General features: G+C 37.2%; 1 long non-coding RNA gene across 1 annotated transcript; it reads left to right on the plus strand.

Annotated features, from left to right (window-relative positions):
* Positions 1 to 1,557: 1,557 nt before the first annotated feature.
* LOC148133169 (uncharacterized) lies at positions 1,558 to 75,653 on the plus strand. The gene is made up of 3 exons (XR_015747169.1): positions 1,558 to 1,633; positions 70,721 to 70,814; positions 75,452 to 75,653. It is a non-coding gene; the product is annotated as an uncharacterized LOC148133169 (long non-coding RNA).
* The last annotated feature ends 68,526 nt before the right edge of the window (positions 75,654 to 144,179 follow it).

Consider the following 144,179-nt stretch of genomic DNA (forward strand, 5'->3'; position numbering starts at 1 on the left):
ATTTGAGACAGAAGAACTAGCAACATACAGCTGGCAGAACCTGGCTGATCTTCCTGGTTTGGCTCAATTTTCTTCACAGAATGGGAGTTGCTTTGTTTTTTAAAAACAGCTCTTGTGCTGCTTCAAAAGTGTGCTAAACCTGTGCATAAGAAAAAAATAGACATTAAGGAGTACAGAGGCATCTGGAGAAAACACGTGCCCAGTCTCTCTGGCAGCCAAAATTAAAATGTTAATGATAGCAATGTCCAGAAAATAGAAGGCATTCTTAGCAACCTCAAGCAGACAATAAGAGATGGAGAGAAATTGCCACTACCATTAATGAAGAACTGTAAATTATTAGGGTGGCAGGAGAAGGAACACTACTTTAAATGTGGGACAGCTGAAGACCAATTCAATCTTCCTTTGCAATGACTTGGAAATGAGATATGTCCTTCAAAATAGTAGTGTGATTTTGTGCCATTTTTCTCTTCCAGTCTCTTTTTCTGTAGAATTGGGTCGTGATGGACCACTGTCTCTTGTTGCTTCAGCTAAGTAACTCACACAGAGTATATCAGCAAGCTACAATCCTGATACAACCAAATCCTATAGTTTATTAGTTGGTCCTTCTCAGAAAGGGCCAAGCTTGCTAGTCTGACCATCTTGGCATCTCACAAAACTTGTTGATCAGGATCAGCAAAGCTATCAGGGCACCTTGATAGGAATTCTACTGAGTGTTGCCCAGAAAATACAAAGTTTTGCCAATATTTTTTCATCCAGACACCTATCACATTCAGATAATGTTTTGAGGAGGTATCAAATATGCCATCCAGTTATGCTTCTTTCATGGCAATACAGAAAGCCTTGTGATCAAGGAGGCAAAACGTGCCATTCTACAAAGGAAAATCAGTGATAATTTTTCAGTTCATGCCAAGTCCTTTTAAAAACTTTTTTTAAAATTCTCACCTGGGAAAAACTCTTTCTGCATTGGTTTACCTAATTTTTTTTGCTGAACTTGTTGGAAGCTGGTGTGCTATGCCTTCCTCACTCATGCTTACAGTGTTTTAGAAAGACGCAGGAAGAATATTTTAAACATGCATTGCATAGACATTCTCAAATGATCCAGTTCAAGTTTGAGAGAGTTAATGGGTTTTAGAGGACTGCCATTCTTGATAATTTCATTCCATTCTGCGGGGGGGACAGGGGGGGCGCAATTGGACAAATCTTGATCTTAAGTCAAGGCCATTTAAAATTGGTTAAACTTTAAACAGTCAACCCCAAAGCTGGAATCAAAAACAAAATTTGAACTGAATATGGTTGCTGTGCACAAGTTTTGCAATATTGTAGACATTGGACATTGTTAGAAAATAGTCAATTGCAGAGCAATAGCTTTGGGAGACTTTAACTTATTCCATTCCATGATAGCCCATGAAATGAAGTTCTGGGGAATGGAATTGTTACAGTCAACCCAAGGATTTAATGGTAGAGGCCAGTCCCAGTTGTAGAGATCAAAGGGCTGTTTGAATTAGCTGCAGACTAAACAAATTAAATGTGCAAAGCACACCTGGCCCTTATCTGGTCAACTGCTAAAGCTTGGAGCATGAGAAACTAAATAAAATATATCAGCCACTTCCTGGACAACAATGTGAACCTTCTTGTAAGTTTATTTTTCCAAGTCTAAGTATCTTGAGTCCCAGTTACTTAAATAATTGTGCATTTATTCTAGACTACCAAATAAAAATGTAAATTGTTTACAAGCTTTAGCCAGGAATGAAAAACATCTTCTCTTCCTTCTTCTCTGATTTCTTCTTCTCTTCCTCCTGCTGTCAGGAATGTCAAGCAGTAGAACTTAAGTAGTAAGGGTGGGGTAGGGTGGGGGAATATTGGAAGAAATATTGATGATGCCATGCCAAACATGACAAAGCAAATATAATAATGATTGTTGTCAAATATTTTCAACTGTTTATGCTGAGCTGCACTAGATTTTGTGTATTTCTCTAGGTTAGGAAATGTTGTATTTTTAAACGTTTTCAATTTGGTTTGTCAATAGAACCTGGTTGTGCCTGCTGTTATTATTGGACCAGAGGAAATATTTGTTTTACTAAAGAGTAGCTTAACCTTTGTTGAAATATGGGTGAACTAAAGGTCATTGTAATTATTTGCCGCATTATGTTGCACTTGAGTTACTAGGAAAGCCTTTGCATGGGTGTCACCCTTTATTATACAGCCGCTCTTTGGAAAAACAAAGAAAAAGACCTCTTACACTCTGCATTTGGAAAATTACTGGTAGAACCAATCACAGTTTGTGGCATGGCTTTTGGAAATCTCTAAGTCAGAAAGTGGTTGTGGTCCTTGGTGTGTTTTCCCAGCGGGAAAGAAAAAGTTAAAAAAGTTCTCTATAACTATTTTATCCTCCTGCCAGTTGTGTTACTGAGGACTAGACATCAAGATAAAGAAAGTGAAAATTTTCTAGAAACTGTAGCAGAGAAATACAAACATTCAGAGTGAAAAGAGATGGAGAAATAGATTTCAGTACAAGGTTTTCATTTGAAAAAAAAAAAAAAAAGCATGACAAATATTATTACCATCCCCAAATCCTTCAAGCTTCCAGAATTGTTTTTGCTATTGTTTTATTCTGGGATGTACTAAGCAATAAACTTTTAAATGGGACCTAGGAGATATGAATCCCAGGCAGCCTGATGGCTTGCAATTATATGCTATATTAGGTTAGTGTTTTGTGATCTGATTCATTGCGAGTCCAATTTGAAACCCTCTACAATATGCACTGGATGATCTGGAATCATCGCTGTGCAATGCAGTGATGGGGGTGGGGGCAACATTCACCAAAGAGATGCCATGACAATGGCAAATCAAGTACTGTGAGTGACTTCATGATAAATCAAGTATCCTATGTGCTTTAATAAAGTACTTGTTTCCAGTTTGGAAATCTGCTATGACAAAATGTAATAATGGCACTAGACAGCATTGCTGTGGAAATCTTAGCTTTCAAAAATAGAATGCAATCCTCAGATTACTATTTGTTCTTAAATAGTTTTGGGTCTGGTAAAGATTTGTGTACTTTGACAAATCCTGGGGCTGCTCCCTGCTTCTCCTGATGCCAACCCTGGTATGAAGATGGATGGTACAATTTGAGGTTACAGGTAGCCCTCGACATACAACTGTAATGGAGATGCCCCATTATGGTCATGTGCCATAATGATCCTAAAACGGGTTGGTCTCTTGACCTCTATTTTTGGTGGCACTTATTAAGTGAACATGTCAGTCATAAAATGATCAGTGTGCTTTTTAAATGAACCAATGGATTGCTATGGGTGAAGTTTTGCTGAAAATTGGGTGTAAGTTTTGGCAAAATCCTCATAAAACATGGTCATGTGACTATGGAATTCTGTAAACAACCATAACCGTGTTTGTGTTCTGAGCACCTGAAGTTCAATCATGTGACTGTGGAGGGACCCAACAGTCAGAACTTTGAATCTTGGTCATAACTCAGTTGTAACTTCAAACAGTTGCTAAGCCACTGGTCATAAGTTGAGAACTACCTATTCATAGACATTTTGATTTTCCTTCTAAACAAGGGAAATTGGGAAAACAACAGTGGAAAATCAAAGGCCTGGAAATAAGAACGGATAGTGGAGAATAACCCATATCATTCAAGATCCTTTAAAAGGTCTTGGACATACTTTTATTCTCTTTGGGCAACTCTGTCAATGAAAACAGGTTCGCAAGCCTTCTGAAGTGCTGCACCTAGGTAAGATCTGAACTTGGTATGAATTGCTGGTTAAAAAAAAAAAAAAGGACAGTCTTTTGCCTGTAGGTAATATGGATGGCTGCGTTTAGCACGCGCTCAGCTAGCTGTAAAGGAGCTGTAATTTCTACCACCGAAAGGCTGCCTGCTGACAAGATCACCCTTTCTTTTCATCTGCATTGATTTGTAGCACCATTTCTGGCCTAATGTTTTCTCCTGGGGGGAAAAATGTGTAAATAAAGCTGCCATTTCTACCTTTAGACAATAAAAGGGACTGAGTTAATAATAAGAGGGGCGGGTGGAGAAAATAAAGGCAAGGATGCCAGCATTAAATGTTGAATTTTATATGTCTGACGGATGCCATGTAAGCGCCCTGTCCTGTAATACCCATGTGCCACAGTAACCAAACAGTACAAATTAAAGTATTGTGCTGTTTCATTCTAGGGCTTTGGATGAACCTGTCACTTCCGAGCCATTTGTGTAGCACTGGGACTACAGCTGGGACCTTGTGAATAATGAACAGCTAATCTTATTTGGGATGGGCCACTAGTAATTTGGTATGGATGTGGCTATTTTATTAGAACCGAGCAAAGATTTAACTATTGGGAGTCACCTAAAGTAAAGTCATTTAGATCATGCTGAGAAGAAGTAAACAAACAAACCAAAAAAAGACTAATTTCCTGGCAGTGGATACTGGACTGTGGAAAGCTTTCAGGGGGGGGAAATGCTAAAATATGCTAGAATATTTTCAAGACATGGAACCCAATTTGGGGTGTATGCAGGACCAGTATCAATCTGCAAAAGATACCAACTCCAGTTGGTTGAATTTGAGCTAGTTTGATTATGTGTCTATGTTTTTAAGAAAAAAAAAAGTATCCTTTTTGAGGTTTTGATGGCCCTGTTTATAGTTGCAATTTTGCAATTGTTTGTACATTTTTCCGTATGGTTTCCAAAATTAAAATAGAAACTTGTTTAGCATTAAGTTGCTGATGCTTATTTGCCCATAGCCCACAACTTACATTAGGTAAAAAATGGACATTTTCAAGGAGAATTTTTTTCTCTGGGTCTGAAATATCTTGGTAGACTTTGGATTCTACTCTCTTTGACTAGGACAAGAAAATCATTTTATGTTCCTTCTCAGGCTGCCAAATATCTTGAAGGTGGATGTTCTTGATATTATCTGGTAATTTAGTTTATTTATTTATTTTATTTACTTATTAGATTTTGATGCTGCTTTTATTGCTTTATAAATAAATCAAGATAGCTAACATACTGAATACTCCTTCACTCCATTTATTTTCCCCGCAACAATCTTGTGAGGTGGGCTAGGCTGGGTTGAGAGAGAGAGTGATTGGCCCAAAGTCACCCCACTGTTTTTTTTTTTTTTTTTTCATGCCTAAAGTAGGACTAGAACTCACAGTCTCCCAGTTCTAGGTCAGCACTTTAACCACTGTACCAAACTGGTACTCTTTCATCCTAATCTACTCTTAGTTTAATGTCCTAGTTACCTCAGTGAACTGCACCGTATTTATTTATTTTTTGCTTTGCTTTTAATAAAATATTTTCTATTAGGTTATTTTTATTTCAATGTATGTGACATAAGGTTTGCCATATTTCTGATTTATTAATTTAAACTCTTTTAAATACCCCTGCTCTCAAATGGCTATAAATCAAATAAATATAATTTAACATAAATTAAATTGTATAAATATAGTTCATATTTATTCTCAATTTCTGTTTGTCTTTATATAAAATGTCTGGAGATTTTGTTTTTTAGAATAGGTAGGGCTACTATTTAAAGAAGAAAATACAGAAAGCAGAGTTTATATCCATTTGATTTAATTGAGCATATAGATATCTATGACACAAACTCTTTCTGTTCTTAAATATTTTATTTTATTTTATGCATACCTACTATGCAAAATGACATTTCACTTTAAATTTCTCTGGACACATAAATTAATGCATTTTCTGCATCCAGTGAAGAAGAAAGCACGTGTTTTCTCTCTTAACTGAGTTTTTGTTTTATTCTAACCTGTTCCTCTAAACAACTTCCATTTGAAAGTTATCAGAGATAAAATAAAAACATGGTGCAGCTTCTATTGGTAATTTCATTGCCAAAACCTTCAAAGGCCTTCTCAGGAGAGAAAATTGTTATTTTGAGTCCCTGATGTGTGGAAAAGAAACTATAGAAGCATTTCTAAATGACCTCACGATTGGAGATTATAACACACCATGGATCGTTTCTGCCAGCAACACTCCTTCATGTGGAAGGAAAAAGGGCCACGGTAAGTTATATGTACACTGCTCAAAAAAACGTCTTGGAATTCTTGCACGAGGGCTTCCTCCCAATCGTTGCTCTCGGCATGGTGGACTCCGGCTTCAGTGATTCCGAGCGGTCTGAACCATTGCAGGCCTAAAAGACTAGGCCGGTCACGGTCCACGACAGTCAGTGGCAGTGCGACGGTGCGGTCCTTGAAAGAGACCTGGAATCGGCGGGACCCGACAACGGGAATTCGGTTACCCTGGTAGTCTTTGAGTATAACCCTTTGAGGGTTGAGGTCTTGGCGGCGAATTGTCGGAATGAGCTGTTGGAGCGTCTTCCAGGACACCATCGAGAGGGATGATCCTGAGTCCACCTCCATTACACAAGGTTTGTTTTCGATAGCGACCTTCACTCTGATCTTCCCGGCATCAAGGGATGTAGCGTGGCCTATGGTAATTGTTTGGTGGGTCTCTTCCCGCCTGGTTTCTTCACGCCTGGTGGAAGTGGTGGACGGTTTGTTTCTGTAGGAGTGGCTTCCCCATTGGTGATTCAGTTTGTCTCGGGGTGTGCCGAAGAATCCTGAAGACTGGTATTCGGCCTGTCGGGGTTTGGAGTTTTGTTTGCTTCTGCAAACCTTTGCGATGTGACCTCTTTTCCCGCAAACGCAGCAGAGTACGTCGAGGAATTTGCAGCTGGATCGTGGGTGATTCGCTCCACATCCTGCACACGGTCGAAGTGAGCGTTGTGTGGACTGGTCTCGTTCCGTTCAGAGTCGGTTGACCTCTTCCTCATCGCTATCTGACGGGGATTCTAGGTCTTCGTGGTGAGTCGATACCGGGTGTCTCTCTGAGCGAGGCGAGGTATCGTTGGCGAGTTGGTGTGGCGGTGCACTAGTGCGCCGCATTCGGGCTGCCGACTTTTTAGTTGCCTCTGCTGCAGTGGCTTCTTTAAGGGCATCGGTGAGGCTGATGTCCCCCTTAGCCATGATTTTACTCTGGATCGAGCAGTCTTCTAGGCCCAGAACTAGGCGGTCACGGAGGGCTTCTTCTAAGTCAGAGAACCCGCAGAGGCCTCCAAGGTTGCGGAGGTCTGCGACGTAGTTGGCAAGGCTCTCACATTTCCACTCGTTCCTCTGGTAATATTCATGTCTTCTGACTAAGGTTGGCACGGTGGGCGCGTAGTGGGCCCATAGTAAAGGCTCGAGAATGTCCCAGTCCATCTCTTTTACTTCGGCTGGCTTGGCAAGTGATTTTGCCATTTTAAACACGGTAGGCCCGCAGTGAGTTAGAAATATAGCTCTTTTTTTGCCGGTTGTTGCATCTTTCAAATTGTTGGTCTCCAGAAACATCTGGAACCTATCCATGTACGACTCCCAGTCTTCAGTTTCTGGGTTGAATGGAGCGGGTGGTACGGCACCGCTGGCCATGTTGCCGTTGATGGTGCGTGTTCGACCACGTGCTCTGTGTGTTGCTCTGTAGATCAGTCAGCTCTTCGGTCTCCGTATCCCATCCTCGTCGCCAGTGTTAAGTTTGGAGAGTAATGGAGACCAGACATCTGACCAGTGACTTCAACTCTTTAATAACAGTAAATAGAACAGAACAGAGCAAGCTATGGGCAGCAGTAACCCCTTTTATAGGGTTGGCTGCTACCCTTTTAACCAATACTAAGTGCATCAAGTTCAAACTAATAACCAATAAGAAGTGTCCTAAGCTTGGCCAATCAGGGGCTTGTTATGAACCAATCCTTGTTCATTGTTTAAGGACCAATCAAATGTGCAGGCTTCCAAAACCTGCTTTGCATTTAGGCTTAGTAATTTTATTCATTCACAACAAGGAGCACTGCCAGAGCCCTGCAAAATGACCTCCAGCAGGCCACAAATGTGCCTGTGGCTGCTCAAACGGACAGAAAAAGACTCCATGAGGGTGGTATGAAGGCCCGACTTCCACAGGTGGGGGGTGTGCTTACAGCCCAACACCGTGCAGAATGTTTGGCATTTGCCAGAGAACACCAAGATTGGCAATTCGCCACTGGCGCCCTGTGCTCTTCACAGATGAAAGCAGGTTCACACTGAGCACATGTGACAGATGTGACAGGGTCTGGAGACACCGTGGAGAACATTCTGCTGCCTGCAACATCCTCCAGCATGACCGGTTTGGCAGTGGGTCAGTAATGGTGTGGGGTGGCATTTCTTTAGGAGACCGCACAGCCCTCCATATGCTCACCAGAGGTAGCCTGACTGCCATTAGGTACCAAGATGAGATCCTCAGACCCCTTGTGAGACCATATGCTGGTGCGGTTGGCCCTGGGTTCCTCCCAATGCAAGACAATGCTAGACCTCATGTGGCTGGAGTGTGTCAGCAGTTCCTGGAAGATGAAGGCATTGATGCTATGGACTGGCCTCCCCGTTCCCCAGACCTGAATCCAATTGAGCACATCTGGGACATCATGTCTCGCTCCATCCACCAATGCCACGTTGCACCACAGACTGTCCAGGAGTTGGGGGATGCTTTAGTCCAGGTGTGGGAGGAGATCCCTCCGGAGACCATCCGCCACCTCATCAGGAGCATGCCCAGGCATTGTAGAGAGGTCATACAGGCACATGGAGGCCACACACACTACTGAGCCTCATTTTGACTTGTTTTAAGGACATTACATCAAAGTTGGATCAGCCTGTAGTGTTTTTTTCCACTTTAATTTTGAGTGTAACTCCAAATCCAATCCATTCAGGTTACTTGTACATGTTTGATGATTTGAATCAAAGTGTTGCTTTGATTTGGAAATGCACTGAATTTCAGAAATTCAATAAAATCATCTTCAAATAGAATCTCAAAATTCAATAATTGCACAACTCTACTGGCTAATTTAGATTTTTCCTCTTTGGGTATGCTTGAAAACTGAGCAGATATGGAATCTTTCGGAACAAGAAAAGAATGGTGGAGGTCCCATCAATTAAAGAATATTCCCTTGCTGTGGGCCTTTTCAGTTGCAATGCTTGCTATTTGGGACACCAGTTTCTACCAGTTCGCACTTATTTGCTTGAACCGGTTGTTAACATTCTAAGCAGTTCGGAGAACCAGTTGTTCGAAGAAAATACTGGCCTAATCCTGTAAGGAAGGCAGGAAGGAAACATTCTGGTGTTGCTTACAGAACCTGCCTCTCCGTTAACCCTTATTACATTCTTGGCAGGACTAGACTTCCTGTCTCAGGAACCTCTCTGGAGTTATTTTCCCCTCCTTTGCTAGTACTTTGCTTGTGTGGAGTGACCATTCAAAGTTACAATGGCACTGAAAAAAGTGACTTATGACCATTTTTCACACTTACAACTGTTGCAGCATCCCCACAGTCATGAGAGGCCAGGCAAGGAGATGGGTGCCTCAATGTGAGTGATATTGAGTTGGCCAGACCCAGCCAATAACATGACCACCAAGCCACGCCCACCAACTACAGAACCGGTTGTTAAAAATTTGAATCCCAACCCTGAGGGACACCATATCCCTTGAGATTAGATTCACTTTGACCTTGCTGGCCTATAACGTATCTTAAAAATCTGCCTGTAGGGCAGGGAGATTGGGAGCTTTATATGGGACCGCTGGCCATTCTTACTTTATTAGATCTGTTTTTAATCTTAGCAGCAATTTTAGGTTTTATATATTGGTTGTTTCTGAGTTTCACATATAAGGTATTTTTATTTGTTGTGAGCCATCCAGAGTTGCCATGATAAGATGGGCAGCAACATACATCTCAATACATGAATAATTAAGCATATCTTATCTCAAATGTCAAAGCTGAATTTACGCACTCCTTTGATCTCGCTTTAGAGGACTTAATTTGAAGCTTTTCCTTTCTCTTCATTGCCTTTCTCTGAACTTTTTGCTTCATTTGAATTCTTCTTAAAGAATGAATGTACACTTACCATGCAATTTAGTATCACAATAACTATAAAAGTCTCACCAAATCCCAGATGTAAATAATTGGCAGCCGGAGATTCATAGGGTCTATATTCACCCTCAGTAGGTTATTCAGGGTTCGTTTTCTTTCACTGAAGCCACAGATTCCAGTGTCAAATATATGTGGATCAGCAGAGGTCCTTAAAGAGGTGGTAACATCTGGAAGGAGCTTCCACCTGGATCTTTCAATTTAATCATTTTAATTTTTTTATTATATAAAATACAAAGAAGAAAAGAAAACAGGGAATTAAGGGAGGGAAAGGGAATGGGGGAAAGGAAGTGTGAGATACAAGGGGAAGAGAAAAAGAAAGAAAAGGGGGCATTGACTTCCAACTCTTCCTAGCACAGTACAAAATAAACAATCTCCAACCTCAATGGTTTGCCTTTACACATGAATATACAACAAAACCAAGATCAAAGTTTCATTTTTTTCTTCACAAGCACAAATTCCAGAAGTGATATCCAAATAAGAACATATTTTCTTCTTTAAATAAAGTAACCAAATTAACTATTCCTGCTTTATCTTCCTTGCTATGGAAATAATGTGTATTTCTATTTGCACCTAGTAATCCTTGTGAGCTGTCACCATTTTTATTTACAAAATTTATTGTATTCTTTCAAATTCTTCCACCTGGATCTTAATGGTGAACTGCAAATGTCCTAACTTGGTCAGATGAATATATGTATGGATTCATCTTGTTATTCTAGATGAAGAGAAGTGGTTTTGTCACTGTGTATTAAAGGAATGCTAAGTCATAACAAAATGACATAGTCCACTGAAAATCTGAATAGCACTCTTTATTAAAAATGGAAGGAATAAATGTCGGAAACAAATTTTGAAAATGCCTGTTTATGAAACTACATAAAACTTTTTTTAAAACCATGAACTCAAGTAATTCTAAATTTGATCATTAAATTTAATTATTCATCATAAAGTTTAAATTTTAAATTAAAATCAAGATTAGCTTCTTGTAAATGATTGCTTTCATTTCATTTGACTACATTCGTGGCTAGTAACTTATAGCTTGGACTTTCAGTCCAGCGCTTCTTGAAATTCATCTTTCATAAAATGTAGAGGATTTGATAAATGATCCTAAAATCCAGCAATACACATTATTCAGAAAAGGGGACATGTATAGTCTTAGGTGCTACTAATTAAATATGCTGCGATGCTGCAGACCCCATTAATTTAATGAGGATGTTCACTGAAGGCAAGCATAGTGAACTGGGCTACAATCTGGCCAGTTTATCCTATTTTGAATTCAGTCCTATTGGCTAAACAAGGTTTCATGTCCTGAAAGGCTACATGATTTTATAGAGGTTTTTTTTTTTTTTCATGAATACTTGGATCTTATGTGCTTACTGGAATCGCAGAATTTAGTCTATGGATTGGACATTCCACATGGAAAGAAGATTGGCTGGGCCTTTTATGGAGGCCGCTGTAAACATCTACTAGCGATGTGGTTGTTTTTTCAATTATTAATTATTTAATACCAAGACCAATTTACTGCAAGGGTTCTTCTAGCAGCAATGAAACAATCTCAAATAAATGAGAACATGCAACGAAGCCCTGGCAGTCTTCTCTGGCTTGTATAATAAACATTCCCATCCTGTCTCTGGGATTGGACCAAGGTAAACTGAGCGAAGGATTAACTGACAATAGCAAAGGCTTCATTTACTGAAAAACCACATGAGGCGTTCCCAAGCCCAGCATGGATAACCAAAATACTATCAACCCTGTTTACAGTGGACTCAGACAATTTATTAGTTAGAGTGCTTCATTATGAAGAGGAGATGCTGCCAATGATAGTCTCCTCGTCAAAATAAACAGGCATAAAGTATTCCACATATACAATTTGTGGTGAACAGTTACTTTGCTATTTATTTTATAATTGACCATAAATGGAGTCAAAGTGCAAAAGGGGAAAAAAAAAACCTTTAAAAAAACCAGCACACTAAGGGCTTTTTGAAAGATTGATAAATAATGTGGAATCTCAATTAGGCTTTAGAAGGAATGCAGATATTAAAAATTTGGTCAAGAATCTAATTAGCTGGAGGTAATTAAACAGTCTCACACGGGGTCATTAATCTTTTCCACAGACCTTTGATGTTTTGCACACTGTCTTCTAGTCATTAATAAAATTCATAACACTCCTCTTTGTGGTGTTTTATCATTGTGGTTTTTTTTCCTCTGTAAGAGCATAGAGCAAGTGTCATTGTATCACAAGGGCCTTACTTTAGTTAATTTCTTTTTTCTTTCTCCCCTTCTTGTTTCATAGACTTAACCCTTTCTTAAATGAAAAGAAAATCAATTTAGGCCACAGGTTTGCTAGAAGTGCTTCTGATCTATATATTGAAATGCAGCATGGGTGCCTCGTTTCTAAGATGCAACTGTGAAATGCAAAAAAAAAAAACCCCGAAACAGCAGCTTTCCATTTGTGCTTTCTAAGCTCACTGTTGTTCATTTCATTTCAATTACCAACAAAACACCAAAGGAAAGTGTGTGTGTGTGTGTGTGTGTGTGTGTGTGAGAGAGAGAGAGAGAGAGAGAGAGAGAGAGAGAGAATATCTATCTTTGATAAACTTACAATCCCTTTGTCTTGATGTCCAGAATGAAAAGTCATCCATTATATATACAAGAGAGAAAGCATTTTTTTTTCCTCAGAAGATTCCCAACAATTCATTACCAGAACATCAATATTTTTAACACTTAGAGTCCATTTGGGCTCCACTATTTAAAAAAAACACCATGGGCTGCTGATCTCAGCAGCCTGAAACCCCACTAATTTCCTGCCCTCCAGCTGAGCTACTTGTTAACCTGGTGACCTAAGTAAGCCTGGTTGGAGACACTGACACAATTTTTTTTTCCTATTGCTAAGTGGCTCTTCCAGAATTGACCAGAAGAAAGGAACTATATGGAAAGCAACTACTTGCCTTTATAAATACAGAAACACACAATACATGCATATGATTGTGCATTGGCACTCTGGAAGTTAACCATGATATGGATACATCCTTGTTTCTCAGCAGTTGTGTTTTAGCCATGATACTATCAACATTCATCCTCTGGATTTAGAAGAAAAAGTGATATAAATGACCTTTAAATGACCTTCACATTTGATGTTGTGATTTGTGAATTTAAAATTTCAGGAAGACAAGACTCCTGAATTCCACCGTATGGTGATTAGCATGATCTAAAAACATTTGAAACTTCTAGGTGCGTGCAATGAATAGAGTTATTAAAAGGCATCTGTTTTATTGCTCACTATCTACAGACCCCTCACATTCTGGACATAAATTGTTTCAACTTTTACCTTCAAAATGACGCTATAGGGCACTGCACACCAGAACAACTAGACACAAGGACAGTTTTTCCCTGAATGCCATCACTCTGCTAAACAAATAATTCCTTCAACACTGTCAAATTATTTACTAAGACTATTATTATTATTATTCTCATTCTTCCTATCACCTATCTGCTCCCACTTATGACTCTAACCATGTTGCTTGTATCTTTATGATTTATATTGTTTTATTTAGTTTCCTAGTATGATTTGATTGTTTATTTAGTATCCTATGTCTATCAGTAAGTGTTGTATCATATGATTCTTGATGAATGTATTTTAATGTACACTCAGAGCATATGCACCAAAGACAAATTCCTTGTGGGTCCCATCACATTTGGCCAATAAAGAATTCTATTCTATTCTGTTCTATTCTGTTCTGTTCTGTTCTGTTCTGTTCTGTTCCGTTCCGTTCTGTTCCGTTCCATCCCATCCCATCCCATCCCACCCTATCCTATTTGTGTGCTTTTAAATTGGAGATGGCTCTAGAAACTGCCTGGATCGGTCCCTGTTAATTTTCTCACAAGTTTTTTTTTTTTTTCAGATGTGATTTGCCTTTGGCATCTTTCTAGGGCTGAAGGAGAGAGACTGCACCAATGTTAGCCAACTGGGTTTCATGCCTATAATGGAATTAGAACTCACAGTCTCCTGATTTAGAGCCTGGTGCCTTAACCACTACACCAGTCTAGTTCTCCACCTAAGGGCTTACCTAACGAGTGATGTTTATTCTACAATTTCTGTATGTAGCAATTCTGAATGCCTTTGATAATTTTCTTGAGTAATTTATTATCTGCATTAGATTCCATTTCATTTCTAAGCCCAGTCCAGAGTGACTTGAGTCCTCTGAGACAGTTTAATTTTTTTAAAAAAAGTTCATGAAAGTTCTACAAGTATAAATAATTGGTTTTTGAGTATATTAAAAATTCCACTGTGAAACACAGCATTCAGCTGAAGAAATCAGATTAATGGGGAATGTTGTGCTTGTTTGTCATTTGTTACACCGAGTTCGCAAGGCTCTTCAACAAAGTCCAGTATGACAATATTCTTATTGTCATACTTATCTATAATGCTTATTCTTTTACACTTTTTATGCTTTCCATGACTTGTGGAACTCCTCTGAGATAACTAAGCAATTGTCACTGAGTTATGCATGACAAGACTGCCTGCAACTGGACTTACTATTATTGTCTTTCAGTCTTGAAGAGGCTTCAGAAAATAAGAAAGAAAACACAATTTTTTGAGACAATAATGTGAAAAGGGCTTTCCAGATCAGCACTTATATCACTGAAGTAGCTTGAAAATTGTGAGCAGTTCTCCCAAGTCCTCTTAATTAAATGGATGACACTGTGTTTCTTTGCCTGTTTGAAAGGGGGTGGAGGACGTGTTCACATGCATAAAAAGAAGAATCAGATGTTTACACAAAGTAGTTCTAACCAGAATTGTTTATCTTTGTTTCCTATGGGATACAAGTAGCTCATTAAGTAATGGCTGATGAGTTCTAATACAAAGAGTAAATGCCACTTAATATGTATATTGTAAAGTTGTTTTCATGTTCAAAAGCACTTCCCAGTTATCAATTAAAAACCTAAGTGTGGCTTTTAAGCCAGGGCTCGCTCAAAGAGGTGGTTGGATACGTAGCGGACAAACTCCAAAATATGTTCCAAAGAATGAAATACCTCTTTGGAAAAACTGTTAAAGATTTATTCAGGAAGGGAAGGGTGAAAGTGAAGAGCGCATCCTGTCGATCCCAGGGATACCGCAAAGTCCCTGGAAGATTCAGGAGAAGCTCTTTTTGCCAGCGGCAAAGAGGCAGCCATTAAAGCTGCTGAAGTTGGGACAGCTCTGAAATGGAAGAGAACAGAAAGAGAGAGTGTGCCGGTTTGGTGAGAATGTTTTCTTTATTCTAAGATTTGAAAGGACACCCTAAGGAAAAGAAAGAATCTGTAAAAGTTTTGACAGAAGTGATTAAGCGGCCATTTTAAACAGGAATGTCAAAGTAATATTTTTTTTTTTTCTCATTGCTGGATTTTCTATACATGATCTTATATTTTGAAACTGGACTGGTTTTTTTCTCTTCTTTCATCTATTCTTTTTCTCCTTTTTGATTTTATAATATTTTCGGCTAGAGATTCCCCTTTAGTTATTTTTTAAAAATATCTTTTTCTTTAATTAATTCTTATTATATTTTGCTTGGAAAAGGAGGGGTAAAGTGAAAGCAAAAGAAACTTCGTAACACTGCCAACTAGAAGCTTGGAAATATTCTATTTCTCTTTTGACCAGACAAAGCTGAGAAAGAACTGAGACTTTTTTTCAAGGACATTGCCTGTTTGATAAGATAGAGGGAAGAGCATGAGAGAGTATTATTGCAGGTGCTCTTCTGAGTTTCTATCAGTATCTCGAGTCTGGTGTTGAAGCTTATAGGAAAAGAAAAGGTGATAAGTCTCTGGAGAAGAGACTTATAACAAGAGCCTTGGATAATTAAACAAAGTGCAGTGTGCTCTTTTTAATTTTTCTAAGCTGCGCTACCCCTCCTCATCAGTTTACTTTTTGTAATAGCTATTTGGATTTTTGGCTCTTTGGAACTTGTCTTTGTTTTTTTTTTCTTGTCTTTGGAAGTTAAATTTCTACGCTTGCTTTTTATTTTAAAGGAAAAGCTTTAGTATTGATGATTCCCTTCCTTTTCTTTTTAAGGGAGTAGCCTTTTTTCTCTCTCTCCTTTCCTCGTATTTTTGTCTTTCCATCTACCTTCCATATTGTTTTTGTTTTGTTTTGTTTATCTTTCTGGCCTTCTTCTTTTTTTTCTTATGCATCCTTTTATATTTGAGACCTCTTAATTGGATTAAGGTGTTGAAGAAACTGAAGAATTTTTCTTTTCTTTTTTTAGCTTTTTATTCTTCACTTTTCTGCCTTTTTTAGGATTTTACAACTTTTTCTTTTTTGTGTGTGTTTATGGTCTTTTCCTTCGTTTTTGAATTTTTACTGTTATCTAACTAATCGATTGGATTAAGGTATACAAGAACCTGAAGATTTTTTTTCTTTTTTATTATTATTCCTATTTGGCTTCTTTTTTCCTACTATTTTTATTTGGAACTGCAATTGGTTATTTCACAATTGGATTAAGGTCTGGAAGAACCTGAAGATTTTGAATTGCTCGAAATGAGTAGGAAATTAACAGCTCCTGGTTCCTCAACTTCTACTTCTTCCTCTCCACCATCTGGAGGACAACGTTCAATACAGAAAATGTTAAGGCAAGAAAAAGAACAAGAAAAAGTGACCCTGCTAATGATTATGCAAGGAATTCAAAATATTGAAACAAGATCAGAGAATATTGAAAAGAGAATAGTGAACATTGAATAAAGAACAGGGAAAACTGATGAAAAAGTAATGAACATCCAACAAATGATGATGAAGTATGATGAGAGACTCCAAAAAATTGAAGAAGATAAACAAAGAGACAAGAAGATTGGAGACATTGATAACAGATTAACGGTGGTTGAACAAGATAAAAGTGGTATGCTGAGATGGGAGATGGACAGATCAGAATTTTATCTTAGATTTCAAAACATAGAGGAAGAAAAAGGACAAAACCTAGCTGAGATAATGATAGAAATATTGGCTGAAGCTTTGGAAATAACTGAAGAGAAGATGATGGATGGAATAGATGAGGTCTATCGAGTCTTCACAAGATATGCAATGAGAAATAGCTTACCAAGAGAAGTTCACATCAGATTTACAAAGAAAGCCATTAAAATGCAAATATTGCAAGTGGCAAGAGAGAAAACATTGAAATACAAAGACAAGGAGATTTTGGTCTTGAAACAAGTGCCCAGAAGAATGAGAGAGATGAGAAGAGAATACCAATTCTTGACCAAATTGCTACTTAAAAAAGAGGTGAATTATAGATGGCTGATTCCAGAAGGTGTAATGTTCACATGGCAAGAACAGAGATATAGAATTGACTCAGTTGAGAAAGCTGAATCATTTTACACAGAATTTTTCAGAGGGAAAGAGGAAGAGGCAGAAAAAGAGATCTCATTAATTGAATTCCAAGAGGACTGCCAAACGGCGACTGAAAAGGAAGAAGGCGCAGTAGATGGAAAGGTGGAAGCCAAAGAACAACGTGAATTAAGATCTATGAGAGCTGCTAAACCTAACTATAAAACATAACCATGGAAGAGAAAAAAATGATTACAATTAATATAAATGGATTTAATTCAGCTGTTAAAAGAAGGAAAACCTTTCATAAATTGGAGAAATTAAAATTTGATATAATCTGCCTACAAGAAGTACATATTAAAAAGCAATATGAACAATAGTTGGTACAGCCAAAATTAGGGAAAATATTTACTTCCTTGACACAATGCAAGAAAAGAGGAGTGTTTTTTTATATTAAAGAGACCATCCCAGCGAAATTGATTTATACTAATGATGATGGAAGAATACTAATGGTGGAAATAATGGACAATAATACGAAAACACTCCTGATTGCAATCTATGCCCCAAATGACAATCAAGAAGAATTTTATAAAAAAATTACATATGAAAATAATTGAACTGGACTATGCTAATATAGTTATGATGGGAGATTTTAATGGAATTGTAGACAATAAACTGGACTATACAGCACAGAAAACAACAAAGCAAAACAGAAAGACTCTCCCTAAATCTTTTTTTAAAATGGTAGATGAAATAAACTTAAAAGATACATGGAGAGAAAGAAATGCTAAAACTAAATAATACACCTTCTATTCAAATATCATGGTCCAGAATAGATATGATATGGATGTCAACAGAATTGTTAACTAATATTCAAGAAATAAATATTGAAACAAGTACTTGGGCAGATCACAATCCAATGACAATTAAATGGAAAGGACAAAGAAGAAGATCTAGATGGACATTAAATAATACTATTTTAAAGGAAAAAGACTTCACACAGTGGATGGAGAAAGAACTGGCTTTTTTCTTTAGAGAAAACAAAAAAGAAGATACATCAATCCAGAATGTATGGGATACAATGAAGGCATATGCCAGAGGCTTGATAATAGACTGTACAAGGAAAAGAAATACCATGAAAAAATTAGCCTCTAAGGCATTAGAGGATGAGTATAAAGGACTTGAAAAAGAGCTACAGAAAATGCCACAGAAAAAGGACATTAAGTTAAAAATGGATATAACCAAACATAAAATGGGTCTAATAGAAAAAGAAGAATTAACACAGAAAATTAGAGGTGCTAAACAGAACTACTTTGAAGATGCAAATAAACCAGGTAGATGGTTAGCATATAAATTGAGAAAGGAGAAAGAATCAAGGAAAATATTGCAATTAATAGATGATCAAGGCCAAGTTTGCTATGTTAGTAAAGAGAAGAAGGAAATCATTCGAGACTATTATGGGAAACTATACACACAAGAGAATATTGATGAGGAAAGAGTTAAACAGTACTTACAGAATGCTAATTTACCCCAGATACCTAAAGAGATTGAAACAATGTTAGAAAGCAATATAACGATGATGGAGTTAACTGAAGCACTCAAGAAGCAAAATAATGGAAAGGCACCAGGCCCAGATGGACTTCCGGCAGAATTTTACAAAACATTACAAGAATCATTGAATCTTCCATTGCTAGAAGTTATGAATGAAGTTATGTTAAAGAAGAGATACCTAAATCATGGTCAGAAGCTTATATTACACTTGTTCCAAAAGAGGAGGCCGATCCATTACAAATCAAGAACTATAGACCTATTTCCCTACTAAACGCAGATTATAAAATTTTTGCTTCAATATTGGCAGAAAGACTTAAAAAATACTTAAATAATTTTATCCATCCTGATCAAAATGGATTTCTGCCAAAGAGACAAATTAAAGACAATATGAGAGTAATCTTGGACACTTTGGAATACTATGAGGCACATCCTGAAAAAACAAATGGCTCTGATATTTCTAGATGCACAGAAGGCATTTGATAATGTGAATTGGCGATTCATGTTATTACTGCTGGAACAGATGGGCTTTGCTGGAAAATTTATTCAAGCAATAGAACCTATATATCATAAGCAAATGGCAAAGGTAATGATAGAAGGAGAATTGACAGACTCTATCGATATAAGAAAAGGAACAAGACAAGGGTGCCCATTATCACCTCTGTTGTTTGTGTTAACTTTGGAAGTGCTAAATAGAAATATTAGAGATGAAAAGAATATAAAAGGGATGAAAATTAAAAAGGAAGAATTTAAGTTGCAAGCATTTGCAGATGATCTGATTTTTATCTTAGAAGATCCACTAGAAACAGCATCAAAATTGATAGAAAAGATAGAGACATATGGAAAGGTGGCTGGTTTGAAAATAAATAAAGATAAGACAAAGATCTTGACAAAGAATATGCTATCAAGACAAAAGGAAGAACTGGCAGACCTATTGAAAATTCAGGTCACGAATAAGATCAAGTACTTGGGGATATACTTGACAGCAAGATGCAGTACACTAAAAGAGAATAATTATATCAAACATAAACAGCAGATAGCGCTAGATTTGGCGAAATGGGAAAATTTACAACTGTCATCAATAGGGAGAATATCAACAATCAAGATGAATATATTACCCAGAACTTTATATTTGTTTCAAACAATTCCAATTAGGCTTGGAAAAGACTACTTTGAAGATTTAAATAAAATTGTGTTGAAATATATATGGCAAGGTAAGAAAGCAAGAATAAAGTTAAAACTTTTGCAAGATGCTAGAATAAGAGGAGGATTTGGTTTGCCTAATTGGGAGTTGTATTACCAAGCTACAAATTTGATGTGGGTTAAGGAATGGATAACATTTAGAAATACTAGATTGTTGACATTAGAAGGACATGATCTGTTGTTGGGGTGGCATGTTTTTTTATGGTATAAAGGAACTAAAACAAAGGGGTATTTTAGAAGACATTATATACAGGAGTCTCTGTGGTTAAACTGGGAGAAGATTAAAAGACAATGTTATTTGAAAATTCCAGTCTGGCTATCGACTACTGAAGCATTTTCGTATCCTATAATATACAAAAAGGAACAAACAGTTAGATATGGTGAAATATTGAATGAAAAGGGTGAACTTAAATCTATGCAAAAGCTAGAGGAACAAGGTATAAAGATGAATTGGTTCTCATATGCGCAAATACATTCAAGGTATGATAAAGATTCTAAAACAGAAGGTTTCTATGATAAACTGACTGACTTAGATAAGATTTTGACAGGTACTGATGAAAAGGTGATTAAAAAATTGTATGGATATTTATTAGAAATTAAACTAGAAGAAGAACAAGTTAAAGAAACTATTATTGCTTGGGGGAAGAATTTTGGATATGGGATTGATCTAAAGAAATGGCAAAAATTGTGGTCTCAGAATTATAAAATGACAATGTCAACAACATATAAAGAAAATTTGTATAAGATGTTTTACAGGTGGCATTTTCCCCCGACAAGAATAGCAAGAATGTTCAAGAATAAATCCAAAAAATGTTGGAAATGTCATCAGACATCTGGCTCATATTACCATATGTGGTGGACTTGTGAGGATGCTAAAAAATATTGGACTAAAATCCACACATGGTTGGAAAAAATGACAAAAAAACATATAGATTTGAAACCAGAGATATTTTTATTGGGAATTTTACCTGAAATATATAGTAAAGATTTGAAATACCTGATTATAAATGTATTAACAGCGGCTAGGATTGTATTTGCTAAAAACTGGAAAAATGAGAAAATGCCATCACAGGAGGAAATCATTAAGAAAATATTGGAATGTGCTGAAATGAGTATATTGACATTTGAAATTAGAGAACAAGATGATAAACAATTTTATAAAATTTGGGATCTATTCTATCAATGGTTAGACAATAAAATATAGTGAAATATGTAGACTTTTAGAAAACACTAAATATATAAAGATGTATTCTTTTCTTATTATAGCTACAAAATGATTCTAGGATAGATTTGGGATGATAATATGAACTGTCATAAAACAAATTAAGTAAAATATGATTATTTCGTAAAGCGTGAGTGAATAAAAGTATAGTCAAATGATTGATTAATAATGATATTAATGTATTTAATATTTGATTGAAAATACGAGATTATATACAATATAATTGTAATTGAAGACTACGAAATGGAAGCACAAAACAATTTGTAAACCAACTGGCACACTGTATATGGAAGATGGCTTGATGTTTTTATGTTTTGTTTGTTTATGTTTATTTTAAAAACCAATTAAAAAAAAAAGATCCAGCTGATCAGCTGGGACTCAGGAGGCAGAGAATAGGTCACAAAAGCTGATCACATGACCGTGGGACACTGTAACCATCATAAATATGAACCACTTGCCAAGCTTCTAAATTTTGATCATGTGACCATGGGGGTGCTGCAACGGTCATAAGTGTGAAAAATGGTCATAAGTCACTTTTTCAATGCCATTGTAACTTTGAATGGTCACTAAATGAACTCAACTTACAATTACATCTGAGTCCAAAATTTCTGTTGCTAAGTGCGGCAATGGTTCAGTGAGTTGTGCCTCACTTTACAACCTTTTTTGCCACAGTTGTGAAGCAAATCACTACTGTTGTTAAGTGAACCCATGTGTTGGTAAGATAAATCTCATCTCTCCCATTGAATTTGCTTGTTAGAGGCCAACTGGGAAGGTTACAATTGGGGATCATTTGATTCAAGGATGGTTCAACTATTATAAATACATACCAGTTGCTAAGAGTCCACATTTTTCATCAGATGACCATGTAGAAACTGCAGTGGACATAAGTGTGAAAAGTCTTTTTTTCAGGGCTGTTATAATTTTGAATAGTCACAAAATGAGGGTTGAGAACTATCTGTACTGTCCAGAGTGTATTAAAGTTCAGTGGCTAATAAATTCTAAATAAACAAACTGCAGAATGGATTCTGAAGATGTCAGGCCTGCTTGGGCCACATGACACCAGAGGTGATATTCAGCAGGTTCTGACCAGTTCTGGAGAACCGGTAGTAGTTCAGAATATCACCTCTGACTGGCCCTGCCCCCATCTATTCTCTGCCTTCTGAGTCCCAGCTGATCGATTGGGTCTTCTTCTGTTGCCCTGCATAGGAGAACAGAGCTGGAAAGCACATTAGTGGGGTTAGTGGGAGAGGGAATGGGGATTTTACAGTATCCTTCCCCTGCCACGCCCACCAAGCCACACCCACAGAACCGGTAGCAAAAAAAATTGAATCCCGCCACTGCATGACACCCAAAAGGTTCAACACCTGAATGTTCCAGATAACCCACCTCTTGCCAACTGTGCTGCTAGTTCACCTTTCTGCAGACATTACCCTTCCCCTACAGCTGATGGTTGGAGAAAGGTCACTTATATGTGATACAAGGCTCTCCCAGCAGGTATTTGCAGTCAATGTGCAATTCTACAACAGGGATCTCCAAACTTGGCAACTTTGAGACTTGTGGACTTTAACTCCCAGAGTTCCCCAGCCAGCATGGGTCCACAAGCCTTAAAGTTACATGAAGTCCGCAAGTCTTAAAGTTGCCAAGTTTGGAGACCTCTGGCCTACAAAGATCCAACATCATTGAAATAACATTTGGCCAGGATTGGAACTTTAATAGACAATCATCTCCTCAGCATTCCAGCTGTCATCGTGCTTGAAAAAGCTTTCTCTCTTGCTTACTGATTTTCTAATCAGATTAGGATGCATAATCTGCTGAGGAACCAGAATGTTAGGATAATCAGTGAGAAATGATTAGTGAATTTCTATGCTTTAGTCCTTAAGGGGCCACAACAGCTAATATATAAACTGCAATCCATTATTTCTTTTCAAAACATTTCGGCTACTTCTGGTAGCATAAAGCTGATGGAGGAAGTTAGCAGCATACCTGGAGCTAGTGTGGTATCAAACATGCTGAGAATACCAACTCTAAGATTCATCAAAATTTTAGGATCTTTCCTAAATGGAAGTATTTGTTATTATTATGGTTGGTTGTACAATAAGCCAGATGTTTTGACTAGATGTGTGATTTTTCTCTAGTTCTCTAGTTCTTGCCAAGGGCCTGGGATATGGAAATATCTACATTTAATAATATCAAAAATATTGTGACAAAATGCAAAATGTCCCAAGTACAGCTGCATTTTGTAATAGACAATGATTTTTGTCATTGCCAATGGTGTTTAAGTCCAGGTGTTTTGGAATTGCACCCAAGCGCCTATTACCCTAACCCTAACCCTACATTCATTTTCATTTGCAATGGGAATTTCCTATTTATCTTAATTTGGGTTCAAACAACTCTGAACTAAAATCTGTTAATGTCTCTTTGTTCAGAAAGCTGCTAAAAATCATTAGTTTTCGGCAGTGGTAGTATTCTACTTATTCAGCCTGGTTCTGGTGTACTGGTAGTGCTGAAGTTTGGTGGAGATTGAATCGGTTCTCTCTGAGGAGCTACTGTTGTGCACACCCGCCCGACTGGGCTTCCATACTGACCTTTATTCCCTGCTTTTGAAGCTGCTTTGCGCGACAGGGAGAGTGCAGGATTGCAGGAGGAGAGTCAGAAAGCCTCTGCAAAGTGCATGTTTGGGGCTCACAGGTGAAACCACCAAGCCATGCCCACTGAACCAGTGGTAAACTATTTTGAAATGCACCACTGACTCCAAGTAGACCTAACTCTAACTCTAACCCAGAGATGGTATTCAGCAGGTTCTGACCAGTTTTGGAGAACCGGTAGCGGAAATTTTGAGTAGTTCAGAGAACTAGCAAATACCACCTCTGACTGGAGATTTTACAGCCTCCTTCCCCTGCCACGCCCTCCAAGCCACGTCCACAGAACCGGTAGTAAAAAAATTTGAATCCCACCACTGCTCTAACCTTAACCCTATATTCATTTTTATTGGCAATGAGATTTATCCATGTATTTTACTGTGTCCAAACTAAAAAAGCTGTCAATGCCACATTCTGTAGAAAACCTCTAAAAATTTAAATCTAGCATTAGTTTTTGACCATGAGTCCAAGTATACTCATCCCTAACCCTAATCCTAAATCTATTTTCATTGGCAATGGGATTTTCCTATCATTCTTTTTCCTATAGTCCTAATAGTCCTAAAAAGGACTTCTAGTGAAAAGTTGTCAACCTTATTTTTCTTTGAAAATCTCTAAGAATGAATCCCCAACATTAGTTTTTGGCCATAACTCCAAGTAGACCTAGTTCTAATCCTAGATTCATTTTCATTAGCAATGGAATTTTCCCATGTATTTTACTCTGGTCCACAAAGAACTTCCAACAAACAATTGCCAATGTCACTTTCCTTAATAAACTGCTAAGAATGTATCCCCAGCATTAGTTTTGGAGCATTACTCCAAGTAGATCTAAACCTAACTCTAACTGAACCCCAACTCTTACCTTAGATTCATTGTCATGTTTCAATGGGAGTTTCCCATGTATTTTACCATGGTCCACAAACAACTGGGAACAAAAAACTGTCAACATCTCTTTGCTTAGAAAATATCTCAGAATCTATCCCTAGCACTAGTTTTTGGCCATGACTCCACATAGACCTAGTCCTTACCTTAACCCTAACCTTAACAATAGATTCATCTTTATTCGCAATGGGATTTTCCCATGTATTTTACTGTGGTCCACAAATGACTTCCAACCAAAAGCTGTCAATGTCGCATTCCTTAGAGGTCACAAACCTCTAAGGTGTCCTTAGTATTAGTTTTTGATCATGATCCCAAGTAGACCCAACCCTAACCCTAACTCTAGATCCATTTTCCATTGGCAATGGGTTTTTCTCATGTATTTTACTATAGTCCACAAACAACTTTCAAGAAACAGTTGTCAATGTCCCTTTCTTTAGAAAACCCCTAAGAATGTATCCCCGTTATTAGTTTTTGGCCATGACTCCAAGTAGACCTAACCCTAACTGTAATCCTAATCCTAACCCTAATCCTGGCTCTAATCCTAACTCGAACCCTAACTTGAATCCTAAATTCATTTTCATCGGCAGTGGGATTTCCCCATGTATTTTACTCTGATTCACAAACAACTTCGAACTAAAAATTGTCAGTGTTTCATTCCTTAGAAATTCTCTAAGAATGTTTCCCTAATATTTATTTTTGGCCATGACTCCAAGTCAATTTATCCATAACCTGAACCTTAACTCTAAACCTAGGTTCATTTCCATTTTTCAATGGGATTTTCTCATGTATTTTAGTATGGTCCACAAACAACTCTGAACGAAAAGCTATCAATGAATGTTGTGTTCCTTAGAAAACCTATTAGAATCTATCCCTAGTTCTAGTTTTTGACCATGACCTCCAGTAGTCCTATCCTTAACCCTAAGAGTCATACTGACTTCCCTTACCACTGACTTTCTCCCTGGTTTGTCTCTACAGTCTGAATCACTCCTGGAATTCAATTTCTTTGTTGCATGTAAACCTTTGTAGTTCTTCCTTCCTTCTTTCTTATTTAACTGTCTAGTATACTTACAACCTTCCATACTCAGGTATGCTTCTTGGTAAGTTGAGTATAATACTCATGTATGATATCCTATACACCAGGGGTGTCAAACTCGATTTCATTGAAGGCCGCATCAGGGTTGTGTTTGACCTTGGGGGGCTGGGATGGGCATGGCAGGCTTGACATCATTCATGGTGGTGGTGGTGGTGTATGTGTGTGTGCCTGTGGTGGCCTGAGTGCTCTGCCAGTGAAAACAGGAATCGGAGCTCTGTTTTCTGCTGCAATGGCCTCCTGCAGCCCTCTGCCACTGAAGATGGAGCTCAGGAAGGCTGTACGCAGCTCTCCTGAGCTCCATTTTCACTGGCAGAGGCACTGCGGGCTGGTCCTTTGCTGTTTCCAGAGTGGCTCTTGGGTCACCCTGCCTTGAGTTTGACACTCCTTCTATAATAGGTTATATTATATAATCATAATTGTGTTTTGAATCTCAACATTATTTCATAATTGCTTGGTACGTATGCTGCAAAAGGTATTTAACAAACCATTTAAGGTAGGGGATATACACTATTGTGCAGTCTTTTCATCAGTTTGTATCTCATGTCAATTATTCTTACCAGGAAAAAACAAACAACAACAAATGGTTTTCCTCTTTCTTCACTCAAAGAGAAAGTAGAAACCAAATTCCAAGTAATGGGTTGCTTTCAATTTCCTTTATAAATGTAGTTATAAAAAGTGGACTAAAGAGGGCAGGAGATACACTTTGGAAATAAAGTGCAAGTCAATGAATAATCAAGCTCTATGAGGAAACAATAATGTACATTGCAATGTATGATAAAATGATTTATTTTCAATAAAAATCTGTAAAACTGTTTTAGTTACTTTGACATCTTGATTAACTGAGTTTCAAAGATATCTGTATGTGTTGAACCTTCTTCAGGCTGATTGTTTCTAATATTTTATTGCATCTGGTACTGAATATGTATGCATTAAAAAAAGTCACTACTGGAATCTTACTGGATTTGTCAGGGACAAAGTAGATTAATTTTAGGTCTCAACCAGGGAACATTTCTCTGACAGTAAATGAAATCCAAGGTCCTTCATTGTTCACTTTCCACTCCCTATCTTATTTCTTCTTGGGTATTATTAGATAGCAATAGGATAGAAAGAAAAATCATTTTTCTCAAATATCATCACATTTTTTTAAAAAACAGAACGAAATAGAAAATAAACTAAATAAACTCCACCAGAGAAAGTTTCTTTGGAAAAAAATACAAATATTTTGTTTTTTAATGAAAGAATGAGGGAAGAAAAAGAATAATTAATGACATTCCATGCCAAATTAATACAGAATCTTCTTCCTTTCTGATCCTATAATAGGGAAAAATATGAATGTTGTGTAAGTTTATGTCAATGTTTCTTCCAAAACTTTATAATTAATGTGAATGCTAACAATACTATTCATCAGAAACATATCCAGTATTTACAAATAATAACTTTTTTCCTTACCATCTATACACTATATTGGTCTTTCACTTAATTTATTGTTTTAAAAATCTGTCCCTTAGAACTACTTAGAATGATGTATCTGTCAGTTATTTCTCATAAGAAAAGGCACCATATTATCTGGAACTACATTTAAATATATTTTTGATCTGTTCATATTCTAATTCAACACATATGAATAAGTAAACTGTGGATCATAGTTGAAGCTTACCTTTGTGCATAATAATGCTGCTATGTCCACATGAACTACATTTTCAATGACAGTTTCCGAGCCAGTTTCACAATCCCTCACTCATTCCCCCACCCAGCCACAAGGAATTTAACTCATTATGTGACTTTTAAAGGAGCAACTTTAAGGAGCATTAAGAAAGGTCATATAACCTTTTGTGCTCCTTCTGTGGCAGACACACATGCACATGCATTTACATCACATCTTTGTTCAGGAACCCAAGGCAAATACATAGAGCTCCATCCTTTTATATTTCTTCGGAACAATCCTGTGAGGTATGTTGGGGTGAAAGTAACCAAGTGAGCTGCTGTGGCTGCAGGTGGTGTACAACAGGGATCCCCAACCTTTTCGACGCCGCGGCCCGGTTCCGGCATCAGCTGGGCGCCCGCGGCCCGCCCGGTGTCAACTGGCGCCGCCATCTTTTTATGACGAAAAGGCGCTTCCGTGGCGTCACCGGAAGCGCTGTTCGTCAAAAAAGATGGCGGCGCCAGCGCTTCGGTGAGCTTTTTCGGGTAGAAATGGCTTTCTACCGGAAAAGCTCACGGCGCTATGGCGCCGCCATCTTTATGACGAAACAGCGCTTCGTGAGCTTTCTACCGGAAAAGCTCACCAGAAGCGCTTTTTACCAAAAAGATGGCGGCGCCCAGCAACCAGCGAGGTATGTTGGGGTGAAAGTAACCAAGTGAGCTGCTGTGGCTGAAGGTGGTGTACAACATAGATCTGACGTCATTCCGATACGTTAGCCACTATACCTTAATCTTTGCCAATCCTGATTCATTTTTCAAGTGCTTCCTTACTCTGAAACTGAGTATAGACTGACCTCCCTCTCCCTTGGCTACTGGACATCAGACAGACAATTCAAGGTCAAGAGATGACACCAAACATTGTCAGGATGCAGCAAGAAGGAAAGATGAATAGGCAGAGGTTGAAAGGGCTGCATGTCTCCAGAATCACATGGAAATTTGCAGAATGAGGGGGGAAAAAAGATGGAGAAGGGAAGGGAACATCAATCTGAGAATTATGTGGAAAATATTAATGATGTGACAAAACCACCTTCAACAACAAGACCTCAACTAAGAAAGAGTGAGGCAAATACACAACTTGCATAATGTAATATTTCTGCTGATTTGGTGCCATGGCCATCACTGTCATGCATACAATGAATCAAAATGATGACAATCGGGAATTATTGTGTTAAATTTATGTTTTACTGACAAAGAAATAAAGGGAGACTAGTGTGGAACTATTTCAAGCAATTTAGGGTATGGCTAGCTGATGAGAGCTAAATCGCTTGAAATAGTTCTATACTAGTCTTCCTTTATTTCTTTGTCAGTAAAACATAAATTTAGCACAAAAATAGTTTGTTGCGAAAGCGACTACCTGCGAAGGCCCCTGGATTGGGGCTGAAAATTCCCATAATTGGGTAGACCAAGTTGCCCTGATAGACCAGTCCCACCAGAGAAAAAAAATAATCAGGAATTATTGCATGAAGTGCAAAATTATGGAAGAATATATAGATTTAAACTACTCAACGTTTGACTATCCTGCAAAACTGTTCTCAAAGGAATTCTACCTTTTTTCTTCACAATGAAATGATGAGAAATATGAATTTTGCATCCATTAGACTCTTCTCTGGTATGATAAAAGAATACAGTTTCTTCCTTGCTGTACATCAAGGAGCTAACACTTCTCATTTTCCAATAGCATATCTTGATTCTGTTGAAATACTACCACCTAAATTAGAATTGAAGATCGGATCTCCCATCATTTTAATGAAGAATTTGGACCTTCCAAGACTGTGCAATGGAATGTGGATTGCAAAGATGACCATGGAAGAACTCCACAAGGAGCTCATTGTGACAGAGATCAACATTGGTGCATTCAAAAATGACGTTGGCATTATTCCAAGGATTGTGCTTAATTTATCAGAAGGTAAAGATGGCTCTCTTCAGTGGACACAGGTCTGAATAGAGTCAATGTGTTGCTCCCATAATACATAAAAGGCAGGGACATACTGTATCATGGAGAATGTGCTGATTTATTTGGAGAAACTGATATTCCAGCATGGTCAGCTGTATGTTACTTACAGCTGACAAAAAATGAAGTGAAAACGATAGAGTATTCATAATACTGGCAGAGTATTCATAAACACTTCCCACAAGCAAAGTAAATGGGGAACCATCAGGAATTCAAGAGAGGCTGCTAAGTGGCCTAATCCAGGTCTTTCTTCCTGGGTGAGGGGTTAGAAAATGCAATTATCAAATATGCAGATGTCACAAAGAGATGGGGCAATAGCAAACCCCTTACAAGTCTTTATGAAGAGTCAGAAAAAAATCTTGATGAGCTGGAATAACAAGTAAACACCAACAAGATTAAGTTCAACCTAGACAAATGTTAAGTTCTCCATTTGGGGAAGAAAAATAAACACACCAGCATAGGTTGGAGGAAATCAAGAAGACAGAAGTGTGTATGAAATGATCTGAACATGGTGAAGCAGTGCTAAACCCCCTCCAAAGCAAACTAGAAACAAACAAATGAGTTCTCGGCTGTACTGACAGAGAGGTTTAGTGTCAAGATCAGGAGAGGGCATCAGTCCTTTCTATTCTTCATTGGTCAGTTTACAAATGGAATATTGCATTCAGTTGTGGTATCATGTTTAAGAAAGGCTAATAAATTGGGGTATATCTAAGGGAGATGAACAAAGATGAAAAGAGTCTCGAGGGGGGAAAAACCCTATGAGAAATGATCTAGAAATACTAATATATTTTCCCATGCTGAGGAAAAGACTTCAGGGAGACAGCAAGATAAGAAAATGGAGGACTCTCCTTCACTTCCACTTTAAGCAAAGGCTCTATGGTCTTCTATGAAGGATGCTAAATTGCTCTTTAAATCCCTTTCAAGTCTTATACTCTATGGCTCTGGTTGTGCGTGTGTAACGATTGCATGGTGCCTAGCAATTACTGTATTGCCAATGACTGAATTGAAGGCTGCTGGAAACACAGCCCACACTTTCTCCCCTCCACTGGAGCATAGATAGAACATATTTATTCTTCCTCAGCCTCTACCACCCTCTTTGATTCTCTGCCATCCTTCCAACCATAAAGCATGGCTGTTTTTCAGTGTTTTACATGAAGTTTTGCTGATGTTAACGGTGACTGATTTTATACTTCTCTTAGCCACCTGGCAAATCCTTGTGGATTAGATTGTTTTTCTTTAAGAGAATAAATAAACAGCATTTGCTCTTTTTTTTTTTTTTTTGCTCTACAGTGATGAGAAACCCCACCCTATTCAATACAGTCCCTCCTTTTTTTTAAAAAAAAAAAGCCATATGATAGATCTGAAATAATGATGCTACAGAATGATCTACCTTACTTTTTTGTCACTGCTATCCAATATTTCCCTGGCCTAAAACTCTCTCTTTGCCTCCCATGAACTATTTGCTGCAAGTGTGAAATTCAAAAACAAATAGAAATAAGGTTATATAATTAACTATGCATTTAGTTCTAATGCATTACACGCTATGCTTTCCCTCTTAATAAACTCCTCAATGCACAGATGATTTAACCTGAAGAGGTAGATTACCTCTTTGGAGGAATTGAGCAAGTTATTGATCTAACATGATGCCATAATCTTCTTCTTCCTAGCATACTCTCACAGATGCAGAGTCCGCTTTTCATATCATTGAACACCGAAAGAAAAGCTGTCAATGTCGCATTCTTTAGAAAACTTATTAGAATCTATCCCTAGTTCTAGTTTATGACCATGACCCCCAGTAGACTTTTCCTTAGCCCTAAGAATTATGCTGACCTCCCTTACCACTGACTCTCCCTGGTTTGCCTCTACAGTCTGAGTCACTCCTGGAATTCAATTTCTTTGTTGCATGTTATTGATCTAACATGATGCCATAATCTTCTTCTTCCTAGCATATTCCCGCAGATGCAGAGTCTGCTTTTCATATCGTTGAATGCCACTTTGCACATAGTCAGCTATGTCTCTGGGGTACAGGCCCGTGGCTTGCATGTCTTTATTGATGGTGCCTTGCCATCTTTGTTTTGGATGCCTGCGAGGTTTGCCAGCCATTGACTTCTAGTTGGGAGAAGTCTTCTGTCTTGACAACAGTGGAAGGTGCTGCTCTCTGGACATGTCCATACCAGCAGAGCTGGCCTTCTCACATCTTTTCTGTAATTGGTGCCACACCAAAATTGGTGTCATTTGTGATGTGGTCCAGAAGAGAGATGCCCAATAACATGATGCCACACTCTGTCTCCTCAAAGTGTTCCGGCTTTCTATCTCATTCTTGAAGGCTTTCAAATCTCTTTGTGATTTCTTTGATGGTGTTTTTGAGTTTACTTTCTTACGAGAAAGTGGCAGAGGGAAATGAGTGTTGTTTTCTGGCTGGTTTTCTGTTACTTAGGCATCCTCCTTGCCTAATTTGGGCTACTGAAAAACACCCCATGATCTTCAGTTGGAATTTAATGGCCAGTAGGAACATCTGTTCAATTCTAGAATAACTAAGGAAAAAAAAAGAGAGACTTCAGCATGAAGAATGAGAATTTGATCAGCTTTTCTTCTTCTTTGGGGAGGAAAGAAAGCATTCTGGAATCAAAAGCAATTTCTTTTGAATGCATTGAAGAAAATTCCAAAGATGCAACAGGCATTTTCTTGGCATGATGTTACATATTATAGAAAAGAGGCTTGAACCGAAGAGTATTTTATTATTTTTTTAAAGTCTTCAGATGTTTTGCATTGGCTGTTTCATTGCAACAACCACGTGTACCTTCTGGGAACCAGAGAGAGGAGAACAACAAGAGGAAGCTACGGACTCTAATTAAGGAGACCCGTGTAATTACTTAAAGGAAAATTATTTTCCTATCCAAATTAGAACTTGAATTATAACCTAGATTTGAAAATGAGGCTGAAGTCATAGGCAACCTCACTTGCAAGTTAATTATATCAGAAATGTTAGGCTATTCTTTATGTAAAATTAATTTCTAAAAATGCCTTGGTATAAAATATGCGCTTATTTCATTTTCAAAATCTGCTGGAGAAATAATGTGTGAGCATGCACACCCACATTCCAAAGTCCTTTTGCCTTTCAGAATACAGGCAGTTTTTGATTTACCACAGGTCATTTAGTAACCAAAATGAAGTTAAGTGTCGCTCAAAGTTACAACGGCACTGACAAAAGTGACTTGTGACTGTTTTTCACACTTACAACCAAAGCAGCATTCCTATGTTCGTGCGATCAAAGTTCAAATGCTTGGCAACTGACTCATATTCATGATGGTTCCATTATCCTGAGGTGTGTGTGTGTTACATGATCCCCTTTTGCACAGTAGTGGGATTCAAATATTTTTGCCACCGGTTCGGTGGGTGTGGCTTGGTGGGCGCACTTTGTGCACGTGCACCCACTTCGCATGCATGCGTGTGCCAAACGTGCACTTTGCACAGGTGCAGAGGTGTTCTAACTCACCTCCTGCAAGCTTGCGCGATGCTGGTCGCTTCAGCAGCTGCCGCACAGCACTATTCTGTGCCGCGCAAAGCAGCTGTGCTTCAAATTCAGCAGATAAAAGTGAGTATGGAAGCCCAGGCGGGCGGGTGGGCCCAACAGTAGAGCAGCGGAGGGAACTGGTTCGGTCTCCGCTGCTCATTGCTGTTACCAGCTCGGTAGAACTGGGCCGAACCGGTAGAATACCACCACTGCTTTTGTACTTTCTGACAAGCCAGGTCAACGGGGAAGTCAGATTCCTTTAACAACCATGTTGCTAAGTTAACAATGGCACTGATTCACTAAACGACTGTGGCAAGAAAGGCCATAAAATGGGGGCAAAACTCACTTAACAAACGTCTTGCTCAGCCACGTAAATTTTGGGCTCAGTTTTGGTCATCAATCGAGGACTACCGGCACTTCCCATGTTATTTTCAGATCATTTCATGATCCCAAGTTTACAGATAAGAAGAGCGGGTCATTTTGCAAACTAGTACATTCAATATTTTTTTTAAAAAAATGTATAAAAATCCCAACATTGATGTTGCTGACAGCGACATTTGAAAGTATCAAAGAAAGGGACCTCAAACATCCGTTCATCTTTTAGTGGAAGAGCCATTTATATACTTATACAGGTAGTCCCGAACCTATGACCACAACTGAGCCCAAAATTTATGCTGCCAAGTGAGACATTTGTTAAGTGAGTTTTGCCCCATTTTATGACCTTTCTTGCCACAGTTGTTAAGTGAATCACTGAGGTTGTTAAATTAGTAACACGGCTGTTAAGTGAATCTTGCTTCCCCATTGACTTTGCTTGTCAGAAGAATTCTGACAGGATTCCAGGAGACTGCAAAGGTCGTAACTGTGAGTCAATGGCCAAGTGTCTGAATTTTGATCCCCTGACTGTGTGGATGCTGCAACAGTCATAAGTGTGAAAAATGGTCGTGTCACTTTTTCCAGTGAGGTTGTAACTTTGAATGGTCACTAAATGAACTGTCGTAAGTTGCGGGCTACCTCTAGATTTTGCATCGATTAAAAATTAACATAAAGCATGCTGCTGCTACAAAACATGGTTTGAAGATCCAGCTTAATAGTAGAGAGTCAGCAATCCAGCATTTACTTGTCATGTTCCAAATCAATAGGGAATACTATAAAACCAAAGTTTCTAAGAACTATGTACGTAAGAAGGGAAAAGAGATGACAGAGCTTGCTAATGACCGTAAACAATGCTTGGCAATAAAGAACGATGGGATAACGGTTTTGTTTTAGTTTTTTTGTCTTTCGCAACTTTCTTTTTCCTGTCACTGATTTCTTTTTCCAAGCATCTTATCCCATGGTTTTGCTTCTCTGGAAATAATTCCCACGATGATTCTGTGAACAAGGAACAGAATCTGACCCTGACATTCACTTTTATCTTTGTTGGGTAAGTCATCAAAATACTTGGGAGAGGAGATGAATGATTTGTTTTAGGGTGAACCTATGAGCTCATATTGTGTGTTTGTGTGAGAGAGAGTGTGTGTTTGTCTTCTCTCCGCTTGTGAAATTTTATGCATTTGTTCTTTAATTTTTACAATATGTTGAGCAGAGTGAGGGTGGGGGTTAGAGAGGAAAGAACATCACATCCTTAAATTTGTCCTGTGGGACTCTTCCATGAGCCCAAATGAATGTATGGAATGAAATTTGTTTGTTGGTGGTTGTAAGGGCTGTGTTTGTCTATCCCTTTTATTTTTATATAACCAGGACACTTTATTTATGAAGTCCCCTTTCAGTTCAGGGTTTCATATATCTGGGTGAGCAGTGGTTAATTAATTTTGTACTTGGACACCTAAATGGCTTTTGGAGTTTGTAAAGTCATGATCCCTCTTCTTTTCTCTTACAAACACCCTTATCGTAGCTCCATAGATCCGGGATTAGCCAATGGGAAGACAGGAAGGGAAAAGTCTTTCCCTTCTTGAATGGTAGCAGCTAATTTGCCTGTCAGAAGGAACACATTATACGGGGGTTCAGCAATTCATCTCTCTGGTTTCTATGTCTTATCTCACAGCCCTCTTGATTTCAAGGCATTTTTCCCTCCCTCAGTCCTTGCTTGTAGCACTTTTAGCCAGGGGTGGGCTTCAAAAATTTTAGCAATTGGTTCTCTGCCTGGTTGCTGGGTGGACATGGCCATGTTGGCTTCTTGCACCACATCCCAGGGGCGCGTTTTGGCCTTCTCTGGACTCTGGAGGCTTTTCTCAAGCCTCAGGAGGGCGAAAATGGCCTCCTCGGGCTCCGGAGGCTCTCTGGAAGACAGCAACAGGCCCGTATCCAGCCTTCCCGAACTTCTGAGGAGGTCCATTTTTCAGCCTTCCTGAGCCTCCGCGTACGCCCTGCACTTACCTGTATCCAAAATGGGCCTGTGGGGACTCCTGAGAGGGGTGGGGTGTGCAGGGCCAGGCAGGAGTGGAATTTGGGGGTTCTCCGAACGGTGCAAAATCTTAGCTAGAGGGTCTCCCAAACCCCTGCAAACCCCCAGCAGCCCACCCCTGCTTTCAGCTAAGCCCTACGGCCATGCAATGCTTCCAATGCAAAGGGGAAAAGGAGCTTCATTGGGTTGAGTGCTTCTTTGCATAGGTAAAACCAATGCACCAACTGTGTCCTTCTTGGACAAGGAAGTCATTGAGAATCTCACTCATATCGTTGTCACCTCACAAGCGGATTACTATAATGTGCTCTACAGATTGTATTACTATTATTATTAATCCTCCCATCCTTCCTTTTACCAATCTCCTCCCACTTGTGACTGTATGACTGTAACTTTTTTGCTTGTATCCTTACGGTTTTTTTATGGACTGTTTCCTAGTATGATTTGATTGCTTATTGTACCCTATGACTATATTAAGTGTTTTACCTTATGATTCTTGATGAATGTATCTTCTCTTTTGTGTACTGAGAGTATTTGCACCAAGACAAATTCCTTGTGTGTCCAATCATATTTGGCCAATAAAGAATTCTATTCTATTCTATTTTTATTTCTCTTTTTTCCTTGTTAGCCAGAAGAGTCATTTATATGGGAAGAGTGGCCATACAGATTTAATAAATAAATTAAAAACTATTATCTAAAGTTTGGTCTAGTGGTTAAGGCATTAGGCTAGAAAACAAGCGACTGTGTAATCAAGTCCTGCCTAGCCATGAAAGCCAGTTAGGTGATCTCTTGGGCCTTCATTCTGTCTCAGCCCAACCCACCTCGCAGGGTTGTTGTTGTGGGGAAAATAGAAGGAGGAAGGTGTGTTGGATATGTTTGCCACCTTGAGTTATTTGTAAAAATAATGAAGGTGGGATATAAATAAATAAATTCCTTTTCTGATATCATGCTGTATCTGCACCACATAGTCATGTGATCCTGCTAAAGATTCGGTTGCTTTAAAGAGTTCAAGGCAGGTGTTAGATGAACCATCCCTATGCTCTTTGAATAGCTCCATACTGTCGCTCAACTAAGCTCTTTAAAAGCATTTATCCAAACTTTGCTCTCTCAGTGACTGCATCATTCCTCAGAGATTACAGAAATAGTATCACTTGAAATGTAAAAGATCAGAAATAAATATCCCAATGAGTCAGAATACAGCTAGTGGGAGGTCTAACCCAAACAAATCCAAAAACCAAAGTTCCCCAAAGATTAAAAATGTGTACACACACACACACACACACACACACACACACACACACACACACACACAATATTTTCAAGTTGTCAGTGGCTTTGTAGAATTCCACTTCTGCTCTCGTTCTGCAGCCTTCAAAATCCTTCAAGGGCCCATTTATTGGTTAGCCTCACTAAAGAGTCAGGTTGTATGCAAATGGATACTATTTATGCTTCTATATTTATACATTCTACATTTATACATCTTGTTAGGACATTTGCTCTCTTTGATTTTTGATGTTTTGACATTCATCAAAAATCTGACCGATCGCTAAACTTACTCATCTTATAACAGCAAGTCATGATAAACAAAGAAATGATGTTTTACAATCTGTAGTTTTGTGATATTTAAATAAATGCATATTTCATATCCCAGGAGATGAAGCGAAACTGCTATTGTCTTATTTTGTTTTGCAGCAAAGCATTTCTGCATTAACAGGTACAAATTCAATATGAGCATCTCCCTTGGTGTCTGTCAGGCTTTTGATTTACCTAAATACCCATCATGCTCTTTCCTTTGGGGGTATGCAATGTTAGACAGAACCCAGAAAAGGTGTTAGGAATTAAAAACCAAAGAATTTCAGGCCATGAAACAAGGAGTATAAAACAAGGAGTGGTAAAAGGTATACTCCCCATACATAAACTGCTTTCACTAGTAAACCTCTGAGATGGCTCCCAGAGACATGAATTTCTTGAAGTGCCTTGTAAGAAAAGATTCAAAGCAGAGGTGGTATTCAGCAGGTTCTGACCAGTTCTGGAGAACTGGTAGCGGAAATTTTGAGTAGTTTGGAGAACCCACAAATACCACCTCTGACTGTCCCTGTCCCCATCTATTCTCTGCCTCCCAAGTCCCAGCTGATTGGCTCGGTCTTCTTTTGTTGCCCTGCACAGGAGAATGGAACTGGAAAGCAGGTTAGTGGGACGGGGAGGGAATGGGATTTTGCAGTAACCTTCCCCCAGGAGTGGGGAGGGAATGAGGATTTTACAGTATCCTTCCCCTGCCATGCCCACCAAGCCACGCCCACCAAGCCACGGCCACAGAACCAGTAGTAAACATTTTTTGAATCCCACCACTGATTTAAAGCAAGCTGAAGTGACTCTGAGTGCTAATTCAATCAGATACCCAACAGACCAAAGTGTTGATATTTACACTTACATAATATGACTACTATGGGAGGAACAGATAAATAATAATAATAATAATAAGGTCGCATGGATGGGTTCGTTTATCTCAAACATCTTGATATCACACTGTGATTTTTGTTGTGTCTACCTTTTTCCCTGTGTTAAGCCTTTGACTTTCTTTGTCTTGAATTGCAGTGTGCCAATGATACATCAGCCCTGGTGCTGTTTTTGTTCTGACTGGTCAGCTGGGTATCACAACTTTATTGGAGATACAGAATATGCTATATTATTGGTAGCATGCAAATAAAATTATGTTGTATCTTTACAAGTTGATTTGTGATTCATTGCTTCACATAAGTCTGATTTTGTCTACAACAAGGAAAAAAACAACTGATAATTAAATCTACTATGAATTAACGGTTCACTATATTTCTCCTTATCTTTTTCTCCCTATGAACCATCGCTGATTTCACAACTCTACATTACTTTATATAGTGTCTTTTATTCTTAAAACTGTCACCTCTGCCTTTTTGGAAGATCTGTTCAAGTAGACTTCTTACTCTTCTTTTCAATCATTTCATTCTTCCTTTATTTATTCTGTTTTAACCAGTCATGTTTGAAGACTATTTCAATTAACTAAGAATAACAGGTAGGACCTTAACTTTTTCAAGTGAAACCTACATTTATATACTTATATAATTAAAGCCTTGTTGATTCATTGGCTGGATGAGGGGTATATAATTGACTTAAGAGGAACGGGAACCTTGCTTTTTGCTCATATTGTCTGCTTTTCTGTCTCAGCCTCTGTGTGTCAATAAGAAAGAATAGCATTTAAAAAGAATGTGTGGTTTTGAAGTAAAACAAATCTCTCTCTCTCTCTCTCATCTCTCTCTTGCATGCTATTTTGCAAAATTCTAAAAAGTCAGGATTTTGTTATTTATCACCATATCATGTTTTTTCTACATAGAGCATAAAATCTAAAATCAATGTGTGTCTAAAATTTCTGAAGGACCAAATTTTAACAATTTCTTAGACTTCTTTGGGATTAATTGATCTTTTCCCCCCCTCCAGAATTCATTACCATCAGCATAACATAAAGGACCTCAGTATATGGGCTTGGCTTTAAGGGGTCTAAAAAAAATGGCAGAAAAAAAAACACCTGTGATTAGCAGAATAGATTGATATCACTTTCCTACCAGATTTGCAAGCTCCTTGAATCAGGCTCATTTTCTTTATTGACAACAGAAAGTAGATACCTTTAGCAGAGCAAGATAAACCCAGGAGCTACTGAATAAGTAATGAAGGCTAATGAATAATTTAATCCCAACACTAGAATACCTTAAAATAAAATATATGTTTGTGAAAGTACAAGCGTTTTTGGAATTTATTAATATGGAGAGATGGGGATTGAATTTTGTATTTCCCAAAAATGTTCACCAAGGAATTATCATTCTCCAACAAACAATTGACCATCTTTTTCTATAATCTCTGAAATAATGAAAATACCAGATTTGAAAAGGGAAAAAAAAAACACATCAGAGCTACTCTGGTAGTTCTTTTGAGTTAAAAAGAAGACCTTGGCTGTTCTCCAAATACATGTATGGCATTTTTGCTACACAGCACAGATTGAAATGCTATCAGGTATATTCACCTAAGCTACTCTGTTCTCTGCAGCCATTTAAAAAAAATGCTAGTCTTGTTAAAATAGGGAAACTGGAATGATTTAGCTGCATCAGCATAGTTTTGGTATGTGGATCTATTAACACATTTTTTTTTTACTTTTATGTATATCCTGCTGTTATTATTTTTTATCAACATTTAAAGTGGTAAACATATTTAATATTTCTTCCTCCTTCTATTTCCCCCACAACTCTATGACGAGAGAGAGAGAGAGAGAGAGAGAGAGAGAGAGAGAGAGAGGAGAGGAGGGAGGGAGGGAGGAGGAGGGAGAGAGAGGAGAGAGAGAGAGAGAGAGAGAGAGAGAGAGAGAGAGAGAGAGAGATCCAAGGTCACCCAGTTGGTTTCCATGCCTAAGGCACGACTGGAAGTCCCAGTGTCCTGGTTTCTAGCCTGATGCCTTAACCAAGTAACCAACCTGGCTCAATTAGATTTCTCTGGGCATATAAAAAGTGCTGCCCCACTCTACCTTTATTGCAGAGGTGGTATTCAGCAGGTTCTGACTGGTTCTGGAGAACCGGTAGCAGAAATTTTGAGTAGTTCAGAGAACCGGCAAGTACCACCTCTGACTGGAGATTTTACAGTATCCTTCCCCTGCCACGCCCACCAAGCCACGCCCACAGAAGTAGTAGTAAAAAAAATTGTATCCCACCACTGCTTTACTGCCCCTCAACAACCAACCCAATGATTGGGTTGGCATTTTGCCTTATGTAATTTGCCTTATGTAATTGGGGCAGATATCACTTCCTGCATTCTTACAATGGCAAAAAGATATCCAGAGTAGATCATGACCAAGCTGGGTGCACTTTTGGCTGGACAGAATCTGAAGGGAGCTGGACTAAGATGAGATCTAGCCCGAAGCAACAAGTAACCCTAACCCTGATCTTTTAAGCATCTGAACTAAATTGATAACATGAATGAATTAAAGATAGTTCTTCTTGTTGGAATTTAACTCACCAAAAAAGTTTGATTTAAAAAGGGAGGGAAGCCAGGAATTATCTGAGTCACTTTTGTCAACTGTGACAGAAATGATTTGCCTTTCTGCATGAATTCTTTCTCAAGACTAGCCTGGAAAAAGCCAACTCCACTAGCTGGAACTTCTTTTCCATCTAAGCTGTAGAAATGGCTGCATCCCTTCTTCAGTGGCTGAAATTTACCTATTTTTTTCTCAATTCCATTCACAGGAACAGCAGTTGCTCAATCTCCTGGAAGAGACTGCCATTCCCATTGCAGTTGCAAGCCACGGCAGTGTGCCTGTCTCCCTGAGAAACACCACAAGGAAACTCAGCTGATTTTGCTTAGAAATTTGCTTAGAATTTTGGAGAAGAAATAGGTTGACAAAGGTGGCCCAACTTCTCTGCAGCCACAGTGAAATGGGCCAGAAGATCCTATGCTCATCAACTGAATGGGAAAAGGCAGTCCCACCACAAATGGGAGCTGAACAGATCCCTGAACTTGACCACATTATCTCCTCAGGGGTGGGCTTCAAAAATTTTAGCAAAGGGTTCTCTTCCCAGTGATTGGGTAGGTATGGCCATAGTGAGCATGGCCTAGTCGGCCTCCTGCACCACAGTAAGGAGGGGGTCTTTTGCCCTCCCTGGGCTCCAGAGGCTTTCCTCGAGTCTCTGGGAGGATGAAAATGGCCTCCCAGGGCTCCAGAGGCTCTCTGGAAGCCAGAAATGGGCCCATTTCCAACCTTCCCAAACTTCCAGGAGGCCCCACTTTTCACCCTCCCTGAGCCTCCGTGCACACCCTGCACTTACCTGCATCCAAAACAGGCCACGTGAGGACTCCTGGGGTGGGGGTAGGGCCAGCCAGGAGTGGGATTTGGGGGTTCTCCCAACTGCACAGAATCTTAGCTAGGGGCTCTCCCGAACCCCTGCAAACCCCCAGCAGCCCACCCTTGCATCTCCTCCTCCATGAACACTAAATTGTTAACTTGTGGCAGTTCACATCAGAACATTTAAGGCCAACTTCAGGTTGTTGCAGCACTGGGTTAGTCATACAATGGAGGTAATGGCCTGGGGACATGACCCCTTCAATACTCGATTGCTGAGGAAAGTCAGGCTGAAATGTGTATAGGATCAGTCTCTTTTCTTTAGGATGTATTGGATTGCCAACATAGAATGGAATTAATGCACAGACCTAAAATGTTCCAGAACTCCAGTGTATTTGGGACACCTTTCACCAGATATATAGCCGAAACAACGTCACCAACTGATCTTTAATTTCATTGTCATTCAATCTCTAATCCCTTTCATTTCTTTAAGATCCTCTGGATTGTGCCAGGATTGGCTTCTTTTTTGAATTCTTGTAGGCTCCTGTTTAGGTTATCCATTGTAATTCTTGGCCATCACGCCTTCCACTAGCCCACTTTCAATTTGTCCAAGTATCATGTCTTTTCCAATGATAATTGTTTACAAAATTAATTTATAACAACCTTCTACAGCATGATTTACTGTACTTTTATGTTGGTGTCTTTGTTCGGTTTCTATAGCAGCCCATCTCTACAGGTGACCCTGGATGGCATACATTATAAGACATAAAAACAATTACACACGCGCACACACACACACATACATACACAGAGCCCTACCTACCTACCTACCTACCTGTGGGTCCATGATATATCTCTGATATTAGAAGCAAATGGTATCTTTGGTCTTCAGATGACATGCAGGGCAATTTTTACATTTTCCAAACAGGATTTCAAATGCAAGATCCTTCATATAAGCAAGAGCCTTGGCTGACCACGATGCTTGTCTTGTCTTCAGCAATAACAATGTCTATTTTGTAAGGATATGCATCCAGTTTGGGTTTTGAATGCCCTTTTTTACCCTCTTGAAATTATTATAAATGATGTGAGGAACTATTATGGCATAAATCTATCTACATTCTCATCTATATGTTTTAAAAATTAATATTGTAGTTTGAGGTATATCTTCCTCACAATATATGGAAAATTAAGCAAGCAATTTCTCAAAGCAATAATGGCTTGTTTAGGGCTCCTCACATACCGAGCTAAAAAATGAATCCCATAAATTTCACCTAACTTCTCTTTATGTATCAGGAAGGATTCTGAACACTTTGCATTTATTTACATTTGAATTCCAATAAATTTCAGGCTGTGGAATAACTTTGTGTGCATGTATATTGCATAAATATGCATTCCTGTTTCCATATGCAGGGAGCTAATTTACAAAACCAACAGAGACAATGAATTAATTAAGGCTTTTCAGTAAGTGAGGTAAATTGGCTCCCACGGAAATAAAAATGACTCCAAAATTAATTAATTGATTAATTAATTAATTGACAAAGAATTCTATATAAGCTAGCTTTTAAGGCTTTATCAGCAATAATAGAATACGAGCAGGTTAACAACTGTTCTATATTAATATTACCAGTCAAAATAGAACTGTATTCAGTTTAAAAACAGTCATAGGCCCTACAACTATCAAGCCTGTTCACTGCTTCATATTCCATTTGTGTCTTCATTTTGCAGTCTTGGTGCTCTTAATGGATTGTGGATAAACATCTAAACCATCTCTTCCTTCCCTTTTAGCACATAGACAATCTGTGTGATTTCGAATCCTGAATGACCAGGATTTAAATTCTCATGGAGCAGACTGACTGTCCCAATCTTCTGCCTCAAATTCTTCTACAGTTATAAAGCTGAGATGAGGATAATCATCAAAATCTCTGAATACATGATAAGGTTGGGATGGAATAGTTCCATGTAGTTGAAGTACTATTTGAAGTAATCAATTTATGACATGCAAATTTTTGTAAAACTTTATAGATACTTGTTATAATCAAACCTCAACTTGCATTTTGGAGGTCTATTCTAAACAGTCCATAGATAATTCAGTTTAAGGCTCATATTATCTTTTCATTTTATAACAAACCTCCAGTAAGCACAAACAGGCTAGTGTGATGGTATCTCCTTTGATTTGCAGCTTTCTCAAATTCTTTTTTACTCTGCTGGTTTATATTTCATTTTAATAGTGAAGTAGTTTGGACATCATTAAACAAACTCTGTCTTGAAGCCATGATAGATATATGCTCTGTTAATTGATCAATTCAGCTTTAATTCATTGTTATCCTTACTATTTATTTTGTTGCTTCTTTTCTTCTAAATTCTTTAAACTATACTTCCCATCATTCCATTCCATCATTTTTCTATTTTTCCTCTAGTAATACATAATTAGAGATATAATATGATATGTTATCATATCTCAAATTCTTAAGTATCTTGGTTTTGATCTCACAAACTACTATGCTATCACATTACATATTTTGGTTTTATTGCAGGGGAGGGAGGAATTTCTTTGCAACTGGGGGTGTCATTGTTAGGGATATACACCCTAGCAGAACCTGCACGGCAGTCAGTCAGGCAGGCAAATATGTGAGATAAACGTTGTTGTAGTTTACACTCAGTAAAACAGATACACAGTGCTAGTTAAATAGTTTATTCCAGTAAGATTTATAGCATAGTCAAACAGTCCATATATCATACACTAGTTCAGTCCGGGGATTAATCAGTTGCAAAGTCCAGTGTCGAAAAAGAGGTCAGTAAACTTACAAAATCAGTCCAGCAATATATCTCTTCGCAGTAGAGATATGAAGAAGTAAAACCTCTTTTCTTCTTTCAGCAACAGCAGAGAACAAGCAGTTAACAATCCATCATCGTCAGCAAGCAATTCAGTAAACCAGCATTCAATCTAGTTCTCTTTCAGGGACGGTAGGCACGTTGGTGCGCTTCTTGCTCCCTCTTATGGCGATTTACAGCCGCACCCAAAATTACATGCTTTGCAGTTAAAGTGACACACACTTAAATTCACTATCATAGTTTATATATATTATTTTACCCAAACTACGTTAGGTAACCATGTTATTCCTAACAGTCATTGTATGCAAAACTATGTCTGATCCATCTTACTTTTGATAGGAACCACCCTCTATTTTCTATTGTCTTTTAGACTGTGGAAAAACTTTCAAAAGAGATATTTTGTAACAAGACACAAGAAACATATATGAAGCACTTATTTTTTTAACCAACAATGCAGGCATGCCATTTACAAGACTCATGCAGCTGTTGCAGAAGTTGAATCCAAAGAAAACTTTTCTCAACAGGACTCTCCAAACTCTGCTTCATCACTTGTTTCACCTCCTAGAAATCTGAACATAATTTCCATTCCCAAAGCTTTTTTCTCTCCCTGTTTTAAATCCTAGCATGTTTAGAATATATCATATTGTATCACAATAGTTCGGTTGCACTTACCCATTGAAATATGACTAATGCTATTTTAAACATTTTCAACAATAATCTACAGATAATTTAAGGGAGAACAGGACCAGCCCTTTCATGTGGAAGTGGTTTGCCTGACCTGACAAGATACAAGCTTATTAAATCAGTTTGATGATTACCAGGATCATAAAATGAAAGATCTGCAAGCATGAGTAAATGGTCTGTTCCCTGCCTGATAAGTATTCAGAAATGATTAGGAATTGGGCATGCAGCCCTTGGATCCTCAAAAGGGGTCTATTCTAAGGTTCATTATTGCAATATCAAAGCAGTGTCCCAACATCCAAGGGGTTGTGACTTATTCTCTGAAGCACCTGAAGGCAGGACAAGAAGCAATGGATGGAAACTAATCAAGGAGAGAGCTAATGAGAAATTTTCTGACGGTTAGAACAAGTAATCAAAGGAACAACTTACCTTCAGAAGTTGTGGGTCTCCAAATCTTTTAACAAGAGATTAGACAACCATTTGTCCTGAATGGTAGAAGGTCTCCTGCTTGAGCTGGAGGTTGGACTACAAGACCTCCAAGGTCCCTTCCAACTCAATTATTCTGTTGCAAAATTGGATTCTAAAGTGAACACCAACCAGTTGTTGATGTTTCTGTCACATTATCCCTTTATTAAAAAAACCAAAAACATTATTTTTGGTTACTAAGAGTTTCGGGCTATCTTTCTCAGCTTTGTGCAAACAGTAGTTCTACCACCCTGATCCTTTTAGCCACATAGAGAAAACTCATAAGCAGTCATCTTCTTTTGAGACCTTCTTCGCATCTGGAAAACAAAGAAAGAGCTAAGCAAAGTAATACACTATTAGGATTAAGGCAGCAACACTCCCCCAAAACCAAATACGGACATACTAGAAAGGACATACTAAAAGGGGGAAATCTGTACTTGTTGGAAAAAGGCAAAAGAAAGAAGGAGTTTGAGGAGATAGATACATACCTTAATGAGTACATTATCCATTATGGAGTTGTCATTCATATGTTGGAAAAAGAGGAATTCCAGATTTTATGTGGAGCAAGGAGAATGGAAAAGAAGGGAGTTCAAAAGAGTTTGCACCCACCTGAATAACAGATTCCATTGGCTTAAATGCAAAATGTCCTAGAGGACTTCTGTCACTCAGTAACAACAAGACTGAGAATGAGGGACCATCTGTTTAACCCAGGATAGGGTCAGTTCTCATTTTCCTATGGTTTCATAGAATAGAATTCTTTATTGGCCAAGCGTGATTGGACACACAAGGAATTTGTCTTGGTGCAAATGCTCTCATTGTACATAAAAGAAATTCGTCAAGAGTCAAGAATCATAAGGTGCAACATTTAATGATAGTCATAGGGTACAATAGGCAATCAAATTATACTAGGAAATAGTCAATATAAATCATAAGGATACAGGCAACAAAGTTACAGTCATACAGTCACAAGTGGGAGGGGATGGATGATAAGGAGTGATGAGAAGATTAATAGTAATAGGAATGCAGACTTTGTAAATAGTTGGACAGTGTTGAGGGAATTATTTGTTTAGCAGAGTGATGGCTTTCGGGAAAAAACTGTCCTTTTGTCTAGTTGTTCTGATGTGCAGTGCTCTGTAGGGTCATTCTGAGGGAAGGAGTTGAAACAGTTCATGTCTGGGGTGTGAGGAGTCTATAAATATTTTCACAGCCCTCTTTTTGACTTGTGCAGTTTACAGGCCCTTAATGGAAGGCAGGTTGGTATTAATTGTTTTTTCTGCAGTTCTAATTACTCTCTGAAGTCTGTTTCTGTCTTATTGGGTTGCAGAACCAAATCAGGAAGTTATAGAGGTGCAGATGATAGACTCAAGAATTCCTCTGTAGAACTGGATCAGCAGCTCCTTGGACAGTTTGAGCTTTCTGAGTTGGTGCAGAAAGAACATTCTTTGTTGTGCTTTTTTGTTGACGTTTTTGATGTTAGGTGTCCATTTTAGGTCTTGCGATATGATAGAACCTAGAAATTTGAAGGTCTCTATTGTTGATACTGTGTTGTCTAGTATTGTAAGAGATGGGAGGGTTTCTCTTAAAGTCTACCACCACTTCTACAGTTTTGAGTGTGTTCAGTTCCAGATTGTTCCAGTTACACCATGAGGCAAGTTGTACAACCTCCCATCTGTATGCAGATTTGTCATTGTCTCAAATGAGACCAATCACTGTTGTATCATCTGCAAACTTCAGTATTTTAACAGATGGATCATTTGAGATGCAGTCATTGGTATATAGGGAAAAGAGAAGTGGAGGAAGCACACAGCCTTGGGGAGGGGGGCTGTGCTATCTTGGTGTTCAGTAGTGAGATTCAAAAAATTTACGACCAGTTCTATGGGAGTGGCTTGGTGGGTGTAGTGTGGCTTGGTGGCTGTGGCAGGGGAAGGATACTGTAAAATCTCCATTCCCTCCCCACTCCTGGGGGAAGGTTACTGCAAAATCCCATTCCCTCCCCACCCCACTAACCTGCTTTCCAGTTCTGTTCTCCTGTGCAGGGCAATAAAAGAAGACTCAGCTGATCAGCTGGGACTCAGGAGGCAGAGTATAGATAGGGGTGGGCCCAGTCAGAGGTGGTATTTGCCTGTTCTCTGAACGACTCAAAATTTCTGCTACTGGTTCTCCAGCACTGGTCAGAACCTGCTGAATACCACCTCTGTTGTTGTTTGTGTTGTAAACACCTTGCTTCTGTTTTATGAATGGATTTGCAGTGAGTTTCAATGGTGCATACTCTGACTGTAACAGAAGGGAATGATGTAAATCTCCTTAACTATAGTCAACCCCATTAAAAGATTCCAGAAACAGAGGTGGAGAGTATGCAAACCTGCAGAGGAGATAATCTTGGATGTCCGTTCTCCATTTGAGCTTATGAATCTCACAGGGTAGCATATTGCGATGAGAAGTACTATTTGATGGATGTTTTTCTGAGTCATTTTTTTCCCACCACAAGTCTGGTTCCCCAATAAGACTCCTGTAAGAAAGAAACCAATCTGCTACTCTGTATATGTAGATTCATGCTCAGACAGATGTATATCATTAGTTCCCACCGTGGGAAGGAAATATTATGTGGAAGCCATACGGACTACCTATAGTTCTGCTCCATCAGAAAAATAACATGAAGAAGGAAATTTGAAAGCAATAAGGAAGCATCCGCTGTGCAAACCCCTTAGGTATTATACCTTCCAGCGTGCACCATCTGATTGACATACTTCTCCATATGTTGAACAACTATTCCCAACTAACCAATAATTATGTCTTATTTTCCTTTAATCTCCTCAGACTTCTCATAAGATTTGAGTTTTGAGTAAATGTAATGCTTTTTCTGGAGCAGGTTTTGCAAAATACTGTGGGTATTAAAATACTAAATCTACATTTAAATCTGTATATATTAAGGTAGATGAATTGTGAACTATTTTCTTATGTGCACCACAAACATATGATCTCTCTCTCTCTCTCTCTCTCTCTCTCTCTCTCTCTCTCTCTCTCTCTCTCTCTCTCTCTCTCTCTGTGTGTGTGTGTGTGTGTATGAACTCTTCATTTAAAAAGAGATTTAAAAACAACAACTTATGATTCCAAATTAAATACCAGGTAGGAGCCAACTCAGTTAAAGAAAAAGAAAACACGAGTTATTGGTTTCATAAACGCCAGAGTGGTCTAATGGTTAAGATAGCAAGGAAATCCAACTCACTGGGTGAATGTGGGGCAGTTATTGTCTTTTTTGCACTCAGCCTAATTACAAAAATAGTTGTTGTGAGGAAAAATTAGGCCTACCCCATAAGGAAAAGAAATTTATGTGACCACTGATCAATCAGTATTCTGAAATAACTGAAATTACCAGCTTTGAAAACAATCAGCTGAATAGTCAGTTTAAATACAGTAGATCTTGATCTCTTCTCCAATTTACAATCTCTCTATGCTGAATGAAAATGTATTTTCAAACCAATTCCAAACTCTTTGGAGTTCAAGTCCCACCTTAGCCCTAAAAGCTAGCTGGGTGACTTTGGGCCAGTTACACATACACACTCTCTGACTCTGTCTCTCTCCCTCCCCCCTCCCTCTCCCTCCCCCCCCTCTCTTGCTGAATATTTGTAGTTGAAATGAGGAGTCCATGTTTGTTTTCTTGCAGACATTTTATTCCCAAACTAGTGTTACATGATGTTAACTAGTTTGGGTGATGAAACATCTGCAAGAAAACAACCAACCTCAGACAGGACCAAGGACCTCTCATATTCTCTCTCAGCCCAACCCACCACACAGAGTTGTTGTGAGGAAAAGTGGAGGAAGAAAGTGTACCAGATGTATTCACCGCCTTCACTTAATTATAACAACAAGGAAGGTGGGATTACAAATACCTATCTAATTAAGCCTCTTGCAATTGAAAAACTCCAATGCAATTAGTTACTAAAAGGGCATCTGACTAAACTAGTCAATATTTCCAATGCTGGCTATCAGATTAAGTTTATCACAGAAGTCTCAGAATCTAAAATGAAACTTGGTTGCTTATGAAAAGGCATGCAAAGGCATGTGTTCCTTCTTTATCCCATCAGAAATAGCTTTCCCAATTCATGCCTACCCTCAGGCTCAGTTGCTAAGTACTTATTGTGAATTGATGCTTAATTAACTCCCCCAGCCACCATCACTCCTGTAACCACTCATTACTATAAGAATCCAGATCTTAGTTAAATTGCCCTATGTTTAGTAAAGTAAATATTGAAAAGTTTGTTATCTTATTAACGAGTCACATCATTTGAATTGTTGCTGAAACATTATTCTGGGTGATGCTAAAATACCACAATAAACGTCTGAGTGTTCCTACTGCGATAACAATTTTAATGTAAATTTGGACAGAAAGTTTGCATCTTGCTGAAAGTCAGCAAGGTAATTAAGATGTGAGGTGAAGCTTTAAGCATAAATGGCAAACATTAGTAATAAATCTGAAAGGGCAGGCAACGTTGTTGGTTTTTTCCTGAGATTCATTTAGTTGTCCACACATTTTAAGTTTGCATTAAGCTTAATTTTATTTCCTGCTATGTGAAGACCACGGATTGGTTTGCATAAAACTCAGGAAGGAAATCTTATAGGGTTGGCAACAATGTAAAAAATGTTATTTACATTTTTATGTTATTATATGTATACTTAGGAGATGCTTCTCTTGAATTGCTGGGCACCACCAGTTTACTTTGTCTGTGCAATTACACATTTATGCTTATGCATTGATGATTAAAATATTTATACCCCACCTTTCAGCTGTGGTTTCCAAGACAGTTCACAACATGAATTAGAAATGAATAGTACAACAAATGTAGTTAAATTAAATTAAGGCAAAAGTAAAGAATGCTGTTTAGAAGAGCAGCTTCTGATCAGAAGACAAAGCTGAATCAAGAAATTAAATTATATGAAGATTTCAATGTCTTCAGTTGAATTCTAAGAGCCATCAAAGAAGACAGGGTATTTCCTTGGAGAAACCATCAATAAAATAACATCAACCTTAGTTAGCCAGATGATCAGCTTCAGAGTGATATGGCATTTTAGATAGGATTGCCAGACAAATTTGTAAGAGTTCTTCAGTATCAGATCCAAACACTTTTAAGATTCATTTTTTCAAAAGCAAACTGGTAGACACTGAAGTTATTTAACTACTTAGCACCAGTGAGACTTGTTGCCTACTGCCAATATTAGATAATAGGTTTTCTTTTTAAACACAGCAGGTAAAGCACTTTGTCTGTCTAAGCTGATTGTGAAGATGGATAAATAGAATCAATCTGGGTTAGTATTTAAGTGAAACTAGACTGAGACATTTAAAAAGATCCTGGAAACAGGTGGCAAACTATTGCCTAGAATCTGTAGTGACAAGAATTCAATTTCAGGGAGACTTTACCTTGCATGACTTGCAATTCAAAGTTTCTAAGGTGTCTACAAAGGCAGACCCAGATAAAATGATTTGCAGTGGTTTAGGCTGGATGCGATAAAGATGTAAATGTTTGGTATACTAAAAATCTCATTTTCCAGGAGAGAGAATTGCTGATCTACCAGAAACAGGTAACCATGTTTCATGGCCAATGTATCACTTTTGAGTTGCAAATCTCAACATCTCAACAGATCAGTTCCTAGCTCAACGAACAGTTGTCTCATTGGTATATGTTTATGTATGTATATAGCATGTATATATGTGTGTTATGTATGTGTTTGGGTAGATATATACTTTCTCTTGAGAGCAGGCAACAGAATTTCATTTTTAATGTGTGCCAGTGCTCACAGTAAAAATAAATGCCACTAAAAGTTATTTTATCTTATCATCATCTTATCTTATCATCATCTCATGTTATCATCATCTTATCCTTTGGGCTGGGCATCTTTGTCAGCTCTGCTTAGATTGCCTAAAGGCACACCTGGATCTGATGGAGAAGAGAGATGGTGGAACTGCTCATATTAATGATACTTCTTCTAAATCCTTGGATACTTTTACCCAATGGCAATTCACTTCAACTTCCACAAGCCACACAAGCTCTTCCTTTTAATATGACAAGATAAATGTGGTTTGAAAAGAATGAAGAAGAGGTATGAAATGATCTAGGAACTCTTCCCCAATTTTCAGTCATAGTCATGATATTGTCTCTCTTTAGACCGAAGATATGCTCTGTGAGCTATCGGGAAATCAAGCATTTTATCACCACAAACAAGCAGATAATGTTAATTGTTCCACTTAAATTTCAATCTTACCAAGCAATGTCTGAACAGGACAGAAGAGATATTGAAACCTCTCAATTTCAATATTCTCTAGCCAAAACACCTTGAAATCCACTCCCTCCAAAAAAAATGTTGGATTAAGTACTGATTGAACCACTTTTTTTTTTTTAATGTTGTGGGTATATTTCACCATGAAATACCAGGCCACTCCATACTGGAAAAATGTAAGAACAAATTCTTATAAATTGGGAAATGGTGTAGAGGAATAGCAAAGGAATCTCTAGTCTTATGTGCCATACACATAATTGATATTGCTTAAATAATCTATGAAACAAAGTACCTGAATAAAACAATAGCATAATGCAAAACCTTCTTCTTCCAACACTAAACCCGTATGGAGTTCAGACTGATTCTGAAAAATCCAGGGGCGTGCATAAGTGCACCAACGTGCCTACCGTCCCTGTCCTATTGTTTCTCTTATTCTTTTATTTTTCTTATATGTACCCATTTCATGTATTCACAACTATGTATACACTTATACTTATTATCTTGTAAACAATTGGCAAATCAAATAAATAAATAAATAAATAAATAAATAAATAAATAAATAAATAAATAAATAAATAAATAAATAAATAGGTTTCTATGAAATCTGTGATGTGCTTCCTTCAGTGCAATGCCCTTGACTGATACCAGTATATATCAATGTATCAGACGTATGAATCACGAATATCAGCATGATCTGCTATGCTATGGCCTGCATTTATGCTATAAGCACCGCACTGTGCCAATGATCAAAACAGGGATCTGTTACTTTTGTGGCCTAGAGTTATTTAAAAAGAGCGAAATGATGAAATTTGATAATTCCCCTCCTAGGTCCTTCTTTTTCCAGGCCGGTTCTGATCATATTGCATTCTAGGTTTGTTTGTTTTTTAACAGCTTATCTGGTTCTCTTGTATTTTCTGGCAGGGCTATCGGCCAACAAAAGGGGGGAAAAACCCTACCTGAATAACATTTGTAGAAAATGAAGCTGGTGTTTTCAGGCTAAATACCTTTGGATTTCAAAAGGCAGCCTGAAGACAAAGGAGGCACGAGTGAAATGCGCTGCGATAGATTTCTCCATTCATAATGACAGGAACGTTTCTCTTAATATTACTTAGCTAATGAAGGAATAGATCTGCTGTGACATTCCTGGGAGGCTCATTTTCTTGAGTACAGTAGTAAAAGTTAGCTGATGAATGACCTAAACTGCTTAATGCTTCTACTTATAAGTCCTGAGCAGCAAGGCGTATCTTGGAGACTACTGGAGGAGCTATCCTCAGGAGACCTCAGTGTCCTTGTAGGTTGTCAGAGTCAATGAGCCAGGTTTATTTCAAATGGCTCCTTAAATGAACATTTATTTTGTGCCAGTAACACGTTTTTGATTAACAGCTCCTTTTGACTAATTTGCTTCCCAAAACAGCCCAATAAAGGAGTCGTTTAAAACATAATTAAAAGCATGTTATTGCTAGTAGTTAATACTGATTAAAACGGGCATTAAGACAATTATCACGGAAGAAAAAGGAAGCACTTTGAAGTTCGTATGGAATCCATGCATGCCATTTCGTCTATACTATACAGTGATAGCTTGCTTCCTAAGTTTATCAGAGTTCTTGGTAGGAGTAACTTTCTCAAAATTTGCACAATACCTCTAGGTTTGTTTGTTTTTTAATGGTGATGATGTTATCCATTCAATCATGTCCAACTCTTGACAATTGTATGGGCCAGGTCTCTCTATATCTTCAGATATTGCACTAGTTCTTTGAGTTGTACTATGCTACGTATTTTGGACTCCCTGTTGGCAAACAGGAACAGTTAATGTAGAACTATTCCACTTGTGAATCTCCCCTACCCTTCCTCCATCCCACAAAATCATTACTTTGGAAAACATCCAAAGAAGTCTCCAGGAACCAGAAATGGCTGGCCTGTTTTCAAACTGGAAATGAAGGTAAGAGATACATTCTTTGTTCTTGTTTAAAACTGTTAAGCCATTGTGTTATAAATGACTCTATCTTTGGGCTCTATCAATTTTATGAGATGTTTTCGTATAACCTTAGAAGCTTTAAGTTCTCGTTGTCTCAATGACAGACTCATTAAGATTATATCCAATTGGCTAACTGTAACCAGCTCTGGATATGAGGATTATTAACATGGCATAAATATGACAAAACTTGGGGTGATGGCTGATTCACTGTGCTTACATGAAAATCACACACACACACACACACACACACACACACAAAATTGTGAAATGAACTGGCAATTGTTCATATGAGATACTATCAAAATTGATACAACCCTAAAATACACAGGTTTGTTTGCATTACTTTCACTCTTCTGCTTCATCTAAACTGCACTAGAAATTTAGCTGAATCTTAGAGAAAATAAACCTGAGCCAAAACTAGTTCCTTCATAGTTTGTGAGTTTTTTTTTAAAAAAAAAACATGCATCTTATCTATGTCAATTTATTAATGATTATGAATATGATAATTTCCCCTTTATTTTAAAGAGACTTCCCTTCCCATCCCCACCATTTCCTTTCCCCAGCATTTTCCTTGGCCCCATTGGAGTTCATAATATTAAATTTATTGATACTGACAGCTCCATCACATAAGGTATAATATTATGAGATCATCAGTGGAATCATGCATTATCCCCAGAGCTAATCATATTAAATGACATTGGACTTTCTCACTTTAAGAATAAAAGTGCTAATCTTCTGTCAAATAATATAACATTTTAGTATCAGGTAAACTAAATTCAAAGCTAATATAGATATTAGGAATATTTGGCACAGCCCTGATGATTAAACAGCAAATATGTGCTTTTCCACAACGTTTTGCCTACCCCAATCTTGAATTTAAACCTACCCCATCTTGAATTTAAAAACCCTGTGAAGAAAAATACTTTGTGTTTTTAAGCAAGTAAATCATAAAAATTAAGGATTGTTTATCCCCAGAAGCTGTGCTATAGAAATCATTTTATGTTTTGGTTACACTCTCCCAAATAATGATAGAACCAGGAGGGTTGATGTTACAGCAATTATTGAGTGAACAGGAAAAAAAAACCCGATACAGAATAGTAAAAATAATATTTCCAATAACATTGCTAATAGTGACAATAAGTGTAATGTTTTTACATGTTATTCTTCTTTGAAGATGATTTTTGAGGACTGAAGCTTTTCAAGTTGAGAGACTTCTGCTTCACTTTGTTTCTTGTCAGTGTTCCTGGACTCTGCTGCCAATTTCTTCCTTCTGCAGAGAAAATGGAAGAGATTTGGATTTAACATTAAGCCTAGACACAGACTGTAATTTGCTAAAAAAGAAGGGCCATGCTAGAAATCCTTGCAAACAGAAAGGTCGTTATCTTTAGCACATTTGTTTGGTAATAAGTTCCCTTGGAATCCAGTGGACTTAACCCAAAAGAGATTTTAGAGTGGTCTTACAATGTCCTTTTTCCTTTTCTTTCAGAAATAGCTTCCTTCTTTTTGTATAAAAACTTCAAATCCATGATAAGGGCAACACTAAGACTGTCTTTTCCCCTCTTGTTTGGCTTAAATAAAACGAACCTAAATAAAAGGCCCACTCCACTTACTAGTTGATCATCTGAAACAATGGTCACCAACCGGTGGGCCGCGGACCACTGGTGTTCCATGAGAAAATTTTGGTGGTCCACAGAGAAATGTCACCCAGAGCAGCCCTCAAAGCAATTAATCCAGGCTGTGCAGAAACACAAGGCTGTGTCACCCACATGGCCCATGGGAACTCACCCCGCCCACTCATTCCTTACCTGGCAAACTTGCCTGCTAAGTTGCTATTTTTCCTTTTTCCGACCATCAGCTATTCTGCTCTGCAGGCAAATTTAGATTAGCTAGGAAGCAGGAAATGGTTGGATTTTCTAGCTAGTCTTTAGATCTTCGGCTCTGCTTTTAAGCACAGCCGAATCTCCCTTAGGATTGAAGGTTCTATTATTCAATGCAGACTCACGGCAAGCAAATTTTATGTGACAGATTGAGCTAGCTGATGGCAGATAGATAGATCACTGAATGATTCTGTGAGCAACTCAATCTGCCTGCCTGCTTTGCCTGATTTTGGGTAAAAGTTGCTCCTTTTTTTATAAAAAATTCAATATTTACATACATGGTGTGTTGTGAGTTAATTTTATGAGTTTGCTTGCTAGCAAATTTTATTTGACAAACTGAGCTACCTGATGGCAGATAGATAGATCTCTGAATGAATCTGTGATTCTGTGAGCAACTCAATCTGCCTGCCTGCTTTGCCTGACTTTGGATAAAAGTTGCTCTTTTTTAAATAAAAAAATCAATATTTATATAAATATTTATAATATTTACATACAAGCCATGCTCAGCCAGTCACATGACTACCAAGCCACACCCACACATTAGGCCATGCCCACAGAACCAGTTAGTGGTCCCTAGGATTTAAAATTATGCATTTGGTGGTCCCTGAGGTCCAAAAGGTTGGCCACCCCTTATCTAAAACATATGATGAACAATTGTAGGAATCGGGGATGTCTAATCAAACAAAGAGAAAGACTAAGGGTGACATGACAGCCATCTTCCAATGTTTGAGGAGCTGCCACATAGAAAAGGGGGACAACCTATTCTCCAAAGCACCTGAATGCTGGACAACAAGTAAAGGATGGAAATTTATCAAAGACAGATCCTCAGCCTAGAGCTAAGGTGAAAGTTCCTGACAGTGAGAACAATTAATCAGTGGAATGGCTTGCCTTCAGAAGTTGTGGGTGCTCCCTCACTGGAGCTTTTTAAGAAGACATTGGGCAGCCATTTGTCTTGGATGGTCTCCTGCTTGAGCAGGGGTTGGATAAGAAAATATCCAACTCTGCTATGCTGTTATTAAATAAAAGCCATTTGGAGCCATTTGGGATGCCATGCCTGTTATATTGGCTTAATCATCAGACCATTTATGATTAAGATCTAAGAAAGATCAAACTATACTCAGACTTCTCTATGAGAATGGCAGCGAGAATTAGGCAAACCTAATAATAGGTTTCCCTGGCAGATTGTTGTTAAATTTACCAGGTTTGGATTTCACAGTCAGGAACTACATGTAATATTAAATTACGATCTGGTGTTTAATATCCTTTGTATGTAATAATTTAACTTAGCACCCCTACAACCTTTGGGGCATCAGGGACCAGTTCTGTGGAGAGAGGTTTTTTCCACAGACAGGAGGGAGTGTGGTTTCATGTGCTGCCTGAATCCCATGGATGGAGCTTTGCTTGTTTGTGTTGCTTGGTTTCTGGCATGAGGCAGCCCGATGCCAGTCCATGGACCTCGGATTGGTGATTCCTGGTTTAACTGCTTGCTATAATCACTGCCTCTATTTTCATATATCCTTCAAGCAGCCTTTGCAAAATTACTAGTACTGGGCTGTGCCTTGGTTACACGTAAACTTATATCAAAATGTTATAAACAGATAAGAGTAATTATCAAGATAGATATAAGCTATGTTCAAGGATTCAGAAACAAGGACAATAACTTATACTAGTGAATCAGTCAGCATTTTAAAATGTAGTATAATTAATGATTTAATAATAATAGTATCATGAATGATACAGTTATTAATGTTTTTTTTAAAAAAGGGATTCCTTACCTATCTTACTACACAAAATATAACATGGAGGATGGGATGCTTCCTCCCAAAACTCTTAATGTGATATGACAATAAATATTGCTGTAAGATGTAAGCAATAAAAATGGTTGTTATGGCAAATCAATAAAAATGAAACTTGGAATTTACCATGATATGAAAAATGTTGAATATCTAGTGCATGGCATTCAGTAAAAAAAAAAAAAGCTAATTATTTGATATTGGGAAGATAGGCTTAATTCAGATTAATAGATGTGGATTATAGATTCACTTTCCATTTGCAATCTGGCACTTTACTGATGCAGGGGAAAGAATGATGAATATCATGCCATGGGTTCAACGTTTAAATGATTTATTTAAAAATTAGGATCAACGCTTATTTGTTTTGGTATGTTATATATTTATTTGTGATTTCGTTTTTTCTGTCTGTTTTGTCTTGTTCTTTCTTTCTTTTTTCATAAAAAGTAAATAACATCCCTCCTAAATTTAATAAAGCACAAACAAAACATTTTTTTAAAAAAAAACTACAAGGGGAAATTAAAGCTTTTCTTGAGCCCCATAATTTCACTGTTACTCTTTTACAGCAAGACTAGCAATAGCAAAACATTGATCTGGGAGTTTCCCCCACCTTTTGTCCCTGGAAATATTTAACACAAATATTCTATTAAATATTTCTAGGGACAGTTGAGTCAAGGAATTTCCCTCACCTTCCAGCTGCATGAATGTTATGCCTACCAAAAGTAAATAAACATAATCTCAAAATAATCTCTCAAAGATAATCTCAAATAAAATGGGTGTAGTATGCACAAGTCCAATGACCACAAAAATGGAAGAAGCCCTACGATAACCCATAACTTTCATTTACAAATGAACATAACACTTTCTCCAAGTCAACATGCTGAATATTACATCTGGTGGCATCCCAGTTGATGGATGCTTAGTTTTTTAAGGACAAAACAGTAGTGTGGTGGAACAAAAGGCTTACCATGGACTGAGGAGAAGAAATGATGTGACTACATCAGCCTGAAACCCAAAAATTCCCTTTCTATTTATACTTCCTAGAGGTCAACTGAGTTCAACATTGATATAAGGAGAGGCAAAGAATAACCGATTTTACTCACCCTGGGGCTATTCTCTATTGGTTTTAGACTAACCCTAACCCATGAGGAATAGGGTTTAGAGGAAAGCAATTTCATGGGGTCACAGCAGGAAAAAAAAGATGTTACTAAAGCTTCTTTGTGCAGAAGTGGGGTGCAAGTGGGAGCCTGAAATATGTGCTTGACTAAATTCTGCCCTTTCAGTTTTCTGGATTGCAAAAGCAGAAATATAGATGTCTATGGATTGCCAAGAAAGGAGCTTAGAATATTATTTAACATTAGAAATGGGGTTTCACATTCCTTTCAAAATTTAAGCATGACTTCATATTTCTCAAAATCTACATCCAGCTTGCTTCTTACCTTCCTTTAATTTTTCTCAATTCTTTACCTAGTGACACTGTTATAAGACAATGTTGTTGTGAGCAAATATATGAATTCAGATTGCTTCCCTAGTATTTTATTTGGAAAAAGAGGTACAAAAACATTGTTTTATTTGGAAGGGAATGCTCATGGCTTTCGTTTGTCACACACAAAAAAGCAATTGCAATAGAACAAAATAATATAGAGATTACATTTTTCTCCTATATCATTTTTTGAACCCCAGTAAGTGCTAGATGACCAATGCCTGCAGATATATAATTTCAGAAACTGTTTCTGACATAAGTCATCTGAACAAGAAATTGAATAGCAGGAAACCAGATGAGAATATATTTAATATTTTAATACACTGAGAGATGATGGCCTCTTTGTGTGTTTTACTTTGCAACTCTATTAATGCTTATAAGAATCACTAAAAAAGGGGGAAAGACATGTTTTACTGAGAGTCTTTTAGCCCATTTATAAATGCAGCTTATTACTTTTATTATCTAATTTTAGGAGCTTGTCTTTTACAGGAAAACACAATTTTGACTGTAATGGGATAGCTTTTATGCCCAGAGAAGAAGAAGTTCTGTTATCTTTTCCCTGTCTTTTCTTTTTCTATAACCTTATGCAATAAAGACATGATTGAATATAACCCTAGACATACATGTCATCATTAGGAATATACCCATCTCTGATACAATCTATTTTATTGTCTACAGGACTGATTTACAGTTCATCTAATTTCCCTATGGTTTTTAAAATCAGAAATATGTACAAAAAGCAACCCATGGAAACACAATGGGATCTAATTCTACGTAGTTTTAAGAGAACAATGCCTAGTACAGGATTACACACAGAGAGTCAAACAAAAATGTAAACTTGTGCAATTTTTTTAACCAGTTTTACAATATTTTAATGGAGCTCAGTGTAGATGCAGTTCCTCATCTTCATCAATGATTTGGATTAGGGGACAGAAGGGGAGCTCATCAAATTTGCAGGTGACGCCAAGGTGGCAGGAATAACCAACACTCCAGAAGATAAGTTAAGATATAGAAGGATCTTGACAGATTTGAACATTGGGCACTATCTAACAAAATGAAATTCAATGGTGAAAAAAGTAAGGTTCTACATTTAGGCAAGAAAAACCAAATGCACAGGTATAGTATAGGTGGTACTGGCTCAATTGTACTAACTATGAGAGGGATCTTGGAGTCCTAGTGGACAATCACTTAAATATGAGCCAGCAGTATGCAGCTGCCAAAAAAGCCAACACAGTTCTAGGCTGCAATAACACATAAAATGCTAATAACACTATATAATGCCTTGGTAAGACCATACTTGGAATACTGCATCCAGTTTTGATTGCCATGATGTAAAAAAGATGTTTAGAAAGTACAGAGAAGAACAACAAAGATGATTAGGGGATTGGAGGCTAAAACATATTTCTGGAATTGGGTATGTCTAATTTAATGAAAAGACGGACTAGGGTGACATGGTAGCAATGTTCCAATATTTGAAGGGCTTCCACAAAGAAGAAGGGGGTGGGGTCAACCCATTTTCCAAAGCACCTGAAGGCAGGGCAAGAAACAATAGATGGAAATCCTAGAAATAAGGAGAAATTTCCTGGCAATTAGAACAATTAACAATCAGTGGAACAACTTGCCTCCAGAAGTTGTGAATGCTCCAACACAGGAAGTTTTAAAGAAGAGACTGGACTACCATTTTTCTGAAATGGTGTAGGGCAGGGTGTCAAACTCAAATTCATCGGGGCCGCATCAGCAGTTTGGTCCCCATCAAAGGGCCGGTTGTATCTGTAGGTCTATGTGTCCACTCTTTATATCATAAATTAATGTCACTGCATTCAATTATTACTGTTTTTGTAATAATGTAAGTAATAACTAGCTCTGAAAGCAGAAACATAGTCAGAATAATGACAAGTAGATATTCAAATGTACAATTATTGTACAATGTATTGAAAAATGTTTTTGGTAACAAACATTAATTTTTTTAAACATACAAATATTGCCAAACACTGTTTATTAAACATATGGAAAACACAAGGCATTACCTTTTTTTAAACTTTACTGACTAGATGGCTGACATCGTTTTCCTAAGGTCAGTCCATCGATGTTTGGCGTTAGGTCTTGTGCTGTAGCAATCCGCAAAACAGCATGGAGGTTATCATCAGTGATGCGTGATCTGAGCTTGGTCTTGTTCAGATTCATGACTGAAAACATCTGTTCACATAGATAAGTGCTCCCAAACATGGACAGAACACGTGCAGCTTGAAGTCGGAGCTGTGGCATCAAAGCAGGGGGAGGAGACGGTAAAGTTGTCGACTGTCGCATCCTGGAACTTCGCTTTCAGGCTGCTGTTGGACTGCCCCTTTATAGTGCCCAGCCATCTGCCCCCTCCATTTACTTTACTTACCTTTTACTTCTTTCTTTCTTTTACTTCTTTCTTCTTGCTCCTCTCCGCACGCCCGCGCTCCTCTGATCCCTGGAGATGTCGGGCGGACGCCACGTGATGACGTCACGTCCGACACCCAGGGAGCAGTGCGGGGCAGGAAGAAGTCGGGCCAGGTCCCGGAAGGTAAGTAAAATTTTTTTTTTAACTTGAGCCATTTTAAAATGAATTTACTCCGTGCAGGCACGGAGTAAATTCATTGAAAAAAAGGGGGAGGCTGCAAGGCTGGCGGCGGCACCGCTGGGCCATCAGACGAGGTCTGGCGGGCGGATTTGGCCTGCTGGCCTTGTGTTTGACACCCCTGGTGTAGGGTTTCCTGAGCAGTGGGACAGCATGTTTCCTGAGCAGGAGGTTTCATGAGCAGGAGTTGGACTAGAAGACTTCCAAGGTCCCTTCCAACTGTTATTTTGTTATATTATCATTCTTTATTACATGTAATATATTTCTTCCAATAATTTGAACTATGACTACAGGTATACTTACGACTACAATTGAGCCCAAGTTTTCAGTTGCTAAGTTGTTAAATGAGTTTCCCCCTATTTTATGATGTTTCTTGCCATGGTTGCTAAGGGAATGATTGTAATTATTAAATTATTAATAATGCATGGTTTTTAAGGGAATCTGTTTCATCATTGTCTTTGCTTGTCAGAAGTTCAAAAAAGGTGATCACATGACCCAGGGGCACTGCAACTGTCATAGTTATGAACCAGTTACCAAGCATCTGAATTTTGATCACATGGCCATAGGGATGCTGCAAGAGTTGTTAAGTGTGAAAAACACTCACAAGCAGAGGTCGGATTCTATCGGTTCTGACCGGTTCTATAGAACTGTTTGTTATGATTCTGTGCAGTTTGGAGAACCAGCAAATCATGCCCCTGGCTGACCCCGCCACTCTCCAGTGCCCCCCCCTCCCTGCCCAGTCAGCCCTTATCATGATGCATGACATCGTGTGTATGCCTGACATTGCTGACTGCATTCTTCCCCTCCCAGTCTTAAGGTATTTCTCCCCCCCCCGATGATCAGTTGTATCAATGATCAGCTGTGCTGGGATCCCACTTGCTGTCTTACTGCTTCACCCAGCAGGGTTCCCTGAGGCCTAGGAGGCCCAAAAACGGAGTGTGTGGGGGAGCTGCATAGCCCCGCCAGGCTCCATTTTTTGCCTTCCTGGGCCCCAGCGAAACCTTCTGGGAGCAAAAAAACAGGAGGCATCCCTGAGGCCCAGGAGGCAAAAAAAAATGGCGTGGGGGGTTTTGCTGCAAAAAAGAAAAGAGAAGAAGAAGCCACACTCACCCAGTCATATGGTCACACTCACCTAGCCACACCCACCTAGCCATGCACACAGAATCGGTTGTTTAAAAATTTGAATCCCACCCCTGCTCGTAAGTCACTTTTTTTCAGTACCCTTTTTTCAATTGGTCATGTGTCCTTGTAATTTTGAACAGTCATTAATGAAGGGCCATAAGTCAAGGACCACCTGTTTTTCATAACCTCATTCATCAACATTTCCATGTATGCATTGCTTCCTTACATTATAGCTGTCACAATTTCCAGTAAGAGTGAAAGGTTAGTTACAACTCTTCCTTTATTCCTGTTCAAAATCGACCCCACCTTGTTTAGCTGCAGTGCCTCTTCCGCTTGTTGATTTTGGTCCTAACCTGAGGCACAGATGGGTTATATAAACTGAAACCATCTCTCTGTTTAAATTCTGCAGACAGACACTTTCATTTTCTTTGTGGCTGAGGAATAACGCAAACATCTCATAAGCATGGCAGTTGATATGGGGCACCATTGTTGTAAAACAGCATTTCCAAAATCAGTTTCTAGTCCATCCATTTAAAACTTACTAGAGACCTTTACTAGTTATGTGTATTTATTAAGCGAGCAGAAATAAGCTATTCTTATTTAGGTAAGGGGTCATTACTAGTTACTATGTGTTCTTTACAGTTGTTTAGTTAATCATAAAGTTGTAGTATGGTGGCTAAATTTCCTGAACTGCAATAAAGAGAGGAAAATCTTAAGCAATATGTCACCAGAGAGCAAAACACAACAAGGCAAATTGAAAAGAAAGCGAGACTAAGTCAACCTTGCTTAGACATGTTTATAGTGCTAGAATAATCCATTTGCTTCTAGGAGTTTTGATATAAACTTCTACAAATATACATATCGAGCCACAACCTTTCTGTAAAACAAATATTGACAAGAAACAATGCAATAACTGTGCTTTCCATCTGGTGCTCATTGTGCACCGAGAGGAGAAGCAGTACTTCCCCTCATTTTTTAAAATCTTCCCCCAGACAAGACCCACCAAGAATAAAGAATATAACCAACTTCTCAAGTGACAAAGACGACGAAATTTTTCCCTTCCTAACCACACATTAGAATCAGAGCGGAGGCAAATAACCTTCGAAACCTTTAAATGTTCAATATTAAGGAAAAATCAAGAACACGGGGGCAGAAACTCCAAGTGACAAGAGGGAAGTCCAAAAGTAATGTTAGAAAGTGTTACTATGGACCGTGATGGTGCAGTGGTTAGAATGCAGTACTGCAGGCTAATTCTGCTGATTGCTGGCTGCCAGCAGTTTGGCAGTTCGATTTTCATTGGCTCAAGGTTGACTCAGCCTTCCATCCTTCTGAGATCAGTAAAATGAAGACCCAGATTGTTTGGGGTGATATGTACTGACTCTGTAAACTGCTTAGACAGAGAGAGAAAGAGCTGTAAAGCACTGTGTCCAAGTGCTATTGCTATTCACAGAAAGAGGAGTGGAGTCTTGGAACCAACTTTCACTGGAGATAGTCAACAGAAATTGAGTTTAAACACGCTTAGGATAAATAAATGTCCATAATCTGACAAAAATTTAAAAATAAAATTAAAAATAATAAATAAATTAATTAAAAACAACAACAAAAAGCCTCATAGGGCAGGCTTGTTGGACCATTACATTTTCCCCCTGATATTGGGTTTCTATGTTTCTAACCTGAAATCTTACATCATTGACATGGTCCTTCCCTTCTCCTTTAATAGTGCAGAAATATACTGAGTATTGTGATGCATTAATCTCCAAATCACTTTCTGTCACTCACATGATCCTTAACAATTAAATGGCTAAGAAAACTTTCTTAAAAAAAGAAATTGTAAGGAATTGGCCACCTCACTGTTTAATTAAATATTAAGCAATATTACAACTTACTAAGAGAAAAGAAAAATATGAAAAAAAAAATCATATCAATTGCACTTGTTTTATATGGTCATAGTCATTTAAGTAATTTATGCTAATGTTTTAAATATTATGTCCAGAAATAGAAAGACATATATGATATTAGTGAAATATTCATACAGAAAGTGGATTGTAAGCACTGTGAAAATAATGTAATAGTCACAGGTCAGCATAGTTTTCTCTAAATCAAGTATTATTAAATTAACCTTATTTCATTAAAAAAATAGAAACTTTTTGGTAAATCATAGAAATGTTTTCATTTTTTTACTATTCAAATGCTCAATTAAAACTATTCAAATGTTCAATTGCCAGTTACAAATTTGTACAACTGGCTTTATGTATTGACTATAAATAATGGATACCAACTTCTCTTCTGTATTAAAGAGAAAATGATGGACATTTTTCTTAGATTTATAGCAATGGGTGTTACTGTACAAATCTTATTACAAAATTCTATTTTATTCTGTTCATTAACTGTAATAAGACTTCTGCATGTGCACCTACTGTTCAGAGAATGTACAAAATCTTATAGCTGCACATGTTCAAGGCATATTTAATGAGTTTATATCATGACTCTTCCCTTTTTTGTGGAGACTTCATTTTTTGGAGGATGTGTGTTACCTACATACATCTTAAATTTATTTCTGTCTGTGAATATGTATGCATATTGTGTAGGTGTGTGTTTATGTGTGTGTGTTTAGACATTTCTAAACTTCTGTTTTCACTTTGTCATTAGTGCAGATTAATGAGAAAAAAAAATGAATTTCAACAACTGTAGAATCAAGCTGCAGATAACAAAATTGACAAAAGTGAAGGGGATCTGAATATTTTCTGAATACACTGTATATCATCTATATCAGGGATGTCAAACTCAAGGCCCATGAGCCAGATCCGGCCTGTGTGGTGCTGAAATCTGGCCCACAGGGCTGGCCTGGAAATAGCAAAGGACTGGCCCGCAGTGTCTTTGGCAGCCAAAATAGGCCATGGGGTGGCCCGTTTTTCGCTGGACTACCTCTTGCAGCACCTCTGATCTATATCATCTCTATCTATATCCATGGTTTTAGGTACAATTATACATCATAGCATGCTAGAAATCAATTGCCTTGTTTAAAGAAAAATCTGTTCTAAATATCTACATCTTGGATAATATAACCATGCTTTTGTATATATAAACAGAAGCAACTATCAAGCAAGAAAGTCCATTAAGCTTCTAAATCCCTCCCCTCCAATATCCAGAACAAAAGCAATCAACTTGATAACCACTGATAATCACAGCACATAACCTTCTTTTGGGACATTAGAGATACCACAACCTATCTAGAAAACAAACAAAACAATATAGGAATATATAACACACATTTCTGTGGAACCATCCAGAAAATCAAGTGTCTAGCTTTCTAAGGTGTGCTATAAAATCTGACACAAAAAGAGCTACCTTATGTTTTTCTACTGGCATGTAAAAGAATTCCCTTCAAGTCAACAGTCCTTTCTGTAAATTAAGAAGCTCTTATGCCTGATGGCCAATAAGGCACACAACCATAGGAAGGACATAATAACTTTAGAGTGAACAAATAGAAACATACCTAGCTGGAGGGAAAATAAGATATATTTTACAGAAATGCATACGTGTGCATGCACACGCACACGCGCGCACACACACACACCCTGTAGGAGAACTTTACTTCCAGTAATCCAAACATCAATCTACCCATGAAGTTCACATAATTTTAGCTACTACTATAAAGGCTGAAAGCAAATAGTAAAATTTAGGTTTAGCCAAGAAATAATGGCTCTGACCAATGTTTAGGATTAAAAATGAAACTACAATCCACTAAGATGTCATTTTGATGAACCAATCCGCCAATATCTTTTGAAGAATGACCAAATCAGTTGAGAGTGTTATTGTAAGTAACAGATTCTTTTTAATCTAATTTAGGTAGTCATTGACTTACAACCATTCATTTAGTGACAATTCAAAGTTACAACAGCATTGAAAAAAGTGTCTCAAGACTGTTTTTCATACTTATGACAGCATCCCCATGATCAGGTGATCAAACGAGGTAAGACATGGTAAGACTGTCTCCACCCTAAACCTAGCAAAATCACTGACTTTCTTCTGTATTCTCTCACAGACTGCAGAGTTAGCTACTTGAGTGAAATGTGGGCTGCATGCTGAGAGGTCAGGAACATCTAGGGTTTGTCCAACAGCTGATGCTGTTTCTGTTGCCCAAGCAATGATACATCTGCCATCCTTCTAAGATTAAGTACATCTGCATCACCGCATTTTGTGTCTCTCCTGTGACCTGGGGCATGGTGATCTGAATGCATTTCCTAACCCTGGTCTCATTAGGGGGAGAGAACGAGATTACCAATAAATGTGGTTGACAAAAGGCACGTATTATGTCTCATTTGCATTAGCGGTAAAAATGGCTTCAGCCTGAAATTTCGTAAGGCTGCTTCTTGTCATTTATCATGGAAAGTAGCTCATAAGGAAAGTAGCTCATAAGGAAAGTAGCTGATTAGTTTTAAACTCCTAGATATACCATAATACTTCCTCCCATTCAGGTTATCAGCATCTTTCATCTGTGTGTTTGTGTTTCAAATTCTCATGGTTTCAAACAATGGCTTTATCGCACAGGTGTCAAAGTCATGGCATCACGTTGCTGTCACATGATGTTTCATTATGTTTTTCTCCTTTGCGGAGCTGGGGTGGACATGGCCTATGCATGACACATCTGGCCTGCAGGCCGCCAGTTTGACACCCCTGCTTTATTGTGTCCGTTAGTGTAGTGAGTAAGAGATTCTCAGTGGTTCCATCCATCCAAACTACCAGAAAATAATTTAAGTAGTGTTGAAAAAAGTGGTCATGTCTAAACCAAGGGACTTCTCTTTAATCACAGGTGAAGAAAAGTCCCGTGAATGGGTGTTAGAAGTTGTAAACAGAACAGTGTTTGAGGTGAAATTGATGTCAAGAAAAAAACAGTTGAAAAGTTGCTTGAGGAAGACGAGTTTCTTTCAAAATAAACCCACAATTGAAAGACAATATTTAACTAAGATAATAAAACCATCCATCACTTTAATGACAGATGTGACAAATGATGTACCTCTTGGCAAAAAAAAAAAAAGTATGAATATTATTGGACTTAACCCTTACAGAGATTTTCACGGGTGAGGAGTGGGATTCATGTGCTCATTCCTGTTTAGAATTGAGTAAATTACTCATCCAACAGCAATCCTTTGGTGCCACCTTCCTCTGAGAAAATGACACTTTTGAACTTCTAAACAGAAATATGACCTATATATTTATTTTCTCCAAAAGGCAAATTTTAATAAGAAGAAAGCCTGCTGGACAAATAAACAGAATGAAAATATTGAAAAGACTTGCAGAAAAAGCAGTTTTGGACTCCTCTAATTAGATCCTTCTGCCAAAAGGCACAGCCAGGGAATACGTCTCAACAATATGACAGTTTTTTTTTAATTCTCCACTGAACCTGTCAGTAAAAAGAAACTTAATGCGCACCCTTTTCTCATTGACTCTATAGTTCCCATCCTGTTTATGTGAACGGAATGGCTAAACAATGCCCCTAAGAAAAGTGATTTTGTACTGAAATCTGCTAATACTATGTGGGACTTTGCTTTCCCCCCACAAATGCTGTACACTGAAAATAAGAACTGAATAAGGAGAAACAACTGAAAGGAATCAGTGACATTCTAACCTCTATTATGGTCTGGGAATGCAACAAAGTGTTATACACTATTTGGAAGCAAGCAAAGATATACTAATCCTCAGAATGGGTCATTCTCTTGTAGGGTGAGAAAAGTTGGCCTTCTTCCGTGATTTTGACTCTCACACATTGGGAGGGGGGAAAATTTTCTGCCCGCTGAGTCAAAAATTGATGCCTAGTGATCATATGGTATCACACTGGCAAGATAGACTATTGTTTCTCATGTGCCCAGTAGAGCTTGCTATCCCTTTCTTCCGTATAAATTCCCTGACACTGTGATACCTGAATAAACCACGTGTCAGGGTTCCAATGAATGCCCTAATTAAACCATGAGCCTCCACCCAATTTTCAAAATAAATACAGCTACTTATTAGGAGCAACATGTTGGCACGTACCCAGGTGAAGTCAGCTCTGCCCCATGTAATTTACGGCTCAACTATGACCCTGTTTCCCCCCTTCCCCCAGGGTGTGTCATAAATCACATTCTCCAATGGAGCACCATCGCAGGCTGTAGAGATCACGCCTCTGGGATACAGCCTTGAGAAAGGCATGTGTGGAATGTGCCTCTGACTGTGGCTGCCATGCTTCTGCACCCGCTCTCCCCCCTCCTGCCAATGGCAACTCGATAGCAGCCCAGGAATGCTTTACGAGTTGCTACCATAATGTGGAGGATAGCTTGTCTCTTTTCTCCTTGCTTTCCTTTGCCAGTTTAAAGGCGGCAAAGATAAGGGAGTTAGAACCCACGTTCAGATGGTGTTTCTAGAATACTCAATGCTCTTGAAGACTTTGGTTAAAAATATATGGGTGAAATATGCACTCATTCCATAAGTCAAACCCTGGCTGGCTGCTGAGGAAAAGTCTACAAGGTATGTGTGCTTACTAGTCAGTCACCCACCCACAAATTGACTATCTGCAATTCAGTAGGCAAAGGCATTCTGAAAGGAAGTCGTAATTATTTGATTGCTACAAAGTAGCAGTCTCTTCATTCTTTCTGAATGGAAATTACACCAATAGTCAAACCCAACTGGAAGATAGAAATCTAGACTGTTTAAGAATACATAGGACTAAGTCATAGAAACACAGTTGTCCTCCTCCAGAAATGGGCGAGTGTCCTCTCCTCTCCTCTTTTATTTCTCAGTTGTTTCATGTACCACTTAACAAATGTGGACAGATTTTCTTCTTCTGGACTAAGAATACAAAGAAACCAATTGGGCTTATTTATCACGTAGAATTATCTCACTGGTTCAATAAGAAGCTATGCAATGGAATTAACAGAACTGCAACAACTCAGTAGTTAAACATTTGCTTTGCATGCAGCAAAAGCCAGGTTAATCTCCTAGTATTTCCAGAGAAAGCTAGAAACTCCTGCTTGAAAAAATAGGCAGTGCCTCCCTCCAACATCAACAATATTAAGGCAGGTCATTGATTTGAGTCAGTATAACACGGATGGTGTAATTTGTTTCATGCTTTTTCATGACATAATTGCATGGGTATAGCTGATGCTGAGGAGAGTTGGTCACCAGAAGCTTCAGAATGTCTTGCAGCCACCAACACAGTTCCCAGAAATGTTTGTGGAGATATCACCAGGAACATTAGAAGGAAGGTAGCAAGCAAATCCAACTGATATTTCCAAGGGACAATATTCACCTTTGTCCCCAAGCAGTTAAACAACATTTACTTAAGTTCATTCCATATTTTGTAGACATTATAGACAGCGTAGTAAATAATGAAAAGGTGGAGCCTTGTTAATGGCAAGTAGAAAAGAAGCAGGCAGTAGGAAAATGAGAAATGGGCCTCTAAGTGGAAAAAAATAGGTGGTGGAATGGGTATAATGCAGCAGATGGGGGCCATCCTTAGCTCCAGTGTATTCCAGTTTCAGCAGTTCTTTGTGCATCTGGCTATTATCTGATGCATTTACTGATGCTTCTGTAATATAATGTAAATAAATAAGTGGCATTATTATATTCTCCCTCAAAAAAGGTTGTAAAATGGCATTATCAACAGTTAATTCAAGGCCAAAATACGTAGAGTGGGGATTTACAGAATTATGATGACATTGGTATGTGAATATAGATCTTTTTAACATTCATATTTTATTGTGGTTTTTTTTTTAATCTAGGGGAAATGTTAATATGTATTGCAAATCCACGTGTGATATGCCATAAACTAAATAAATAAATAAATAAACAAATAAATAATAGAAGAGACTTTACATATAGGCAACATATTGGAGTGCAGAAACCTTTCAGGTCCTCTAGTTATGTTAATATTGCTATTGGAAAGTATATAGTGGAGTCTGGCAGTGGGCTATCTGATAAAGTCATGTCATTGGCAGCACTTCATAATACCCTTTAAAAAAAAGAGCTGAATACCAGTTTACTCCTCAGACTGAAAATATATTATTATGAGCCTTGGGGGCACAGTGGTTAAAGTGCAGTACTGCAAACTACTTCTGCTGTCTGCAATTTGGCAGTTCAAATCCCACCAGGCTCAAGGTGGACTCAGCCTTCCATCCTTCTGAGGTAGGTAAAATAAGGACCCAGATTGTTGGGGGCAGTAGGCTGACTCTGTAAACCGCTTAGAGAGGGTTGTAAAGCACTGTGAAGTGGTATATAAGTTGAAGTGCTGTTCTATTGCTATTATTAATGACAAATATGAACAGAAATACAAATGAAGCAGTCTGGAGAATGATGTCCCACAAAGCTATAGTTGTGTAATTTGTTTCATTTTTTTTCTTATCAGCTTAGTGATGCTTCGGTTTGACCTATCCACAGTGCATAAATTTTCAAGCTTTCAGACCATAACCATTGAGAGAACTGGATGCGAAACATGTGAGGTATCTAAAGCTTTTTCAACCTTTGTTGCTTAATCCCTTAATTAGAAATGTTAATGTTCTACTGGAAACTATCTATATGGGGCTGCTTAATAAATTATGTCTTCATGTTCTTTTAACATTAGTGACAATTTGTTAGTCATAATACACTGCAGAAGAGAGCAACTCGGAAGCTGCCTGAGCCACTTTCAAACTTAAATTACCCACCATAAAGTGCAAAATTAAAAAAAAACATAAGAGTTTCTTGTAATACAAAATTCATACAGATAAAACTCTAATTTCCTGATGGATATATGATATTAATGTAATGGATACCTCAGTGTAGTTAAATTACATTAAATGGTTATTTATGCTTGAATAAACTTCAAGAAAGTGAGTACTGGTTGAAATAGGATAATATTTTGTTCTGCTAAATTATATGTTAATTGGTATTTCCTGTGTTGTAAAAGGACTAAAAGGCTTAATAAAATATATGCCAGAAATATTCAATTATTTCTTCTTCTTCTTCTTCTTCTTCTTCTTCTTCTTCTTCTTCTTCTTCTTCTTCTTCTTCTTCTTCTTCTTCTTCTTCTTCTTCTTCTTCTTCTTCTTCTTCTTCTTCTTCTTCTTCTTCTTCTTCTTCTTCTTCTTCTTCTTCTTCTTCTTCTCCTCCTCCTCCTCCTCCTCCTCCTCCTCCTCCTCCTCCTCCTTCTCCTTCCCTTCCCCTTCCCCTTCCCTTTCCCCTTCCCCTTTCCCTCCTCCTCCTCCTCCCAGATATGTTATTAGTTTAAACAATGTAAACATTCATCAAAATTTATTTTTAAAATGGATCTCAGAGTTTTTTTAAAAGCCAATGATCATAGTTGTCAATTGTATGAAAGTTTGAAAAGCAGAGCCATGTGCTTAAAAAATGTACAGCAGTCCCTGGCCATTTATTTGAAACTGTAGGAAGCAGTCACTTCCTGGGCCTGTTCCTCATTGCCAAAATGTAAGTAAGAGGGCTATATCGCAAAAAAATGCATGTCTTATACCACTCTTTCAGCACATAGCAGACAAATGGAATATTCTTATTTGGCAGACAAAAGAGATAAATCTTTGTGGTTCATATAGAAGCACCACATGAATCAGCAAAGGATGGTGTTGGGTAGCCTTGATTAATACAGTATATGGTTACACATTTTTCAGTGATTATAATTCAGGCAATTATTATATGCAGTATTCCATTTTTATTTCCAGATATGGTGATCTTGTGGAGTCCCCACCCCATGTCTTAAAAAAAACAACCTTGATTTAAAGGGTGGCAGCATGGGAATGTTCTTTATTGTTCTATCTCAGGCAGCAAAATAATGTGGTCTAGTTTAGTCTCTGACACACTGAGAAATTCTGGGGTGCTTTGAGAGTTCTCTGGGATAGAAAAGGTTGTGTAGAAATCAATAACATGATGATGATGGTGATGATGGAATGCTTTAGTCCTATTCCAATGGGTCCTTGGTATCCTCAAAAAGACTTCTCTGTGTAATAATTTGGATTGCTTGTGTGGCTGGATTCCTATGAGTTTCTACTAATTCTAAAATTACTACCACATTCCGTCTAAAGTGATATTCAAACCACATTATGGTTCTTGTAATTCTTTTAAATGGACCAGCAATATTTTGCACATGATAGATCTCTCACTATATCATGTCATATTAAGCTGAATATTGAGCTTCTTATTCAGATGAAACAAACAAAATCCATTTTACCAGAGATGTTCAGATGGAGAATAAAACAGCAAATCAGAGAATATGGCAAATACAATCTCAGAAATATTGTGCAAGGATATGAGACTTTGGTCTACTCTAGAAATACCCACTGAACTTTGTAGAAATGTAGACGCACAAAGAGGATTATATTGGCAAAGTCCTAAAAAAATAAATCTGTCCTTTCTACTTAACTGATTAACCAATGGGACAATATGGCTATTATTCTCTTTATGCTGAATGATAAAATACAAAGGGAAATAATATAGCTAGACTGCAAGTGTTGGAACTATCCATAAAATAATCCATCAAAGGCAGAATAGGGGACAGCAAAGCATAATGGATAAACAAGGAATTCAGTAGATTTAATGACAGGTTCTTATGGATGTTCTCTTTTCAAGAACATTTGGAACTTCAGGTTGAAGCAGGAAGAGAGTTGTGCATAATAAAACAAAATTCTAGATATGCAGGTATATGCAACAAACCTTAATTATAATATTACATTTTTCTGCTAGGGATAAAGAAACTAATAACCAGCTCTGCTTTTTGTGTGATTTTTAAAGGTCTTTTAAAGTGTACTTCACATCTCAGCAAGCTCTCCAAACAGTGTGAATACTTTGTGGGTCTTTTTGTTAATGAGGACCCTTTCACCTCCAAACAAGATCACTATCCCAAGATTTTAATTAATTACTAAAGTTTAAAATAAATCAGATGAGGGTCCCGCTTGATAATCCTCCTAGGCTAGCTTTCATTCCTTCTCATGTGTAATACAGCCCACAGTAAGATTTAATTTTAGCCATAATTATGAAAAGTTTGAAATTAAATCTTACTGGGAATGTGTTCTCCATTAATATGGACAAAAAAATAAAAACCTGATCTAGGGGGATTATCACAAAGGCCATAAAAAATTAATTTTAAACTTTTTAAATTAATTAAAACACAACAAAGGATTCTGTTTTGGAAGAGAAATAGTCACTGACGCACTGAAGATGACTGAGAAATATCAGGTCATGTTTAGAAGCTACACAAAATATGGAACATGGACGCATTGTTACCTTCATTGCACCATAGATTTGTGTTCATTTCTTTGATCTTTGATGCCCCCTCCATCAGTATCTTGCCATGCTTCCAACTGTAACAATCCCCAGAGATAGAAAACATGTCATGCAGGAGTGGGATTCTACCAGTTCACACCTATTCGCTAGAACCGGTTGTTAACATTCTAAGCAGTTCGGAGAACCGGTTGTTTGAAGAAATTACTGGCCTAATCCTGTAAGAAAGGCAGGAAGGAAGCATTCTGGTATTGCTTACAGAAACTGCCTCTCCATTAGCTCTTATTACATTCTCGGCAGGACTAGACTTCCTGTCTCAGGAACTTCTCTGGAGTTTTTTCCCCTCCTTTGCTGGTACTTTGCTTGTGTGGAGTTCAAAGTTACAATGGCACTGAAAAAAGTGACTTATGACCATTTTTCACACTTACGACTGTTGCAGCATCCCCACAGTCATGAGAGGCCAGGCGAGGAGATGCGTGCCTCGATGTGAGTGATATTGAGTTGGCCACACCCAGCCAATAACATGACCACCAAGCCATGTCCGCCCAGTCACATGACCACCAAACCACGCCCACCACTTAAGCCACACCCACAGAACCGGTTGTTAAAAAATTTGAATCCCACCTCTGATGTTATGGTGTCTGTTTACCTGCCTGTTCCCAGAATTGTTTATAGAATAAAAATAAAAACTTGGATGAACCTACAGTGAAAAACAGCATTTTTTTAAAAAATCCAGGAAAACTTAGGTAGTATAAGTATTTCTTTCTAAGCTTCATTTACAGCCCCCCCAGCCTCTTTGGCTTATTCTTTGAAAGTGTCAGGACACACACAATTTGTTGGTGGGTGAAAAATGTTGGATGGCAACAAAAAGGCAGAGATGAAAAATTTGGAATGTTTCTTTTTATTTATTTTTATTTTGTCCTTATGCCTTCAAGTCAGCACTGACTCCTGGTAACTACCTGGACAAGTCCTTGTAGTTTTCTGGGCATTGTTTTCAGAAGTAGTATGCTATTGTCTGTTCCAACAACTTAAGAGAATGACAAGCCCGAGTGGCTTTGTGCTCAAGGTGGAACTAGAATTCATAGTCTCCTAGTTTCTAGCTTGATGCCTTTACCACTACATCAAACTGGCTCTCAGTTTTGTTTTGTTTTGTTTTGCAACCACCATTTCCAACTGCTCGTCCTTTTCTCTTCCCCCTGTTGACTTCAACATTTATCCAGGAATAAATGTTATCTTTGCTTTCTTTATTTGGGATCTGTCCCCTCTCCTCTAAACTGGGTTGGTGTGTTAGTAAGACCCTTCTCTTCATTCTGAATTTTATTTATGATAACAGGTATAATGTCTGATTCATCACAGAATTTTTTTTCACCTGCAATATGATTCTTGATATTATTGAGCTGCTGAGGGCTGATATGTAACAGTTTCTCATTGTCGATTTAATTTTTCTTTTGCATGGGCTTAACATAGTCCATATTAACATTTGTCCCCCAAAAAATTCTGCATGACTTCTATAGAAACCACTGCACCATGTTTTAGGAGGTACATGCAGGATACCATTGCTACTAAGATGTCACTGTCAGATTTTCAAAGTGATAATCTGGGTCTAGAAACTATCCTATACTGTGTGTTTATTTGCCCATCAAGAAAAGGAATGGCACTCTGGTCTATAGAGGAAAACTTATTTAAAGCTGCTTGATTATAGGGGTCTCTGTGTCCTTCTCACTGGCTGGGAGCCAAAATACACTCTGGAAATGACCTTTACTCTTACATTTGGAAATGACCTTTACTCTTTCATGTAGTGTTCCTTAGCTTAGTTTAAAATTCATCATGTTATTCCATTTTCTTCTCTTTATTTATTCCTTTTGCAAAGGCAGTCACCTTATTTCTTGGTAAGCATCGATTTTCATGGTCACAGTGGCTTCCAGCCAACATCCAATGTGGCATCTGAGGAATGCAGCAATGATTAGGCAGAACAAACCAAGACCGCAAAACCATGCCACTGATGATCTATCAAACACCGACAGACAGACAAAAGAAAGCATGAAATATCTTCTAATGCCTTCATCCTTCTTCATCCGTGTGAGTCATATCTTCTCTGTTAACTTCCATTATTTCAAGTAGAGGACATCATGTAACTTACAAAGAATTTTTGTTCATGTGGAATGGTGCTCAGGGGAAATACAACAGCACATACTTTGGTCAAAGCAACAGCTTGGAAACACGTTGAAAGCCATTTTTCATCTTAATAGTAAATAAAAGACTCCCTGGCTAAATGCCCTCTGCTATATTCCTATAGTATAAAGCTGAATGTATTTCACGAAAGTTGTACCACTTAACAATACTTGACATGTTTTGTTTTACTTACTTCAAAGAATGTTATTATAGCTGACCTTTTGGGCACAATCATTTTCTCTTCTTCTTCTTCTTCTTATCTAGCACAGTCTAGTTCTCCTACGTTCCCTCTATGGCATTTTTTTGTAACAGTCATAATTAATTCACAGACTGAAACAAAGCCAGAAGGTTAAGAAAAAAAAATACAATTTATTTGTGTTTTATACTCGCTCTGTCCTGCTAATATCTTGTTTCTTTAGCTTAAAATATTATTTTGTCAGCCCGATATGTAACAGGAAATAGAAGAAAATGTACTTTTGAAACCTGAATAAGTCTTTTTAATTGATTTCCAGATATTAAATTTGTTTACAAGTTAGAATGCATGTTGATGGACTATTGGGTACATAAGGATGAACAAACTGGAACTATGAAGATAAGAAAAGAAATTGGGATCTTTATTTACATGGACTTTTATTTGTTGTTTATTTACAGTTGAAAAGTTCATTATTGTACTTTGCCAAGGTCTGTCCTGGAGTTTCTTGAATTGTCCTGTCCGTCTGTCCATCGTGCCCCCCACTGGTCATAATGAGAAAGAGATTTCTGTTTTCTATTTCATTTTCAGGATGGTTTAAAAATAAAAATATTTTGGTGATGATTTTTTTTCTGTTATTTTATTATTCTGCATTGTCAGAAAGTGTGGTGGGTGTTTTTATTTTGGTTTTTGGTTTTCTTCATCAGTCATCTGCCTTCTTAATTTCTGTATTTTCTCATATGGAAGAGTCCCAAAGAAAGAACTCTTACATTTATAATTTCACTTGTGATTTAGGTGATCAAAAACTGATGAAAATATAATTCAGTCCTTCATTGGTAATTGAACTCTTTGTTCCCTTATAAAAACAATAGGAATATCCAACTCATTTATGAGCATTCCTCCAATGTTTAATTTTTCATTAGATTTTTTTGACAAGAAAATCAAAAGAGGGGAAAAACTATATAGAAAATGTAAAATAGTATAAGATATGGAATAGAATACAAAAAGGAGCATGAAATTGAGTTTTGTGTCTGTATAAAGAAGTTCAACCCGGGACCATGCTATTTTCAAAAAAGATGTTTTACTTGTATTTTGTATGTGTGAAAACCCAAATAAAACTTTATTAAAAAAAAAAAAATTACAGACCCCTCACATCCTGGACATAAACTGTTTCAACTCCTTCCCTCAAAATGACGCTATAGAGCACTGCACACCAGAACAACTAGACACAAGAACAGTTTTTTTCCCGAAAGCCATCACTCTCCTAAACAAATAATTCCCTCAACACTGTCCAACTATTTACAAAGTGTGCACTACTATTTCTGTTAATCTTCTCATCGCTCCTTATCACCCATCCCCTCCCACTTGTGATTGTAGGACTGTAACTTTGTCTCTTGTATCCTTACGATTTATATTGACTGTTTTCTAGTATGATTTGATTGTTGATTGTTGATGGTATTACTATCATTAAGTGTTGTACGTTATCATTCTTGATTCTTAATGAATGTATCTTTTCTTTATGTATACTGAGAGTATTTACACCAAGATAAATTCCTTGTGTGTCCAATCACACTTGGCCAATAAAGTATTCTATTCTATTCTATTCTATTCTATTCTATTCTATTCTATTCTATTCTATTCTATTCTATTCTATTCTATTCTATTCTATTCTATTCTAATTCAGGATACTTTGATAGCTAAAGTGAAGAAGGAGAAAGTACACCTTTGGATTCCATGTACAAATACCTAATTGGGCAACCAGAACTTTCTTTAATTGCCCTGATGGAAGACTACCCAATCTCTCTCTTTTGAAGATGGTTGGCTTTAGCTGTTCCTCAGTTACTTATAGCCCTTCTATGATTTAACTTCTGAACTGTTTATCCCAGTTTCTGTTTAATGGTACTGTATACTAGCTTTATCTATAGCAGGGGTCTTCAAACTTGACAGCTTTAAGACTTGTGGACTTCAACTCCCAGAATTCTTCCTCCAGTCATGTTTGATCAGGAATTCTGGTAGTTGAAGTCCACAAGTCTTAAACTTGCCAAGTTTGAAGACTCTTGATCTATAGATTCAAGCAGCAGCCTGCTCTGGATTGAGTTGTTATCTTTTTGCTCCCTATTTCTCTGACCATCATCTCCATTATTTTCAAGTGTCCTTCGCTCTCCCTATTAGGGCTTCTGGGGTTCTGTGCCTTGGAATGAAAAGCTAACTCAATTTAGCTTATCTATACCTATCACTTTTGACAACATTCCAAATATAAAAGGATTCTTAGCAGTCCTGTGATCTTTCTGAGAAAAGAACAATATCGTAGCTTCTTTCTGAAAGACTAAATTGATTTTTAATTTTTATTCTATTTCTAGGGGACAGAGCAGTTTTTGGGATGTCTCTGTATGTGCTGCATGAGAAAAGAGTCCTTTGCAAACCCCTACGAGCTTGATAAAGTCTACCTTATTGTTCCCTGATTAATGGAGGCCAAGGAGTAATCTCTGATTAATGGTTTACTTATCGGATTACATTGAATAACTGATTAAATGTTGTAGGCCTACTAACTGTTATACTGATATAAACACAGACAGCAGTTAAGAGTACTAGCAATTATATCAGATTAGCCCCAGTTACATTAATGAGACTAATGTATGTGGATTGGTGTCTGATGTAATATATGGCTTTTTATTAGTTAGCATAACCATGGTTTATGGGGAAAAAAACCTTCAGTGATGTAGTGGCAAAGATTTTAAATTGTGATTAGCCAATGAAATTCTGCATTTCCATTAACATTAAAACCTTATGTCCTTGAGATTTATAGTGTCCGAATATATCAATTGATTTATAGTCTAGTAATCCTTTTATCCTCATTTATGTGCAACATTACTCGATATAAGTGCCAGAATGTCTCCATTAATCGAATTCTAGAGTGTTAGACTAAGAAACAGGGCTGAGAAACTTTCAGACTATATTATAAATACACTTTGAAGTGGCAAAAAAGAAAAAAGAAAATACTGCAATCGTTGGTGCCCACTTGGAAAATACATACACTAATGGTGTTTATTCAAGCACCTCATGTTTAAGTATTAATAGCTGTTAAGAATGGATATACTTATATATTCAGTTATGCACATTTAAATACCATGGATTTTAAGGTAAGAAGTTGAGAATTGGATTGTAGCCTTTGTTAACTGTTTGTCACAATCATCTGGGTGAGAAAAAAATGTGGCATATAATTTTAATTTTTGTTATTTAATATAAATAATAAAGGAATCAAATAAACTGTAAAAGAATAAAATAATGATCTTAAATGGTTTTCCACTACTGATCAAACTTGTGAGCACTTTGAATTTCTTTGAATTATACAAGGAATTGATGGAAGGAATCTAAGTAGTAACAGATGGAAATCATCTGACTATACTTCTAGTCACTATAATTTTAGGGTACTGCTGGTGACTGTATATCATTATGTACTGACATCATATGTAAATGTTAAAGTTATTTATGCAATAGTGATGGATAGCTAATGAGGTCTACAGTTCAGATAAGGCTGTCATTATTTAATATATTCTAAGAGCTGTGGCACAGTGGTTAGAATGCAGTACTTCAGGCTACCTCTGCTGGCTGTCAGCTGCCTGCAATTTGGCAGTTCGAATCTTACCAGGCTCAAGGTTGATTCAGTCTCCCATCCTTCCAAACTCAGTAAAATGAGGACCCAGAATGTTGGCCCAATATGCTGAGTCTGTAAACTGCTTGGAGAGGGCTGTAAAACACTGTGAAGCAGTATATAGCTTAAATGCTATCGCTAATACTGTAAATAATTGGGATTTTAGTCAAAGCTGGATAGCTGTCCTTCTCCGTCTCTTCCTTCTCCTCTTTTTAATGAAGTGACAGTAGTATTCTAATTCTCTATTTGTCCATTGATTATTTTTAACTGGAATTTCTTTTTCAAATAATCAGGATAAGACTAGAATGCAAGATTGATCATTGTTAGCATTAAAAAAGAATTCTTCAATTCATTTGAAGACAATGATTTCTGTTGTTTAGAAATACATGTACTTTTCTGAATAATTTTCTACTTTCAGTTACTTATAAGCACTAGCAAATTCAATTTTAGGTGAAATGTTATCATAATTGCAATTTCCAGGTGGTCACAAGTCCTGAAGGGATGTGGTTGCTCAGTGGGTTAAACACACTGAGATTGTCAGCTGGAAAAGTGACAGTCCAGGTTTGAAACTTGAGCACTATGCGACAAAGTGAGCTCCTGTTATTTGTCCCAACTCCTGCCCATCTAGCCATTTAAAAGCATGCAAAGGACCCACAGCCACTTAATCTTGATAAATAAGTACCATTTTGATGGGAAGATGACAGTGTTCTATGTGCCTTGGTGTAGAGTTATGTTGGCCACATGATAATGGAAAGCTATGCTGGCCACATGATAATGGAAATGTCTTCAGATAATGCTGTCTTCCTTGGCCAAGAAACCAAGATGACGCTACACCCTAGAGTCAGAAGCAATTGAACAGGGGAAACCTTTACCTTTACAAGTCCTGAGAGAAATGTCATGATTGTTATCAAAATGATATTGGCTTAAGGAGGAACTCTAAATTATTTTGAAACTTTTCACTGGCAACTTCTAAATATCCTTCCATTTCTGTTAAGTACTGACACAACCTGAAGTTACATCTATCTATCTATCTATCTATCTATCTATCTATCTATCTATCTATCTATCTATCTATCTATCTATCTATCTATCATCTGTCTCATCTGTTTAGATTATAAAATTTTACAATATATGTAAGATTTATCAAATCCAAATCGTGGAGTTCTGGAAGATGAACACAGATAAAACATAACATAGTCATTCAGACTAACTAAAAAAATAAATAAATAAAACCAAATTGAGTATTCCTGCTAATTTTTACCAACATATCATATACACACCCATACCCATACTACAACTCACTGAACATTCTAACCCCAATGTCTTGAGGGAAAGCCAGATTTTCACTGCCCCTTTGGAAAGCCAGCTGGATTAGAGCCATGTTAGAGAGAGGCTATTCTAAGGCAGGCACCATGACAGAGAAGCCATATTTCCTAGGAACTATGAGGTGACACCGTTTCACCAAGAGGACACAAAATATGTCTACTCTGCCAGATCCAGTGGCATGGACAAAAATAATCAGGAATAGACTTCCTTGGAGTAATATAGCCTCATGGCATGTCTGGCTTTAAAAGTGACAACCAGCTCCTTAAATGGTACTCAGAAGCCTACTGGAAACCAGCACAGCATGTGTATCAGCTGTGTTATATGAACATCCATTTATGTGCCCAATACTGTACCTGCAGATTGCACCAATTGAAGCTTCCAAATATTCTTGAAGAACAGCCTCATGTAGAGTACATTGCAACGATCCAATTGTAAGGTGACTAGGGCACGAATGACCATAAGTGGGACCTCCTGATCTAGGAACATAGAAATAGCAATAGCACTTAGACTTATATACCACTTTATAGTGCTTTACAGCCCTCTCTAAATGATTTATAGAGTCAGCATATTGCCCCCAACAATCTGGGTCCTCATTCCACACTGACACACAAATGTATTTTGTTCAGAGTATTGCAGCATAAATTCAACACCAGAAAAGTAAACACAGATGGCTGAGGCTTCATTTAACTTCTTTATAAACATATAAAGTAAATTTTACAATACTAGTTGTAGATTTATCCAACATGGAGCAAACTCAAACAGAAGCAGACATGTTACAGTTCAGAGCAGAACAACAACTCAACTTCAGCAGAAACAGATATCAGTTTCACTTTACTTCAGCAGGCAAGCAAGACACACAGCAGAGGAGAGAAGCAGTTTCATTTTCAATAGACAGACTCAGAGCTTAATATAGCTGCAGAGCTTAATATAGAGCCACACCTAAGCTACTTCTAGTTTCAGTTTCCAAACAGTCCTCATTGGCTGACTTAGTTGCTATGCCTATTCATTGGCTGACCTTGTTACCATGCTCTATTCCAGTTCATGAATATACTCTGACATATTTGTGCAAAGGCTTTCTGCCACATTGGTCTTCCAAGTAGGACCTGTGACTGTAGGAGAACTTTAGATTTCATAGAATTCAGACTTAATGATGGAAGATCATACATACAGGGGGCATGTGTGTGTGTAAAACCCACAGCCACTTAATCTTGTCAGACCCATCTGTATCACATTGCATCCACATTGTAAAAACATCAACTCCCAAAAGAGCCGCAACATAGATCTATTAAGAGTTCTTTCTTGTATTCCATCAGTTAACATTGCTAATGTTCAAGGATGATAAGAGAAGTGAAAAGAACTCGAGGCATTTAGCTTTGGAGGAGGTTGTGCTTAAATCCTAAAGCATAGCATATCCTAGAGTCTTTGTATATAGCCTTGCACACACAGAGAGACTTACCTTTGAGTCAGTCTTGAATCCTTGTGATTACATGGCCAAGTCTAGGCAACATTTGCAGAAGTGAAGTCGTTTGCCACTGCTTTTATCTCAGAAAATAACTGCCCCAAAATCACCCAGCTGCCTTTGTATGTAAGGTAAGACTAGTACTCACAATATCCTGATTCCTAGCCATTAACCATTGCCTTACAGTGGATATTTGACTCAAAATAGGTAGATCAAGTCCATAATTCTTTGATATCAACCAATGTTGAATTCAAAAGCCAGAAATAAAGACTGGTATTTTCCCCCCCCACCCCTGTCCCAGTTGTAGATTCTATCCTCTAAAGTGTAAAACCATTTACAAGACAATGCTTTAGTCACAGCACTGGTAATTGTAATTGCACAATTGAAAATATAGTAGATAATGCAAAAATCCCTAATTGCAACCAGTTCATCTTTAGAAAAAGACTATATTGGATAAAGAAATTGCTTATTCAGGAAAAACAAGCCATTTACATCTTGAGCATTCTTAACCAGTAGCTCATCACGAGGACCTCTCTATACCCCTCCAGAGCAACTGGTGGGCTGATGGAAAGGCCCCCATGCTGCCTTTAAATCACATATGTGGCACAGGAAACAGAACAGCTATTAAAATATATTTATTATTCATTATTAGAAAATTGCCTACATGTGGTGTTCTAGAAAGCAGAAACTTGCATTTTTGTTGACTCATTAAAAGTCCGTAATGTGATGTCCTGCAAAACCCAAATTTGTATTTATAGCCTTAATTTTAAAACTCCATTTGAGCAATTATCTTGGAGCATTAAATGAAGAAGGAGCAAGGGGAGAAAAAAAAAAGGTAACATAATGATGGCACAATTTGCCTAGCAAACCAGCTTTTTTCTATCCCCAGAAACATCGGAAAAGAATTTGATTTAATCCTGAAAATCATAGGTGAGCCATGATTAGTAAGCTGTGCTACTACTGTCAATGTGTTAATAAATTGTTGTTTTGTATGCTCTGTGCATTCCAATTTTCTGTTTAGTAAACACTTAACACTGTAAGGTCTGCCAGGAAATCAGATGATATGAAACCAATTTAGCAACTTAATTTGTATTATGTTATGCAATGCTACATCCTGTGGCAGATACCAAACATGGCCACTGATGATTTCTTATCAGGACATTCTAGTTCTCATTGGTTTGTTAGCGGCACAGGAGGTTTTAGGAAAGGGATAATGGGTGAAGAAAGAGGTGATGGAAAAATAACAGAGAATGCATTCAGCATCTATGCTGAAGAAGACATTTTCGAATGTAACAAACTGGAGTGATCTCCAGTTACAACAAACTGGAGCCTTCTGTCTTGGCCTTCACATACCTGTTTCCTTTCTGTTGGCTACTTCTGACAAACATTGTGAAATTATTGCCTTCTACCTATGGTTTTTTTCCAACAAAACCAGAAAAAGAAAGAAATAGAAAAAGAAAAGAAAAGGGAAAGAGAGTGTAAAGAAAGGAAAAGGATGTTAAAAAATAGAAAAGGAACAACTTCCCACTTTCTTCCATACAGATACAAATATCCTCCTATTCTAAAATTAACAGTAGTACACAGTATTTTTATAATCACAAACAGTTCTAATCATAAAATCCCACAATTAAAGTTTCATTTATTTTAGATTCAAGCAATATACTGTATATATACAATATACACATATATACATCCAAAAGTGGTTTCCAAGTACAAACAAAATTAAAGTCTTTTCTTTAATCAAAATAGTCCATTTTGCCATCTCCGCCAACTTCATTAATGTCACCATCCATTCTCCCATCGTGGGAATCTGTAAATCCTTCCATCTCTGTGCATACAAAAGTCTTACTGCTTACTACTATATATATATATGTTATATTTATCATATATAAAACAAAGTCCCAGGGTTTTTTTCCCCTCCCAAGCTGTTTATCCATCAAACCAAAAGAAAAATATTCTGGTTTTAATTGTACATTCATTCCAAGAATTCTCTGTATATATCTCATCCCAATATTTCTTAGCTGTCTTACATGTCCATCATAGATGATAAAAAGTACCTCCAGACTGATTATATTTCAGCATCTATTTGGCATATCTTTCTACATACATCTTTGACAATTTATGCAGTGTTAAATGCCAGTGATACATCATCTTATAAAAGTTCTCTTTCAAGTTATTATTCATTGTACGTTTCAGTCCTTTACTCCACACTTTCTCTCATTGATCAAGCATCATATTATCTCCCAGGTTTCTTTTGCCCATTTAATCATACAGTCTTTAAGAAACTTATCTTCCATATTCCATATATACAATAAGAATATATACATCTTAGCAGCTACATGCTCACCATTGGTATACAGATCCCATTCAAAAACAGCTTTCTCATTTGTAAAATTGAAATTCTAAAGTTTAAATCTTTCTGGCAACTGAACAGAAACAAACCATTAATGTTCTACCTGTATTCTTCAGAATGTTCTCAGGGCAACTTGTGGTATTTGTGGCAGAAGAAGAAAAAATTGAAGAAGTTGCAGGATAGAAAGCTAAAAGGTAACCTCCTGACCAATGAAAGAAGATGCCTAGGGCATACAAGCCTAAAGAATCCATCTGTCTTCCTTCTTTCAAATACATTTTAGCCCTTTCTCCCTTTGTTACATTTGATGGCAAACTGGAGGCCACGTATGATCTTCAATATCTTTCTAACTATGTAAGATGCTGATGGTGGCCATCATTTGGGGTTACCAATATTTAAATAAAACTGCACTTTAGCAGGACTTAAGGTGACTTCTCTCAACAGGCCACTCCTCTACCAAGAAAAAAAATCCAGCCAATGGATGTCTTAGATCATGCGGGTCAAACTTGTGGTGTCGTGTTGCCATCACATGACTTTTCACGACATTTTTTGCCTTCATGGAGCTGGGATGGATATGACCTGCACATGACACATCTGGCCCACAGGCTGCCAGTTTGATCTCTAGCTTCGCTCTGCTTCTCCAACGGTCCAGCACCGCCCTGTTCTATGTGTCGTCTGCTTGGACTTGCAGGGCCCAGCACATAGAACAGGGTGTGCTTTATTCAGTGTGGCAGCTGCAGGCATCTCGTGACAAGGGGGAAAGAAGCCCCAGGACATGTGGCTACTGCTGACTGGCCGGGCCAGGCTGGGCTAGAAGTGGCACTTCCATGGGGGCACTCCTAAAGTCAATCTTTAAGAGCTGGAAGATGTTTCATTAGATTGCCATCAACTCATCGTTGGGAGAGATGTAGCCCCTGAATACACAAGAAAGGTATGTAGGAAATCACCCTGTCTCTGCAGCATCACTCATGTGACTGAGTAGGCGTGGCCAACTTGACATCACTTGCAGCAAGGTGCTGCCTTGCTGAGTTGGCCACGCCCACTGAGTCACATGACCACCAAGGCACGCCCACAGAACTGGTAGTAAAAAAATTTGAATCCCAGCACTGTTGTTAAGTTAGTAACACAGTTGTTAAGGGAATCTTACTTCTCCATTGAATTTGCTTGTTAGAAGGGCAACAACCATCATAAGTACCTGCCAGTTGCCAAGCATCCAAATTCTGATCATGTGACCACAGGGATGGAGCATAAGTTGTGTGAAAAATGATAAGTCCCTTTTTTCAATGTTGTTGTAACTTTGGACAGTCACTAAAGAAATGGTTGCAAGTCGAGTACCATCTGTCATTGAAGTGAAATGTACTTATGCATGGTATGTTATTCCCACAGGATGCTTGTTAATATATATATTATATACATAATTATATCATTTTATATATAACACACACACACATATGTATATGTATATACAGTACATATACACACACATCTGTTGTGTATGTATATGTGTGTGTGTGTGTGTGTGTGTGTGTGTATTTTGTATATGTATATGTATACATATACGTATACGTATATGTACACACAAAAGAAATATAGACTGGTCTATCTCAGTGTTTTTAAGAATTCTTCTTAAAAGTATCTGGGGAATTCTGGGAGTTGTGCTTACAAATGTTAAAGTTTACAGTATTTTAATTTCCAAACCTGAATTCTCCTGTGACCATGTTGATGGTCTAAATACCAGCCTGGCATTCAATGTACACCGAACAACAAACATACAGTGTTTCTATACAATTCTAAAAGTCATAATGAATACATATCACCAACCATTTTTGATAATAGAATCAGTCTCTGTAGCTTCATGTTAACTTTTGAGAAGTGTTAAGAACATTAATGAACCTTGTGGTACATTTTTAGAGCATTTGCTATCAAAAAGTAATAAGGTGGGTTTTTTTTTTAAAGATATGGACTTTTGTCAAGAGAATGTGCTATTAATGTAAAACAATCTCAGACACGGACATAAAAATATAGTTTTTCTCCACGTTTTCCTCTGACGCTTGAACATTTGGTTTTATCATATAATTGAAAGGCTGATGGAAAGCTGTCTTGTTCTGTTGTATAACAGATGTAATATATACATCACTACACTGTTTTATCTATCCTGGGAGCTTATGACAATCTCTTCAAGGCAATGATTTCCAATGGGGTTTTATTAATGCTTCTGTACTTGCTGCTTTGTTACCATGTATCCCATATGTACAGAAAATATTCAGGTATAAAACTGGATAATCTATGTCCCTTTGGAATCAAAAGTCACTTTGACATAATATTTTTCCCTAGGAAATCATTTCTTGAAAGATGTTTGCCCTGATACATTCCATTATAATTATATCTGACTAGCACTGTGAAGTTTTGATAATTTAAAGGTATTCTACGATCTGACAGCTCTTCTATAGTGAATTATGCACCCTTGGCTCTTAAATAGTTCTGCTGGCATGAGACAAGCTGGGATGAAGTTGTCTTTCTAAAATAATTATTCCAAGGAGCATCCATTATACCTTCAGGAAAAAAATGCATTACTTCAACAAATTACAGACTAGCCTATAATGGGTATTTTTGATAGCTATTAAGATTTTTTTCCGTAAGAAGAAAGGAAAAAAAATATAGAAACCTGAACAGTAAAATGCATATTGATATTACTCTGCCATGTCTTGTAAATTTCAACACTATGTAGACTTTTATTTTAAAGCCGAACATAATTGCTAATTACAATAATGTGTGTGTGTGTGTGTGTGTGTAGGTGTGTGTGCCCATTCCCCCAGAATCACAGCATCAGAAATTAAATCTTTCCTGAAGGCTTCCTGAATTGTTCTAGTACATACCTTGCTTATTGTTGTTGCATTTTGTTATTGTTCTTCCACACATAAATGAATATAATAATACTTTTCTTAGTTATGAGTAAATATTATTGGCAAATTTAAGCTCTTATAGGCTATGCTCTCTTCTTTGCTCTTCGCATGAGGCAGCAAATGGTCACTGCTGATTAAATACATAGCCCTGACTGGGAGAGAGATCAAGGTTTAAAATGATATAAAATGCATCTTACTTGTAGGTGTCTATAAAGCAGTGAAATATTGAGAAAAACAGTTGTTCATTTTTCCTTTTGTAAAAATTACTATTTGTTTCACAGGGTAAACATTCTGTTGGGCTTGGGTTCCTCCTCATTAGCCCACTTATTGTGATATGAATGTACTACAATAACCATTGAAATAGCTGTGTACAAAAGTATGGTTTTGGCCACTTTGCTATATAAAAATAAGAGTTTGTTCAAGAATTAAAAAAAACAATCAATGAAGAAGTGCATGGACCTAGTGGAAGCAAATGTTTTTGTAAGGATAGAAATATATGGAAAACTGTAACAAATGGAGTTGTTCAATACAAGTTTGGCTTCCCTTCCCTTCCCTTCCTTCCTTCCTTCCTCCTCCCCTTCCCTTTCCCTCTTCCCCCTGCCACCTTCTCTTCCCTTCTCATTTAGAAAAACATAGATGGAATAGCAAGAGAGGAGGGGGAATAGTTTAAATTTCTTGTATAATTTCCCCCAATTTTTCTAGTAAAGCAGCCAGTCTGCTTCAATACATTGTCTATACTGTAGAGCTATAATTATTACATAATATATCAAGAAAACTCTCTAGAGATAACATCATAGGAGATTATAGGCTGTTTTGGAAAGCCATTAAGGATCTATTAGTTGCCAAAGAGTTCATCCATAATTTCACCTAATGTCCTCTCTAGAGCTTTCCATCGTTATCTTATGTTATATAGCAATGATAATTCAGAGTGTTCAGGCGCCTCTTCAGACAATTCATAGAACATTTGTGCTTTGTTCTCTAAGGTGAATGATTATTTTACTGAAGATGCTAGTTAGAAATATCCTGCACTTAGAAATTTCTTCCCTTTTTCCTCCTACAATATTTCTTTTGCAAGCATTTCAGAAACATTAATTTTAGCTGAACCTGTAGTGGAATTATTGTCTGATGAGCACAAACCTTAACAAGAAACAGACATCTCCAAACTAGTGTGTTCCAAGTGAAATTATAATACAGTTAATGAGTTCCTGGATATTAAGAGATATTTTTGGCTCTACTTTAGTGCAGTATTTTTAATGCTATAGGCAATAAATATATGTCAGTGGTGCGGGGGGTTCTAGAGGTAGAGCTCTTACCTCACAATCAGGAGACTGTCAATTCGATCTGAGATAGTGGCAGATATTTCTCTCTCTGGGCTCAGTGAGTAATTGTTTGCTGTGAAATCCGCATAGGCGTCAGGAAGGGCATCCAGTCAGAAAATGCTCAAGCTGTTTAGTCACCCTGACTCCACCCCAATGCAAGGGATTACAGGGTCATTAAAAGAAAAAAAAAGACAGTGCATATGTGTATTACTGATGTGTAATTTAATAAAATTTAATAATATATATATATATTTCTTAAGTTTTCGCGGGTACTTACATGTATGGCATTCAGCTTTGTTCGGGTATTTTCCCACGTCATTGTAGTTGCTCTTTTAAAGTTGTAGCAACGTTTCAATATATATATAGGCATCTTGGGTATTCAGTCCCAGAGTGAAATACGAAAGGACAACTTTAATTAGTTTACAAATTTAATAATAGCACTATATTTTTGTACTTTTTCAGTACAAACACTCCACTTACAGATACCTATTTTTAATACCTAAGTAAACCCATATTCCTTATTAAAAATGCATTATATTCTTTATTGCATGCTCATTTATTGCCATTCCACCTCTATAGCCAGGAGGAAGAGAAAAAGGATTCTTCAGAATTGTTTATTTTATTTGATTATATGGTTATGAGGCTTATTATCAATGAACAGAAGGAAAATGTGATTCCTGAGCAAATCTCCTTGGAACAATAGCAACTGACATTATTAACCCTGATTTAGCACCTGTCATAGATAATTGTACAATGCAAAGAGATGTATCTGAGTTTGGAACATCTCCTTAATAAAATTGATTTCTAAGTTATAGTCAAAGCTGCCAGTCTAAACAGTCTCTGATTATGGAAGCCAATGGATTTAAACTATATGGCTGTTCAAATTTCTTGGCAGGTCCTTGGACATTTCCAATAGATTAAGATGCTCAGTATGTTATAGAATGAAACAGTTCAGGAAGAAGCTGATATATTCTAACATAATGGGTTTTATCCAGGCTAAAGCGAAAATCTTGAAAAGTCAAAGGAAAAAAAATGCTCAACCACATTATTAAAACGACTGAATCAATTTAATCTTTCTTATGGTTTGTCAAGCTTATAAAATATTATATTTCTCTTCAGATAAAGTTACATACTGTGTAGCTCAAAGTTAATCCCCGTGGTCTTGGCATATGTTAGTTAATTGTCTCAGAAGGAAATACCATAAATACCATGCTGTCAACACCCATGGGCATTTGCTCATCTGTCACTGTGGGAGCACCAGACTGGCTGAGGTGCTCGAAGACATTTCCTCAGCTACGTAAATCAAAGCCATTTCTCCTTCCCCCTTCCTCAATGGTCAAGTCGGAAAGAACATGTATTAATAAAAATCACCTTTGCCTCCAAGGTATGGGCTCATAAAAAATGATGCAGCTACGATAAGTTCTGTGTGATGTGATTCAATCTATGACATACAAGGTTGCCCCCACACAATTATCCCTCACGTATTGAATATGTTGCACTGGATTTGATGGATACACCATCCAAGTACTAAATTCATGATGAAGCAGAATTTGATGGCATAGAAGGATTCATGGGCTAGGAGACAAAATATGCAACCTGTGCTTTCTTTCTTAATAAACTACCTCATTTCACTGGGTAACATTCATTACCTATTTAGAGCAGGGGTCCTCAAACTTGGCAACTTTAAGACTTGTGGACTTCAACTCCCAGAATTCTGGGAGCTCTATGCTGGCTGAGGAATTCTGGGAGTTGAAGTCCACAAGTCTTAAAGTTGCCAAGTTTGGAGACTTCTGATTTAGAGAGTTCTGGATCAACTAAAAGCTATGCATTAATTGAAAACAGATTAACTTTCTCTAGCTAATAATCAACATGCACTATTTAGAAGCTTTTTATACATTAGATGGAGTATCAAATGACATACTATATTATCAAAGCCCCCCTTTTTTAATTGAGGATCTCTGAGGCTGCATGTGTGGTTAAATCATGTTTTAGGAAAACAGAATAATTCTTAATTTTTGCTTTAAAAGAAGACCACTAATTTTACTTTCCCATCAATCAGGAACAATGTAGGTAGATCCTTCATCCTTGCAGCAGCCAAGAGTTGATACTGTTTTGTTGTTGTTGTTTGGAACATATGTCTGTTGCTATAGCTCCAAATTCCATCCATAATCCTTTGGATTGTAATTTCCATGTGCACAGACATAGAGTAGAGTAGAGTAGAGTAGAGTATAATAGAGTAGAGTAGAACAAAACAGAGCAGAATACTTTATTTGACTAAGTGTGATTAGACACACAAGGAATTTGTCCATGATGTAAGATACTGAATGTTATATTTTATATATTTAATATGCTTATTGTTTGAAGCTCAAGCCAGCCAATGTTAAAATATTTTTAGAGTCCCACCAATTTCAAGGAGAGAGATCTAATCATTTATATATTCTTTAATCTCTCTGTTTGAAATCACTGAGGCTTTGAAAAAAAAACACTTAACTTTGGCTGGATCATGACTGCTTTTTGTTAAGCCTTTTTAATTCATCAGTATAGCCTTGAGTGAAAAAGTAACGTGTAACTTAAGAGTCAAAGGCACTTCACATTTTATTACCATATGAAATTGTATTTATCCTCTACCTCTAAATGGATTGATCCTTGGTGTGCATACATGTCAGTGCGGGTTCACCTAAGTCATACTTTCTTTGGAGAATTCTGCAAAAAAACATCATGCATGGAACTTGGATAATTTTTTTAATTAATTGCACTGTTTTCTCTTAATAATTTCTGTTGATAAATCACAGCATTACTACAAGTTCTATTAAAGCCCCATATTTTGCCTGTACATCTTCAAGAAGGCTTGAATACTCCTTTAAAAAAAAATAATAGCCCTTTCACTTCATTTTGCTGGGCCAGTGATAGTGAATAATATCAGCCAGAAGACTTTTCTTTGCATTCCCAGATCCTGGTCAACTAAATATATATTTGGCAGGCATATTGATATGAATACATACATACATACATACCTGGGAAGCACATTATTTGAGGAAAAAGAAATAAAGAAAATGCTGTAATCTATGAATAATTTTAATTTTGGTCCATTTCCCTTGCAAATATTCCTTTGCATGCTATTTTGAATTATCTAAAATCTTTCATCAGTTTTTCTTTTTAAACTGTAATGGTAATACATATAAAAAGGATGCACGGGATTAAGCCTAATTCCTAATTATGAACTAAATTGGGCTGCTTTGAAATATTTGAAGGATGTTCTGAAGCAGGCCAAATTGCAAAACTTTATTAAGCATTTGGAATGTGGAGAGACATGGAAAGAGACCACTCTGAAAAAAACTTGATCATTTGTTCCCAACATCTCCATATAAGGATGCCAGAATGCCAGAACTATGATGGAAAGAAGCAATACAGTTCTGTGACTGATAGCTGTCTTTTTTTCATCACAGTTAATTATTTTGATGGGTTCTTATTTACAGTGTTTCAGAGGAGGGCTACTGAAGCAATATTTTGCAAAAGTGTGCCATTATTCAGATGTCTTTTTCTTAATTTAGAGGTTGAGTTTTTTTGTTTGTTTTGTTAGAAATAGAAAATAAGAAGATTTGGTGGCATCTTTGGAATCTGGAAAAATTAACCCTGGGTATTTTCTTAAATTTTTTTTTCCACCTAAGGCATTTAATGGACTTTCAGTTTCTTTGGTGGGGTCCAAGCAGAACACAGAAACATTTTCACTGATAAAATCTTTCAACTTTTGTACCAAGCTACCTGAAGCTTTGCAAGCTATGTGTCTTGCAACACCTCTAGATATATGAAATTTCCAAAACATTGTCACAATAATCACAGCAGTGAACAAAGAAAGAAAACTACAAACCAAAATTGTTTACCTTTCTCTCCCTCTCCTTAGCAGAATAATCCTTCCATATATTCATTTATATTTTTTCATGTGTTGCTGTTTTCTATGGAATTCCTATTCCCATTCATCCAATTTTTCAATAACATTTGAAAAATAATACAATACTGAAATAAATGTTTATAGAGATTCACAGTCATCCAGGTCAGGGGTCACCAACGTTTTGGACCTCAGGGACCACCAAACTCATAATTTTAAATCCCGCGGACCAATAATATGAATTTTGACTGATGGTGGCTTGCTGACATTGGTGGAAAAGTCAGTCCCATATTCCAGAGCTGCAGTAGTCACAGGACTGTCCCTTTGGCCATTCCAGAGCAGCTGCTCCTCCACCTGGGTGCACCAGCCTGCCATGGACTGGAGGAGCTGCTCCAGGATGTCCAGTCTTGTGACTACTGCAGCTCTGGAATAGGGACTGACTTTCCCACCAACATCAGCAAGCCACCCCGGGGTGGATTTCCCTCCCGCACTGTTGGTCTTACCTTCCAGTTCCAGCTTGCATGGCTCTACTCAAGGTAAGGTTTGTTCTTGGCCAAAGGGTGGGAGCCAGTGGGTAGTTTGGCCATGTGGGCAGCACAGCCTTGTGTTCCTGTGCAGCCTGGATTAATTGCTTGGGGGTGTGGAGTACTTGGGTGGGGGACATTTCTCTGTGGACCACCAAAATTTTCTTGCAAACCACCAGTGGTCCCTGGCCCACTGGTTGGCAACCACTGATCCACATCATGGTGGTCCCAAAAGTGCTTTTTCAATAGGCAGCTGGATTTTCTGGTTTTTCTTGGAAGACATTTTGCTTCTCATCCAAAAAGCTGAAGAAGGTTTTTGGATGAGAAGTGAAACATCTTCCAAGAAAAATCAGAAAGTCTAGTTGCCTCTTGAAAAAGCACCTTTGGGACAATTCTAAAATACATTTATACCAATTTCCAGTGAGGTACACTGGAAATGAGAGAGATTTAAATTTTCAAATGAGATTTAGTTGCAGCTTCTGAATCAAATTGGGGTACTAACTTAGTCTAGTGCACCATTGTATCACATATGTTATAGGAACATATACTATACATATAGTGATATGTAGAAAATAAGTTCAAATTGAATATTATACACGGGAAAGGGGTAGCTTACAAATCTAATTAATAAAAGAGGGTTAACTGCTGATTCCTAACACTTAATCTATACATGTACATAATATTTTTAGTGGAAAGTCCAATTCACATCACCTTATGCTCCCAGAGAAAAGACAGGAAGTACATGTATTAAGTTATCAATCCAATGGGATGATAGCTATGAAAAAATAAAAATATTGCTCCTTTTCTATACTTTTTAAATTCCAATTCAGTGCTGGCACAGGCATCACCTAAATTATCTCAAAAAGTATGTCTACTTTGTATACTTTTCAGTAAAGTGTTCAACGCTATCATGCACATGACTGATGGTTATGCAATAGACAAAATAATAAACTCTCCAAGAGACAGGACTTGTAGGCTGTAGTCCACTAATTTATTCTATTATCAAACTGTAGCTTTGAATCTGATATACACACATAAGTAATTATAATAGCATTCTTTCATTTAGCATTTTGTAATAATTCTCTAAACCAGATTAAGCAATCAAAATACTCTTATTTATTTTTTTAAGTCTCAGGATATATCCTAATAAGTAAATATTTTATTCTGGCAAAATGATTACGGCATTATACTGCCTTCTTACTGTCTTCTTACTGTTTTATTGAATTACCATTATAAAGAGTTTCCATAAATATCTACTTCTGCTTTTTTTGATCCGAAGATTTGTTAATTTTTTGTAATAACATGGTCATTTAAACATCACATCATTTCATTCTCCCTTTTACTCATGCTCTATGAAATAATTGAATGACAGTTTAATAGGAATGTGTGTCAAACCTGACAGAATCCTAAAGCTTGAAGTTAATCAGGCTTCCTCAATAGATTTGGAAGATGCCTTCCAAATTGAGACCACTATGAACAGACTCTATTGGAATTTGAGCCTTTGTGGCCCTTTGTTAATGACATGGAATTCAGTCAAACAAGAGAGACATTGTCCATGCATCTGTTAGAATATGACAATTTGCCCCAAAGCTATTCATAGATGAAAAAAGTTATAGGAAACAGAAAAATGAAATCAAGAAGACAGAGCTTTGTATGTCCAGTTTCTTAGTTTAGCAAATGGTTCAATAGAACTCTCTAATCATAGTGCTCTAGGTGTTAAGGTATGTTATCATGAAGTCATGCTACTAACCAGTGCTTTTTGCTAGTTCTATCCTAGGAATAAAAAAGATAAAGATTTATTATGGAGTGTACGAAACCAAAGTATGTAACAAAATTTCAGAAGTTTACCTATCACCAGAGGGAAATCAGGAGTGAAAAGAATGGAATGGAAGGATACTCCCATCTTTTGATGCAGAAATAGTCTTGATACACGATTAATTATTTTAATATCAGAAATTCAACTCCTGTTGGAGATCAAAGTGAAAGGATGTACTGTTCACTGAAACTTATCTATCATAGGATTCAGTATGTATTTTACAAAAAGACAACAACATTTTAAAAAGCTTTGAGATAAACTAGCATTATGCTAGGTTCATGGAATCCTAAGGACTTTGCACTCAAGAAGACCACATCTACAAAAAACAATAGCTGTGATAGTTACTATTCTTGAGATATATCTGGAGGAAAAATGCTTGACAAATGTCTCCTATCTCATAGGTGAAAACAGGGATGTTTTCCTTCGGGATACCATATTTAAAAAGTGCGTTAATTGTAAGGAAGGGAAAGGAAGAATTGTGGTGGAAAGAGGCAGGTGGAGTTGATGAAGCAGAAGATGAATGAGATGAGGTGATCACTGGAAAGGGGGAGCAAATGTAAATAATCAGAATGGCAAAGAGATAGAGTCAATCAGTGTGACAAGACAACAATGTCTGTGATAACAAATCAAGCTTGGCACCAAATGAAATTTGGCATTCGGCTAAATGAAAAGAGATTTTGCTCCCAAGCCAAATGTGGCATCAAATCAAGTTCCCCTGGCTCATCACCAAATCAAACCTGGAGAAGATCCAAGTTCATTAGAAAGTGAAAATTATTGGGGGAATGCTGCATAAAGAACCTGATTGGTCTGCAGGGGGCACTAAAGGTTTCCAGTTGTTCTTCCTTGATGACAAAGTTGCAGCAACCTTGGCCAACCCTATCAGAAGCAAGAGAATATGTCTTTTGAAACTGTGAAACAGTGTAATAGCAAAACAAAAGGTTTTGCTTTAACTCTGATAGGAAACTAAATAAATAATAGCAAGATTTAATCTATTTTAGGAAGATTCAGATTAAATCTACATACAGACTTGGAATCTTACCATTAAGATATTTTGTGTAGTGTAGCTTCAGAGTAATTTTGCATCTGATTTGAAATGCAGATGAAGTGTAGATAACATTATACATAACTTCAGACGAGAAGCATATTAAAAAGGACTATATTCTCCTATTCTGAAGTTGCAGAGTAACTACTGTCTACTCAATTGCCTTTTCTAAATAAAAAGAGGGTAACCATTGCTATAAATAATAATGACAAGAAATAATTCTTAATATGGAAAGATATTAGTAACTGAGAAATGACTTGCAGTAAATGCCTACAGTAACTTAGAGATCCTGTTGCTATCTCTATTGCCAAGATCTTCAGAGAATGTTATCCATATTCCTATAAAGAAATTCTATTCGCTAGTTTATTCTGTTAAATGTGATCATCAGTGTTTGGGTAGTAATTGTAATAGACAGAGTGAATAGTAGATTATGCGAATGTAGTACCAATCTGCCAAGATTTTCTGTCTGAAAATCAAGATTTGAAGTTTGAGACAAGGTTTAATTTGAATTTGAAATTAAATAAATTAGTTCAAAGAAAAGACAGAATCAAAGTGCCTCGTTTTATTTATTTATTCTTGTCAGGCTAGAGTAAAAAGAGCAGGAATAGTCAATCCTTTATCTCTTCAAAATTATATAGCTAAAATGTTTGACTTTTTTGTTTCAAATGTTCTACTGGTATCTCATTTAAAGCACAAATGAGAAAAGAACAGCCTATAGGCTAATTAACTAGTAAACCTGTTGGGTGAAAGAAAAATAGAGGGCAAAAAAGTAGGAGTTTGGGAAGGATGAGGAGAAAAGTGATACATTTCACATAAGAAGCAGAAAACCAGATATATAAAAAAAATCTGTCACTGTTTCTCCAAGGGAACCTGCCTCAACAAAACCAAGATTAAGATACAAGCAGCAGAGAAGATTTCCAAAGATATCGACTAGATGTCTAGATCTGGATGAAGAAAACTCTGAGTCCTGCCCCTTTCAATTTTTTAAAAAAAACAATTGAAATTATTTTTCTTAAAACCAAGGTAGAACTTAATAGACATTTTCCTTGATAGACGTTTTGGGGGCCCTCTCTGCTGCATCACTATGGAACAGAATCTCCCCCATATCTATATGATCCACTTCTGTTAGCCTTCCAGAAAAACTTGCAATCCTGATCTTTCCTGAAACTGAGACAAGCATTATGATTGTGTCATTTTATTTAAGGGCACAACAATGAATGATATGAGTTCTGAACTCTCAAATTTTCTCTTTCCACTATATATTCAAAATGACAGTGATAGATGTGTGTGTACACATATATACACAATGTCAACTCATAAAACATTTTGTATACATATTTTATAGTTGACAACAGAAAGAAGGGGGGGAGTTTCCAAGAGCAGGCAGCAGTGTAGAATAGAAAGTACATTCCATTCATATTTTCTTCAAAGACTGATTAGGTGACTAAAACTTCTGCCACACAAAAATCTAATTGAAGAGCATGATTGATGACTCTTGGCTATGGACATTTTTCCTTGGATGGTACACCCAGAGGGATGGGGATGTGTAGCAGGATCAAGGGTGACAGTGAGTTACATATCTTAGTGTTGGCTATGCCCAGGTAAATGCTGGATGTAGAATGTTAACTTCAAATAAATCTTTTTTAGTTTTTGGGTGTGGCTCGAGGCTAATGATTTAATTGGAGTAACTGCCGGAATCCTGACACACAAGCTATATATCTGTATAGCTTGTGTATATATGCATTATGTTTGGGTATGGCTACATATATACTTTATTTTGAGAGTGGGTAATAGAATTTCATTTTTAAATGAAAGTATGTGCACAGTAAAAATGACAATAAACATTATCTTATCTGAATATATGTGTGTGTGTGTGGGATTCTACAGGATCGGACCAGTTCGGTAAAATGGGTTGTTATGATTCTGTGCAGATTCTGTGCAGTTCAGAGAACCAGCAAATCGTGCCCCTGGCTTGCCACGCCCCTCTCTGCCTGCCCCTCCCCTCCTAACCCAGTCAGATCTTATCGCGCATGCACAACATTGCTCCCCCCGCACTCTGTTTTTTGCCTCCTGGGCCTCAAGGAAGCCTGCTGGGAGCAAAAACGGCCTCCCAGGAGCCTTCCCTGAGGCCCAGGAGGCAAAAAAACCCTGGAGCGCCGGGGATGGGGGATGCTGCAAAAAAAGAGAGAAGAAGACGCTAGCCCACCCAGTCACATGGCCACACCCACCTAGTCATTCCCACCTAGCCACACCCACAGAACCAGTAGTAAAAATATTTGCATCCCACCCCGTGTATATATGATTGTTATTGTTAGAATAATGAAATGTAAAGAGGTTACTTTATATGGTAATACTTGGATAACACAAAAAGAAAACACTGATAAACATACATAAGATATACATAAAAATATTAGAGAAAATCTTTATAGTAACATGTTCTCTCCTTCCCTCATTTATATATAGTATCTTTTGGTTTTTAAATTTTTATCATAAGTTATTTAAAGTGACTAGATGAGCTGAGTATCTATACAAATTCTATAAATAAGTAATATTTTGGTATGTAATCTAAGAAATGATAGCATGTACATTTCCCTAACACTTTTATTTCTGTAAAGAAGTTTTGAACAAACATTGTATTGCAATTTTCAGAAAAGTGTGGAATGCTAAAGGCAAGTTAAGTTCTGATGTGCATACTGGTAAGAGTGGTACAACTTAAAACAGTCTATTTATCTTCTATCTTGCATCTCAGTCAACATCCTCAACCTTGCAAAACCCAGCAGATTATACCAGTACCCTTCATTTTACCATTTGCAACAGTTAATGACAATAGGACAAGTCAGCAATATTTAAGGTTTATTAATAGCAAAACATTTATCTCCACAATCACACTAATGTGTATATTTGTGTGTTGTAATAGCTCATGTACAGTATCATCAGGACTTTATCATTGTCCATTTAAAAAGCCTAATATATTTAAGTGCCTTAACCTTAAAATACTGTTTTTGTGCATATGATTATTCTCCCTTTAAGATTAAATACAGATTGTAAAACAAAAAAAGTAATTTTCCATTATTTGTCATGAGTTCTGTGGTAGCTAATGTAAATTTGTTTAGTGAGCAGTGCTTTACAGTAAGTTCTGAACATAATGAGTTATTGTAAGTGACACAATGAATGATATAGTTTTCAAGGCTAATTTTTAAAACAAATGTATCTTTTTAATGGCTTTCTGGATTATGTGTTCAATTTAACACTAAAAGTGAATCATTTATTTTTAGGCTATTTGCACATTCATTCTGCACATCAGAAATGGGTTAATGCATTAAAGGTGATATTATGAAATATATAAAGGTAGTACTCTTTGTGGACGTACATATGCAAGATCTAATATCTATCTGTTTCCCTGAATACTGAAATATTTTCAACATACTTTTCATATTCATTTTAATCTTGAAACTTTGACAGTTGTGGTTTCGTTTCTAGTCAAGGCATCACCTCTCAAAAGGTGAGCAAACAAATATATTACTTTGAAAGAGATTTTTGTATTGTTTAAAAAAATTAAAAAGATAGCAAAATAGATATAGGTACAACAGATTTAGCTACATTCCAGCTGTGAAACGAGCACTGTTGCATATTGAATACATTGATGGATTAATTATACGCTGGTAGGGGTGGCCGATGATTTTTGTGTTGCTCCAATCGAACTGGTGCTGTGTTGTGTCGGTGTGGGTAGAGATTAAGGATTTGGGATCATGGCGTTTGATTGCCAGCCAGTGTTCATGGATCCTGGTTTTTAATTGATGTGATGGTTGTCCCACATAGAATTCGTTGCAAGACCCTCACTTGACACACCCACACACGCTCTTATAAACAGAAGAACACTGACACTAATATCCCCTAAAGTCCGCAAAAGATGTTACCTAGCCAGGTAATGAAACGTTCGGAAACCAATCCACAAGCCTCATCCTACACCCAAGCTACAGATATTTGCCACTATTGCAAAGTGTTTTGGTTTTTTTTTGTAATATAAAGAGGTTAGTTGCCCCAATCCAACATTTCCTAACATACATGGAGCCTGTAGAACATAGATTAAAATCCATATTAAAGGCTAATTCTTCTCAACTGGCTTTTAACTAAATTCACTTTCTCTTTTGTTCACAAATCTGACAACCTAAAGAATGATTAATCTTTTTTGCACAAATATACACCCGATTACCAGAGAACCTGACTTGGTTTCTTGCTGAGTCTGTGGTTTAAACAGCTAAAGATATATTGGGTGAGCTAAACTTGTAGATTGATTAGCTGATTACAATAATATGTGCTAATTTTCTCACGTAACCATCATAGATCCCTTTCAAAAGTCACTGAGGAGAATTCAGAATCAATTAAGACATACATTTGCATCCATGGAAGCCATATTGACTTGTTTTGATTGGGTCTATCACACTTTTCATATGGTTGTCCTGATAAAAATGAGTTTTCCCCCACCTCACCCCACCCTAGCATGTCTTTCCATTGTCACCTGATAGTCTTCCTTTAGTGGAGTACATGCTTATTATGATGATAGAACTAAAACGTGTCTGGTTCAAACAGTGCTCAATTTATTTATGCATCAATACATTTTTAATTAAAAGAATCTGACAGGTACAATAGTCGAAGACTCCAAATAATTTTCAAAAGCAGCCTGTTTCCTCACAGACAGATAATCACAATCTGTCTCAGTCAGACTGGGCACATAATACTTTATTAAGATATACACCACAAGATTTCTTTTAAACACAAATTTGTTTTCCATCAACAACATTCTTGTGGTACATTTATAATAGTCAAGCCATTCTCCTTGCTGAAATAAAGGTTAGCTAATAGGAGAACTTGATTAGGTTTCTTTACAATAGCCATTGGCTGCTCCATATCTGCTCTAAAGCTTTAAATCTTTGTAATATTAGGCAAAGCACATAAAATATATTTTTCTATATGAACGTTGGAGACAGACAACTGCTTCACCTCAGATACCTCCAACATAAGCCTTCCTTAATCACATGTTCTCTAAATGTGTGAGGCTACATCTCCCAAAAAGAGCTTAGTTGAGAATTCTAGCAACTGGCATCTTAATATAACGGGAGGGGGTATAATGTTGATTTATTGTTAATTTAATTGCTGGGCTTGTCCTGTGTTTAAATATAGTTGCATGCAATCCTCCCACCTCCAATAGTAGATTACAAAGGCTAAGCAATCCTGTTGATCCATTTCTAAAAGTTTAGAACCTTTAAAAAACTTTATTGGGTTATTCAGTTATTTAAATTATTTTGGAGCTGGCAACAAACACTAACATTTCCTTTTACCTACCAATTATTCTTATAATTCTACCTGCCTTGCGGTATTGTTGCAGTATTGTTGCCCATTAAGGAAGAGTCTTCCCCTTTATAGTATTTCAAATCATGCTAAGTATATACCTTCAGAAAGCTCTAATAGTTTGCAAGCAAAGGATATTTTGGTTGTTAGCAGTTATTTAACCACAAAGAAAAATCTCATTGGATATACAGTGTCCCTTAATTTCAGGTTTTAAAAAGGAAAGGACCAGTTTTAAACCTGTCAATAGAGTGGGTTGAATCTATTAGAAATGTCCATGTTAGAGTATTAAACTGCACTTAAACATTCTTATAGTGATGCATAACTATGAAATGCTGGTATTAGGTATAATTGCTACCATTTCTCCAAAAATGTGTAAATAGCTCATATTATTTCAGAACCCTAAAGGCACCAATCTGGTCACAAATTAACCATTTGCAGCCACTGCTTGTGAACAATGAATAGAGAAAGAAAGGGAAGCATGTAATTCAGCTAAAGTATCAGCCAAATTTATATCATGTTTTGTCACTTATTCTTGTTGAGGGTCTCCAGCTTTTTAAGAAATAGCCACAACTATGGTCTGGTCATATCTTTGCAGATGATGATTATATGTAAATCATTAGCAAAACAAAGTCTTTATAAATCTTGGGAAGGATATTCCCAAATGACAAAACATTTCATGGGAAGCTGGAAATGACGCAGTGAAGGAGAACAATATATGCCTTCAAGAAATGTTTTTCAGTTTCTTTGGGGAAATGGATATTATTTTATGGAGGGTAACTTCAAAAATGTGAAAAGACAAACACAAAAGAATGAGGAAAGTATCTAATTAAATGAATTAGAGAAGAGAAGCCATAAAATTGTGTTTCTGTTCTGCCATAATACACTTTGTAACCCTGAGGCCATTGTCTGGCCAACAATCTCAAGTATAAATGAACTCTGACTCCAGTAACTTTCAGTCCTAACATAATGAGAGTGAAGAGAACTTTCCCACAGTAGCCTCAAAGGGAACAATTCAGAGTTATATCATTACATAAATAAGACAACACAACAAAATAGAATTCTACATTTAGCTTGCCTCTCCATCTCGGCTGTATGAAAAGCGAAAAAAGTGGAGTTGCTAAAGATTGCAGAGACTTTTATTTGGGCAAAGTAATGAGTGAATTGGCTAAGGAAAATCTATATAAATTCCCAATTTGTAAAAATAATTAAGTAGGTTCCTAAGTGGCCTAGTGGTGAAGATGTTCTCCTACTACTCGGATGGTTGAGACTTCAATCCTAGGCAGATGTTTCTCTCTCAGGGTGAAAAGAGAAAATATCCACTGAAAACTCCACATAGGCATCAGGAAGGTCATCCGGCCAGTAAAAGCTCAGCTCCATTCAGTTGCCCCAACCAAATTAAGGAATTACAAATCCATAAAAAAAAGAAAAGAAAAAAGAGGTTTTCTGCAACATTCCTTCTGAGTACAGGTGGTGGGATTCAGCCAGTTCGCACCTATTCAGGAGAACTGTTTCTTAATTTTCTGAGCAATTTGGAGAACCAGTTGTTGGAAAAAATCTCCTTCCAATGGCCTTTTGTTTTTTTCCCACTTTACAGGGCTAATCCTATCAGGAAGGCCGGAAGGAAACATTCTGGTGTTTGTTTGATAACAATCCTTTACAATAATATGCCTGCCTGCCTGCCTGCTTGTCTATCTATCTATCTATCTATCTATCTATCTATCTATCTATCTATCTATCTATCTATCTATCTATCTATCTATCTATCTATCTATCTATCTATCTATGCATCCATCCCAAGGGGGCTATTCTGAATACACATATAAAAAAAATATTTCTGTATCTGAGATTGAAAAAAGTTTCTTCCTGGTTGTCTCCAGAATTATCTAAGGACTGAGCAATATATATTTTTTTAAATTAGAGTCTGAACCCAATGCCTAAAAAGATGATGAAGCTGCATTTCCGTGCCACTGAAATATCATAAGAGTCAGGAAAATCAGTGGCTTTTGCTAATCTCCTTTTCTTTAGATACTTGGTTAATGAGATAAAGCCTAGAGACGAATGCCTTGATCTGCCACAGTGAAACAAAAGTCCTTCTGTCATCCCACTAAATAACTTCAAGCTATAAGTATTTTAGGTTAACCGTAGATGGATAAAATTAAGCTCTGTTAAGCATCTGCACAGTAATATAAGGTGAATAGATAACCCAATTTACTCAGGTAATACTACATGCCAATGTCATGTCATTTTTGCTGTGTTACAAACAGCACATAATTATGCTTCTAACATACTATTTCTCTGGACTTTGCAGTAAAAAATTCCCTTCTGACATTATATTTAAACAAAAATCAGATCGAACTGGTTCTAAATATCAGATCTAAGTAAGGCTGATAATAACCAAAATCTGTAAATCTTCATCAAATTAAGGGAGAACAATTATAGAACTTCACTATGTAGGACAAAACATATAAAGAGCTGCAAGAAACCAACAACTGTCAACTTTTGGGTATGCAGTTGTGTGTGATCATGGTAAGCTATAAGGATTCCATATGGAAAACATCCTTTATAATATTCCTCTTAAAAATGAATAGTGAAATATATATAATATTTAGAAATATTATATATTTACACAACCTGAGATTGAGGAAGATAAGGGTGAGAAGGGATATATAATTTTTCAACAGATTTTTAAAATCTTGTTTTCTTTTCATTGTTAAAATTTTATTTATTTATTATTTATTACTATGAGTTGTGGTGGCACAGTGGTTAGAATGCTGTACTGCAGGAAAACTGTGCCCACTGCCAGGAGTTGGATTCTGACTGGCTCAAGATTGACGCAAAATTCCATCCTTCTGAGGTGGGTAAAATGAGGAGCCAGATTGTTGGGAGCAATAGGCTGACTCTGTAAACTGCTTAGAGAGGGCTGTAAAGCATTGTGAAGTGGCATTTAAGTCCAAGTGCTATGGCTATTGTTATTTACTTAATTTAGTAACTGAGTAGTATGCAACAAAGCATATGGCATACAGTAAAATATTTTTTATTAACCTGTATTTCCTGATATAGGTTTCATTTAACCAACATTTCTTTTGGAACTGACTTGGAAAAGTTGCAATGTGATTTTTTTTTAAATTATGTTTAGATATTAATTCATTAATTTATTGATCAAATGTATAACCTTCCCATCTCCCTCACTGTGGGATCTTGGATAGAGTATAAATTAAATGATAAAAAAAGTAAAATATTTCATTGTTGCTATGTATCTTATGGCTAATTGCCCCTTTCCCCCAATTAACCACAAAACACTACAAGAGCTCAAAGAAAACAAATGTTTAAACTGCTGTATCTGCCATTTGATAGAATATACAGTACTCTGTAGCAGCGAGACTCTGTGCTGTAAAAATATTTCTTTTTCTTTTGAAGTTTTTTTTGGGGGGGGGGTTGTTTTGCCAGAAAACATCTAAATATGGTATTACACATCTTGTTTATTTTAAAAGTACAATCCTACTGAGTTTATTTGTGTGTGTGTGTGTGTGTGTGTGTTGTGTGTACTTATACAGACTTGCACGTGCCTGGACCTCTTTGATTTCCAAAATAGTTCGGTCACCCATAGAGTCAAAGTCACCAACAAGCAGAGAAAAATCAAGTGCAGCTTGTCTTCCTTTGCCTTTCCTTCCTTCCTTTCTTTTTAATTCCCCTCCAGGGCAGGGCATGCTCAGTCTGACCCTGCCTTTTGACAAACTCTAGACGAACAAAATGTAACAAGCCCTGTATATTTTCAGAAGCATTTTCTATTCTGACAGAAAGAGCTCTATAGCATTTGATGTCTGCTTGCTGGTCATAGATAATGGTGTATCCGGGGACCATTGTGATTCCTGTCAATAAGATGGCCTGAGGTGGGGAGGGATGCACCACAAAGCTACCTTTTGATTCACCGTTTTCCTTTGGTGTTCCCAAGGCGTTTGTAAGACCATGGTCAGCAAGGTCATTTTACTTCCTCCTGATGTGCCTAGATAATAATATCATGTCTAGCAAAAAAGAAAAAGAAAAATTGACAGACCGTCGATGTATGTTTCTTGCTTTTGTACTTTGTTTTCCTTGCTTTTTTTAAATGTCAAACATGCTCTGGAATTTGCCGATTATAGCTGTCATTCACTCTTTTCTTTTTTTAAAAAATTAAGCTACCAGTAACTAGTTCTTGGTATCAGTGTTGTGGGATGGCAGAAAACATATGCAATGTTATTATTATTATTTTTTTATTTTTAAAACAAGTTTTATTAATTTTTAAAACACACAAATTATCATTATTCATTACATGTTTAAACTTTTTCCCTTGTAAATTTAACAAGTCAGATAAATTATGATTCTGTTTTTAAACCATTTCCATATAATATACCAAAACCTCTTATTCAATTTCTCTTTACTTCTCTTTACTCTTATTCAATATTATTATTATTATTTCATCTGTTTCTTTCTGACTTAGTTACCATTATTCTCATTCTATATTTCTACAAGTTTTTACCAATTCTCCCCCAAAAAGACATATACACACAACACACAAAACATAAAAAAATATCTTTTGGAAAGTAACTTGGACCCAGGTGTCTCTCTCTTCATGGACTTCAATTATATTCATGCTCATCTTACATATCATTACTTATTTTATTTACCATTCTAAGCCTTCTATATTAACTTCTCCACATATTTCACACTTCTTAATTCTACCTTAATTAATCATCTTAGTTTAAATCATTATATTTGCATCTTTTGTCCATTTTTTATCATCCCTTTGTCTCATCCCTTATAAAAAAAAGAAAATCAGTTTCTCCTGAAATCATTAATCAGAGTATGATGCCTTTCTATCTCCCCCTAAGTTAATCAAATTAATCTTTAAAATAATATCTAATACCCAATCAGATTTTGCTTGGTACATTCTATCTAACTAATACATCCAACACAATTAAGTGCATAATTAGAGAATAAATCCAAATATTAAAAAGAAATACTATAATAAAAATTTCATAATAACATCAATACCATAATTTTATTAAACTCTTTAATTAAAACAATATTCTAAACCCCTCCTATTATTAAGTTTTAAAACCAATCATTTTTAAACATTTTAACATTTTAATCTCTTATCAACTCTTAAACCATTGCAATACTACCATCTCATCTTATGTACCTTGCAAAATCTTTTTACTTTATCCATTATCCATAAAAATTCCTTTTTTCCATTTAATTTCAAAACGTTGTAGCTTTTCTCCACCTTTTCCCTTTCTTTCTTTTCCCAACAAACCTTTCTACCCCCCTTCTTCTAGCATCTGCCTTACCGGCTTCCCTTCTCTGTCGTATTTCTTTTCCCCTTGTTTACAATCATCATATTGGTTTTGCACTTTATTTTTCCCTTTCTTAAATGTTTTTTTAGATCTTAAGTCCTTAAATCCTTTAGTTTTCTTCTTTTCTCTTCTTTTCTTTTCTTTCTCTCTTCTTTTTCTGGATCAAATTCTGAAATTCATTAAAGATGGCTCCTTCCTTTCTTTCTTGTTCCTCTGCTGTCTTCATCTGTTGTAATTTTTGTTGATAATTAGTAAGCGCCATTTCTAAGAAAAGGAAAGCTTCTTCCACACCATTTCTTAGTTCCTCAACAGAAAGAGCCATTATAAATCTTTTCTTTTCTTTTCTCCTTCTTTCTTCTTACAACAACCAGAATATTCAAAAGAAAATAAAAAGATAAAACAGTCCCAAAGTTATCAATCAGTCCAAACCAAGGCAGAGTTCTCACTTTCTCCTTCTGGGGTGATATCAATCAAAGAGAAAGAAAGTCCAAATCTGTTTAAAGTCTTGTTACAGTATATTCTAGTCTTCAAATCCTTAAGGCATCTACTCCAACAAATCTTAGCATACAAATATTTTCTTTTAATCCTCTCTCTTCCCACTCACCGCTTAAAACCAATTTTCACCTAAAAGAAATAGGTTTCTTAATATCCAGTTATTTATTCCGTAGGAAAAGAGGAAAGCTATCCTTTCAGCACCTTCAAGCAGCCGCTTTTTCCTCTTCTGGCAGGTATTATTCAGAAAGTCATACTTTTCAGGAATTTTATTAAATATGTCTTAAAGTCCTAGGAGCCAAGAAAAACTTTCTCCTCTCAATCACTTTCTCCACTTCCTCCTGCGCATTCTTACCCGGCTGCCAGCTTCTTTGTGGCGGCCATTACGGACCGCCGCTGCACGTCCTGGGAAAAGGGGTTCTGCCGGCCAGGAGGGGTCTGCAGCACCCCAAACCCTTCTCCGGATCCCCTACCTTCAGCTGCCCCTGCAGTCAGCTAGCTCTAGTACCCGTCTGGGTCGGAGCCCCAAAAAGGCTAGCGCGGCAGGGATCGCGCAGCTTCGCAAATCCCTGCCGCTTGCGAAGCCGACAAACCGGAAGTTCAACATATGCAATGTTATTATTGAAGTGATTATATGAAAAGAGGAAAGTAGGCTGCTGTGTTCAGTTTTGAATATTCTGTATCATTTTTGATAAAAAGGACAGCCTGCAGGAAGTCACTTATGATAATTATTTGGGAAAAGATATTCAATTCCCTCTACCTGTTCATTGCAGAGGACCTGGTATATGGTTCCTGCCATTTCCAGATGAAACATTTTGAGTATTTTCTCATTATTAAGTTGTCTCTGACTTTTTTATTTTATAGTTTGACAGGATTTCTCATTATAACATTTTGAAACTATTTTGAGGGATAATAAAAGCTGGATGGGACCCTCTAAATAGGGAGAAGGTAGCCATTTTTTCACCCAAATATTTGGAATAACAAACCGCTTCATACATATGTGAGGAAAACAAAATAACTGTGAAAATTTTGATCAAGGTATTCAACTATGAATGTTCCTGTTACAGGTGGTAAACAGCAGGAAGAAAGGAGCCAATGGGATTCCACAAGGACTGGCGAATTCACAACTTTTGCAGACTGTTACACCTATCTACCAAGTGACTTCAGTGACTGATTTGACCCATGTTGTTTTTTTTCAACAGCTTAGGCATTATTTTCCCGGGTTAAAGCAGATACGATCCTTAGAGGCAGAAATAGGATTGGGGAACTCTCAGTCTCATATTTCCATTTGACTATGAAGTCAAATGGACTTGAAGTTCAAAGACCATCTATAGGTCGAGCATCAATTCTCAGTCTAACCTACCTCTCAGGATAAAAAAAAAAAAGATTTAAAATAAAAATAAATGAATGGGTCAAAAACAGGCAGGAAGAAGAAAAGTGTTACTTGCCTTGGGATCCTATAGGAAAAATGGAATAGAAATGTCTTAAATAAAATGTCATAGGAATGCTTGCTGAGGACAGCAAGCAGCAACAAAACGTTCTGCTTTTGTGTAGCAGAAGGAAAGAAAAAACAATCTCCTCAGCTAGTTGTTAAGTGGCATGTATACATAACTTTTGTCTTTGGAAAGAGTCTGGTTCTGAATTAGGTTTTGCTAGAATCTTGCTGAGTTCTTTTAAACTCCTTTACATTTTCTCTTTAAGAAGAATATAACACTGTTTCCATGGAAGTTAGGCTTCTTCAGAAACAACCCTCTCACATACCCCTGCTAAACCCAATAAAGGAAAAACCTGTCAGAGCCGTGAATCAGTACAGGTTTACAGTTAGGAAACGGAAACAAATAAAATTGCACTTCTGCTCCCCTTCTAGTTACCAAACAAAAATGACTCCAGCAGTAATATCTCCGCCAAAATTCTTTGGAACTTATTCCTAGTTAGCACTCTTCTGCACAGGCAGGCTGCTATCTAGCAGGGCAGGAGGCCACAGATAACTATACTAGCTATAAAGGACTGACTAACTTCACTTTACACCCTTACTCTGCCTTGGTTTCAAAGCAGAGTAGCAATTCTGTCTGTGCTAGAAATGGAAGGAGAAGAGGGACAAGGAATGCCTCATTTGGTGCCAGTGTCTGGCAGCAGAGGACCTTTAGATGTTCTCCAAAGTTATAAAGTGATCACTCCATGGCACCAGAGGATTGGCACCAACGGAAATTCCCTCCCCACATTTGCTACCACTATCTTCTTGCTGTGTGGGGCTATTGCTACTCCTTTCCTTGTGCTATTTCCATTCTTGCTGCTAGTAGCCTTCCTCGAAAAGAATCCCAGGGCAGGACTTTCTGCACATTTCCCTGCTAGTCACTGAAACAAAAGGAAACCCAGGGCATGACTTCCCTGCTAGCCTTAGTCTAGGTGATATATAAAAGTTTGGTGTCCAGTTGAATTTTCCTGAGTATTACTATGCCTAAGATTTTGCTTGTTAGTCTAGTTTCTTGGGAAAACTTTGGATTCCTTTTTATTTCTGCTTTGCAATCTACCAGGGTGTTTGCACTGTGGTCCTGATAGGTTCTTTGCTCTTGATTATTGACTTGTTGCATGACTCACAGTTGAAAAATTAATTCAGGCTTCTGACTATAAGCCAGTTAAAGTTTGTTAACTTTTTGAATTTTATTTGGTCCACTGGTTTTTTTTTTTAAGTAAAACACATTAACAGAGCAGTCTGTTACGGTATCAAGGATGGGATTAAAAGGGTATATAGTGGTACTAGAGTGATTGTGAAGGTACTCAAAAGACTATCCCTCACGAATGATGTCTGTGTGAATACAGTGCTTGATTGGCAGGTTCTTGGTCCTTTCTTAGTTTGTTTTTCTTGCAGATTACCCAAACTAGGTAACATCATCAGTGCTAGTCAATCAAACAGTGCTGCCTATATTCTCACTAGCTCCCTACATGAAGGTTTCAAGGGGTGGATCTACACATATATGTCAGAATGCATGTATATAATGTGACCAATGGTCATCCGTAGAGAAGCAATCTAGAACTAAGGAGAAATTTCCTAACAGCGAGAGCAAGCAACCAATGGAATTTGCCTTTAGAAATTGTGGGTGCTCCATCACTGGAGACTTTCAAAAAAAAAAAAAAGTTTGGACAACCATTTGTCTGAAATGGTAAAGGGCCTCCTGCTAGAGCAAGGGATTGGACTAGAGGACCTCTGAGGTTCCTCCCATTCTATCTTCTATTGCTCACATATGTCAACTATTTCGTTCCACAGCACGATTAAAGAAAGAAAGAATTCTGCTGGTGAAAATGTCCTCACAACAATAATAGTGCAATATGTTAACACTTTTCAAACAAAAGCAGAGAATCTACGCCAGCCTAGATAGCATCAGCACCACACTTCAGAACAGAAAGTGGATACATCAAGGTTCCATAAAAAAATGGAGACAAAACCCCACAACCAACGAAAAGTTTTGGGTGAGAAAAATCAAATTGCAGCAAGCCAGTTTTCCTCTAACAAGTAAATGCCTTGGCAAGAGGCAGTTCAATCTCTCTGTGTGTGCTAGCCTCTTTTTATTGCAGCTGATAGCAAAATCCCCACTGATTTTAATGAGGCATGATTTTAGCCCTCCCTCTAAATTATCCATCTGAATGATTCATCTACCCTCGTGTCCCAAAAGTTTACAGTGCCCATTAGGTTAGCTTTACAGCAACCAAGACACTAGAGGAGGGCTCAGCAGATTGTCACTTTAATGAAGTATTTAATTTTACATGGGTTTCTTAGAAGGAGCTACATTTCTAGGAGGAAGGAAGAGCCCCCTCTAGACCAATAATTGTCTTTAGGAAGATAAATTCCTGGCAGAGGAATTAGGGATTTATCTTGAGTTGGAATGAATTTTCTGACTGTGTCAATTGGCATCTGGAAAAAAAATTCCATAGAGAAAGTAATGTGACTAAATAGTTCTCAGATGACAAAACAAATGGATGCTTTAATGAAATTTTTTTTTGAACATCGCTCAAAATCTTGTCCCCAGAATGGTGGCTTACATTTTATGATACTGTACATGTTTGGTATTTATATGATATATATTTCACTCTTTCTTTCCGTTGTTTAATTTCTTCTGAAGTTTTTAAAAAAGTTGTCATGGTTTGTATTTGTTTTGTTTAGTGTATCCTCATACTAGGCCTCTACTAGGCTACTTTTTTATGGTTAGTTCTTAATTAGTTAGTTAAGATACTTCATGGTAAGGCAGTTGCTTGATTTTTCACACATGGCATTACTAACCACAAAGGCTTGGCTGAAAATATAGTCTTCAGTGATGCTAGGGCTTCACTGGACTATCGTCTTTGAAAATATTATATGCTGTAGAGTTTACACAGAAATGACAGTGTTTATAACGACTATTTGCAGAAATAAACAGGAAAACCTTTGAACACTAACAATTATGTTGAGCCTTGATACTTCTTGGCAAGTAATCACAACAACTCCTTGGTGAGGTCTTTAGGATGACATGTAAATATTTGACAGAAAGGTAAAATATAGATATCTGACCCTCTCATACAGTTAATAATCCCAAACAATGAAGCTAGACAAAGGGTCTCACACACACAGTGTTTCCCTGAACTGAAGATTTTTGATCCCACAGAAAAGGTCAAAATGATATGAAAAGCCACTTTTGTAGCTTTCTATTGTATGTACATTATGTTTCAACTGTACCTCAATTTGTTTCCCCTTTGGATTTGCTCCTTTATTTTATTCTAAAATTGTTCTCCTCCCAAATTAACAAAGAAAAGTATGTTTGGAACAGCCAAATATGATCTTGTAAGATCCATAGTTAAATGAATGATACGGAGTCAACTTTTCCAGACATGCTGTAGTCAGCCAAACAACCATCAGCACAATAGATATGTTGTGTGTGTGTGAGAGAGAGATTGTATGTTTGAAGAAACTTGAGCAAAAGAAAGGGCAAATAAATGTCACAAGCACATGCACGCACGCACACACACACACACACAGACATACAATACACAAACATTGATACTGAAGTTCTATTTTGAATTTTGTTGTCTCATATAAGAACTATGCTCTCCAACATCACAGCTAATTTCTAAAAGCACATCTTATGTTGCCATTCTTCCCCACTATCTGCCCTTCCACCAGATTTTTTTTCTTTCCTCATAGTATACTAGATATATAAAACTCTGTTCTCTTGGCATAAAAAAAAGTGCTTTATCTCCTCAGAACGTGGGAACTGAGAGGAGTTTGCTTGGACAAAGAAGCAAAGAATTATAACCTACATCAGGGCTATCAAACTCCCAGCCCATGGGCTAGATGTGTCATACACTGGGCACACCCACACCCAGTTTAGCAAAGGGGAAAAAAGGCCCCCTCCGATATGTCATGTGATGCTGCCGTGACAATGTGAGTTTGACAGCCCTGATCTACAATCTACACCATCTATATCCATATCTAGCTATAGACATGCCTATGTCTAGAGAATTTAATCCCATGTTTCTATGCCTTATGGTCATCTAACACAGTCAGTCTTTAAACATCTGAATGTTCTGAAATAGTTCTCAACCATGGAAATGTCATTGTGATTTTTTTCTGTTAACCTACTCTCTCTATCTGTGATGGCACTTGAGTCTTTTAAAATAAACCTTGGAATGAATTTTCTTCTTGCTTCTGAAAGATTAAATGCTACCTTATTTGTATGATGATTGTACAGGATAGTGTCCCAAAGGTGCTTTTCCAAAAGACAACTGGACTTTCTTGAGGTTTTTTCCTTCAAAATATTTTGCTTTCACTTGTACTGACTGAGTGCTTTTCTCTTCTAATCCAGGCATATATGTATTTCTCTTTTGTTTTTATACTATTTTTATTATTGTAAGCCACACAATACAGCTTTATAAATCAGATAGATAGATGATAAATAGAATTCTTCTCAGAAATAAGATTCACTGAGTTCAATGGAGTTCAGCTGTAGGCAAATCAAGATAGAGCTATAGAAAATAATATTTTTTATTTTATTCTCAACATATTTCATCCTAAAAGATACTTTATATACATTGATAGTACATTTTGGGGATAGAGAGCTGCATCATAAAATTCAAACAACTACCGATATGACACTTAAAAATAATTTTGTTTCATTTGAAGCTAATGAGAGAATTAAAAAACAAACAAACGAATGAACAGGAATGCCTACTTATGAAGAATTAAACATGCCTAAGACTATAAAATCAACCCACTGTATATCCACAATGAATACAATAGAAGTCTGATAAACAATGGGGCATGTACTTATCAAAATATTTTGATTAAGGGTTTGAAAAGTAAGCTAATTGAGAAATTAGCCTTTGTAATCTGCATTACTTGGGTGAGATATTTTCATGCCCAATGTATGTTTAGACATTTTAAATAATTTTAAAGTTTTTGTTATATTTTTGTAGAATTACCAGGTTTGATTAATATCATACACAATTTAAAACTCTGTATGTATCAATCTTTTTAGCGATTGTAAATTTTTAGTCTTTTCATTGACTGAACAAGAGGTGGAATCAAAAAGAAAAAGTTTGAAAAAAATCATAGATAGATAGGATGCATAGTGTCAGAGGTATTAAATGCTATTTCCATTTGCTTTATCATTGGTAGCCATTGCTATCAGTGCTGCTTATAGAAATGACTTAAGAATGGCCAATAGGATCATTTAAATATGAGCCAGCAGTGTGCAGTTGCCGCCATAAAAAGCTAATGTAATCCTTGGTTGCATCAACAGAGGCATAGAAACAAAATAACGTGAAGTATTACTACCATTTTATAAAATCTTAGTAAGACCGTACCTGAAATACTACATCCAGTTTTGGTCTCACATTACAAAAAAGTTGTCGAGGCTTTGAAAAAGGTGCAGAGAAGGGCAACTAGGATGATTAAAGACCTGGAGACTAAAATGTATGAAGAACAATTGTAGGAACTGAGTCTAGAGAAAAGAAGAACTAAGGCAGGGGTGTCAAACTCAAGGCTCAGGAATGGGAGCTGGCCCTTGGGGTGCTTAGATCTGGCCTATGGGGCCACCCTGGAAACAGTGAAGGACTGGGCCACGCTGCCTCTGCCAGAAAAAATAACGTAACTAAAAACCGATACAACACCTTACGCCAACAGATAAAGGCAGAGTGCATCTATTACCACTGCAAGTAAGAGGAAAATCTTCTATGCACAAAAATCCACCCATGCCTTCTATAACTTTGTAAACACCAAACTTAAAGACTCAAAAATCATCCCACCTCTAAAAGGTCCTAATGGGAAAGACTATAGTGATGAAGCTGTTAAGGCAAACCTCTTTAACACGTTCTTCAGTTCAGTCTTTGTTAACAGTAGTGGCTCATGCCCCTCATTTCCTAATCGTACAACAACTTACTGCAACGATCTACAAATTGACTTTACTGAGGATAACGTAGAAAATGCACTATGCCACCTTAAACCATTCTTATCTATTGGCCCTGATGGGTTATGTTCATTTTTCTTAAAAAAGCTCTCCACTACCATAGCAGAACCACTAAGAATAATGTATGAGTTATCATTAAGAACCAGATCTTTACCAAACCTATGGTCTTTAGCAATGGCCATCCCTAGTTTAAAAAAAGGTGACCCTTGCTTGGTTGAAAACTACAGACCAATCTCATTGTGTTGTGTTACATGCAAAGTTATGGAATCAATTATTAATCAATGCATTACCTTCCAGCTAGAGTCTAACAACTTACTCTCCAATAATCAATTTGGTTTCAGAAAAAAATTGTCCTGCAATTTGCAACTTCTACACTGCAAAAACATATGGACTACACAACTTGATTAGGGCAAAGCAATAGATGCAATCTACATAGACTTCTGTAAAGCCTTTGATTCAGTGGTACACGACAAACTACTACTAAAACTAAAATCTTATGGTATCTCTGGACACCTACATAACTGGATAGAAGCATTCCTGTCAAACAGACAACAAATGGTCAAAATTGGGAGCGCCCTTTCAAATTCTGTACCTGTCAACAGTGGTGTCCCCCATGGCATTGTTTTAGGACCAACTCTCTTCATACAGTACATAAATGACCTCTGTGATCATATCAAGAGCAACTGCATTCTTTTCACTGATGATGTAAAGCTATTCAACACCACAGACAATACTACTACTCTCCAAAAAGACCTTGACTATGTATCAGAATGGTCAATCAAATGGCAACTTCAAATCTCAACAAATAAATGCTCTGTCTTACATACTGGCAAAAAAATTCAGAAAATAAAATACAAGCTGAATAGTCAAGACCTTGTTGAGGATCCAAACTCTGTCAAGGACCTTGGAGTACTCATCTCTAATGATCTAAGTGCTAGAGCCCACTGTAACTACACAGCCAAAAAGGCATTAAGAGTTGTTAACCTAATTTTACGTAGCTTTTTCTCTGGTAATATCACACTACTAACTAGAGCATACAAAACATTTGCTAGACCAATACTTGAATACAGCTCATCAGTCTGGAACCCGCATTACATATCTGATATTAATACAATTGAGAAAGTCCAGAAATATTTTACGAGAAGAGTCCTCCACTCCTCTACTCGTAGCAGAATACCTTATGCCACCAAATTTGAAATTTTAGACCTAGACAACCTAGAACTACGCCGCCTTCGGTTTGATCTAAGTATAGTATATAAAATCATACATTGCAATGTCCTACCTGCAAATGAATACTTCAGCTTCAACCATAACAATACAAGAGCACACAATAGATACAAACTCAAGGTTAACTGCACCAAACTTGATTGCAGGAAACACGACTTCAGCAACAGAGTGGTCAATGTCTGGAATACTCTTCCTGACTCTGTGGTTTCTTCCCCAAACCCCAAAAACTTTAACCTTAGACTTTCTACTATTGACCTCACCCCTTTCCTAAGAGGCCTGTAGGGGGCGTGCATAAGTGCAATTGTGCCTCCCATCCCTGTCCTATTGTTTCTTTTTATTTTTCTTATATGTATCCATTTCATGTATTCATAACTATGTTTATACTTATGCCTGTTATCCTGTAAGCGATTGACAAATCAAATAAATTAAAAAAAAATAGGGTGACCCGATAGCAATGTTGCAATACTTGAGAGGCTGCCACTAAAAAGAGGTAGTCACCTTATTTTCCATAGCTCCAGAAGGCAAGACAAGAAACAATGGGTGGAAACTAACTAAAGAGAGAAGCAACCTGGAATTAAGGAGCAACTTCCTAACGGTGAGGACAATTAACCAGTGGAACTGCTTGCCTTTAGAAGTTGTAGATGCTTCATCACTGGAGGTTTTTAAGAAAAGACTTGTCTGAAATACTATAGGGTCTCCTGCTTGAGCAGGAGGTTGGATTAGAAAACTTCCAAGGTCTTTTCCAGCTCTTTTCTGATTTTGATTCTGATTACTAATGGAAGCTTAGCAAACTACTGTTTTTAATCGCTAGGCAGAGAATATAGCACTTTCTGATAAATGTTCACTTATTGCAGGAGTGATTTAAATATGGGCCCAAATACCTCTAAAGTTGCTTTGGAAATAGATTCATATTTGTAATCCCAAGAAAGGATCCCAGTGGAAGGTAACATTATGCAGTACAACCAGATTTTGCAAGGCTGAGGAGTATATAATATATACCATGTTTGCTTGAAGTTACATTATTGAAATTAGGAAATTGCTGCAATAGCAGGTGTGGCTGAGCATTTACATAATGGCATCTGAAGCAAAGAGGGGAGAATGAGTAAATTATGGATTCCAAAGGTGATGCCTCTCTCTGTTTTCTATTTTAGTATGCACAACTTTATGCGAGCTTTGTTGTTTTATTTATAGCTACAGTTTACAGTTTTTTCTTGTAAATGAAGAAAAACAATTGATGCTTTTGAATTACAGTGCTGGAGAAAATTGCTGAGAATATCGTGGGCCACTAGAAAAGCAAATGGTTCACCTCAGCACTAGGTGAACCATAAGGGGATATGATGAAGCTAGAGTTTAAATATTTTGGACCCATAATGCAAAGGTGATGAGGAATACTTGGGCTGCCTGACGTTTTAAGCAATAAAAGTCAATAAAAACTAGAATGATTGAAGACAAAAGTAACTAGAAATTATTTAACCACTGAGCCATGGTAGCACAGTGGTTAGAATGCAGTATTGCAGACAAACTCTGTCCACAGCCAGGAGTTTGATCCTGACCCACTCTGGAGTGACACCCCCTCTTTAGTTGCTGGAGGACATGTTGACAGTTTAATCTAAAAAATGAAGAGACAGAGGAGGAGAAGATAAGAGTAGTCTGTACATGAAGCAAGCAGAGTGGCTGGAATGAAAAGTTGGAGAGAGAAGTTAAATGTGTGAAGCAGTTGTTAATTCCTGGTCAGAAAGGAAGAAGAAAGACCCAGGGGTAGCTTCCCTGGAAGAAGAAAAGTGAAGAATCAGAGGTTTGAGAAGACCCAAGAACATTAAAGAGGAACCTGGCTGATAACATCACCCAACACTCAAGAGGAGAAGAGGGGATTAGCTAAGCTCTGGTCTCTGGGGAAGGATTGGGTTGAAGACCCCAAGAAAGGTTCTTTCTCCAATTAAGAAGCAGTAGGCGGATTTGCCTGACCATTTCCAGGAAAAGGTCAAGTCTCATACTCCATGGGATCTCATACTCTGTAGCAGGGTTATTTAAGAAAAGGCAAAGGGAAGGACTTGCAACCTTCCCTATCAGCTTTCCCATTGACTTTACTTGTGGGAAGCCAGCAGAGAAAGTTGCAAATGGAAATCATATAACTATGGTATGGTCAACCATTGTAGATATAAGCTGGTTGCCAAGTGGTCAGATCATGTTCGTGTGACTATGGCATGGTGCAACCTTCAGATCAATGAGGACCAGTCATAAGCACCATTCTTTCAACATCGTTGCAATTTTGAATGGTCATTGAATGAGTGGTCATAAATCAAGGATTGTAATGTTGGAAAGCAGTCTACAAACAACCGCAATAGGTCTCTTGAAGCTACATAATAGATGCATTACAATCTTTGGGTTGGACAAAGTTAGTGTAGAAATTGAATGGAATGTATGGATGAACTTTGGGGAAGAGATGCTGCCTTGGGAACAATCCAACAAGAGAAGGAGGAGCCCCCAGTGACTTAACAATCAGAGAAAGAATCTTAGAAAGGACCCACCTCACCTTAATGACTGGGTGGTTAAAAGTAGTGGCAGGAAGTTTGTAACTGGATTTGCAAGATTTCTGGTAATGTAGTCTTAGAAGAAAGTTGAGTTAGTTCATCTAGTCATGTTTCCTGTCTGGTTTACCTGGGAAGGCAGACCAGACCTGATTGTTGCTATAGAGTTTTCTGTCAGGTTTCAGTTTGGGAAAAACTAGGTTGCCAGTCATCAGCCTTATGCTTTGGAATTGCATTGGTTGCTTAGCAATAGGATTATGTTGTTTGTTATAAGACTTTTACTTTGCTTTTTGTTCCAACATTGCTCTATGACCAATGCCATAGATTATATTGAAGTGGTATTCAACAGGCATAACCATATATAGTATCACATATGTGGTACAGAAGATTGCTGATTCCCTCTGTCCTATCTAAATTTGATCCTGTCTACAGTGTAAACACAAGGGGAGGGGAACATTCCAGATAAGTTAAAGTGTCCAAGTTACATAAACTAGACTAAACAATAAGAATTATATGAAGTTTCACAACATACAAGGATCTTTTCATTTATAATGTTTTGGATTATTGCAACTCTATTTAAATGGAATTGTCCTTGAAGAGCACCTAGAAATTTCAATTGATCCAAAAGGCAGCTGCTCAATGATACAAGTGTCAAAGTTCTCCCATGTAACTTTGGTAGGAATTTTTAGAGTTACACAGATCAATTTGCTTTTGGATGTGCAATTCAAGTTGTTGGTTGTCATAGTTAAAGTCCTACATGGTTCATGATCTGATTATCTACGGGTCCTCCTCCTCCCAGTGGTTTCTGTTCACCCAACCAGATTGGACAAAGTAGTCTTTCTTCAGCTCCCTTCTCTTAGAGATTATCATCTTCAGGGATCATGCTTCCCAGCTGACCTCTTTTTTGGTATAACCTACCTCCTGAGATCTGACTAGCTCCCATCCTGTTAAACTTCAGGAAATCAAGTTAAAACTTGGCTTTTTAAGAATGGAACATATAGGAACAGTAGCCTCTCTTTATGGGTTGTTCTTTGAAGTTTGAATGTTTTGCAGAGGCTGAAATTCTCTCTCTCCCTCTCCCTCTCCCTCCCTCCCTCCCTCCCTCCCTCCCTCCCGCTCTCTTTTTGTGTCTGTCTGCCTGTCTATGTGTATTGGAACAGAATTCAAGACTAATAAAAAAAAACCAAATATATTTCCAGATTCATTCTGTATAAATGCGTATACAGCAGTATAACATGCACAGTTGTTAATATTATGACTAACTCCTCAAGCCTTGCTTTCTCAACAATTTCACTGGGTTTCAGAATTAATTCCTCTGTTATTTTTCTTTATTTCACCCCACCTCTTTATTTAAGATCTGATTGTATAGATAGGTTAGCTTTCGAAATCTGGAAAGACAAATTACAGCTTTGAGCAGTATTTGTTAAACTAATTGTCACATCGTTTGAATCTAATTATACAAACGATGATGATTCAAACAGGATAGGTACTGATTGTATGATTATATGCATTCTTCTAAGTGATGGCTGAACCTCAGTAGATAACAAGCAGTGAGCTGACATAACCTTCGCTGACCTTCAAAACCTATAGAACTTCTACAATTGCCTGATTTTTGTTTGTTTGCTTTGAAACATTTGTGCTTAGATATAAATCTCTATTTTTATTAAATCTGGATGTCTCAGGCTACTTTAATGATGCTTGGTGGTAAAAAAAAAAAAGTAGAAGAAATAAACATACGATTCCATGCAGAAAGTGAAAGATATAAATTGCCTGCATGGGAACATTTCAACTGCATGGAAAGCAGAAAATAATATTGAGCAGAATATTTTATCCTTTTCAGAAGTAATTTGCTAATTCCAAATGGTGCATCAGTAACACAATCATGGCTGCCTTTTTAAAGAATTATGGTTATCTGTTTTATGCTGAAAATATGCACATGGTGGTAATTTCATCCATGAGAACCTGGGGAAATTATATTAATCATCATAACTGAGTACAGCTTCTTTCTCAACATGAGTCATAAATATCTTTGAGTATCAAACCTCTTTACAATAACATTACTTTAATCTATAAGAGGACATTGCATGCTATAAATACCATTTATAAATCTAAAGAGGTGGTTAAAGGAAAGCAGAAGCTGGCCAGGGTTTTGTTGGAAAAGGCACCTTAAATAAAACATTCAAGTTTTCAGAATAATACTTAGAGAGATTTTGTCTGCTTTTCAATGTACAGACATCGAAGTAGCTGGCAAACTAGTTCCATGGGTAGCTTACCAAAGGTTTGAATTGTAATTATATATTTTTTGTAACCCCTCCCCCGGGACACTTAGGTGAGATGGGTGGGGTAGGAATGTTATAAATAATAAATCTTAAACAGAAGCAGGATTGAAATTTGGTTTCTTGCTGCAGAGCAGAAAGAAAGCAGGTGACCTGCATAATGGCATGAAATTCCATTATTTAGTTAAACATAGCTCAGTCAGTGAAGTCCTTAGAATCGTTAGAGCCTTTAGTTTCGCATTTTAGTTTTCCTACCAAGGTTTTCTATTCCCTTTGTGATGAGCCAAACATACTTTCTTTTCAAATATTTATGTAACTGAGTATAGAATGTCAACATAATTAACTAATTAATTAATTAACATTTATACTATCTAGCTCTGTCCAGTGTACTGTAGTTACATGGAGCAAAACAAAAACAAACAAACAAAAATAGCAATAGCCCTTATATGTCAATTTACAGTGCTCTATAGCCCTCTCTAAGCATTTTACAGAGTCAACCTATTGCCCTCAACAATCTGGGTCCTCATTTTACCCACCTCATAAGGTTGGAAGGCTGAGTCAACCTTGAGCCTGGTGAGAATCAAACAGCCAAACTGAAAGCAGTCAGCAGAAGTTGCCTGCAGTACTGCACTCTAACCACTGCACCGCTGAGGCTCATCATTACTTTGCTATGACTTGAGAAGAAACAAAGCCTTTTTTTTCTTCCTTCCCCCCTTCTCTCTGTTTCATATTAACGGATCTAAAGAAAATGTAGGTCTCCTTCAAGATTTATTTTGCCATTTTTTAAAGGCAAGTAACTTTGCTGACATATTAATGACCTAATTGTGAATAAAACATCCCATTTTCTTTGAAGGATAGTCTCCTTGATCCATTAAATAAATACTCTGCATTGCAAAAATAATAATAATAAAATAAAAAATAGAGGTAGACTGATATGCAAGAAACACAGTCCCCAAGACTAGATTTAAAGTCTAAAGAAAATGCAATCATATGATTCTGCAATCATAAATGTAATGCTGCTTATCCACACTGAATCATGAGGTATTGTCTAGTTGTGTTTTAGAGGTAGAGCAGTAGTAAAAGTGAGTTGTTGTCGTTATAACTGGCTATTTCTTTTTTCCCCCAAGGTTTTTTTTTCGCCATTTCTGTTTAGATCTTGTGCCAAAACAAAATGTGTGTTTCACTTAAAACTGAAGGTGAAATTGATTATTTGAGTTGTTAAACCTTCTTTGGTTTAATGTAAGTCATAGTACTCCTCCCTCTCCAGTAACTTGTTATAGTTAATACAATAACAATAAATCCATTCTATTATAGCCACTTCAACCAGTATGGCACCACATCACCTTTACACCTTCACAGATTCTGAAGACTTTCCACATTCTAACAAATTTTCAGAAGATCATAATGAAAGGAAATCACTCTAGACTCACGAGGTTGAATTATTCCACAGGAAGGGATCCTCAAAGGGAAGGTTTGCTAACACTCCCTCTTCTACTGAGCATCCCAAGGAGTTGGGACTGATTCTGTATTTCCTGTGTAAGCAGAGTCTCCCTTGGTTAGGTGAGACAGGTTAGGAAAAGAGTGTCTTCCCTAAACTCATCCTATGAGTTTCCATGGCTGAGGGTAGATGTGAATCTTAGTTGAAATTCTTATCTCTGGTTAGAGCAATTACTCATACATAAAGAATGCCAAGATCATTTCTTTGATATCCTAGATTTAAATATATGAGTCTTGGCTGAGTTAAACTGAGAAAAGTAATAGCTTGCAGTGGCTTTAAGCGATTAAAGCTTCTTTTTTTAAAACTTACAACAGTAATTACTGAATATTGTTGTCACTATTTTTGCTAATTTTATTTGCTACCATTGAACTGTAATATCCATTATTATGTTTTTAAAACACATTAAAATTTTAAGTGTTTGATTAAACATGCCACTATATTCATATTGACTGTGTTTGCTAGAATAGTAAACTGGTGGCAATATGACTTTATTAACCTATCTGCACTTGAGATTCTAGAGAAATCCACCAGTTTCTCCTCCAGATTAAAATGTGAAGTGCCTTAAACACCACTGACATCCTATTCTATCCTCTTACCCTCTTCTGTTTTCCTTTGGAGTAAAAAAAAAAAAAAAAAAGGCATTGAGGTTATACAGACATCGTTGCATCTTTGAGAAAAGGTGGACATTGGTCCAAAATAAGAGTAGCATTTTCTTCTTCCCTTTGTACCTTTTGGTAAACCTCTAAATCAGTTCTCACCTTTAAATCAGCCCTATAAGATAGAGCAGATCAGGCTAACAAACCCTTTGCAAGTCCAATTCTATTTTACCTTCCTTCCCCCTTTATGCTTCATTGAATCAGAAAGAAAGCATAAAACAGACTAACAAAGCTGGAAGGGACCTTGGAGGTCTTCTGCTCAACAAGAGACCCTATATCATTTCAGATAAATGGTTATCCAATCTCTTCTTAAAAGCCTCCAGTGATGGAGCACCCACCACTTCTGAAGGCAAGCCGTTTGACTGATTAATTGTTCTCGCTGTTAGGAAATTTTGCCTTAGCTCTAGCTCTCTCCCATCCTGTCAGCGTTCCAAGTAACAACCTCCAAGAACAAAGACTCCGAGGCTAGCATTTCCTCAAAGTTCCATTTTATTAGAGATGTCATATTGGCACATCTGGGAAAACCCGAATCTGAGAGTTCTGGGTTTTCCCCCACCCAAAAGAAAGTCAAGAATCCATCCCCCTGCATCCACAAGTCCATCACATGGTCCAATCATATCTTTGTCCCAATTGAAGACTACCTCCGGTTACTCCCCTCCAGGTGCAGGGCAATCATCCTTGACTCCCAGAGAAAGGAATGTTGTTGTGGCTAATCTTCCATTGCTCCTTGCAGTTCCCCCTCCCGCTTTCCCAGGCACTAAATGTGGCAGCCAAGAAGCTCCCAAAGGAGAAAAAATGGCTTCCAAGGCTGACACATCCATTATGTCTTGTCCTGCCCTCAGGTGTTTTTTTGGAAGAATAAGTTAACTCCTCTTCTCTGTAACAATCCCCAAAATTGGAAGATTGTTTTCATGTCACTCCTAGTTCTCTTTTTATTAGTATTAACATTATACTAGTTATACTATATTCACATTATATAAATGATGATGTCATATCATGTCATATCATATTATATCATAATCATTTTATTAGTAATAGTAATCAAACTGAGTCTCTTCCTAGCATTGTCTCATTTCTCAGGGCTCAAGGAATGCTTCTTTACTCACTCTTTTTTTAATAGACTCTGAATATTCCCTTCATGGACACCTCTGTGACTTTGTACACGAAAAGGAGAAATTTAGCTGGTATAGGAGACTCCAGCCTTTGCAGTGGTGGGATTCAAAAATTTTTACTACCAGTTCTCTGGACATGGCTTGGTGGGTGTGGCTTGGTGAGCATGGCAGGGGAAGGATACTGCAAAATCCCCATTCCCTCCCCACCCCACTAACCTGCTTTCCAGCTCAGTTCTCCTATGCAGGGCAACAAAAGAAGACTCAGCCCAAAAAACTTCCGGTTTGTCGGCTTCGCGAGCGGCAGGGATTTGCGGCTGCGCGATCCCTGCCGCGCTAGCCGTTTTGGGGCTCCGACCCACGGAGTGCAGAGCTAGGCTGCCCTGCAGGGGCAGCTGAAGGTAGGGGGATCCGGAGAAGGGACTGGGGTGTTGCAGACCCCTCCTGGCCGGCAGAACCCCTTTTCCCAGGGACGGTGCAGCGGCGGTCCGTAATGGCCGCCACAAAGAAACTGGCAGCCGGGTAAGAATGCGCAGGAGGAAGTGGAGAAAGTGATTGAGAGGAGAAAGTTTTCTTGGCTCCTAGGACTCTAAGACATATTTAATAAAATTCCTGAAAAGTATGACTTTCTGAATAATACCTGCCAGAAGAGGAAAAAAGCGGCTGTTTGAAGGTGCTGAAAGGATAGCTTTCCCTCTTTTCCTACGGAATAAATAACTGGATATTAAGAAACCTATTTTTTAGGTGGAAATTGGTTTTAAGCGATGAGTGGGAAGAGAGGATTAAAAAGAAAATATTTGTATGCTAAGACTTTGTTGGAGCAGATGCCTTAAGGATTTGAAGACTAGAATATATTGTAATAAGATTTTAAACAGATTTGGACTTTCTTTCTCTTTGATTGATATTACCCCAGAAGGAGAAAGTGAGAACTCTGCCTTGGTTTGGACTGATTGATAACTTTGGGACTGTTTTATCTTTTTTATTTTCTTTTGAATATTCTGGTTGTTGTAAGAAGAAAGAAGGAGAAAAGAAAAGAAAAGATTTATAATGGCTCTTTCTGTTGAGGAACTAAGAAAAGAATATGAACAAGCAAAAAAAATGGTAAAGATGGTGTGGAAGAAGCTTTCCTTTTCTTAGAAATGGCGCTTACTAATTATCAACAAACATTACAACAGATGAAGACAGCAGAGGAACAAGAAAGAAAGGAAGGAGCCATTTTAATGAATCTCAGAATTTGATCCAGAAAGAAGAAAGAGAGAAAGAAAAGAAAAGAAGAGAAAAGAAGAAAACTAAAGGACTTAAGGACTTAAGATCTAAAAAAACATTTAAGAAAGGGAAAAATAAAGTGCAAAACCAATATGATGATAGTAAACAAAGGGGAAAAGGAATACGACAGAGAAGGGAAGCCGGTAAGGCAGAGGCTAGAAGAAGGGGGTAGAAAGGTTTGTTGGGAGAAGAAAGAAAGGGAAAAGGTGGAGAAAAGCTACAATGTTTTGAAATTAAATGAAAAAAAGGAATTTTTATGGATAATGGATAAAGTATAATTTTTTAAAAAAAAAAAAGATTTTGCAAGGTACATAAGATGAGATGGTAGTATTGCAATGGTTTAAGAGTTGATAAGAGATTAAAATGTTAAAATGTTTAAAAATGATTGGCTTTAAAACTTAATAATAGGAGAGGTTTAGAATATTGTTTTAATTAAAGAGTTTAATAAAATTATGGTATTGATGTTATTATAAAATTTTTATTATAGTATTTTTTTTAATATTTGGATTTATTGTCTAATTATGCACTTAATTGTGTTGGATGTATTAGTTAGATAGAATGTACCAAGCAAAATCTGATTGGGTATTAGATATTATTTTAAAGATTAATTTGATTAACTTAGGGGGAGATAGAAAGGCATCATACTCTGATTAATGATTTCAGGAGAAACTGATTTTCTTTTTTTCATAAGGAATGAGACAAAGGGATGATAAAAATGGACAAAAGATACAAATATAATGATTCAAACTAAGATGATTAATTAAGGTAGAATTAAGAAGTGTGAAATATGTGGAGAAGTTAATATAGAAGGCTTAGAATGGTAAATAAAATAAGTAATGATATGTAAGATGAGCATGAATATAATTGAAGTCCATGAAGAGAGAGACACCTGGGTCCAAGTTACTTTCCAAAAAGATTTTTTTATGTTTTGTGTGTTGTGTGTATATGTCTTTTTTGGGGGAGAATTGGTAAAAACTTGTAGAAATATAGAATGAGAATAATGGTAACTAAGTCAGAAAGAAACAGATGAAATAATAATAATGATATTGAATAAGAGTAAAGAGAAGTAAAGAGAAATTGAATAAGAGGTTTTGGTATATTATATGGAAATGGTTTAAAACAGAATCATAATTTATCTGACTTGTTAAATTTACAATGGAAAAAGGTTTAAACATGTAATGAATAATGATAATTTGTGTGTTTTAAAAATTAATAAAACTTGTTTTTAAAAAAAAAAGAAGACTCAGCCTATCAGCTGGGACTCCAGAGGCAGAGAATAGATGGGGGAGAATAGATGGGGGAGGGGCCAGTCAGAGGTGGTTGCCGGTTCTCCAAACTACTCAAAATTTCCTCTACTGGTTCTCCAGAACTGGTCAGAACCTGCTGAAAACCACCTCTGGCTCCAAGAGCTGTGAATCACTGAAAGTCTTAATGTGCAAGTAAGTGTCCATTTAGTTTTTAAATGGACAGTATATTCTGCAATTGTGCAGAACACTATCTGGTGATGCATCATTCTTGCATCTGCTTCTGTAATATTCAGTGTTTACTTTTGTGGATAAGAATTCTACCCCGATCAATCAGTACTGATTCATGGGAGATTATTCATGGGAAATACAGGTACACTGTAAATTTAGGGGAAAATACACTTTCATCACCAATAACTTTTTGCATAGCTAAAAGTCATTTTATCTTTAAGACAAAAAACCTACCCTGAGAAATAAGAGGCATCTATAAGAACCTGAAATTATATGTATGGCTTTTCAAAATAAAGAACAATATTTTTTCTTAATGCTTCATTAGCAAAACATTTACTACCTATAGCAACTGGACCTGTGGTGCATGGAGTAGTTATATTTATGTCTGGAAAACATATCTAAGACTGTGGATGAACCTGCTGCATTCCATATAAAAAGGCAATACAACAAACTGTGGGGAAACATAAATATGGATCAAATCATCTACATTGATTTGTTGCCAAGTAGGGACTTGTCTTTTAAGTTTTCCTAAATTTTTAATATAAGGTTACATTCATAGTTAGAATCAATACCTTTGTAGGCATTCTAGCAATCATTATGACCTTATGGAGACATTATTATGAAAAAATGGATTAGCAGTAAAATTAAAGATTATATCTTTGATGACTCTTCTTTTACAGATTACCCCAAATATTTCCTACAAATTCGACAAGGTTTGTTTCGTAGTTCTCTATTTAAGCTATGTTAAGTTTAGCATTTAAATACTTACAGTTTCTCAAACATATACTATCACAAGAGAATATATTGAAGAGACAATCTACCCTGTTCTCTTTTCAAGGGAGACATGTCAGTTCTAATTGTGCAAATTTGACTTAGGAATATATCTTCTGAAGGACCAATATAAGTTCACAGCTGATAGGAACAATTCAAAGATAATGGTTGTTAGAATATTGTGTGGCACTTGTGTTAGCAAACTGGCATGCTTTAAAAAATAGCCTTTCATCCTTGCACAATAACCAAAGTCTTCAGCTTTATTTGAGATGATAGTTCTAACATTCAGCATCTCCAACAAGTTCTACTTGGAACCTACACAAAGACACTTATAGGCATTACCAAAATATGCACTAATCCTGGAGAAGGTATTGCAGAACTCAAAATCAATATATATAATTTGTGTACCTACATTCTACACATAGTGTTGCCATGTATTTTATGCAGCATCTCATCATATAATCTATCATCATCACCAATATGTCATTCTTTCTTTTGCAGGAAAATATTTTAGAAATGGAAATCTAAAAGAAAACAGTGAACTTTCTTTCCTTTATTCAAAAATGAAAGTCTCCAAATGTGGCTCAATTCAAGAATGCAGAGCTTGCTTCATTTTTCATAATATTTGTTATTACCATATAATAAAGGGCATATTCTATTTATAAAACAAACAAAAAATCACTAAAGTGAAGTGGATATTTTTGCAGGCACTCAACAGTTTGCTTAAATAAACTGGCATACATGAAAACAAAGAACTAATATTGATAATTAAAGACAATACATTTTTGTTAATTGATGTGGTGGTAGAAGAAACCAACAGAAAATGGAAAAACCTTCCTTAGAAATATCAAACAGTTGATGGCTGACTTTATTTTCCAATAGACTGAAGCCCCCATAGGAAGTCATAGCTTTTGAGATGTGAACAAAAGTTAAGGGGGGGGGGGGGGGGGGGGGGGGGGGGGGGGGGGGGGGGGGGGGGGGGGGGGGGGGGGGGGGGGGGGGGGGGGGGGGGGTGGGTTTGGGTTTTTTTAAGCCTGGGGGGGTTTAGATCTGGGTTAAGCATTCTGAAGAATGGTTAGAACAATAAGCTTAAAAGATGCCTTGTAGGGCATCTCAGTAATCAAGCTATGAAAAAAGAAAGAAAGTGAAAAAGAAGCTATCTGGGAGACATGTACCAAATATAGACTTTACTTTCATGTTTTAATGCTTCTGGATGCTCATCATTTATGTGCCTTCCTGCCCTCCCATTTTCTTGACCAATCATTCTTATCTTCTATTTCATAAAAGTTTTCTCTGTGTTGAGCTTATACTTAAAAACACATTTTAAGAAAGAAAAGGTAAATAACACAATATAAAAACAATATAACAGGGTTTAAAAACAATGTGCATCCAATCTAAATGGCAGTACAACAGGCTAGATAAAAATCAGCAATAGCAATAGTAAGGGTAATAAACATAGTCTAAGATCTACATTAATAATGCCACAACCACACACTGTAATTCAAGCAAACTAACTTGTTTTTTTTTCTGTATATGAGAAAATAAAGGAATAGCACTAAATATATTTCAAATACTGCATGTTTATCAATCCTTCTCCTAAGCTGATTTATATAATACAGAAAAGAAAAACAAGCAAACAACATAGCTCCTTCTTTATTTCAGATTGTAAAACTGCTTCCATATACACATTACTGTGCAGCACGTTGAAGCTCTGCCCTACCTAACTTGGGGGATATTGCTGATTTAATTCCGTTTTCCATACTAAACATGGAACTTCAAAGAAAGGAAAGGAAGCTCGGCCTATGAATTGACACACTAACATTCTTCTCTGATGTTTACTTCTTTAGAGCAGTCTTTGCTGAAAGTGGATTTACTTGTAAGTAAAATATGTTTACTATTGTGCTATACAAGAATATACTTGAAATTGAAATAATTTGCTAGATTTCTATCTTTCTTTTCTTCTTTTAAAGAATTCTCTAAAGGAAACGAGTTTGCCAAATTGTTCTTTCAGGGAGACACCTTATTCCTGGAACCATTTTCCCACCAACAAACTGTGATCAATTCTATAAATATAGATAAACAGATTCACATTAACATAACATGAAGTATAACTTACCGAAAATAGTTTGTCAGCATGCCAACTAGCATTCAATAGTGGTAAGAAACCAAAATAAAGGCAGCCAGTGATTAAATGTTGTTAGCAACCATTTTTCATTGTATGTACGCATGTATTTAATGATTTATTTTAAAACAAGGATCAGGCAAAAAGATTCTGCAGAATTATATCTCTTCCAAGAAATGTTTGTAAGTACATTGTTTTGTAGCCGTGTTATCTAAGATTTCTCTGGTGTCTTTACAATGGATTGTAACGGAATAATGTCTGGCTCTTTATCACTTGATAATGACCTCTGCTCTGACTGTACTAATAGCTACAGATCATTCTAAGTGAAGCAGCCTTTAATTATATTTTGGGAAAGAAAATGGCTCAATAATATTAATTTCCCAAACTGGTTCTTTTTCTATATGTATCATTCCACATATCCATATATGCTGTTACCGTGTGTGAAATACTACATTTTCAACTCACTGATATTTTTCATTTTTCCTTTAAGTTATTATCAGTACTTGTAAGCCTTCCTACATTAAAGCAAACATTATTAGCCCAATCCAACACCAAGGTAGGAATTTGTAAGTTCTTCCTACCTACCACCTTCCAATTGAATTAGGAGTTTTTTGAATTCAGGACCTGGCTTATTCTAAAGGCCCCCTCCTTCTCTTTTTTAAAGACCTTTACTTACTTTTAAAAATTTTGATAAAAGGGAAGATTCTTTTTTAAAAAAATTATTTTATTTTTTAACACAAACATAAACCAACAAATAAAACCATCTTTCCATTGTACAGTGTGTCAGCTGGTACATATTGTTAGGAATGTAAGTCACCTAACAGCTATTTGGGTTGGACAATATATAAACCAGGATAGACATTTTAATACTGTATCTTTAAGAAAATGCAAAACTGTAGTTAGGTGTGTTTTCTCAAACGGCCATAAGATGGAGCCAGAAACCTGGGTTGTCTTAGTCTTAGTCTCAGAAGAGAGTGTGTCTTAGTGAGTCTCTCTGTTTCCTTCTGTTGGAGAGTATTGCCGTTCCTCATAATGGACTGCTATTTTGGATTTAATGTAAGTCTGTTACTGAACTATTTTTGATACTGGACTTTGATATTGAAAGGATTATCCCTGAAATGAACACTGACTGATTTACTTGTGAATGACTTGGACTGTGTGTGAACTTTGCTTAAATGCTTATTGAAAGTAAAAACCTACATTAACTGTACAGTGTATCTGTGTGCTGTGTGTATATTATAAACACTTCTCTCACTACGTCTCCCTGTATGCACTCATTCTCCTAACGGGGAATTACCTCAACACTGGTTATGGGCCCAGGCCATACCAGGCTCAGATAACTGAGAGTTAGTGTGAATGCACAGTACTGTATACAGACAGCTGTTTATTGTTTAGTTGTGGGTTACTATCCCACAACTAAACAATAAGATAAAAATGGCACAAGACACTTCAACAAGAACAATATGCAGTACCTTCACCTGATGCTTTAATCTTCCATCCATTTGCCAATGATACATGTTGCTTACTCGTAGACATCTTTACAAACCTTTTTCTATCTTTAGTAATGCACTGCGACGCTCCGCAATCAACAACCCACAAATCATGGTTTACAGTTGAATTACTAGACATAGCTAAACTAACATTCTTCTTCGCCTTCTGGTGTTTACCAGTATTCTGTTGTTTTCCCTTTTTACAGAATTTAGCTATATGTCCCCTAGCCCCACAAGAAAAACATTTCCTAACAGTATAGGCAGTTGAACACAAATTCTCTTCTTGTGGTTGTTTCTTCCTCAGTTGGTCTCTATCCAGCCATCTTCTTGCTTCTTCTAACAACCTTCCGGTTATGTCAGTCAATGTCAGCTTATCTCTGGGCAGGACTTCTAGTGAAGATACATAATCATCATAACTTTCATCCATTGAGGAAAGAATGATGTAAACTTGATGCAGTTCTGAAAATATCAGTTCCTTTTCATGTAGCTCTTGAAAAGTTATTTTCATGAAGTTCAAATGAGCAAACATATCTCCACCTTTCAGAAGACGTGCTCTAAACAGTTTACGTGTAAGATGTATGTGTGCACCTACACTGTCACGAACATAAACCCTCTTCAAATTCTCCCAACACTTAGCAGCAGACTCTTCTCCACGAATATGGACTAGCTGCTGGTCACTCAGTATTAGTCCAGTTTTTTTATTAAAAAAAGAAGCAATGTTGAGAATGAACAAATATTTATTATTTAATGTTCACATTCTCACTGCACAGTGTAAGAAGAACTTTAGCAAACTTGTCAATTGGTGGCCAAAATGGGTGGAGTGGATGCATCTGTATGTTAATTTTTTAAGGAAAAGGCCACATTTGTTATAGACTGAAAGATGACTTACACCCTGAGAAAATCTGTACCATTTATCAGAAAATCTGAATGTGAGGTTAAAGGAAAATATTACATAGTTATTATGAGGAACAGCTCTTATAAGAAACCTGAGGGTTGTCTAATAAATACATAAAAATATACATAACTATATTTTTTAAATATAAACTGTTAGCAACAAAAAACGGTATTTGGACAAATTTATAAATCAGGGTTTCGTGTTGTATTATAGTACAAGTAGCATAGTTCTGGAATTATTTCAATAGCAAAGAAGATTTTTACTCACAAATGAAGGCAAATATGCATGTTGCAAAATCCAATCTGGCTCGGTCACTGGAACCAAATGTTTTGTCTTCTGAGCTTTCGGACTTGTGCTGGAGCCCATCCTCAGGGAACTCTTTCACTAGAATGTGTGCTTCGGGCTATTCTTTGTGTAGTATTTATGTGTGTTTAGTTGTGTGTGGTTGTTTTTTTTTAGTTGGTGATTGGGGTGCTGATGGCCAACTATTAAGTCTTTAGCTATTGTTTTCTTGCTGCTGCCAAGCCCTCAGCTTCTAAGTACTTGATAAGCAGGTGGTAAATCAGCATTCCTTTTGACTGACAAGGGACCCATTTCTCAGACTTCAATAATTTCTCTGCCTATTTTTGTACCTGCTTGGCCAACATTCTTAGTGGCTGCAAAATTGAATGTATGACCTTGTGCATTGCAACAAAAAGAGCCAGGGAAATTATTGATGTTAAACTGAATGCATTTCTTTCTGCCTGTTTATATTTATTCTTATGTTTAACCATTGAAAATGCAGAGGTGGTATTCAGCAGGTTCTAACCAGAGAACTGGTAGTGAAAATTTTGAGTAGTTTGGAGAACTCGCAAATGCCACTTGTCAGGTGACAGACAAACTGTGACAAGATCCAGATCCCGACACTGATATCAGGCGGTGGACGGGTGGCGCTTCACTGACGTCATCAGAGGCTGACAGGAACTGAAGACAAGATGATAGAGCTAGGAAAGGCAACTGGAGGCAAGAGGAGAACGAATGGCAGATGAAGATCTTCTTTGCTTGGAAGTATCCATACTCGCTGTTGCATATATCTTGGTACCTGGAATAAAGTGAAGATTACTTCAAACTGTGAGTCTTGGCTGATTTTTCCAGATAGAGAACCAGGAGACCAGAGGCAGCTGAGACCACCTCTGACTGGCCCTGCCCCATCTATTCTCTGCCTCCTGAGTCCCAGCTGATCAGCTGGGTCTTCTTTGTTGCCCTCCACAGTAGAATGGAGCTGAAAAGCAGGTTAGTGGGGTGGGGAGGGAATAGGATTTTGCAGTAACCTTCCACCAGGACTGGGGAGGGAATGGGGATTTTGCAGTAACTTTCCCTGGAGTGAGGTGGGAATGGAGATTTTACAGTATCCTTCCCCTGCCACACCCACCAAACCATGTCTTGCCTACCAAGCTACACCCATAGAACCTGTGGTAAAAATTTGAATCCCACCACTGTGAAAATGTACTTCCCCTGAAAAAGGAATCTTCTCCATATTTCTTACTTTAAAATAAAGGCAACATTTTAAAATAACTTTAAAAGCTGAGGCCATATTATTTATCGTGCTCTGTATCATAGCACACTATGCAATACTGAACATTGGCTGGGCCATTAATTAAACCCCACAGGTTAAAATCTGTTTAAGTGACATGGCATGAGGATAAAGACAGAAAGTACAGAAGGAGGAAAAATGGATGGGCTGTTTAGGTTGCCATGTCATGATTTCACATGCGGATTCTCATTCCAGAATAGACTCACACACAGGTGTCACCATGCTGTCTGTTAGACTGAAAGATACCTGCAGAGTAGATGCCTAGAAGAAAGAAAAATAACTAGGTTCACTTTTTTGTGTAGACAAATTATGATGAGTTATAATAATAAACTTAATTGTGGTGAGGAGGTGAGTGAGTGTGTGTGTGTGTGTGTGTGTGTGTGAAAGGGGGAGGGAGAGGGAGATATTGACCAAGATCTTAGGTGATATATTTCTAGATCAGGGGTATGAAACTGGATTTTTTCGAGGGCAGGATCAGCATTGTAGTTCTCCTCTACAGGCCACCCCAGTGGGGGAGAAGAGACTGGGTGGACAGCTCCTGCAGCACCCTGCCTGTCAAAATGGGGGCACAGGGGACCTCGCATAGCCCCATGCCCCATTTTTGGCCTGGATGGCCTCTTGCAGCACGCTGACAGCCAAAGCATTTTGGCCAGCAGAGTGCTGCAGGAGGCTTTCCAGGCTGAAAACAGGGCACTGTAGGCTGGTCCCTTGCTATTTCCAGGCCGGCCCCGCAAGCCAGATTTAAGCACCCCGCAGGCTGGATCCGGCCTTCAGGCCTTGAATTTGACATCCCTGCTCTAAATTCTAATGCCCCCACTTGTCTCTCTCTCTCTAAATAATTCATCAATAATTTTAGCAATAAGACGTTCATTGTTAGTACATAGTTCAAATTCAAATATTATTTTATTATGTTCAGAAATGATTTTCTTCTCAATGAAAATACACCATATAGTAACACACAAGTATATCCTGTTGTTGAGAGTTGGGCAACATATACAGTAAATTTAATAAATGACAGTGTACACAGCAAACGAGATAACTATGCTGGGTTTCGTATCACAAATCACTAGTCGAACACTTCCCAAGTGCTTAGGACTGCATGATGTATCGGTAGATTATGCAAGCAGATCCCAGTAAGGTGGCCTTTTGCAGCTGACCAATGGTGATTTTATCAGCACCAATTGTTTTTAAGTGCTTGCCTAGGTCTTTAGGCACAGCACCTAGTGTGCCAAGTACTACTGGTACCACCTGCACTGGTTTATGCCAGAGTCTCTGCAATTTGATTCTCAAGTCCTGATATCTGGTGATTTTTTTCAAGTTGTTTCTTGTCGAATGTGCCGTCACAAGATATGGCAATGTTGACGATCCACACTTTTTTCTTCTCCACAATCATGATATCTGGGGTATTGTGTTCAAAAAATTTGTCAGTCTATATAAATCAATAAATTAATTTAATTAATTATAATAAATTGTTATTGTTATTGTTATACACAAAAATAACAGTATACACAGCAAACGAGATAACCATGCTGGGTTTTGTTTCATAAATCACTAGTCGAACAGTTCCCAAGTGTTTAGGACTACGTGATGTATTGGCAGATTATGCGAGCAGATCCCAGTAAGGTGGCCTTCTGCAGCTGACCAATGGTGATCTTGTCAGCATTGTCAGCGGGGTTCCGCTTGACGTGGTGGGGGGCTTAACTGTTCCAATGAGGCTGAGAGCTGTGCTGGCAGTAGTGCAAACTACCAGCAGGTCCAACCATGTCAGAGAGGTCTAGGCCGAGGAGCAGAACTGAGTGTACCCAACAACCCATGCAATGAATCATGGTGAAACACAACCGAATGAAGCCTATACCGGCTCAGTCATTGCCCAGGTTAACAAGGACCACGTTGGGTGTTGGGGAACCTGGGCATCTGTCAACAAGTGGGCTACAGGCCACAGGTCCCATAGCTGAGCAACCAGAGCATGGGCCTGCAGCGCTACTGGAAGCTGAACTATCTCAGAAATGGCAGAAATACACCATGTCAAAGAACCGCACTGTAATAAAATCCTACTACAAAGCAGAACCAGAAAAACGAGGCTACCAAAAAGGATGTACAAATTATTATTATTATTATTATTATTATTATTATTATTATTATTATTATTATTATTATTATTATTATTATTATTATTATTATTATTATTACCATTACCATTACCATTACCATTACCATTATAATCTTTTGTAGTGGCTGTTATTCTTCAAGGCTTCAAAGGCAGAATAAAGTTTTTGGATTGCTGTTCACAAATCTTGCTAAATAGAAGGGAACCCAAGGCATATGCTACAAAAAAATTGAAGTTTAAAAGATTTAAAGGATGAGAACACTGCAAGTCTTCTTCCAAAAGATTCTTAATAAATGGTTGGGTAATTCCATTTTTATTGGAAATAAAAATGCCAGCAGTACTTTCATCATTTCATATAGAGTTTGATTGCACCAGTGACACCAACAAAGGTATATAAGACAGAAAAGGTCAATGTGCTTCTTCATAACTCATAGCTGTACATTTCCTTTGTCTGCTTTTACATAGTACAGTAATTAGATCAGCAATATAAAGGAAATAAGGTTATCACCAAAATAGTTATTAAGTAACTTCATGAGCTAATTATTAATCTAAAATTAATTTTGACCCTCTGCCATTGCACTTTGTCTTATTGCGCTACCTGGTTATTAAAACACCACAAAATTAAGCTTATAAAATAATTGATTGAAAAGATCTATCTAATCAATTGATCAAGCTAACACTTTCTTTTTTGCAATCTGGAATTGTGGCTTTAAATACAAACAAGCCAGTTAGATGTGTGATGCTCTGGACACAGAAAATAGTAAGAATTAAAATATTTTGTGTTAAAATTAGAAGTTAAAAGTTGTGCTAAAAGCTAAAATTAAAAGGACGCTTCCATTAAAACTCTGGATGACTGATAGGCAGATGATAGATAGATAGATAGATAGATAGATAGATAGATAGATAGATAGATAGATAGATAGATAGATGAGTCATTCAGAGTATATCCATATATACATGGTAGATTATCCTTATGTTATGTTAAATTTAAAAAAACCATATAAAATATACCTGCCCAGATCCTTTCATTCCTCAGTGACAGATGACTTTTTTGAAATCAATTTTAACTCTGTTATCTTTGAGGTGATTGAGACTATAAAGATACATTTTAAAAAGGAAGCGGAAACATTTCCCTCATGACTCTCTACTACAAAACATTGGTGTGTGTGTGTGTGGGGGGGGTGGATTTCACAAAATGGCAATTTACAGTATGTAAGCAAATGTCTCCACATTTTGGAATAACAAATCACAAGACACCCTTAGGAAAAAAGGTGGAAGGGAAATGTTAAATTAATGAGCCCATAAAACTGCTGCAAATGAAACGTGTAAATACATTGATCTTTTTTTAAGAAGGGGGGCAAGAAAACCCCAACCTAATGCTTTCCTTATGATTTTTACATCACAAGAAAAACCTGTTCTATTTGCACCAGCACAGCTTCTCAGTAAACAGTATTCTTTCTTATCTGCTCGATGCCTTCTCCCTAGGCTATGGCAGATTTTTCATTTAGCTAAAAGCTCAGTAAGAGGTCTGTGAGAATGATAATCCTAGCATGGACCACAGCTGGCACTTTCATGGGGTGGATGATTAGTAGAACGTTTTCTATTCGACCTGGAGAAATTCTCTCAGTGGGAAGTTAACATCCGCTTACTGTCTTCACCAGAAACACACTCATCAGTTTCCCATCCGACACCCAAGAACACAAGAAGCTCCTTGAATAATGCAAACGATGGGGGAACATCAGATTTTTAAAATGATGATGATGATGATGATGATGATGATATATCGGGTCGAATGACAAGTCAATTCAGGAGCTTTCTCTTCTATTTTTAACTCCTCACTCTGATGCGATCCCATTTCTTTTGCTCCATGCAGGCAGATTTTAAGCCCCCTCTCTCAATGGTGAGAGGGAGTTGCGGATAATTCATTGCCAATTGATTTGAAGGCTGGAGGTAGCTGTTTATGTGAACGCCTAGCAAGGCATTTTCCTTCAAAAGGGTCTCCAGCTCCGAAAGGGTTAAACTTTATATGCCAACTATAAATCCAGAAAAGCATTATGCAGGATTTTATATCTAGGGGATTTTGTATAAGCTTAACGGAAAATGTTTAAATCACCTAATTTACCCTTAAATCTTTTTTTTTTTCAAGTTTAGTTTAGTTTTATTTGATCTCTATACTGTGGACTCTTCTGTGACCTGATGCTTATATTTCATAATAAAGCTGTGGAAGGAAGTGCACTTGTCATTGTGAAAAGCTGCTTAAAGAAGTTTTCTCATCCCCTGTATTGAGACACATCACCCATCGTGTCAGAATACTTGACCCAGAAGTATTGACTACTAAAAGTGATTCCCTAAGAACGTGAAACCCACTATCATCTGAGTGCACTGCAAAAACCTAATAACTTCAGCATATGCACACCAAGTAGTATCAAATCTTGCTTTGTACCCTTCACCTTCATTTTATAATCCAAGCCTTTGTATGCAGTAATGAGGTATGTGCTATAAGGAAGACTGTTTAATAGGATTTAATGCACCTGTGAGCAAAAGCATTTTAGCTTTTTATCCCCAGAAGCCCGGTAACAGAAAGTCTTTAATACTGATGTGATGGAATATAAATGTAGAAATATTATAATCACCCAAAGATTTTTCCTCCCACCAAAAAGTTGACACTCTTTTTTTGTGAGAGTATTTGACTGCCAAGCATAAGGATACCACAGGAGGAGCACATACAATGAACATGTCACAAGGGAGCTACCGAGGCATGTACATAATTGTGATGTTTTGTTTTGGGTTTTTTTAGTTGAAGTCTAGAGTTTGACAAACTATGTTACTTGGCTTTGCAAGGATTTGGGAACATTTATTAACTGTATTTAGTTTAGGATTGGGAAAAAAAGGCACATGGTGCTTTGTATACATTTGCATATTACTCAAAATATGCAAAAGGAATTAAGCCAAATTCTTGAAAGCATGAATTGGCAATGGCATCATTCTCAAAATTTAATACCAACTCAGAGTCATAGGTCATGCCTTTTTTTGACATTTTTTTCAGAAGCTAGCCAATCAGATAACCCCATGAACCTTCTACATTAAGAGAATGGTAGCACATCCCAGATGCATGTACAGTACCAGGATAACAGAATAATAGAAGACTTCTAGTCAAACCCTCTAGTCAAGCAGAAAACCATATACCATTTCAGATAAATGGTTATCCAATCTTTTATTAAAAACCTTCAGTGTTGGACCACCACTTCTGGAGGCAAGTTATTGTTCTGTCAGGAAATTTCTCCTTAGTTCTAGGTTGGTTCCCTCCTTGATTAGTTTCCAGGATCTTTAAAATGAGATATAATATTTCACCCGTGTCTCAGAAATCCAAACTCCAAAACTGGGGAACATTGTGGCTGGATTCATAGAACATGCCAAGCCACAGTATAGCTATTTCTATCTATGGATTAGCAAAGGGAATAGTCTATACTTACAAGAGGTGGGGTTGGGTGGTCAGATGAAAACTATGGTTGGTGGAAAAATGATGGTCACTCAACATGAGACAAAGGTGTTTGCTTGCATTTCAGGCAGGGGGTGAGGAGGGTCCCCCCCCCCTTTAATAGTCTTATGCCTGTTTTAACTCCCAGGAGTTACCAAGCACTTCCTGAATTGGGATAAGGTTATCCCAGAGGACAAAAGTACTGGGTTTTGCTTAATGGATTTCCCGAATTGATAGTTGTGTATTACATGTACAATAGTATCATCCAGAAAAGTGTTACTTGAAGATAAGGTTATTACCTTGAGATGGCCTTTTCCATAATACCATTAATCATTTGCTTTCCATGGAACTACTTTGCTACTACTGTACTATCTCCCTTCTGTTCATTATTTCTTAACTTAGTCTTCCTATCCCATCATTATGCTAAGTACTTAGAAATTGCTTGGCCTGCTTTTTGGGATTGCTTTTCTAATGACTTATTATGTACCCCCTCCCCCCCATTAGGGGACATACAGTGATTTGTCAAGGTGAAAGTTGTCATTGCTTTGTCTCCCATTATTTGTTAATTCTGCATTCCTATTTCACCAAAGCCAGTTTCATTTTAAATTTTGTGAGTCATCTCTTCATTCTGAATGGACTTCATAAATTTGCCTGTGGTCTGAATTTAATATAGGTGTGGAAAGGAGTGTTTGCAGGATTTATACTCACCAGCCATGAAAGAGTATTCCGGCACCAGTCTTTGGTGATCCCTGTATTCTATCTAAAGACTTAAGAGGCTTTCCCGTTTGCATAGATCTTATGATTCATGTTCGAAACCAAAGTTTTCAGGCATCAAAGATATTTACTTACATGCAATCTGTGCATTAATGAAATGCTGACTCAAATAAAAAATAAAAAAGATCACTTATTTAACTTTTAAATTTAGACTTTCCTTTGAGTTCCATTTCAGCTTGTGGGTGTGTCCTATGAATGAATTTGAGCAGCACAGTATTCAAGACCAACTTGCCAAATATAGGTACTCTTTCATATATTGTTTTTCATGATTTCATGTATATCAGGTTCAGGCCAACGCCTTTAAGAGAAACCGCAGCTGAATATTTAAAAAAAAAGATGAGGTTCAGATGCAATCATTCAATTAAGATTGCTTTATGAAAGTACCTTGCATGGCAGATTGCAGACTTAGCTGCAAAATTTGCTTCCTCATAAGTAGGACAGTACTCTTGTGGTCAAATTATCCCAGACCCTTTTTCTGCTAAGATAGAAACGTTTTTGATTGTAAAATAAAGAATTCAGAGGAAAGATTCTGAGTAAAGAAAGGGGTTTCCATTTGCCCAGAACCTTGGATAAATGATAGAAAGAATAGGATAATTGCCTAGATAGGAAGTGGAGCATGTTGCTTCAAGAAATCTTTTATTTCTGTAAACACTGGTTAAAAACTTAGCTAGAGATTTTGGCTATTTTAAATTTCTATTTGCAGTATGATGTACATTTTTGTGATCTTTATTTTTCTGTAAAAGTAATGGAACAGAGTATAATTTCAGCTTTTATTCATACTTCAGGTGATATTCCGGAGTTTTTGTTTTTTCTTTGGAAAGCTTCGTGAGACTTGTAATATTAATTTGAAAACCCTCTAGAATCTTTCTGCGGATTCTCCAGTAGATCAGCAGGATCTTGTTGTCTATTCACAGTGCAATTTTTTAAATTGATTTGCCAACTAGACTATTGTTATTACTTATTTACTTAGATGTATAGGACATTTCAATGGCAAGTGGCTCTAAGCATTATTTCAATGTACTAGTTATATTGTCACAAAATATTCAAAGGATAGAAAATTATAACATAAACAACAACAATAGCCTTTACACTAACATTACTATGATCTAGTTAGTCCTGTTCACAGTAATTTTCTTTCAAATTCCAAAAGTGTGCTTGCTTTTTTATAAAGCAAGCAAACTATTCCCCTTTAGAAAGTTTGGTTTTGTTTCTGTCTTATGGAATTGGTTAATCGGTTGGTATTCTCTAATCACCACACCTGCATACTATATAGTCAGGAAATAATATTCCTGAAAGTATTTCATTTTTTGAAACTTTGGCTAGTGACAGCACAAGGTGTGATAGCCACACCTGTCATAGAACATGGAAATAGGAAGTAGCCAATAGGAATGAAAGTTGTAGAAAGAACTACCAAGGCATTATTGAAAAGCTAAAGGTGGGTCTAGGGTATTAAGATGGAGAGAACCTCTGGGAAAAGATAATTTGGGACTTCTACCCTGGAAGCCTCACAATTTGCTATACTTACATTAAGTTACCTTAAATTATTGTGTTTCCTATTTCTTTTGGCATGTAGTGGCTTTGTATTCATCAGCGTTTTTTTTCAAAAACCACTATCATTATTTTCCCCAATTTTATGCTTTTTCAGTATAAAATTTCCCAACGTAACTATAATGATTGTTTGAATAGGTGTAAATGTAAAGGTTGTTGTATGTCATGAAAATACCGGCTTATCCTGAATGATATATATGTATAGTAGTATAAAAATATAAGAAATGAAAATGAGTATCTATTAAGTAGGCTATAGAAAATACATTTCATTACATTCACAGGTTGCATGTAAGCAGATATATTTGATGCCTGAAAACCTTGGTTTCAAACATGAATCATAAGATCTATAGGTATGAGCATACGTCACATAATCCTTTGGCATACTTCACATGATCCTATAGGCATACTTCACATGATCCTTTGCTTTCTGTTATGAGATTCATATTGGTTTATTTACTTACCACCATTTGAATCTTGGCAAATAACATCTAAATAAAACTCATGAATAACAACTGTCATCATAAGATAAATAAGATAATATAAAATAAGATATAGCAAAAACACAAATGCTCTTTTAAAGAGATAGCTACATGAAAATATAATAATATGGGAGTCCAACAGATATCAACGAATAACTTGTTCCATAAAGATGGGACAGTTGTTGAAAAGATCTGCTTCCTGGTTCCCCCTTCCCTACATTTTACTCCCATAAATATCGAAGGAGGGTTCCTTCACAACTTTTTCTGAATTCCTTGAAGAATTGGAAACCACCAGGAAATAAAACTGATCTCCTCATGGATGTGTAGAAGAACCATACTTATGAAAGTGTTAATTGATGCTTATCTCATTTCTTCAAGTTCTTGGAACCATTCTAATGAAATTGGTGCAATTTTACCACCACAGTCTTTGAATTTTGTTTTCCTTCTATCTTCTGAAGCAAATAGTCTGTAGAGATTCTCAGTCATCCAGGTCATGGTTTTCCCAAAGGTGCCTGTTCAACATAAAGCACCTTTGCTTTTCAAGAAAAAAGTACCATTGGGACTTCTGAAGCAAATGCACATAAGCCTTCTTTGAAAGTAAATTTAAAATGGTTTGCTTTAAAATAGACCCCCACCATTTACTGTTTTAGATTCATGTTTAAAATGCAAATTGATCTGAGTACACTAATGTTCCACAACAGATCAATACATGTTATGTATACTGCATTTTTATGATATTGCTAGAATCTTAAGGCAAGAAATGGCACAGCAGCTCTCCTCAAGATGTCACTATTTCCATGGTAGATTGTAGGACTGTTCAAACCACTTGAAGGGCCATATGTCTCCCCCAGAGTGATAACTCCTTGGACCATCAAGGTAGATCTCTCTTCCAAAAATCTCCACCAATATTTTTCCAAGGTCATTTTGCTATGTACAAAGCAGATTTTCCATGGAACTGCAGAAACCCAGTAGACCATTGTGCATTTTTGAGCTGAGGCATAGAGGTGATGCCTCACCAAAGCTATTTCAGGAAGTTTTCAAAGGACAGTTTTAACTTAGATCCTTGACAAGTATTATGAAGAATTGCATATGGAGCCATGTGTCTTGCCATATGAGCTAATTCAATGTTTTAAAAGAGCTATGATGAGCATACAGCAGCCGAGCATGTGAATAAAGTTGAATACAAAAAGCACACTACTAACAGAAACATAAGTCCCTTCCTATAAACAGATCTAGTTGATTTACTGGAGTGTCTAACACTTTAGAAACATTACAGCATTGTTCTTGGCACTACAAATAATATATTAATTCATCATGGGTGGGGACATCTGGAGAGCAGCACTACTTTGTCTTTTAAGGAACGGGTGTGGCCAGATTAAAAAATTAAAAACCACATTTCATGTTTGATCATTTGGCTTTTGGCATTTGGAATCTAGCTTTTGCAACTTGTTTCTTCTAAAACCTTTCTGTCTATCATTGCCTTCTTTTTATCTCCTATTATTCCGAGGCCAATTGAACCTCCCTTTATCCCTTTTATTAAAGATAGATACTACTCTGGATTTCCTTCTGCTAGGATTTTGGTAGGTTTTATTCTGTCTAAGAAGTAAAACTTCGCTCTGCTTAGTGATTATGGAATCCAAAATGGATTCCTTGATTTATTCTGAGCCTCCAAAAAGTTAAAAGTAATTTAAAAATTCATCTTGGAGGATCAGAGGTTGTTAGAAGTATGTGTGTGTATGTGTGTGTCTGTCTGTCTGTCTGCCTGTGTGTGTGTGTGTGTGTGTGTGTGTGTGGCGCGCACGCGTGCTCATGCATATAGTCTAAGCCATGAAACCACAAAGGAATTTAAACAAGCAAGGGAGATAATGATTCTACTTACATTAAATCTTGGAGATTCTAGCATGGGAATGAAACCTACCACTGAATAAAAAACTTTTCCACTGAAAACTTTGGCTTTCATGTTTGCTTACAACCATGGCAGCAAATTCTATCCCTTTTCTCTTCCCTGAGTATCATGTAACTGAAGTCATTTTATGTATCAGATCCAAAGGTGTTCTGAAGAAGGAAAACAGTACAT

The sequence above is a fragment of the Notechis scutatus genome, chromosome 1 (genome assembly GCF_049901735.1).
Source record: "Notechis scutatus isolate UNSWTSFEM ecotype Mainland chromosome 1, rNotScu1.2, whole genome shotgun sequence".
NCBI lineage: Eukaryota > Metazoa > Chordata > Lepidosauria > Squamata > Elapidae > Notechis > Notechis scutatus.